This window comes from Schistocerca gregaria, chromosome 4 (assembly GCF_023897955.1).
Source record: "Schistocerca gregaria isolate iqSchGreg1 chromosome 4, iqSchGreg1.2, whole genome shotgun sequence".
In the NCBI taxonomy this organism is placed as follows: Eukaryota; Metazoa; Arthropoda; class Insecta; order Orthoptera; family Acrididae; genus Schistocerca; species Schistocerca gregaria.
The window spans coordinates 367,582,654-367,726,832 of record NC_064923.1 but is presented as its reverse complement, the minus strand read 5'-3'; the positions used below and the strand labels follow the sequence as shown (position 1 = coordinate 367,726,832).

Genomic DNA, 144,179 nt, shown 5'->3' with positions numbered 1-144,179 from the left:
CGTGCAGACCACGTGAGACGACGCTTCATCCAGTCCCAAACATGCTCAATGGGGGACAGAGCCGGAGATCTTGCTGGCCAGGGTAGTTGACTTACACGTTCTAGAGCACGTTGGGTGGCACGGGATACATGCCGACGTGCATTGTCCTGTTGGAACAGCGAGTTCCCTTGCCGGTCTAGGAATGGTAGAACGATGGGTTCGATGACGGTTTGGATGTACCGTGCACTATTCAGTGTCCCCTCGACGATCACCAGAGGTGTACGGCCAGTGTAGGAGATCGCTCCCCACACCATGATGCCGGGTGTTGGCCCTGTGTGTCTCGGTCGTATGCAGTCATGATTGTGGCGCTCACCTGCACGGCGCCAAACACGCATACGACCATCATTGGCACCAAGGCAGAAGCGACTCTCATCGCTGAAGACGACACGTCTCCATTCGTCCCTCCATTCATGCCTGTCGCGACACCACTGGAGGCGGACTGCACAATGTTGGGGCGTGAGCGGAAGACGGCCTAACGGTGTGCGGGACCGTAGCCCAGCTTCATGGAGACGGTTGCGAATGGTCCCCGCCGATACCCCAGGAGCAACAGTGTCCCTAATTTGCTGGGAAGTGGCGGTGCGGTCCCCTACGGCACTGCGTAGGATCCTAAGGTCTTGGCGTGCATCCGTGCGTCGCTGCGGTCCGGTCCCAGGTCGACGGGCACGTGCACCTTCCGCCGACCACTGGCGACAACATCGATGTACTGTGGAGACCTCACGCCCCACGTGTTGAGCAATTCGGCGGTACGTCCACCCGGCCTCCCGCATGCCCACTATACGCCCTCGCTCAAAGTCCGTCAACTGCACATACGGTTCACGTCCACGCTGTCGCGGCATGCTACCAGTGTTAAAGACTGCGATGGAGCTCCGTATGTCACGGCAAACTGGCTGACACTGACGGCGGCGGTGCACAAATGCTGCGCAGCTAGCGCCATTCGACGGCCAACACCGCGGTTCCTGGTGTGTCCGCTGTGCCGTGTGTGTGATCATTGCTTGTACAGCCCTCTCGCAGTATCCGGAGCAAGTATGGTGGGTCTGACACACCGGTGTCAATGTGTTCTTTTTTCCATTTCCAGGAGTGTATATGGAGTCCACAAATGTATATTTTCCTGTAAATCGATAAAAAACAACCTTTTTCGACTTCTGCGCATGTACCCCTAAGCTATGCTTTGTTAAACGAAAGCCTCATTGACATAGCGACCAAGTCATCTGGCTCGGAAACAGAGGAAGTGTATTCGATTCCAAGATGTGTTCTGCATTTTTTTATTCGTACTAGTATATGGCTCAATATTTCATCATGGCGCCCGGAAATTGTTGCGTAAAGTTTTCCTGTGCTTCTAAGAAACTAATGTTTAATTTGATGCTTGAGATATAGAAAAGTCAGTCGTTTAACTGACCCATCACAAATTCTTTACTTCACTTGCTCTAAATACAATTCAATTTACAAAACATATCTTGAGAACATTTTAAAACCGTAATTATTGATAAAAAGTTTTGTCTGATACTAGATTCCTGAGGAGAACAAACTAACACCGTTATGTATGATGGCATGTTTACAGATGACAAAGAGTCAACCAACTTGCATGATAGAAGTAATACTGCCAAAGTGCAGACGTGCCAGCAATGTGATTTTTGTTTTTGTCACCAGGTTAAGCACATTATTGCGAAGCTTCACAATAATAAGCTGCTTCTGGAAACCCAGCAGGATTTGCACAACCAAGCGGATCTAATAATTCATTATTAATTTTGAGCACCGATGTTTCAGCCATTGTTATCATATACATGGTATGCATCAAAATTATTTCCCAAAGATGGAATATGTTAAAATGTAAACCAATATTGTTTTCTTCCGAATCTTCGGAAGGAACAATGTAGTTGTGCAAAGATTGAATTTATTAATTGTTCTTGGTGGTCTGAGTGTATTTACTTTGGACGTTTGTATAACAAGTACCATCCATCCAGTTGTTCTAAGACAATTGTAGCCACGTAACAAAGTGGGTGAAAAAGTCATAGTAATGCGACCAGGATTAAATTTTTAAATCTTCACTAACCCAAGTCGCTCGAGAAATTAATTTTCTTGCCTTGTTATTATCACCTACTGCTTTACTTCCCTTATTAATCCTACGATGCCTATCAGACTTCCCTTATTAATCCTACTATGCCTATCAGTTTAGAAACAGAAAAAATTGCAAATAAAAATAACCTGACAATGCTACTGGGAGTCAAACACAGTTTCGGCACTCTGCTTTACTTACTACACAGTGACACCCTTACGTTATGGGTACATTATTGGCAGTTGAAAAAGTTTCTTTCCACCATTTTTACGAAAATATACATTTGCAGGCCTCATATATAGTGATAAAAAATACTCAATTTTCAATTATCTATCAATTCCACAGTTCTGAATCGATTGTGTATCATGAACTTAGCGGTAGTTTTCTGAAAAATAGGGATTGTTGACCCAAAACATCTTAGTCTTTTATTTTAAGTGGTACACAGGTAATCTGCCAAATTGGTTGGCCATGTATGATGCGCGAACCTTGCTGATTACAAGGGAATCACATATAAACACGACCACATCGATACTAATATTAAGCACTTTTAGTCACTTCTGGAGAAAATCACATATAATGCAAGTCTATTCCTCAAGTGACGCAGTTCGCTCACTCAGTCACCCGCCTGTCAACAGACTTTTCAGAGCCGTAAGAACGGTCTCACGGTGACTGTGTGTCTTATGCCATATACGCCATATCTGCCATTCACAATGGCGATGGAAACGTCCCACTCACACATGTTGTCAGGTGATTCAGAGTGCCAATTTGCCTTCACCTCCAAAACATTAAATGCCACACAGCTCAACTATTCCCAAATAGAGAAAGAAACTTTAGTGACCATTTGTAGGGTAAAGAAGTTTCATCTCTATTCGTGTGGCAGAAATTATCACTTGTTGACCAACTACAAACCATTGATTTCATTGTTCAGAAATCAGTGTAAACTCCCAGATGAGATAGCACAGCGTCTGCAGTTCTGGCTGTTGTTTTTAAATGGGTACTATTACCAAATCCATTTTCACTCCACCATCTAACGCACCAATGCAGACGCCCTTATGGCCTCCCATTTGACACTGACGTGGAATTCATTCGCCAGCAAACTGTTTGTTTCCCCCTGGAAACAACCTTTGACGAATTCTTGCTGACAGTGCATGAGTTCGCCTCAGCATTGTCACTCAAACTAGTCCTGCAAAAGGTTTTTTTGTGGGCATTTTTCCCATCAGGCGAACCCGTTTTTTTCGCAGTTATTTCACGCTGCATTAACAGCTCAACACCAGGCAGCATGTCTTAAACTTTGACCACGGAGGATTCTAACTGCTGCACTGGCTGAGCTCCTTCTTGCGTAACTTTGGGGGATGAAGGGCACGAACCTGCTGGCTAGGCGGCATTGATACCGACATTGAATCAATATGCTGCTCCTTCCAGGACTACTCCCTCAGTCAAATGACCCCCTCAACGTTTTTCACCATGGTCCCCTGCTGACCATCCTTGGGCGAAGCTCTACATCATGTTCACAGAGACAGCTCAAGGTGCTATGTGGTTGCTGGTACTGGATGCTCTCTATAACTTTTCACTTGTGGTGTACATGCTGTTCACCACCACCACAGCTGCCATCCACATTCTTGGGAGTATTTTCGCCACAGAGTGGGCACTTTGCAACCTGTTGTCAGATAACAGATCCCAATTCATGTCGACTCAGTTCAAGGCCTTCTGCCACCACAGTGGCATCAATGATCTGACCACCACTCCCTTTGCTGTGCAGAGACTAAGCAGATGGTCTGCAACTTCAAGGCTAGAATGCAGAAGGCCTTGTGAATGTTGTTAGCCAAGGATGCCCTACACAGCTTTTTCATGACTTATCGGACCACCCTCATCAAAGGTGTCAGTCCAGCCAAAATCTTGCAAGGGTGCAGGCATTGCACCCTGTTAGATCTCATGACTCCCTTGTGAACAGGCCCTTCTACACATGGGGCTCCTGTATCTGGGCTGCTGGATGGACCAAATGGGTTGTTGTAGAGCACATTGGCCATCAGCTGTTCGATGTTGAGCTCAGATGCATTCGCCTGACCTCTCCCCATCCCATCACTGCAACCAGCTCCATCTGTGTCCACAGTCGAAGTTGGCACCCCTGTCCTTGCCACCACTCTGACTCATGTACCAGACCTCAGAGGTGCCTCCAGCTGAGTCTCTTGACCTCTTCCCACACCTGCTGTACAACCTCCATCCTCAAACACCTGTTTGCACTTAGGCAGATGAGGCGTCACGGTATAGAATCTATGAAGACAAAACTGCTCTCTACACCCCAACTGTCCCTCACTACACTGTGAGCACGGTGACGCCTGTGCAGTCCCTACAGCCCTTGGCTGCGCCTCCTGTGGGGCTTGGTCCCCAGCTGACAAGTCTTAGATCCGCTGGCTCTCTGCATAACGCCATTGGCATCAATCAGGTCATGATTAGCCCTCTGTGCCAGTTACACGGGGGAGGGATCTAATATCCCAGCCAGCGGATGTTTGTGGATGGCAGATAGGAGAGAGTAAAGTTAAACACAGGCTGGTGCACCAGAGGCGCGACCACCAGGTCAAATTGTCTCAGTCGACAGCAACATGGGTGTAGGCGAGTGACCCTGAACCAGTCTTCTATAGAACACAACACGAGTGAACACTTTTCACGCCTAGCATCTTTACGTATACCAACATGTTGTTGAATTGGGGTTTCTGCATATCGTTATTGGTATTCTTCCGTTGTTCCACTCACGACGAACTTGGCTGTTGTGTAGATACTTTATATTTCAGTTTTCAAACCAGTGTTGATAATTAAACAGATATATGGGATGAACTGATATTAATCAAAACAAGCGATTAAAGAAATCTGTACAAAAAACCTCACCAGAAGGAATACACATTTACTTTCATGATTTGCTTGGAGAGTATATGAGGTGTGAAATATTTATGTGCAATACTAATCCCTTTCTGAATACTGCTAGGGTAGATGTGACTCTGACAGCATTGTACGGTTTTATGTCAGTTTCAGCCCACTATGAAAAAATTTCAAATATTACTCCAAAATCGAAAACGAAAAATCACTGGTTGTGAACATTCAGTAGACAATTAACGTTCCTCATTATTACGTGGAAATTATTACGAGTGATGCTTTTCTCGTGTCATATGTCTTTCCAGTCGTTTAACCTTCTTCCACCTTGCACTGAACTTTCCCATGGGCACACCCTATAAGAAACACTTGTAACAAATAATTTGCGTGTGTCAAGGAAATTTAAACAAAAGTTGTGTTAAACATATTGTGTCTACTGCTGGGGTTTTGCCTTACTTGAAAATGTGCAGACACTAATACTGACAACGTTTTTAATAATAGTTTCAAAATAGGCTAACTGTAAGTGCCGCGTAGGTTCTCTCTTGTTAAATGAAACGAATCGTCCTCATTAAAGAGGTACTTAGCATGTTCGTGCGAAAGTGCTAATGCTTCTATAATTCACTGGGGCTTCGCTTCCGGAATTCTGATGAATGCAAATTGACGCTGGAGTGCAGTGTGCTGAAAACACGTCTACCGAGAGTACCCATAAAATTACAGCCCAGCCACGAAAGCGATATTTCTCGCCGTTCCTACGTCCCTCCCAGATAAGATGGTTTCTACGTTTACACACACTAAGGTTTCGCACTTGACACATTTTCTACCCCACAGCGCATGGAACCGTATCTCATTAACACACGAATCGAAACAGAAGTCACGTACGTTATATCACAGAAATTTCTTGTTCTAGAAAACCGTACTAGTTAGTTTAAAGAATTAAGTCGTGGTAGAGGAGAAATCAAGCAAACTCTAGTACTTTTCGCCCCACCCTGTGCTTCCCCGTATATAAATCTCTCGAGGATTAGCTCGCATGTGTTTTCACTTGGAATGATCCTTGCATGTATTTGCTCTAAAGTGTTTATGTCATCTCACACGTTTATGTTTAATATTAAATACTCATACCTCGTGAAGGCCAATTGTGTGTTTATCTTCTCAGCGTTTATTTAAGTACTATTTCTAAAATTACTGTCAAAAGCTGTGTGTGTATTTGCAGCAAAAACATGTTAAAATATCATAAGCTACTAATGCATATCTAAACTGAACTCTGAGTAGCCATATAGTAACGATGTGAAAAGATATTTCACCAAAAATATTAATGTCACCCTACAGCGCAGGCATGGGTGAAAATGTAAATTTTTGTGTCAGTTAGAAATTTAGGAACTTTAGGGGAAAGGGTTCATCTCCCAGTGTCCAACTGAGGTTTCTCTGCGATGGCATAAGAGAAACTTTAAAATTACGCACATTTCTACTGCTAGCACCACAGTGACACAATGAACTGTTGCAAATCGGTTACTTCAATGACAACTCCGAGCCAGACACACTGTAGCGTGCGTTCCACTGACCCTAAATCACCATCACTGGCGACTTTAGTGGTGTCGGGTGTCGAGCGAGAGCTCATTGGAGGGCAGGGTGAAGGTCTATTCTGTTTTCTGATGAAAGCTGGTTCTGCCTCGGTGCCAGTGACACCGTGTGTCGGTTAGTAGGAGGCCAGTTGAGAGCCTGCAACCAACCTGTCTGTGGCTAGATCCACTGGACCAACACCTGGAGCTATGCTCTGGGGTGCAGTTTCGTATGACAACTGGAGCACTCTCGTGGTTATCCCACGAACCCTGACTGCAGATTTATATATCAGTCTCGTTACTCGACCTGTTTGCTGTCATTCGTGAATAGCATTGCAGCGGATGTTTATCAACAGTTTAACGCTCGTCCACATACAGCTGTTGTAACTCAACATGTTCTACAGAGTTCGGCGTGTTGCATTGGCCTGTTCGTTTATCAGATCTGTCTATAATCCAGCACATATGGGACAGCGTCGGATGACAACTCCAACGTCATCCGCAGCCAGCATTAACCGTCCCTATATTGACTGAACAGGCGTGGAACACCATCCCACAAACTGACATCTGGCACCTGTACATTGTAACGCATGCACGTTTGCATGCCTGAGTTCAATACTGTGGCGGTTACACCGGCTATTAATGTACCAGCATTACACATTTTCAGTGGCTTATCTCTCATTTACATTAAACTGTGATCTTGTTTAAGTGTGTTACCCAGATAAATGTAATCCCGAAATTTTGTTACTCTACATTAAGGGGACCATACCGTGGTCCATGTCGAAAAAAATCGATTTTCGGTTTTCATCATATTTCGATAGGTTAAGGTTTTATTTAAGTACTCTGAAAAGGATTTTGCTGAAAAAAAATTTTTTCAAGCATTTAAAGAGCATTTTCCTGCGACGTGTGTTTATGTGCCACGCCCACTTTTCCGTCACCCACTTTTCTGTCGCCCACTTTTCTGCATATATTTTAGATCTTTATATCCCCTACATTGCACGTTAGCGATTTTTTTTACTCCCGAGTGTGTTGGCTGTTATTGGAAAGTGGCTGTTATTGGAAAGCAACGGCCGGTATTCTTTTGTTTCTGCTGTTTGTAAACAACACGCTTTCAAACACGCAGGTAGTTTTGTTCAAGTGTGAGTGCGAGCAGTGTTTGCTTACGTGTGTTTTGTTGTGTTTATTTATGATGACGAAACGTAAAGGCATTTTCAAGAAACGACAATTTAGAGGGAACAAGTTTAGAAAGCTTTCTGTACTAGAGGTTATGTCGCCTGGCAACGATGTTTCTAATTGTAATTCTTCAACAAGTTCATCATCAAAGAATCTTTCGCCATTTTAAGAGAGTTACAACGAATTTACTGTAAGTGACAAGGGGTGCAGTAACATTATTATAAATTTGAGAATATTGTCAGATAGAATTTCTAAATTTGTACAATGTAGACAGTGTGATGAGTCACAGAGTGTGAAAATTTGTGAGAGTGCCAGTGGGAGAAAAGGCCTAGTAATTGCTTGGCATTTAATTTGCACTAAATGCTGAGCTTTGGTTTCATGTATGAGTTCTTCAAAACCAGATGCAAGTGGCCCTTATGAAATCAATACTAGATTAGTTTATGCCTTACGATCCGTTGGCAAGGGCATGGCAGCAGGGAGAACATTTTGTTCAGTGACGAACTTACGTCAACCACCAAATAAATTTGATAAACTGACTGCAATATTACAGAAAGCTATATATAAGGTCAGTGAGCAAAGCATGAAACTGGCTGCAAGGGAAGCAGTGGGAGCAAATGATGGATGTTCCGATAATGCAGTTGCACTTGATGAAAGTTGGCAGAAAAGAGGACACACTTCTCTGAATGGAGTGGTGACTGCCACGAGTGTAAACAACAGTAAAGTGTTAGATGTGGAGATAATGTCTAAATAGTGCAAATGTTGCAAAGTCAATAAACATAAAGAACACAACTGTGTGGCTAATTTTAGAGGAACAAGTGGTGGTATGGAAGTTCATGGAGTGCGACAAATATTTCATCGCTCCATAGAAACAAGAAGCGTACGGTAAACCAAACATTTGGGCGATGGTGACTCTAAGGCATACAACGATGTGGTGAACTCTAAGCCAAATGGAGATGCCATTATTAGCAAAATAGTATGTGTAGGCCATGTTCAAAAACGTTTGGGAACAAGGCTGAGAAAACTAACTGTTGATATGAGAGGAAAAAAATTTAGAAAATGGAAAATTGTTGAGAGGACAGGGTCGGTTAATTAAAACTGAAATAGAAAACTTGCAGGTATACTATGGGCAGGCAATTAGGAGAAATAAAGAAAATCTGGAGGCAATGAAGAGAGATGTTTGGGCATACTCTTCCATAAGTCCTCCACTGATGTTAAGCTATTTCATGAATTGTGCCCATCAGGAGAAAATTCGTGGTGCAACTACAATAGGTCTCAGGCAACTGCAGAATCTTATTCTCACCAGCGTTCTCTTCCTGCTGCTGTTATTACAGCAATTAAACTTATTTTCATCCTGACCGTCTAAGGAAATGTCTGCATGGGCAGACACAGAACCCAAATGAATGTTTCAACAGCATAATTTGGAACCCCCTTCCTAAAACTGTATTTGTAGGCACGCTTACAATGAAACGAGGAGCTCATTATGCTGTTATTACTTTCAGTTGTGGTAATATTGGAAAGTGTTGGATACTGAAGAAGCTGGGAAATAATCCTGGTGAAAATATGATCACTGGACTGCAACATTGCGATAAAATGAGAATAGCCGATGCAGACAGGTCTGCATCTAAGCCGGCCGGTGTGGCCGAGTGGTTCTAGCCGCTACAGTCTGGCACCGCGCGCCTGCTACGGTCGCAGGTTCGGATCCTGTCTCGGGCAGGTTAGTTAGGTTTAAGTAGTTTTAAGTTCTAGGGAACTGATGAGCACAGCAGTTAAGTCCCATAGTGCTCAGAACCATTTGAACCGTCTGCATCTAATATGGCCAAGGAAGCAAGATAAACATCGAAGAAAGTGAAAAAGAAGCTGGAAGCCGTGCTAGAGGCCAAAGAACGGCCATATGCAGCAGGACAGTTTTAATTAACTGCAAGTAACAGTTTTTTATTTAAAATCAATTTCCCGCAAACTAAAATTTACAGTACATATGCCCCATTATGTCAGGAACTATCATGGATGAATGAAATTTTCAAAGACTCTGTATAACATAAAAAGCCACTTCTGGTACTACATTCATTAATATTCCTGCATTAGGAAGTTCACAAAAAATATTTTCTGCAGAAAAAACTTAATATTTTTTTAATAAATTCAAAAAAGTATTTCTTAAAAACTATGAAATGGATAAAGTAGGTTTTAGTACAGTTGACTCTATTAGCATCATGTTACACACAGTAGAAATATTAAGGTCCTGCATAAAATAGTATTTTTTTCAGAAATGGATCAAATACTTGCCTAAATTAACATGGGTTAGATAGGCAGGGTGTGGTCCCCTTAATAATTGTTTAGTGTTGCGATATTTTTCGTGAGTGTATATTTTCCATAGCTGAACCAAATCAAGCTGGAAAATTAATGAGCATTCCGAATGAATAACGGTATTCCATGTGAACAGTTAATTTTATCTTTAAAACTGGACTCAGAGAAAAATGGGAATGCAGCACTAAAACAGTGCTTTTTTTCATAGAAAATACAGTTACTTTTCGCAGTGGTCCCTTTCTAGGCCAACATACTTCGTCAAACATTTCTGCAGTATACAAATTTCACTCTTGAAGACTGATCCGGGAAAGTTTGCAGAATATTCGTATCAACTGCCATAATCTCTTCACTGCACTCAAAACGTTTTCCATCAACAAACATTTTCACTTGTGGGACTAAGAGGAATTCTGAGGGTGCCAAATCTGCCGAATACCTCTCGTCTGCCAATAATTCCAACTCAAGAAAATCCTTCAGTTTTTTATAATGTCTTTTTAACCTATTGTCAAAATACACGCATCTTTTGATGACACAGATCAATGAAATCGTTTTTAATTTTCAAATATAGCTTTTTCTGGTTCCTCCTTTAGCTTATTTATCAGCAAGTATACGCAGCATGGCTTCTGTGAAGTCTGTAAGGTAGGAGATGAGGTATTGGCAGAAGCAAAAGCTGTGAGGACGGGTCGTGAGTCGTGCTTAGGTAGCTCAGTCACAGCAAGCGCACTTGCTTGCGAAAGGCAAAGGTTCCGAGTTCGAGTTTCGGTCCAGCATACAATTTTGATCTTCCAAGAAGTGTCATATCAGTGTGCAGTCCGCTGCAGAGTGAAAACTCATTATTGAGTCATCTTGCTGTGTGGGACCCCTTTCATAGTTTACTATTTCTTCCGTACTACTGTTAAGAAGTCTTCATACTGTAATGTTTTCTAGGTCTTGATTTATAATGGTGTTTTTTACATATATTCGTGCACAACAAACATTGTAGTGAAAGCATTTCCATACAATTCATAAACATTTAAAGTGTTTATAGCAACAGAGTAATATAACGAGTGCAATTAATACTCTGCTCACGTATGTCGTGATGAAAAATTATGGCCGGCCGGAGTGGCCGTGCGGTTCTAGGCGCTACAGTCTGGAGCCGAACGACCGCTACGGTCGCAGGTTCGAATCCTGCCTCGGGCATGGATGTGTGTGGTGTCCTTAGGTTATTTAGGTTTAATTAGTTCTAAGTTCTAGGCGACTGATGACCTCAGAAGTTAAATCGCATAGTGCTCAGAGTCATTTTGAAAAATTATGTTAGATACTACGAGTATGTCATCCTTTCCTGCTGGTCAGTGATCATTCTGTCGATGTCGTTTAACTACTTTCCTGCTATTTTCAAATCATCTATTTGTGTAGCCACATGATCTAATGGTAACTTTTAAATTTACCAATGTGAGATTTGTTTTTCCCTTACCCATTACACAATAATTTATGTCTAACTCTAGTTGTGATATTACATCCTTCTTGTTTGTAGTTGCATATATTATTCGGTTCGTCTGAATGAAGGCCCTCCTCCCATACCCTTTGAATTTGTTGTAGAAGCTAACTTTCTCCACTCGTCTTAGTACTATATCCTTTGGAGCTTGACATGCTGTGTCATTTGTTGGTCTAGCAGGCGGAATGCTATAAAATATACTATAAGTTCTTTCTGAGTGTCCCTGCATCTCTGCCCTGATACTTTGCTGAATCCTTCAGCCGTCTGAAACCGGTCAGTTATAGCATCTACTTGTAGATATGATACAATTCTCCAGATAGTACTGTATGTTTCGACTTCCCCTAAATTACCATTGTGTAGTCATGAAGTCTTCTCTATTTTTAGAACTTCGAAATCCATTGTCTATTGTACTTGTGTTGACTCCTGCTTTCGTTGTAGTGCTACCACTATTTCTTCTGCCTTAGCCATAACTGAAATTAAAAGGACTGTTTTAACCTGTTTCTTTATTTCTTTTCATCTTTATTATTTCACTGGCTGCGTCTATCCTTACTAATTCATATGGCCCTTGCCAATGTGATTCTAGCTTCCTAGATCTACCGTGCCCTACTGGTTCGTCATAAAACAATACTGTAGCACCCACTCTAAACTCTTTTGGATTCCATCGCTTATCACACTGTTCTTTGTTATTCGTGTTGTATTACTGATTTGCTAGTGACATTACGTGCTTCTTGGAGTTAGTCCTCAATCTGTTCACATATGATGGTTCAAATGGCTCTGAGCACTATGGGACTTAACATCTATGGTCATCAGTCCCCTAGAACTCAGAACTACTTAAACCTAACTAACCTAAGGACATCACACAACACCCAGCCATCACGAGGCAGAGAAAATCCCTGGCCCCGCCGGGAATCGAACCCGGGAACCTGGGCGTGGGAAGCGAGAACGCTACCGCACGACCACGAGCTGCGGGCGTTCACAAATGACTCTTAGTCATAAGTTACCTTTGCTAATTCTCGTTGCAATATACCTGGAAAGTTTACATTCTTACCAAACATTAATTCGCAGGGTATAACCCGTGCTACTGAGAAGTGTTGTGTTGAATACAAAAATTGCTTACGATACCCAATTGTCCCATGCACTTTGTTCCCCTGTCACAAAGTATCTCAAGTATCTATCAGTGTACAGCGACTTCTTTGTAGTGCCCAGTTTGATTCTCAGCGGTATTCTGTTGTGTTTATCCTGTTAACAAGCAACCATTTACAAACTCTGTTAAACAGATCGCATAAGAAATTTGACCCTTGGTCGCTTAAAAGCACCGATGGAATTCTACATATTAAAACTGTTTTCCACAAATGCTTCTGCTACTGTGTCGGTGTCTTGCACAGCTATTGGCACAGCTAAAGTGAACTTACTTAGATCGTCTTGGAATGTCAGCATGTATGTTTTGCCTGCGCTTGATACGTCTAAAGGATCTACTATGTCCACTGAACAATTTTCAAATATACTATTCACTGTGTCGGCTATTTCCAATGGCATTTTTGTCTTTGTCTGTGTAAAGTTATTCTTTTGGCATGACAGACATTTCTATCCACGTTCTTCTACATCATGTTTCATTTCTTTCCTCTTGAACGTTATATGTATGTTCTGGTGTCCTACCAATGGATTATCATGCATTTCCTTTCTTGCAGTTTTCTTCTCCTCAGGTCTAATTTGGTTTTTCCTCAGCTTCTGTCTCTCCATTGACTGCTGTCTCATCATCACTCTCTGTTTCCAAGTTAACTTGTGGCTGGTGCACATTCACCTGGTTTCCTTTTCCATATTCATCCATATGATCTCTGGCAGTTCAAAGGGTACCTGCACTGCTATTTGGCCTGCCTGGCTTGTAGATTACTTCGTAATGATACTCTTCAAGCTTATGTTCCCCCTTTAGAGAAGTCTCGAACTAGGATTCTTTACATTGAATATGCATGTTTATGGTTTATGGTCTGTTCCCACTGTAAACCATTGTCCATATATGTATGCTCAGAACTGCTTTACTGCATATACTGTAGCTTACAATTGTTTCTCTGTAGCATCATTATTCAATTACACCTTGTTTAATGACCTCAGTGCACATGCAGTGGGCAGATCTTCACTAACTTTTTTATCCCGTGACAGAATTTTGCCTAGAGCTGCATTGTTTGCATCTGTTCTAACTATGAAGTGCTTTGTAACGTCTGGGTCCTGCAATAGTGGTGGTTGACCAATTTCCACTTCAGTTCCTCGAAAGCATTATTTTTTTTCTTTTGCCCATTCGTATTGTACTACTTTCTTTAGCAGTTCATGGAGTGGTTTCACAGTTTTGCTAAACTTTGCAAAAAAAATCTTTGGTAGTGACTTGTTAATACTAAGAACTCTTAATTTTTTCGTTGTTCTTGGCTATGGAAATAACTTTACCTTCTCTACCAACGTCATGTCTGTCCACATTACAATGACCTAAAAAGATCACTTCTTTTCTTAAGAACTCACAGATATATGATGGCAGCTATAAATTATGTTCCTGCAACCTATCAAAAATTAAATGGAGTTTCTCATTATGCTGCTGCACGTTTCTTCCATAACATACTATATCATCTAAGCACACAAAACATCTAATCCCTTGCAGACTTGCCAAGACAGTGTTCATTAATAGTTGAAAATAACCTGGGGTTGTTTTCAATCCCGAATTCGTTTGTATTCGAAGTGTTAATAGTTTGAGCTGAATGCTGTCTTATCTCTGCCCTTCTCCTCCATCAATATTTGATGGTACCCACTTGTAAAATCAAGTGTTGAGAAGTACTTTGCCTGCTCTAGTTGAGCCAAGATATTAGAGGTATTTGATAATGGAAATACATCTCTACAGTGATGTTATTTAACTAGCTGTTTTCATCTAAGATTCTCATCTTATTTTTGCCACTCACATCTCTCTTTTCTGGACCAACAATAACAGTGTATTGCACGCGCTCCTGATTTCGATAATGATGTCATCCTTCAGCCTCTGTTCTATCTGCTCGTTTAAAACCTCTTTCTGTGTTTTGGGTATTCTCTGTGGTCTATCATTCATCGTCCTTCTGGCGTATTCCAGTGCTACTGGTATTCTATATGTATTTTATATTTACATGAAAATTTGTTACCTTTTTTTTTGTAGACGGAAAATTTCTACTAACTTCTACTAACGCGGTCTTTTCTGTCGCATTAAAGTCGTTTTCACAAAATGCTAAAAATGTTTCTTGTCTTTTCTATGGTTCCTTACTGCCCTTTGCTTCACGCACTTCTGTTATTTGCGCTAATTCATCCATCAAGAAACACGGGTTTTAATTATTCTTTGTCCTCTGACAAATGTATTCCACTTACTATGCACCTGCCATTTTGCACTCTCTCTAACGATTCCAGTACATATAACCTTTGTGTAACCTTCTCTATAATTTCTTGTTTCCGGATAACAATTTCCCATTCACTGTTTCATGGTTTTTTCATATCCACTCTTAATTGCTTTATCTTACGCGATAGAGTTTCCACATCAGACTCCTGATCTGCCTCAAGCTCGTGTCCTTTCGGTTCGTCCTCCAATATTGAGGGTATATTTTATCCTTGCACTCTTAATGCTTTAACCTTATGCTGTTTTAAAAAATCTCTACCAGTCAAACCATCGTATGGGATGTCTAGCCCTGACTCACATACTTGAAACCTGTGGCCGACTTTTCTGGCCCCTTACCACTCTTACCTGTACTTCCACCACACCTAACGTTTTTGATGGTTCGCTGGTAACACCCTTCAGCCAAAGCCATTCTGCTTCATCTGCCCTAACCGTACAATTCACAGGAATACTTTTTCTCTTTGACAAGCACAACTGTGCACTTGTGTCTATTAACAGCTTTAATTGCTTCCTTAACTAGATGCAACACAGTACTATCACATCATGTTTTGTGGCACAGTCCTTAACCCATAATACAGTCTTCTGTTATGCGGCAATGCCCGAGTGCATGGTTTTGTCAAGTTTTAGTTCCCCTGAACTGATTTCTCTGTCTTACTTGATACTGGCACTCTGCCCTTTCTCCAGGCATGCCTAGGTCTTTCTTGACAATCCTTAGCGTAGTGTCCTGTTCTTTTGCGTTTGAAAGAAGCTGCATCTCTTACTCTAGTGCACGGGACACCACAGTTACCTGGCAGATTACACTGAGAACTTCTCCATTCACGCAGTGAATGTGATCTATTCACCTCCCTACAATTTCCTTTTAATGTGTGGGATGTATTTCCGTCACGTTTCTTGTATATATTATGCATTCTTTACCTGCGTGATCTGAAATGATAGCATAAATTTGTGAACTGTTTTGGAGTCACTGCGAGAACCCTTCAATCGGCATTGTTACTCCGACGTTTACTTGATGTTTGCTCTCTAAGCCACACATAAACATCTTGACTCCTACCCTTCCCTTTGTGATCTTACAGTTTCGTTTGCACGCTCCATCTTTGTTTGTGGGGCTATTCTTTGTTCTCTCACTGGCAGTAATGCACTTTCTTCCTGCAGTGCCATCTCCACTGGTGCAGCTAGGCCAATTACGTCACCGTGACTTTTACTACCGTTTGAATTCGACCGTTACTCAGCTATTGTATCACACATACTCCTCCTAAAGAGTCGATGGCACCTCTCTGGTTCTCTTTACTCGTGACCCTGTTTACAGCCTCCTGAAAGTCTCTCTGCATTTCGTCAGTCCTATTTCCCCACAACGCAACTGGTTCCCTGTGACGCTGTCTCGCTTAAAATATCAAAGCATAATAGTCTAGCGTCCTCTAACTCGAGCAGTTCTCTTCCAAAACATGCTTTACCTTTTATTATGCACCCATTCTCTCGCGTACTTGCACTCTCGACCCTGCTTCGCGTGTAATTTTTGCTTTAACAACGTGAACAAAACCCTATGGCCGGCCGTGGTGGCCGAGCGGTTCTAGGCGCTTCAGTCTGAAACTGCGCGATTGCTACGGTCACAGGTTCGAATCCTGCCTCGGGCATGGATGTGTGTGATGTCTTTAGGTTAGTTAGGTTTAAGTAGTTCTAAATTCTAGTGGACTGATGACCTCAGATGTTAAGTCCCATAGTGCTCAGAGTCATTTGAACCATTTGAAAACCCTATGTTCCTCTGATTTTATTTTCAATAAATTCTCTTAGGTCCCTCTTGCTACCATCAAAAGATTTCCCTATGACACATATTGCTTCTTTACTACTTACGATACTGTTTCCTGATGAACATGCTTCGCTAGGGGGGGGGGGGGGCATTTTAAACACCTTATAGCTAAAAACTTATAATTACAGTTACAAGTTGATGGTTTTCACGGGTTTGCAGCCGGGTTCCATCGTCCTGACGACAACACTATATTTCGGCGGACCATCTGGCCGCCATCTTCAGGTGAGATTGAGTGCACGCAGTTCCGGCGTGATTGTGCACTCAATCGCACCTGAAGATGGCGGCCAGATGGTCCGCCGAAATATAGTGTTGTCGTCAGGACGATGGAACCCGGCTGCAAACCCGTGAAAATCATCAGTATTTGATGTTGTTGTTGTTGTCTTCAGTCCTGAGACTGGTTTGATGCAGCTCTCCATGCTACTCTATCCTGTGCAAGGTGCTTCATCTCCCAGTACCTACTGCAATCTACATCCTTCTGAATCTGCTTAGTGTACTCATCTCTCGGTCTCCCTCTACGATTTTTACCCTCCACGCTGCCCTCCAATGCTAAATTTGTGATCCCTTGATGCCTCAAAACATGTCCTACCAACCGATCCCTTCTTCTAGTCAAGTTGTGCCACAAACTTCTCTTCTCCCCAATCCTATTCAATACCTCCTCATTAGTTACGTGCTCTATCCACCTTATCTTCAGTATTCTTCTGTAGCACCACATTTCGAAAGCTTCTATTCTCTTCTTGTCCAAACTAGTTATCGTCCATGTTTCACTTCCATACATGGCTACACTCCAAACAAATACTTTCAGAAACGACTTCCTGATACATAAATCTATATTCGATGTTAACAAATTTCTCTTCTTCAGAAACGCTTTCCTTGCCATTGCCAGTCTACATTTTATATCCTCTCTACTTCGACCATCATCAATTATTTTGCTCCCCAAATAGCAAAACTGCTTTACTACCTTAAGTGTCTCATTTCCTAATCTAATTCCCTCAGCATCACCCGATTTAATTTGACTACATTCCATTATCCTCATTTTGCTTTTGTTGATGTTCATCTTATATCCTCCTTTCAAGACACTGTCCATTCCGTTCAACTGCTCTTCCAAGTCCTTTGCCGTCTCTGACAGAATTACAATGTCATCGGCGAACCTCAAAGTTTTTACTTCGTCTCCATGAATTTTAATACCTACTCCAAATTTTTCTTTTGTTTCCTTTACTGCTTGCTCAATATACAGATTGAATAACATCGGGGAGAGGCTACAACCCTGTCTCACTCCTTTCCCAACCACTGCTTCCCTTTCATGCCCCTCGACTCTTATGACTGCCATCTGGTTTCTGTACAAATTATAAATAGCCTTTCGCTCCCTGTATTTTACCCCTGCCACCTTTAGAATTTGAAAAAGAGTATTCCAGTCAATATTGTCAAAAGCTTTCTCTAAGTCTACAAATGCTAGAGACGTAGGTTTGCCTTTTCTTAATCTTTCTTCTAAGATAAGTCGTAAGGTCAGTATTGCCTCACGTGTTCCAACATTTCGACGGAATCCAAACTGATCCTCCCCGAGGTTCGCATCTACCAGTTTTTCCATTCGTCTGTAAAGAATTCGCGTTAGTATTTTGCAGCCGTGGCTTATTAAACTGATAGTTCGGTAATTTTCACATCTGTCAGCACCTGCTTTCTTTGGGATTGGAATTATTATATTCTTCTTGAAGTCTGAGGGTATTTCGCCTGTCTCATACATCTTGCTCACCAGCTGCTAGAGTTTTGTCAGAACTGGTTGTCCCAAGGCCGTCAGTAGTTCTAATGGAATGTTGTCTACTCCGGGGGCCTTGTTTCGACTCAGGTCTTTCAGTACTCTGTCAAACTCTTCACGCAGTATCGTATCTCCCATTTCGTCTTCATCTACATCCTCTTCCATTTCCATAATATTGTCCTCAAGTACATCGCCCTTGTATAAACCTTCTATATACTCCTTCCACCTTTCTGCCTTCCCTTCTTTGCTTAGAACTGGGCTGCCATCTGAGCTCTTGATATTCATACACGTGGTTCTCTTCTCTCCAAAGGTCTCTTTAATTTTCCTGTAGGCAGCATCTATCTTACCCCTAGTGAGATAAGCTTCTACATCCTTACATTTGTCCTCTAGCCATCCCTGTTTAGCCATTTTGCACTTCCTGTCGATCTCATTTTTGAGACGTTTGTATTCCTTTTTGCCTGCTTCATTTACTGCATTTTTATATTTTCTCCTTTCATCAATTAAATTCAATATTTCTTCTGTTACCCAAGGATTTCTAGCAGCCCTCGTCTTTGTACCTACTTTATCCTCTGCTGCCTTCACTACTACATCCCTCAGAGCTACCCATTCTTCTTCTACTGTATTTCTTTCCCCTATTCCTGTCAATTGTTACCCTATGCTCTCCCTGAAACTCTGTACAACCTCTGGTTCTTTCAGTTTATCCAGGTCCCATCTCCTTAATTTCCCACCTTTTTGCAGTTTCTTCAGTTTTAATCTACAGGTCATAACGAATAGATAGTGGTCTGAGTCCACATCTGCCCCTGGAAATGTCTTACAACTTAAAACGTGGTTCCTAAATCTCTGTCTTACCATTATATAATCTATCTGATACCTTTTAGTATCTCCAGGGTTCTTCCACGTATACAACCTTCTTTCATGATTCTTAAACCAAGTGTTAGCTATGATTAAGTTGTGCTCTGTGCAAAATTCTACTAGGCGGCTTCCTCTTTCATTTCTTAGCCCCAATCCATATTCACCTACTATGTTTCCTTCTCTCCCTTTTCCTACACTCGAATTCCAGTCACCCGTTACTATTAAATTTTCGTCTCCCTTCACTATCTGAATAATTTCTTTTATTTCATCGTACATTTCTTCAATTTCTTCATCATCTGCAGAGCTAGTTGGCATATAAACTTGTACTACTGTAGTAGGTGTGGGCTTCGTATCTATCTTGGCCACAATAATGCGTTCACTATGCTGTTTGTAGTAGCTTACCCCGCATTCCTATTTTCCTATTCATTATTAAACCTATTCCTGCATTACCCCTATTTGATTTTGTGTTTATAACCCTGTAGTCACCTGACCAGAAGTCTTGTTCCTCCTGCCACCGAACTTCACTAATTCCCACTACATCTAACTTTAACCTATCCATTTCCCTTTTTAAATTTTCTAACCTACCTGCCCGATTAAGGGATCTGACATTCCACGCTCCGATCCGTAGAACGCCAGTTTTCTTTCTCCTGATAACGACATCCTCCTGAGTAGTCCCCGCCCGGAGATCCAAATGGGGGACTATTTTACCTCCGGAATATTTTACCCAAGAGGATGCCATCATCATTTAATCATACAGTAAAGCTGCATGTCCTCGGGAAAAATTACGGCTGTAGTTTCCCCTTGCTTTCAGCCGTTCGCAGTACCAGCACAGCAAGACCGTTTTGGTTAATGTTGCAAGGCCAGATCAGTCAATCATCCAGACTGTTGCCCCTGCAACTACTGAAAAGACTGCTGCCCCTCTTCAGGAACCACACGTTTGTCTGGCCTCTCAACAGATACCCCTCCGTTGTGGTTCCACCTACGGTACGGCCATCTGTATCGCTGAGGCACGCAAGCCTCCCCACCAACGGCAAGGTCCATGGTTCATGGGGGGAGGCAGTATTTGATAGGCCGGGAAAATCTACGTTATCACACAGTTACAAGTTACTTTATGTATATGAGTCGGCTGCTCTCCGTCGCTCGTGCTCGCTGCTGCTGTTACTACCTGTACTGGGCCCTTGGCTGATCAAGCTTTCCCATGTGCATGCGGTCTGCGCTGTCTGCAGCTGGACCAACCCCGTCGCAACCGGAAACCTCGGTGTCGAACTTGTGGACCCTTGGCTGGTCAGTCACGGTCTTGTGCCTACTGGTTCTGCGCCATACTACAATTGCCTTGCGTTGCCCAGCACCAGCTAGAACTCTGATCGGCACTCTGGTGTCATTGGGAGGACCTTCTGTCCACGCTGAAAGTTGCAAGTCGCCACAATTTCCTGCAATTTGCCACACTTGCTGCAGCAAGCTAAGTCAGATTACCTTACCAATGCCGTTCCAAATGCCTATGTGAAAACCTTTTCTGTCGGATTTTCTATCCTACTCTTGTTGTACTCGATCCTACGTTTCACCTCTAATTGTCGACAGTATGTTAGATTTTGGTATTCTTTCCTTCAAAATACCGATGTGTAAGTATTATGTTGTCTTAAACCTTCCCATTAGTCTGTAAAGGTTTTTGTAGCACTGACTATTGAGATACACACACACATATATATATATATATATATATATATATATATATATATATATATATATATATATATATATATACTCCTGGAAATTGAAATAAGAACACCATGAATTCATTGTCCCAGGAAGGGCAAACTTTATTGACACATTCCTGGGGTCAGATACATCACATGATCACACTGACAGAACCACAGGCACATAGACACAGGCAACAGAGCATGCACAATGTCGGCACTAGTACAGTGTATATTCACCTTTCGCAGCAATGCAGGCTGCTATTCTCCCATGGAGACGATCGTAGAGATGCTGGATGTAGTCCTGTGGAACGGCTTGCCATGCCATTTCCACCTGGCGCCTCAGTTGGACGAGCGTTCGTGCTGGACGTGCTGACCACGTGAGACGACGCTTCATCCAGTCCCAAACATGCTCAATGGGGGACAGATCCGGAGATCTTGCTGGCCAGGGTAGTTGACTTACACTTTCTAGAGCACGTTGAGTGGCACGGGATACATGCGGACGTGCATTGTCCTGTTGGAACAGCAAGTTCCCTTGCCGGTCTAGGAATGGTAGAACGATGGGTTCGATGACGGTTTGGATGTACCGTACACTATTCAGTGTCCCCTCGACGATCACCAGAGGTGTACGGCCAGTGTAGGAGATGGCTCCCCACACCATGATGCAGGGTGTTGGCCCTGTGTGCCTCGGTCGTATGCAGTCATGATTGTGGCGCTCACCTGCACGGCGCCAACACGCATACGACCATCATTGGCACTAAGGCAGAAGCGACTCTCATCGCTGAAGACGACACGTCTCCATTCGTCCCTCCATTCACGCCTGTCGCGACACCACTGAAGGCGGGCTGCACGATGTTGGGGCGTGAGCGGAAGACGGCCTAACGGTGTGTGGGACCGTAGCCCAGCTTCATGGAGACGGTTGCGAATGGTCCTCGCCGATACCCCAGGAGCAACAGTGTCCCTAATTTGCTGGGAAGTGGCGGTGCGGTCCCCTACGGCACTGCGTAGGATCCTACGGTCTTGGCGTGCATCCGTGCGTCGCTGCGGTCCGGTCCCAGGTCGACGGGCACGTGCACCTTCCGCCGACCACTGGCGACAACATCGATGTACTGTGGAGACCTCACGCCCTACGTGTTGAGCAATTCGGCGGTACGTCCACCCGGCCTCCCGCATGCCCACTATACGCCCTCGCTCAAAGTCCGTCAACTGCACATACGGTTCACGTCCACGCTGTCGCGGCATGCTACCAGTGTTAAAGACTGCGATGGAGCTCCGTATGCCACGGCAAACTGGCTGACACTGACGGCGGCGGTGCACAAATGCTGCGCAGTTAGCGCCATTCGACGGCCAACACCGCGGTTCCTGGTGTGCCCGCTGTGCCGTGCGTGTGATCATTGCTTGTACAGCCCTCTCGCAGTATCCGGAGCAAGTATGATGGGTCTGACACACCGGTGTCAATGTGTTCTTTTTTCCATTTCCAGGAATATATATATATATATATATATATATATATATATATATATATATATATATATAAACGAGAATGTGAAGTAAGAACGTAGTAAGATTGGAAGAACGGGTTAGACGTGGGCAAGGGATACTACTAGCCATCGAAGGGAAGACAGAGACAAAATATTTTCGTAACATCCCATACTGAAAATACGACTGTCACTGATAGTTTCCTTTATGATGTGTGTCTCTTGTCTACAGACAGTAACGTCAAATATAAATACACTGTCACGTTCATTCAGTCCCGAAATTAGTTGCTAAATAAAATAGTTACACACCAGAAATCTAAATCACAGATGTTCATTTTGGAATTGTGTTGATACTTTCAACATGGAGCGTGACAATCCTAAAATGCAATACAACACACACAGTGTGTGTTGATGATGGTGTCTATGAGCTGCCTAGAGCGTGGACGGTATTAGACTTGCAAATTTGCTGGCAGAGCGGAAAGAACCAGACGAGAACCGTTGTCAAATACGACTCATGAAATGCTTCCCACAAAATAAATGAAAAAAACTAATATACCAAACTCAATCCAAGGTTGCTAAAATATTACAATAATGCTAACCGACATTTTTGTTTAACTCGCCTTAATGAGACACACAGTTATCACATAATTTTTGGAACGGAGCAGAGAAATTAAAGGAAGTAATAACAATAGGCTGAGGCAGAGTGTTTTAACTGTCGCCGTTACCAAATGCTTTTTGTCGCTGATATTTTTCGTAGAACTGCTGCGTGCTGCTGTGTAAATGTGCTGCTTCAGTGCGAGCAATGATTACAAAATGAGTCTGTCTGAAAGTCATAAGCCACTTTTGATTATCAGGTCCAATCGGCAGCGAAATAGAAACCTCGGTGAAAATCAAAAATGTTTTATTTGCACCATTTAACTACACGTTTCAACTACTTCTCCACATAGTCGTCGCTCCGACTTAAGACATTTGTTGTAGCATAGCACCAACTTTCTAATACCCTCATCATAGAAGGCGCCCGCCTCTCCTTTCCGACAATTCCCTGCGTTAGTCTGCAGCTCGTTGTCTGCCCCAAAATGATATCTTCATGACCAGCGGTTCATGTGAGGTAAGAGATGGAAACCAGACTGAGCCAAGTCCGGACTGCATAGCACGTGATCAAACACTTCCCATCGAAAACGCTGCAGCAGCGTCTTTGTTGCAGCTGCAGTGTCCTGCTGAGCAATGAAATGAAGAAGGATGATGGTTGCTGACAACATTTGCCCTTTATAGACGATTTTCTCGAACCATCTGGTACACTCTCTGAACAAGATCATCAGCTGACGGTCACTTCCTTCTCAGACTACCTGCTTCATAGTTGCTGCACCACTGGCGAACTTTGCTGTCATCTATGATAGTCAGGTTATGTGGGCTGCATGAAATCAGGCAGAATCCTTCAGAATGAAGAAATCGAATGTCAGCAGGCACTTCAGACTTGGCGGGTGAGTCTGTTGCTCTTAGGAATCCTTGGTTCAAATGGCTCTGAGCACTTTGGGACTAAGCATCTGAGGTCATCAGTCCCCTAGACTTAGAGCTACTTAAACCTAACTAACCTAAGGACATCACACACATCCATGCCCGAGACAGGATTCGAACCTGCAACCGTAGCAGCACCGCGGTTCCGGACTGAAGCGCCTAGAACCGCTCGGCCACAACGGCCGGCTTAGGAATCCTTATGTGCTCACTGTGCCATCGAAGTGAAAAGTGAGTCCTGACGCGATCGACAGGCATATTAGATACTGCGCTACACATGCGCCAAGTTTCATAGGATTTTCACTGTGATTTTCATTTAGCGACCGTTCTGACCTTGGGGGGGGGGGGGGGGGGGGGGAGAGAGACTGCATACTAACACAGTTACAAGCAGTGATTCTGTGATGATTTAACAAACTCCCAGCGATGATGAAGAAGGATAAATATGTCAATTCGAGAAGAGGAACCCTGGTCAGAACACGACTGAGTCCAAAGCTATAAGCGAAAATCGTTCTGATACTTATGACAGTGGAATACACATTCAGTACTGTTGCTAAGATTTTATTTTCGATAAACATGCTGCACCATACACATTCTTCATTCTCCGATGGATGTCTACCAGTGTCTGTCCTTCGGCAGCCGAGAAAAGAATAACAGCATGTTGGTTCTTTTTGAGAGTATTTGGTAATAACGGCGCCATATTTGACGTTTCCCCACGTCCGAAAGACATAAATACCACACTAATCCCTTGCCTACATGTCGCTACTTACATACCCGACTTCGGAGTCACCACTTATAACATTTTTAAAGACATGGCCTCTCGCACTGTGGATCGCTAAATTCCTTCAGGCGCATGACTTAACACCTTTCTTTTGCTACTGCCTTGATCCCTCATTGTGCACAGGGTCGGCAGGGTTGAGTACGGATGTGGCCGGATGCCCTTCCTGCCGCCACCCCATACCCCCCGGGATGGAATGAATGTGCTCCATCTGTCTGCATCTAGTGTAAATCGTGAAATAGTGTGAATGTGTTTCAAATGTCTGCGAGTTGTGTAACTGAGGCGGGACGTGGGGACCAGCCCAGCATTCACCTAGTAGGATGTGGAAAACCTCCTAAAAACCACATCCAGGTCGGTCAGCACACCGGCTGTCGTTGTTAATCCGCTGGGCAGATTCGATCTGGGGCCAGCGAGGTGCATCCCTTAACATGTTATGTCATATTAGAGCTGACCGGATCTGCAGGAGCTATGTAGCTGAATTCATGATGCTACAGAAATAAATCAATATCGTTACACTAGTTTTATGAGCAAAATAAATTGCAAGTATTCCTTCCTAATATAAACTGTTGAAATGGGTTTTGTACCACCTTCATGACTTGAGTTTTTGGATTTCTTTTCTTTGTTAGAAATGCCTTTCTGAATACTCTTTTGATCACTGAAAATCGCTGGGTTCAGTCACCTGTGTAATAGAGAGAACAGAGAACCTAGATGCACTTCAGTAGCGTTCTACATAGCCCCACTCGTGAATAGGACAGTATTCAGTCTGTCACCATTCTCAGAAGAGTAATTCCAAACTTAGATCGTGTATGCCTTGCACTTCAGGCAAGAAAAGTTGTCAGGACGGGAGCCTATCGCCGAATTGCCTTTCATCTAATTGGCACCATTCAAACATAAAGTCACTATGTCAGACACAAAACTCCCAAGATCTATCTCATCATGATCGCCCATGTAAGGGCTGTTTCGACACAGACAGTATACAAACGTCTTCTCCTGGTCAATTTCTGGCCCCTAGCAGACCATTACTATTATCAGTTGAAATTTCCTAGCACCAGTGTGCGCCAAAATGGTATTCAAGGAAACACCTGAAACGGAACCTAGATGAACGTCATCTAGGCGCACTTCATGCACGAGTGCAGTACTTGACTGACAACTGATGATCGTCATTAAGGAGTGTGGATGTGGTTAGGTATTAGTGTATGTCCCAGGTTCAAAGTATCAAAGCTGCAAAAGGGAAATGGTTGTCATGTTTTGGACTGATATACGGTTGTCCAACACCTCACATTGCTTTTTAGGGTAATTTATAGGCTGTGAGGTATCAGGACAGGATCTAGACCAGCTTTTACCTACAGCCTCGTTCACATATGCGTGTGTCACATATATTGCACAAATATATGAATGAATCTATGCTGTTTTACACCATATGGCTCCAGAAAGGATGTTACGTTTATCAATCCTTCTTGCAACAGTCTCCTCAAAACTATCCCTTTGACACCTGCCTCCCTACACTCTTTCCCATTTACACTTGCCTCCTCACACTACTCCCTCTTCCACCTCACATCCTCTCCTTCTTCCACCTGTTTCTACACACCCTGTTCCTTTTCCACCCACCCACTACCCATCTCCATCTGCTCCTCCCTCCTAACCTTCAACTCTTCTCTTCCTGTCCCCTCCTTCCCTCCTCTCTGCCATCTCCTACTTCCCCTCTCTCTGTCCCTCTGATCCACCAATTCTCAGTCCATCTCCTCCTCCTTCCCCTCTCTGTCCATCTCCTCCTTCCCCTCTCTCTGTCCAACTGCTCCTCCTCTCTCTACCTGTCCATTTCCTCCTCTTCCCCCTCCCTCTGTCTATGTCATCATCCCACATCTGCCTGTCCATCTCCTCCTCCTACCTTTTTGTCTGTCTATCTCTCTCAGTCCATCTCCAGCTCCCATGTCTATTTGCTGATCTTCTCCTCCTCACTCCCTCCTCTCTGTTCAGCCATTCCCATCTGTGCACGAATCCCCAGGTAAGCATTATGATACCCCACACAAAATGCCTGTCATGAAGGGCAGCCTAGATGTTAGAGGTTACCAATTTCTTCACTCCCACCCCCACCGCTATGTGAACTATACTCCGTACGTCGAGAGAAGAGCTGTGACAGCTGGTAGCACAGTTGCCAGTATTTGACATGGACGGGCAGTGAGCCAGCAGTGGGGGGAGCAGGGTGACAGACCTTTCATTTGGCCTGTAGCAACACTTGGCACCTTCAGAACCTAACAGTGCCGTGTCATTCATTGCAGCGTTTTTGCAGGGACAGCATTCTGCTAACCGATGTCTTCCTTGATGGAATATTTTTTCACATGTGCTACCATTGTTTGTCACCTTACACAAGCATACACGTAAATATTTTCTTTAATGATGTTGCAGCCATTTGACTCGAACAATTTTTATTTTATTGTTATCTGATTCAGAGTTCGCTAAATTTCATACTATTCTGATATCTTTTGACATATAAATAAGGTACTGTACATGAAAATGGCCTATGGCCGAACTCTGGATTGTATGAAAATAAAACAAAATTACCGTCAAATGGCAGTAACATCTCTAAAAGAAATTATCATGATTATGGTTCCAGCCAAAATAAAAATTACACAGTCAGATTTTCAACATTAATAATGTAAAGCAAGTTGCACAAATGTTACCTGTAAAATATCGAATAAGAACGTTACCTCTATTTTTCATGCGAGAGAACAGAAAATCCAAGATCATCGTCATATGATTGGTCATGTCTCCTCACGACACACAGTCTTTGGTATCTTTGCTGCTGCTGTCCTCATCGTTTGATAAAGAAATTACAATATTATGAACGGTTTCTTCTCTTACACCTTCTTCTATGTTAGATCTTGTAATCTCTTTCCGAACGTGGTTCACGGCGTTCTTCCAATTTTCTGGCCTTATTCGCGTGACAGCCTCATTTACCAGCCTCTCTGTGACTCGCAACGTAAAGGTTTTGTTTCGCTCCGCAACATCTGCTCTTATTTGAGCCCAGATGAGTTCAGTTGCGTTGTAATGGAAGTGGTAACTATGTGGCCGTGGTTCTCTGGCAATGTATCAATCACACAATGCGTCTTCTGTGGCTTGTATAGTTTCACTAATTCCAGAAGTTCCGCTTTCCGCATATTCTGTTAAAATCCCATTTTATTATCTTTAAATCATCTGACTATTTTGTCTCTCCTTGCAGCAGTCTTAGTCCCTTTTTTAATTGTACAGAATGATAAGGTGCATTGTCCATTACAAAAACAGTACCAGAACAGATGTTTGGCAGCAAACGAGTAACGAACCAGTCTTTAAATGTATCTGCATATATGCATTCATCTCCTCATGATTGTCGACTTTTTTTTTTTTTGAATGGAACATCATCAGAGCACCAGGCACAAAACCGTTCATACAGCCAGCATGAGCTGTAATTATTCGCCCTCCATGACCAGTTGGCACACTCATATTTCTGTGGCGCGTGTCATCTGTCCATGTGACAAAACATGCATGACCCACGTTGACCCATGTTTCATCAATCCATATTACATTTTCCGGATTCACTGCAAGCAACTCGAGCAGAAAACGACATGTCCATGCACAATGTCTCCACGTTCCATTAATACATTTCGTCCTGAGAACTTTTACCAATGGAAGCCAATTTTTTTCAAAACAATGGAGAGACTTGTCATTCTGCCTGCAAACAAATCTCTGTCCGGCAGTGATGCCATCAACTTTTTAAATGTCGGATACTCCTTCGTGCTGTAGCACACATATGTGGTGCCTGATAACACTTTCGTCAAAGTTGTCTGTTTCAGTCACCACACGATCTCTTCCTTGACTTTCCTGGCGTCACAATAACAGGGCTCGCAGCTGAATTAGCAGCCTCTTTATCATTTGTAACTCTCTTCACTGTCGCTATAGAGATGTTCAATGCTTCTGCCACTCTGACAACCACTTTATTCACTGATATCAAACGCCGACAATTGTCCCCTTCACTTTCAAAGTAAACACGCAAACTGTATATAAACTGTCGTGCTTGGGATTTTAGCATATCTCCTTTCCCAAAAGCCCTCTTCTCTGCACTACAGGCAGTCACTTTCCACTTATACACACTTTTTCACTTACAAACACAGCAAGAAACTCACAGAAGTAGCCGAATGCACAAGCATACAAACCTGAACGTAGCACGAGGCGCAACTGAGTGAAAGCAGCTGCCGCCCAGAACTTGGCAACACTGGGGCGTTGCCACGGTAACGTAAACAAAAGCTCATAATCTGTTTGGCCATCGTGGATGCGCGAAGCATGTGCACCAAGGCCGCGTCAACAGTCAGAGCTCTTCTCTCGCCGTATGGAGTATAGGTGGCACTCAGCCCTATAGTTGTTCTTTCTGGACATCAAGTAATACTTGTACTATACTTGGTTGAAATCATTCCAGTGATTTCTAAGGAGATGTGGAACATACATACATAGACAGATATATTCCTGCAGTCAACCTTTTGACAAGAGATTTATTTTTCAAGATGATAATGCATAAACAGCAACTTTTCGATCACTTTGTGGACAGTACAGTAAGGAGACTCCAGACATGCTAGAATGCACCAGATTTTGAGGTCACTGATGAGCAAAATGCACACTTTTGAACAGACTGCCTCTGTTTTTTTTCTATTTCACAATTTTTTTTTTAGTTGCGCAGGGTTTATTCTTTAATTCCCTGCTCGATGTTTTTTGAGCATTTTATTTGTGTACCACAGTCCCACTTGAAAACGCATAATAGAAGCCTGGGTGCCCATTTATGGTAGAACTTTCCACTGGCACACTGCCATATCTCAAGAAGCATTTTGACTGATGTGTGATGGATGATTGGGATTATCGTCAAATCAAAATATGCCTGCTGTAACTTTGCAAGCTGAATGGGGTCTCCCTAGGTCCTTAGAAATGCAGCCTAACGTGTGCTCAACTCTTGTCACAGGCAAGCACAACAACAAAGCAAACTGCAGAGAGACATGGATCCATGCTCTTCATTTATTCCGACTGCTGTTGATTTTTCTATACTAAATGCAACATCTTACTTAACTTGGATTTAGTGTTTAAACTGTCTTATTTGAGATTCCTTATTGTGCTACCTTTTTATCATACTATGATGAAATAACGTCAAACTGCCGAAAAGTGAAAAGGGTTTCAGTCAGCAGCACTTAGCGCTATAGAGCGTTTGGAATTGTGAAGTGGCTATGCGTGTCGAGAAAGTGGTGAAGAGTACAGTTTGGTGTCGGTTTACAGTGCCTGTGGATATTCAGCTGAAGAAGACGTGATTGCTTTGCATAATAAAAGTACGAGGGGTCTTCAGTCAATAGTGCAACTCATTTCTTTTTTCAACCACATGTACGAGGAGCGTTCAATAAGTAAAGCAACACATGTTTTCTCGGTCAGTTTCGGTTTAAAAAGTTCGAAATTTGTTGTGCGACACAGTGGACTATTCCCACGTCAGCCCCTATAGTTCCATGAAGTTCCGATACGTGGCGGCGCTATACTTAGTCTTAAAAATGCCCTCTGTAATGGAAGTACGTTCCAAGCAGAATGCTGTCACTGAGTTTCTTTTTGCGAAAAAGCAGAGCGTCGCAGATATTCATAGGCGCTGGCAGAATGTCTACGGAGGCTTACAGTGAACAAAAGCACAGTGAATCACGGGCGAGGCGTCTGTCATTATCGTAACCAGGTCGCGTAAATCAGTCAGAATTCTTTCTTGCATGCCGGCCGGCTGCACAGCTGCAATCTTGGAAAGTGCGGGCAATATAATTCGAGGTGATCGACGGGATCACATATAGTTCACTGCACAACCGGACGTCTCTGTTGGTGGTGCTGACATACTTGTCCACAAGTTGGAGCACTCGAAGGTATATGCGCGCCGGGTTCCTCGCTGCCTAACAGAAGTCCGTAAAGAACTTCCATCTGTTTGACCCAATGAAAGACGCATTCGGCGGAAAACTCCATGTGGATGATGGGGAGGTTATTGATGTAGCAAGACGTTGAAAGACGTGCACTTCATTCACCATTCAGTGCTCGTATTTCATATTTGTAATCCCAGCATTCTGGTACTCGGTAAAGTAATAATTCAGGTAATATTAATAATTTCTATGGGTTGCCAGACTTATTTGACGATTTTTACAGCTTGTCTCACACTGATCTGTGAGAGGAGCTTGGCGCCAGGAATTTATTTATGGGCGAGGGCAGCAGTCTTCCTAGCAGCCATGATGGCTTCCCGTTTCCAATCCCTTTTCCGATCGCCAGGGTAGTGTCGTTTGAACTTTCAGTAGTGGCCAAAGTTTCTCCTATTCTCAGTTCCGCAACCTACCTTACCAACCTTGTAAACGCTATTTCTGCTCAATTTTAACGTCGCGATGTCGCCTCCCTGTGTAATTCCGGCCCTATGATTGGCGAGTTCAGGTGCGCGCCCGTTTTTCACGGGCGGGCGCCAACCGCCCTCCGCTGATGGATGGTGGACAAAGGGGCAGTAGTTCAGTTCTAGTGTGACCGTGCCGGAGGCCGGAGGTGCCGCATCCAGGACATGAAGTTCGGTAAGCATGAGCGCTGACGTGCACCGTAGATTCGCGCCCTGCGGCCCAGAGGGAACCTGGTAGGTCATTGTGAATAGTTCGCGTCTTGCGGTTATTCTTTCAGTACGGGAGGCTACCTAGCGATTCACGCACAGTAGCATCTTTATTGGGCTTGGCTGTTTCATGGTGGTGGTCGTTGCTCGCCTGCAACCCCTACCTTCACTAAATGGGATTCTATTTGATAATACGGGCCGGCCGGAGTGGCCTTGGGGTTCTAGGCGCTACAGTCTGGAGCCGAGAGACCGCTACGGTCTCAGGTTTGAATCCTGCCTTGGGCATGAATGTGTGTGATGTCCTTAGGTTAGTTAGGTTTAATTAGTTCTAAGTTCTAGGCAACTGATGACCTCAGAAGTTAAGTCGCATAGTGCTCAGAGCCATTTGATAATACGGCAATCGTTACTAAAATTCCTTTCCTCCTGCTGTCGTGGCGGGTTATGAAAGTACGTTGGGGCAGGCTGCTGAACTCGAATCTTTCTCCCCCCACCCCCATTTGGTTGTATTATTGTTTGTTTCTCAACTGTTTAATAAATGAGTCCGTTAATCTTACATTCTCTCTCTTTTCTTACGTGAACTTACCTATAGTGTAACAGAATAATGCGGAACTATGACGGCTGCTATAAGGTCGTGCAGGTCTCGCGCCACTAACGATATTATAAAGATTCAATATCGCGCGCCTGGCACGACCATTGCACGGATGGCACCGATAACAGTAGTAATCATGTCCAGTTATTCCCCATTGATAAACTGGGAAGTGTTCACGGCTCAGTGTGAGTACGTGAGCACTAAATCCACTTGATGTGGTGGAAGTAGTGGCCTCTGTTTTACCTAGCTGGTTTAGACAAAAAATATCAAAAATCACAGCCCCTACAGCAAGGAATAATAACCTGTAAAATAAAAGGAGCCACCGCGTTTACAACGTTGGTTATGATGTCGAGGAGGAGGAGGAGGAGATTACTGTTTAACGTCCCGTCGATAACGAGGTCATTAGAGACGGAGCACAAGCTCGGATTATGGAAGGATGGGGAAGGAAATCGGCCGTGCCCTTTCTAAGGAACCATCCCGGCATTTCCCTGAAGCGATTTAGGGAAATCACGGAAAACCTAAATCAGGATGGCCGGACGCGGGATTGAACCGTCGTCCTCCCGAATGCGAGTCCAGTGTGCTAACCACTGCGCCACCTCGCTCGGTGATTATGATGTCGGCCATTAGAGTGGAACCGTGAGGGGACACAGGGCCTCTCAGTAAGGTTGCGTTAAGGACGTCGCATTGAATTGACATAATGTTGAACAACAGTGTTTTCTAGCCAAATGCCGGCCGTTGTGGCCGAGCAGTTCTAGGCGATTCAGTCTGGAAACGCGCGACCGCTACGGTCGCAGGTTCGAATCCTGTCTCGGGCATGGATGTGTGTGATGTCCTTAGGTTAGTTAGGTTGAAGTAGTTCTAAGTTCTAGGGGACTGATGACCTCAGATGTTAAGCCCCATAGTGCTCAGAACCATTCCAGTCAAACGAGTCGGAAATAATATGGTGTTTTGGAATCTGAATAAGACCAAGGTGCTTTCAGAAAAAAGTTATGCAGTATCAGTTTCCAAATAAGGAAGACGAATAATGATTTGTCAATCACTTCTACAGAATGTCTGCTAATTACAGGGCAAACTGTACACACCACCTAGTAATAACCAGAGCCACGTAATAACAAGCAGACTGGACATCATGCCACATAACAGCACCTCTAGCTTCCATAATGGTCTCAGCTCAGAGAGAAAGAGAGCCCACAGTTATCTTCAGATATGATGGCTAGCTTCTGTAGAGCTTCCAAACTGTAGAGATGTTGATTGCTATCTTTTACTCACTGTTCCAGATAGTTCGACACTATTCTACAGAATTAAGATTGCGTGATTTAACAGTCCAGTTGAGATGCGACAGAGTGGCTGAGTGTTCACCGAACTGGGAAAATATAGGTGTATGTGCTGTCCTATGAGCACGGCTCTCTCCGTCATGGTAGACGGGAGTGACCACAGCACACTCATCATGAAAATGTGGAAGAATGGGCAACAAGTGGTCACCAAAATATTGAAAAAGAAATGCTGGTAAATGTTCACAGTAACCAGAATCAGTGGGCCCAAACCATGGTACAAAAAACACACAAAACGTAACAGAAACATCTGTGGCCTGAACTACACGCTCCACACAGTGTGAATTAAACACCTCATTTGTCTGGACTGTTGGTACACTCGATGCCTTGCACAATTTGAATGGATGCACACTCGCAACGTATCGGACGTCAGTAAACACTTCAAGTCAGCCACTATCCACTTCCCGTGTTGTTTGGCCCATTGATGATAAGCAAATTGATGTGCCGCTGTGAGCAAAGGCCTTTTCATCATCATCATGTCTACATCTACATCTACATTTATACTCCGCAAGCCACCCAACGGTGTGTGGCGAAGGGCACTTTACGTGCCACTGTCATTACCTCCCTTTCCTGTTCCAGTTGCGTATGGTTCGCGGGAAGAACGGCTGCCGGAAAGCATCCGTGCGCGCTCGAATCTCTCTAATTTTACATTCGTTATCTCCTCGGGAGGTATAAGTAGGGGGAAGCAATATATTCGATACCTCATCCAGAAACGCACCCTCTCGAAACCTGGGCAGCAAACTACTCCGCCATGCAGAGCGCATCTCTTGCACAGTCTGCCACTTGAGTTTGTTAAACATCTCCGTAACGCTATCACGCTTACCAGATAAGCCTGTGACGAAACGCGCCGCTCTTCTTTGGATCTTCTCTATCTCCTCTGTCAACCCGACCTGGTACAGGTCCCACACTGATGAGCAGTTCTCAAGTATAGGTCGAACGAGTGTTTTGTAAGCCACCTCCTTTGTTGATGGACTACATTTTCTAAGGACTCTCCCAATAAATTTCAACCTGGCACTCGCCTTAGCAACAATTAATTTTATATGATCATTCCACCTCAAATCGTTCCGCACGCATACTCCCAGATATTTTACAGGAGTAACTACTACCAGTGTTTGTTCCGCTATGTGTTTTCCCTCCTCGCCGTTTCCGGCGACAGCGACTCCGTCAGTCGGGGGGGGGGGGGGGGAGGGGGGGGGGGCTCGAATGTGGCTTGCAAAACTGAGCTTTGCCCAGTGGAGTTATACGTATTGATGTAATTAGGCTTGGGCTTAGATTTGCGGAGTTTCGTTTATCGTCCAGGTTCTTTAGGCGGATATGCTAGAATTGTTCCACACTCTTGAGTACAGTTGAGCGCCACTCTGATCAGTGCAATGCAAGCTTCTCCCAACGTTTGCTCGGAATGCCACAGGCTGTCGGGTGGTGTTTGATGGTGTCTGTATATCGCAGGTGTTGGCCACCTTGCCGCCGCTTTCCACACGAGAGCTCTGAGTAGGACACCGCTTTGCGAAGTCTACTGCCGTCCATGCGTATGATATGGCTACCCATCTGAGTTGGTGTTTCCTTAAGAGAAATTCAATGCCAGGCACTTTCACGCGACGCAAAATCTCCGTGTTTGGAACACGATCTTCCCAATTCATGCGGAGAATTGGTCTCAGACAGCGGTGATGAAAGGTGTCTAGCTCCTAATGTCAGCTTTATAACAGCACCAGGTTTCCGAGGCGTAGGGTAAAGTTGGTAATATTATTGCTTTGCAGACCGCAGTTTTAGTTTGTAGTCTGAGTTCATGAGATTTCCATACTCGGTGATTCAGTTTGCCGAAAACTTAGGCTGCATTGGCTATATGAGCTGCAATTTCTTTTGTCAAGCTGTTTTCAAATGGTTCAAATGGCTCTGAGCACTATGGGACTTAACATCTATGGTCATCAGTCCCCTAGAACTTAGAACTACTTAAACCTAAGGACAGCACACAACACCCACTCATCACGAGGCAGAGAAAATCCCTGACCCCGCAGGGAATCGAACCCGGGAACCCGGGCGTGGGAAGCGAGAACGCTACCACACGACCACGAGCTGCGGACCAGGCTGTTTTCGCTTCTGATTTGGCTATCTAAATATTTTAAGTGTGACACGTTTCCCAAATGTTTGTTGTCCAACTTAATACTGCAGCCGTCTGTATTGGAACCCCTCTGTGGTTGCTGGAGGACTTGCTTCTTGGGGACGCTTATGACTAAACCAGATCTTCTGCAGGAGTCATTTAGCAGATATATGTATGTTTGAGGAGATTCAGGAGAATGAGCCATCATGCATACGTCATCTGCGTAAAGAATTTCTAAGATAGATATTTTATTGACGCGACTTTTTGTTATGAGGGGAGAGATATTGAAGACACTTTTGTCCGTTCTCAATTCAAGACCCATTTGACCACTGCAGGCTTTGGTTGCATCTCTCATAACTGCTGCGAAAGAGTGTGGGAGCCAGTACACAGCCTTGTTTTAAGCCGCATGTCATGGGAAAGTGATCTAAAAGCTCGTTTTCACGGCGGATTTTTGCCATCATGTTGTCATGAAACTGTCTAATCAAGTTAATAATTTTGTCAGGGCAGCCGGTTTTCTTTAGTACAACCCAGAGAGCTTCCCGTGGAACTCGGTCGAATGCTTTTTCCAGGTTTACAAAGCACATGAACAGAGGCTGATGTTGCTTTAAGCTTTTCTCTTGCATTAGTTTGACAACAAATATGGCATCCATTGTACCTCTGCTCGAGCGAAAGCCACACTGGGTCTCTGGTAGCACTTTTTCTGCAAGGTGCGTCATCCGTTTGTTGAGTATGTGAGCCATGACTTTCTCTGCTGCTCAGAGAAGAGAGATTCCCCTGTGAGAACTGCAGTCAGAAATGTCCCCTTTACCTTTGTAAATTTTGCAAATGCAGGGATCTTTCCAATCTTGTGGAATTATTTCACACTCCCAAATCTATTAAATTAGAACAAACAGTGGGTTCGTAATGTTTTGTCCACCACGTTTATAAAGTTATGATGGTAAAAGTTGTCTAATCCTGCTCATTTATTATTTTTCAGCTTAGCCAATGCCGAAATGAATACACTGAAGGAAGGGGCATCAGCAAGTTGTTTGTCGACTGGCAGGCCTTCAAATGATTCTGTGTATGGAATATAAGTCGTCTGATGGTTAGGATTAAGAACGTCAAAAAGTGTTCTGCCCACCGAGAAAGGATATCACTCTGTTGCGTCAGCCGACAGGATTTATCTTTGTCATAAACAGGTGCTATCTTCCTTGATTTTAAACCAAAGATAGTTTTCAGGCACTCGGAGAATCTGCCTGTTTGGTTTGAGTCAGCGTTTGATTGCATTTCATTGGCTTTATTCAGCCAACATTTGTCTTTGAGGGTACGCACCTTCCCTTTCACGTGGTAATGTGCTACTTTACGCTTGTGAAGTACAGGACTGCGAAGATATGCTCTGAAATCATTAACAACCTTTTTGATCTCTGCATCTGAATCGTCAAACCAATCTTGGTTCTTTTTCTGAGGTTTTTCCAAGACTTCTGTGGCACATCTGCGCAGTTTGGTAGCATATACATTCCAGTGCTCATCTACAGAGGCAGACTCGGATATCAAAAGCCCATCAGAACCGAGTGCATAGTCCAGTTTCGCTTTCATAGTCCGATCGTGGACCAAGATTTTGCAGGATAATTTTGATGGTATTTTGTGTGACGCTCGGCGAGGTGCTTTCAAAGTTATGTTTAATTTGGACCTCACAAGTTGATGGTCTGTCCAACCCCGAGCGCCTCTCATAGCGCGTGTGATCTGTACTGCACCAACATCTTTTTTCTGTACTATCACATAAGCTAGAAGGTGCCAGTGCTTAGAACTTGGGTGCATCCAAGTTGTTTTGTACACTCCTGGAAATTGAAATAAGAACACCGTGAATTCATTGTCCCAGGAAGGGGAAACTTTATTGACACATTCCTGGGGTCAGATACATCACATGATCACACTGACAGAACCACAGGCACATAGACACAGGGAACAGAGCATGCACAATGTCGGCACTAGTACAGTGTATGTCCACCTTTCGCAGCAATGCAGGCTGCTATTCTCCCATGGAGACGATCGTGGAGATGCTGGATGTAGTCCTGTGGAAAGGCTTGCCATGCCATTTCCACCTGGCGCCTCAGTTGGACCAGCGTTCGTGCTGGATGTGCAGACCACGTGAGATGACGCTTCATCCAGTCCCAAACAAGCTCAATGGGGGACAGATCCGGAGATCTTGCTGGCCAGGGTAGTTGATTTACACCTTCTAGAGCACGTTGGGTGGCACGGGATACATGCGGACGTGCATTGTCCTGTTGGAACAGCAAGTTCCCTTGCCGGTCTAGGAATGGTAGAACGATGAGTTCGATGACGGTTTCGATGTACCGTGCACTATTCAGTGTCCCCTCGACGATTACCAGAGGTGTACGGCCAGTGCAGGAGATCGCTCCCCACACCATGATGCCGGGTGTTGGCCCTGTGTGCCCCGGTCATATGCAGTCATGATTGTGGCGCTCACCTGCACGGCGCCAAACACGCATACGACCATCATTGCCATCAAGGCAGAAGCGACTCTCATCGCTGAAGACGACACGTCTCCATTCGTCCCTCCATTCACGCCTGTCACGACACCACTGGAGGCGGGCTGCACGATGTTGGGGCGTGAGCGGAAGACGGCCTAACGGTGTGCGGGACCGTAGCTCAGCTTCATGGAGACGGTTGCGAATGGTCCTCGCCGATACCCCAGGAGCAACAGTGTCCCTAATTTGCTGGGAAGTGGCGGTGCGGTCCCCTACGGCACTGTGTAGGATCCTGCGGTCTTGGCGTGCATCCGTGCGTCGCTGCGGTCCGGTCCCAGTTCGACGGGCACCTGCACCTTCCGCCGACCACTGGCGACAACATCGATGTACTGTGGAGACCTCACGCCCCACGTGTTGAGCAATTCGGCGGTACGTCCACCCGGCCTCCCGCATGCCCACTATACGCCCTCGCTCAAAGTCCGTCAACTGCACATACGGTTCACGACCACGCTGTCGCGGCATGCTACCAGTGTTAAAGACTGCGATGGAGCTCCGTATGCCACGGCAAACTGGCTGACACTGACGGCGGCGGTGCACAAATGCTGCGCAACTAGCGCCATTCGACGGCCAACACCGCGGTTCCTGGTGTGTCCGCTGTGGCGTGCATGTGATCATTGCTTGTACAGCCCTCTCGCAGTGTCCGGAGCAAGTATGGTGGGTCTGACACACCGGTGTCAATGTGTTCTTTTTTCCATTTCCAGGAGTGTATTTATCGGGCATCAGAAAATATTTATTGTCAAACAGAGTTCAAATTCAGCAGATAAAGTTAAAAGTTCAAGAACATTTGAGTTGCATTTTCCAATTCCATGGCGACCAGTGACCATTCCAGGCATTGAAATCACTGCCAACCCGAGCATTGAAATCTCCGAGCAACAGGACTTTATCCGCAGAAGGAATGCCCTGAAGTGCGTTTTGGAGATATTGGTAGAACTTTTACTTCTCTTCATCGGGAGATGGCAGTGTAGGTGCGTAGACACTGACTAGATGAATGTATTTCTTAGATGTTAGTTGAAGTCCGAGCGTTATGATTCTGTCGCTGATGCCTTTTGGAAGTTCCATCAAGGAACACGCCAGTTTTTTGCGTATGGAAAAGCCTACGCCACTTTCCGCCCTTTCGGTAGATGGTTTCCCACTTGAGTAGTAGGTATAACCTCCGAGCTGTTCACACAGCTCAGCGGTCTAAGGCGCTGCAGTCATGGGCTGTGCGGCTGGTCCCGGCGGAGGTTCGAATCCTCCCTCGGGCATGGGTGTGTGAGTTTGGCCAGGGGATAATTTAGATTAAGTAGTGTGTAAGCTTAGGGACTGATGACCTTAGCAGTTATGTCCCATAAGATTTCACACACATTTTGAACAACTCTCTAGCAGTAATTACTGTCTTTCTCTCTGGACATTGTTTATGGTCATTATCCAGTAAAGTACAGACGTTCTATGCACCAGTCATAAAGTGTTTAATGCAAGTACTTTCTTTATTATTTTTTCGACCACAGATTTTGCTAAACAAGTGACCGCAGTTTGCCACTTGCACTGAGTTGAGATGGGCTATGTTTAGGCCGCCTTTTCTAGGCCCCTCCCTGGATTAGGAAAAGCAGAGCGATTCTAAATAGGACTGCTTTGTCGTCTGACGAGCTGCGGAACCAGTCCTCCCGTCCCTGTCGAGTTCCAGAACGACCATCACCGTCCGACCGCCTAACGTGCAGAGCACCAGCTAAAAGTTCGGGCACACCAAACTCTTGCCATACCGTCAGCACTCCATCGCCGTAGGACTTTTTTAAAAAACTCTTAGCCCATGAAACTTTTCCGGAGTCATCTGCGCGTGAATATATTTACAGGGTGTTTCAAAAATGACCGGTATATTTGAAACGGCAATACCAACTAAACGAGCAGCGATAGAAATACACCGTTTGTTGCAATATGCTTGGGACAACAGTACATTTTCAGGCAGACAAACTTTCGAAATTACAGTAGTTACAATTGTCAACAACAGACGGCGCTGCGGTCTGGGAAACTCTATAGTACGATATTTTCCACATATCCACCATGCGTAGCAATAATATGGCGTAGTCTCTGAATGAAATTACCCGAAACCTTTGACAACGTGTCTGGCGGAATGGCTTCACATACAGATGAGATGTACTGCTTCAGCTGTTCAATTGTTTCTGGATTCTGGCGGTACACCTGGTCTTTCAAGTGTCCCCACAGAAAGAAGTCACAGGGGTTCATGTCTGGCGAATAGGGAGCCCAATCCACGCCGCCTCCTGTATGTTTCGGATAGCCCAAAGCAATCACACGATCATCGAAATATTCATTCAGAAAATTAAAGACGTCGGCCTTGCGATGTGGCCGGGCACCATCCGAGGTGTTCGCAGTATCGTCTAAGGCAGTTTGTACCGCTACAAATTCACGAAGAATGTCCAGATAGCGTGATGCAGTAATCGTTTCGGATCTGAAAAATGGGCCAATGATTCCTTTGGAAGAAATGGCGGCCCAGACCAGTACTTTTTGAGGATGCAGGGACGATGGGACTGCAACATGGGGCTTTTCGGTTCCCCATATGCGCCAGTTCTGTTTATTGACGAAGCCGTCCAGGTAAAAATAAGCTTCGTCAGTAAACCAAATGCTGCCCACATGCATATCGCCGTCATCAATCCTGTGCACTATATCGTTAGCGAATGTCTCTCGTGCAGCAATGGTAGCGGCGCTGAGGGGTTGCCGCATTTGAATTTTGTATGGGTAGAGGTGTAAACTCTGGCGCATGAGGCGATACGTGGACGTTGGCGTCATTTGGACCGCAGCTGCAACACGGCGAACGGAAACCCGAGGCCGCTGTTGGATCACCTGCTGCACTAGCTGCGCGTTGCCCTCTGTGGTTGGCGTACGCGGTCACCCTATCTTTCCAGCACATTCATCCGTCACGTTCCCAGTCCATTGAAATTTTTCAAACAGATCCTTTATTGTATCGCTTTTCGGTCCTTTGGTTACATTAAACCTCCGTTGAAAACTTCGTCTTGTTGCAACAACACTGTGTTCTAGGTGGTGGAATTCCAACACCAGAAAAATCCTCTGTTCTAAGGAATAAACCATGTTGTCCACAGCACACTTGCACGTTGTAAACAGCACACGCTTACAGCAAAAAGACGACATACAGAATGCCGCACCCACAGACTGCGTCGTCTTCTAAATCTTTCACATCACTTGCAGCGCTATCTGTTGTTGAAAATTGTAACTACTGTAATTTGTCCGCCTGAAAATGTACTGTTGTCCCAAGCATATTGCAACAAACGGTGTATTTCTATCGCTGCTCGTTTAGTTTTTATTGCCGTTTCAAATATACCGGTCATTTTTGAAAAACCCTGTAAGTTGATAAGCAGTTGCGCAGGTGCAGACCCACTCTCTCGTTCTCGTCCTCAACCTCGATTGGCAGTGGATCGCAAGGTCGATACGACTTCCGAGAGGCAGAGGATGTAGTGAATGACCTGATGGCAGTAGGAGTATCCTGACATACGCCCTTACTGCATAACACAGATGCCTTGCCTCATCGATACAGGAGCCGTGAGTATTTGCCTTTCAACATATGACAATGGATGGTAGGAAAAAAAGGACAAGGCTAGGACAAGATGAAGATAGGAAAATGGGGATGGATAGGACGTTGTGGGACACACTTTGTCTGACTCCTCCCCCTCGGCCTGTCCGGCTTGGATGACCCTTCTGGTAGCTAAGCTACCGTCAGCATAGCCTTCGGATCCAGAGCACGCAAACCTCCTCGCCCGTACGGACGGTGCTTCGTTAAGGCGGTGACCCTTGAGGAGGAAAAAGGCCTTTTACTGTGTATCTGACTCCAAACGTTAGTTGCGTGCTATTTTCTTCACCATATATGTTCGGAAACTTGTTGAGATGGCCTGCAACCACTAACAGTAGCAATCCTTGTCAGGTCTGACACCGATTTTCATTGACAAAGAGTGACTCGTCTCCAGCACCTGTCAGTTAGATTCTTTTCGCGACCACTGTCCTCACGACGTATTACATGGACGTGACTGGTATACCAGTCCTTGTTGGCGCTTTGGAAAATTAACGTTGATACTAAAAAGTGGGTCAACTTCATTCATGGTGCTGATAGCCACATGTTCAAACTCGACAGCTTCTTTATTACATTGTCATGTCTCCCCGTTGAGCAATATTACTGCCATGACTTACATCACTGGTGGAGGTCACATGACTGCCTTGTGTCGGTGCTATCCCAAGCAATGAATTCTTTGTTTAGGGGGAGGGTAACTAGCAAAATAGATAGTTGCTCATTGAGGGGGAATAATGCCTTACCTGGTAAGCTCTCAGACTGATGGGCAATATTCTTCAATTGCGAGAAAGAGTATTTTGTTAAACAGTCTCTTTCACGAGTGAACCATAGTTCCTCAGAACCCTTTCAGATGTGTGATATTCAAAACTGATGAAGATCGTGTGGATAGATAGTGTAAGTAATGGAGACTCGTTGAATGGAATTGGTGGTAAAAGATCCTCCAGGCAAAAATTTTACTAAAAAAGGGATATGTTAACACAACACATCCTAAGGCATCAAGGAATACTTAATTTCGTAATCGAGGGAAGTGTGTAAGGTAAAAATTATAGAGAGTGGTCAAAGTGTAAATACAGTAAATAGGTTCAAATAGATGTACGGTCAATAGTTATGCTCATGTGAAAAGTCTTGCACAATACATATTAGCATGGAGAGCTGCATCAACCCAGTCTTCAGCCTGACAGATATGATGAATTTATGTAGTTGTTCACTTTAGGTCGCTTTGGGCGCATACTCCTAGATCAGTGGTACTCGAACTTTTTCATATTACTTCCCAGTAGCCAAATCCACTCGTCTTCAGCGCCTCCTAAATTATCCCAGATCTTTAAAATCTAAATACAGAAAAATGACTCACGTCATTTCAAAGCCAAAATTGGTATTTGTTTTAAATTTAGTAATGGATCTCACTTTATAACTGAACAGTAACTTTACTCTGAAATGAGATAAGGCAGAATTAATGTTCTGAGCTGACATTAGTATGTTGAAGAGATGTCAGATTTCCAACATCTGATGTAATTTCAGTTAATAAGAGCCTCAGATTTCACACCGAGTTATGAGAAGTCTATTTTATTTCTTTCCTTCGACAGAAGTCGCACCACCACATTAAAACCATGTTCTACCAGATACGATGTTGGGAATGAAATAAGAAACTTCTTAATCTCTCTCTATACTGCAAGATACTGACAAGAGCTCTCTTTCTGCAACCAAAACTCCTGATACCACTTCTTAAATGATTGTTTCAACTCAGAATCGTTTTGTGCAGCCATTAGTTCTTTCTCCATAACTCCCACTTTTCCAGTATCTGAAAACAGACGTATCACCCAGTCTGGTAATTCCATCGAAAACATATCCTTAAAACTTTATGTCTTTATTCATGCAACACATTCAAGCGATCACAGTCAACTTAGATATCATCATCACGAATCCGATGCTAACTGAGATGTTTGTAAATCGGTATAACTCTCGAGAGCTTTGGTTTCTCTTAAATAAAACCAGCTTTGTAATAGATGTGTGGATAACAAATTTGGCTTTGATAAGAATGATTTCGTTACCTTGCAACTGGACATTAATTTCATTAAAGTTTGCAAACTGATATGACAGGTACACAACATCGTGTTATATTGTTTCTAGTTCTTCACTGAGCCAAGAATTCTTTCTTTCAAGAAACTCTACAACAGTATCAAAGAGAGTAATTATGAAAGAGGTCATAAAACCTTCTAATACAGTTGCGTTTCAACACCCATTTAAATTCTTTATGAAGAAGCAAACGTTCAAATTGTCAACATTCTCAGCACAGAGCATCTGAAAAAGCCTATCACTGAGAACGTCGGATTTAATGTTTTCCATTGCAATTGATGACAATCTGAAGTGAGTTACATAAGCAGTCACTTAACGTTTTTCGTCACTAAATGTTGATGATGAATGACACAGTGTATTTTATTCCCATCCAGGACATGTTTCTTCAAATAGCCAATAAATCTATTGTAACAGCCTACTACCAGCCATTCTACGCCAGTTGCTAACGTGGAATTTCCTTCTCTGTGAATAATCGTTCAACATTACCTAATACTGATTCTTCCCTAGTGCATGCGTTTAGCAGCCTTGCAAATAATAGCTCTTGAACAATACTCACATCCTTTGTACAACACACATAAGCTAAAAATAAATATTCATTCTCTGATAAAGTTGACTCCTCAAGTTGTAATGCAAAATGTGTCGTTCTTAGTACAGAGCATAATGTGTCAACCACGTCATCAGCCATTTCATCTATTTGCCTTTGCTTCGAACTGTTACTTAGTGAAATTATGTAAAACAGTTCACAAACGTCACCAACAGCTAGTGGAACAAGACCCTCACCTACAGTATGTGGTTATCGAGACTGACATAGACATCAGCGATAAAATGTTATATGCTGCAAGCAAGCCATCAGCATGTTGTTGTGAACGACTGCAAAACGTGTATAAGAGAACAGGCCACTTATCAAATACACTTGAGAGAGAGTTAAAGAAGCTTAATTCCACATTCACCTTCTCAAGATGTGCATTTCTCAAATGTTCAGTTATTCTGGAAGACTTCATGGAGTCGTTAGAAAAGACTCCTTCACACATTAGAGACAATGGTGGCTGCTGGTTTGAAGTCACTGGTGCAGATTCATATTTCAGATACTAGAAGTTATATAGTATCCATACGAATTGGGAATAATTCAGCGAATATGAACTTCTTAGTCTCAAGAAAGTTTAATGTATTAGAAATGAGAATATGCTTAAGGATTCTGCAACAAACCGAAGTTAGGGATATTGGTCTGTGCTTTTCTCCAGTCACTTGAGACTTAGTGCTGGGTTAGAGATTCACGATAAATGCAGTCTAGATAATGGGCCAGTGCTATAGAGTACTCTTTGTAAAGCTGAACTGAGATTCCATCTGGACCTGATGATTTATTTGCTTTCAAATCTTTCAGTTGTTTCTCTACACTAGGGGTGCTTATTACTATGTCGTCCATACGGGAATCTGTCCAATGGTCAAATGACGGTATGCTTGCACGATTCTCTGTCTGAACGAGTTCTTGAACATGAACTTTAAAACTTCGGCCTTCGTTTTGATACGTTCTTCTACCACACCAGACTGGTCAACAAGGAAATGAAAGGAAGCCTTAGACCCCCTTAACGAATTTACAAAGGACCATAATTTTCTTAAGTTCCCTACCAGATCTTTTAGTAAGGTGTGACGGTGGTAGTTGTATGCCACGCTCAGAGATCTCTTCACAGATGCACGAATCGCAACAAAACTTCGCTTGTCGTTATTTGTGCATTCTCTTTTGAATCGAGAATGCAACAGTCTCTGCTTCGTCAGCATCTTCCGAATTTCGCTATTAAACCATGCTGTATTTTTCCATCCTTTATCCACTTACTAGGCCCATAACGCTCCAGACCACGATTTGCAATCTATTTAATCTTTGCCCGTAATTCCTCTACTTCCATCTTACTGTAACTAATGTTGCCAATTCGCTGTCTTAGTGAGATACTAACAATTGCTTATCTGTTACATCTAGCAGAAACACTCTCCTAGCCTTCTTGACTGATTTATTAACTTTCCTAATCATAATTGCTATAATGACATCATGATTGCTAATGCCCGTTTCTATACTGTCATTGTAGATAAGGTCCGGCCTATCTGTAGCTACAAGATCTAAGATATTTCCATTGCATGTGGGCTGCCGAGCTAGTTGCTCAAGACAGTTTTAAGGAAAAGTGTTCAAAAGCTTTTCGCATGACTGTCTGTCTGTACCGCCCACAATGAATTCGCAGACACCACAGTCTATAATCGGAACGTTAAATTCGCCTCCAACCAGCATTGCATACCTAGGTATTTACGCACTACTGACCGTAGACTTTCTTGGAATGACTCTAGAACTGTCACAGGCAAACCGAGTGAAAACATCAAACAATAAACTTGGTTTCACCTATACCTGTTATACGTGAACAGCTAAGTTCACAGTCACACTCAACTTAGGCCTCAACAGAGGCAATATTTTTGACAACTGCAATGAACACTCCCTCTCCTACAGCCTCTAATCTGTCTTTCCGATATACTTTCCGTGATTCTCTAAGTACCTCAGAGATTTCCAACTCGGATTGCAACCAGTTCTCGGTCCCAAGAATAATCTGAGCATGAGAACTTTCGTAGAGGGAACTTTACTACGAATACTTCGACAGTTTACTGATAAAATTTTGACAGTCGAAATGTCTTTACTCTAAACGCCGTCTGACTACCCTTACTGCATATCGACTGTCGAGTGTTCATCAGAGCACCTCAAACAACAATATAGCCTTAAAAAAAACCTCATGTCCACTCCACAAGTATTCTGCTACTAGAGTAGTTGCTTCTTTTTTATACCGCAACCCTGACCTTTCAAGGGGAGTCCTACAGATCCCCACATGGTAACACAGGTCTAGAAATCTGCTGCCGAGACCGTCACAGAGTCTACGAAGCCTTTGGTTGAAACCCTCCATTCGGCTCCAAACCAAAGGACCCCAATCAACTCTAGGATTAATGCTGCAAATTGCAAGCTCTGCTTGAACCTCACGAACGAGGCTAACAGTCTTCACCACCTTCGCCAGCCACCTGTATAAACTGAAGCGTGCCTCAGAACCATGCGACAGGTGTCGGTGGTGCTGATGTGTGCCACAACTTGCAGATGACTGCACCATGCAAGTTCGATAGCTGTAGGCAAGGCCATCCCACATCTCAGAAGAGCCCCCCCTGCATATACAACGAGTGCACATAGGCTTTCTTTCCAGCCCTAACGCTATCTGCCTAATGGGCTCCACAACACACCTAATGTTGGAGCCCCTGATAACTACTAAACCACTCTCCCTGAGTGCCTACTTGGACCCTGCTGAAGGAGTGGCCACATGTCCACTCATGCAGATAGGGCGAGGCCAGGTGGCCAGTCTCCACATTGGCCCTCTGCCTCAAGTGACGTGAACACATTACTGCCTGCCCCACACTTTGCTGTGAGGGCAGATCCATTACTTCCCGTGTACTAGGAGGTGCCTCAGTAATTATACTAAAAGCAAATTCACAATTATCTCCAAGTAATGCTGGCACACACATAATTTCAACTCCACTGTCCATCTAACCACTGCCTTGATTGTTATGCTAAGCACTTTCACCCAACAGTAACAGTCACTACCACAGAAAGACTTAGCAGCAATTACTCTGGAATGCTGGTCTCGGCTAAACCAGCAGTAATTGCTTTAATGTGATGTACACTCTGTGCTGAAAGAGATTGATAAGATTATGACCAAATTTCATTAATTTTTTTTAGACAATGTAGTTATGTGGAGGTAACAGCAATTAATTTCCTTATAACCAATTATTCAAAATGACAGTCACAATGGCATTATTTGTTTTGGCGCCAACTGGTTTCAACTCATGATGAGGTCATCTTTAGGGCAGTTTACACCATTTGGCCGCTCACTGGAGTCATCACTCTGCCTGTGGGTGGTTGGTAACTACCAACCATACACAGGCAGGGTGTCAACTCCAGCATGCTGGTAACTACCAACCATGCACAGGCAGGGTGACAACTCCAGCATGTGTTCAAATGGTGTAAATGGCCCTGAAGATGACCCCATCACAGGTTGAAACCGGTTGGCGACAAAATAAATAATACGATTGTGACTGTCATTTTGAATAATTGATTATAAGTAAATTAATTGCTGTTATCTCCACACAAATTTCATCAAGAATTATAAATACTTTTAGGTGGGATGTTATAGGATCCTCACAAGGCTTCATCAAGGAACAGTATTCCTAATAGTGAATAATGTGCAATGTGTGGCTACTGGTCTAATAAAAAGGGTGTAATAAAAAGTGATTTGTATGAAGAGTTCATGTCACTCTCAATTGGAGGTGAGAATAGTGATTTCCTTGACAGACTAGGAAGATGATTCATTTCAATGTGTTTTGGTAAAAAGAAATAAAACTTTAAAATAAAATGCAATACAAAATAGTACTTTTTTATGTAATGTTGATTACAAATTGACAAAACAAGATTTCATTTCAACAATTCTTTGAAAATCTTGGACAAGTAATGATTGAAGGATTGATACTTCACAATTATGTTTTAAACTCCAGTTCAGCATCTGTTAAATTTTGTGTTGCAGATATCACTACCCACATTGCTCAATTACTGATTTGCTTTCTGGTTTAACATGCAGAGATGCAAATGTCAGAGTTAAGAAATACGACAGAGTTAAGAAATACGACATTCTTCATAGACATTACGTGACAAAACTGAAAGCCATTCATTATGGAAAGGACTGGCTTGTTTGCTTTGTGAATACACAGTTAGCAATAATAATTGTAATTTTTTGTCATTCGGCCATCATGGCTGTAGACAGATACAGCTTGGAACTTCTCTATATTTTATAACTCTATATGAAATGTGGTCAACAAGGAAGAAAGAGCAAGAGTGAAAAATGAGGAGGTACTGAGATGAGTGGAAGATCAAAGCTAATTACTGAATATAATAAAAAAGAAAAGAAACTTGATTCAACAGGTATTAATAAAGAAGGAACAGCTTACAAAAACAGCCTTAGAGAGGTTTATGGAAGGAAATAGGTGGTCAGGGAGGAAGAGATTTCAAATTCTGCATAATTTTATAGATGCCAGTATGTACAGCAAGTCAGCAACATTAAGAAGGAAACAGTGGACCACAGAAAATGGAAAGGATGTGCTAACATAACAGGAAACAAATGATGATGATGAACAATGAACTTCATATCATTTCATAAGTCAGTCATTAAAAATCGATTCACACTTGTCAGAATGGAATGGCTTGAAAAGAACATCAAGACACTGCACAGTGTGTTTCAAGTAGCAGAATTTTCACTGTCCATCGATGGAATTTTTTAACATTGACAGATTTTTTTGGAGGGTGGGGGAAGAGTGGCACTTTCTGGTAACATCAAAGCTCAGTTTGATCAAACCACAGTGTCATTTGTTTGCATCAAAGCCTTGTATTTTTCCAATTGCTTCTCTAATCCATGCATAACATAAGTGATGCTAGAGGCTTCATGAACAATTGTTATTTTTCAATGTACACAGTGAATGATCCTATTTATTTTGCAGAATTTGGTGTTAAACTTGTTTTTCTTTGCTGTTGGCAACTGGCCAATTGTATAATTTACTTCAATGTTTACATCTGAAATAATTGAATGAGGGAATTTTGTGTCCAGGCAACAAATTATTCATTTAAAACTTTCAACATTGTAATTCCTTTTGTGTGTTTATGATTATTCTGCTCTGTGCTAATAGTTACATTGGAAAATTTTTCTTTTCTGTGAGAAAGTAAGCACTAATAATTTGTGTGCATCAAAAATTTGACATGTGATATTAATTTTATTGTTTTAGGCATCTGTTTGTTTTCTAATTTTTCCGAAAGACATTCTCCTCAACCAGATGCATCACTACATTAAAATGGACATTTGAATCACATGATAAGGCCATTGCAGAAACAGAACTACTTAGATGAAGAGAGTATTTTGTTGTTTAACAGTTTAAACAGTGTAAACAAAGAGTTGTCATGTCATTTACCAAGGCAACAGGTTCTTTTGTTCTTAGAAAATGTGGCTCGTCTTCAAGGTGTTTTTCATCAATGCTTAAGTTTTATTTTACAAGAGCATATGATTATGTCAGTCATTTTTTATACTGGTATTTGCTAGGCACATCCTAGAACAATAAGTAGTAGCAAAGTGTCTGGAACACCTGGTTCCACAAGTGATGCAGTATGAGCATCTATGTCCACAGAATTCCATAGATTTAATGGCTAGTAAATGTATGGGTGTTTAAAGGAAAATTTATTTGTGTAATTGAGTGCTCACATGAGATATCAATGGCCTCTTTATTATCACTTCAAACTACAGTTTAGTTTGGCTCATGCAGTGAGAGTGCTGGAAGCTTTTTCTCATCGAAACAAAAATATACGTAAATGCCCTAATTACACTAGTCAATAAATTTCTGTGTTTCTTTTGTAAATCAGTGAAATGTCTTAATTCTAGACTACTGAATTCACTGTTAAATCAGTTTGTAACTATCACGTCACATTACCTAGATGTACAGAAGAACAAAAATACTACTGGTGAAAGAGTATTAAAACAAACAGGTAATACACATTCAGAATTTTAGAACACAATACTATTTAGCATATACACATGGGCATTATGCCAAAGAAAGATCTATATTAGACCACAATATATTTTCAACTTTAATCTTCTTTTATCTTCGAAGAAACGTGACGATGATGGTTTTCTTTTCTTTGCTGTTTTATCGACAGCAGCAGCCAGCTTTGCTGCAGTGTGCCTGCGAGCCTGACAATGGCGTTCCATTCCACAGACATCTTGGTGAAAGCTCTTACCCTGAGCATTGCTTATGGTACGCAAATTATCTGGAAAGAAATGTAGATGGGAATATAAAAAGTGGATTTTAAGTGACACTTTATGCCGCATGTCCAACAGATCATCAGTTGTCCATAAAGGTCTTCACAATTGCTTTAAAAGAGACTGAAGTAGCTATTTCGACACATTTGGGACTGGCATCAAAAATTCGATCTTTCAGCTGTTTTCTCTTTTCTGGTCCAACAAATATGCCTTCATTCAGCTTTGCATCACTCGATTTAGGAAACTTTTCTTTCAGGTTATTTAATGCTAACCTCCTTTATCCATAGCTTTCATGAAGTTCTTCTTGAGGCCCATCTTTAGATGAAAAAGAGCTAAAATGATTTTATTGGCTCAACCAATGGAGAGTTGCTCATGTTATTCTTTCCAGTAATATATCATTTGCTTACATGCATTCATTGACTATAGTGATTCTTGGTGTCACACTGCCCCACATACACAAAAAACAGCAGTATTTTGTGAACTCATATTGCAAATTAGGAATTGTATTGGGCACATATTACAGACAGACTGATAAAAACACGTTTAGAAGGTTATGTAGAAGGGAAAAGGAAGTGAGGAAGGAGAAGATATCAGGTACTGGATGACCTGATGGACGGTACAACATACAGCAGCCTTAAGAAGGAAGCAATGGATCGCAGAAAATGGAGAGGCAAAGGACCTGCTAATACAGCAGGACTGCAAATCTGTGAGGAATGTAACATCTTTTAAATCACAGGAAACGTGCCATTCATGGAATTTGTATGTGATTGACTAACAGCAAGACCATTGTTCAAGGAGTTCCTTTCATATCTATTGCATAAACCAAAAGCACCAATTGGTAAGTACTGCCAGTATGCAGTAGTGCAGCTACTGGAGTCAATAAATAGTGGCTACTCCTGTGGATTACAATATACATTTAACTGCATCATCAGACCATTGATATCTCTGCACACATACACTGAATCCTGCATATGGACATACTGAGCAAAGGAAGTATCTCTTGATCCAAAACAGGAAATAGCTGTTGCTGGCGCTAGAAGGTTCCATTGTTGCTGTCTCGACCTCAAGCATTCAGCTCACTGTTTCAAAATCCTTAGATCACAAATCAAATTGATTAGTTCCTTGTCATCAAAGAGCTGAGGGGGAGTATCTTTAGGAGGAGGACAGTACTCTTCTACATATTCAGTACCTTCTGATTCATTTGAAGCTGCATCTGATACTGTGGCTTCCAGGTTACCGACAGAAATGGGCAACCCACCAGCTTGAAGCACATGTAAATACATTGATGATATAGTTGGATATTTTATTTCATGTCTAGTTTTGCTGAATGCCCTAAAGTATTTATGAGGCATAAGTAAAAGCCTGAAAAACAGTCTTTAGGCTCACACCACACCATTGGAACAGTGGATGGCATGGCTCGGCATTTTCTTTTCATTCATTCAGTTAAAGTCATAGTACAGATTATGCAGGTGATATGAGATGCAAAATTTGTATCTTGATCACCCACAGGATAATCAAAAAACAGCTCATATACCTCCTTAACTAAATCAGCGATTTGTTGTCTTTGAGATTTCAGGTGAATTTTTCACGCATACATCAAACATAGTTGGGGTGGTTTAGACAAATATGTTTGTCAGTTCTCATTGTTATTAACTGTAAGTTTTAAATTCCACAACTTTCCGCTATCTCTCAGAAGAAACGTCACCAGGGTAACAAAAACTCACAATATACTGTTGGACCTAGGTAAGTATGATGAGAATTGCACCACACATCTTTTGACATGCTCTAGATCATAAAGCCTCTTTAATAGTAGGTGTTACTTCGTCATCACATCAGTAAAGTTTACAATCTTTATCACACCTGCCATCTAGTGACGGTTTTTAGATCTCCTAGCATTCCTGTGTCAAAAATAAATAAATAAATAAAAATAATACATGTAGACAAAACAAATATAAACAACAAAATGCAGAAAATAAACAATAAAGTACCTTAAAAACACAAAAAATTTATATGCTAGAAGCGTTTGATAGCTAGATCTGGATACTACATGCTAAAATACATACTAATTGGTTCAAAATGGTTCAAATGGCTCTGAGCACTATGGGACTTAACTGCTGTGGTCATCAGTCCCCTAGAACTTAAAACTAATTAAACCTAACTAGCCTAAGAACATCACACTCACCCATGCCCGAGGCAGGATTAGAACCTGCAACCATAGCGGTCACGCGGTTCCAGACTGTAGCGCCTAGAACCGCTCGGCCACTTCGGCCGGTACATACTAATTGATATAGCATATGCCAGAGGGAAAATGGCTGTTGAGCAGTGTTGTCTTTGAAAGAAAGTGAACTAGATTTGTGAAAAAGCACACTAGTTAATAGGTTGCAAGTCTGTTTTGTTTGTGAGACTGATAGGAAGATTAAATTACACAATGCACTGGAGTATTGCTTTGCTGAATATAAAAATCATCATTTAAGTGTATAATATATTTGTTGCTGAATTTCCTTTTTATCGATAATAGAACTAGACATATGCAAACTAGTGACTATAATCGACATGAAAACCACAATGGAAATATATATTCCTGCTTGTGCAAAAGTATCAAATGAAACTGACACTAGTGTGTATAACGACTGTACTGTTCTTAGAAGGAGAAGAAATGAAAGAGAGAGACAAAGATAGCCTTTATCTGACATTAAGTGTAAAGACCCACTCCCAGGCAACAACTAGTCTATGCAAATTTCTGCCCACATCACATCCATACAGACAGATTACTGTATGTGGACAGCATATTTGCACAGATTTGTGATTTATGTAAACCTGGAAGTTAGACATATGAACAAAATTGCTCATATTTGTGGAAACCAACCACATCTGTGAAGACAAATAAAAGCAAAGCTGATCAGAACTGGTAACATATTAACAAGTAAAGTAACACCACTAACGCAACGTGACTCATTACTGTAGGTATCAGAACATAATAAATACTAAAGAATAACATAAGTTTTTTGTACTTACAATATTTTAGCTTTCATAGCCATTAATACACAAATGAAGACTGACTGCTACCTCTTCTACATCTACATCTACATTTATACTCCGCAAGCCACCCAACGGTGTGTGGCGGAGGGCACTTTATGTGTCACTGTCATTACCTCTCTTTTCTGTTCCAGTCGTGTATGGTTCGCGGGAAGAACGACTGTCTGAAAGCCTCCATGCGCGCTCGAATCTCTCTAATTTTACATTCGTGATCTCCTGAGAAGGTATAAGTAGGGGGAAGCAATATATTCGATACCTCATCCAGAAACGCACCCTCTTGAAACCTGAACAGCAAGCTACACCGTGATGCAGAGCGCCTCTCTTGCAGAGTCTGCCACTTGAGTTTGATAAACACCTCCGTAGCGCTATCACGATTACCAAATAACCCTGTGACGAAACGTGCCACTCTTCTTTGGATATTCTCTATCTCCTCCATCAACCCGATCTGGTACGGATCCCACACTGATAAGCAATACTCAAGTATAGGTCGAACGAGTGTTTTGTAAGCCACCTCATTTGTTGGTGGACTACATTTTCTAAGGACTCTCCCAATGAATCTCAACCTGGTACCCGCCTTACCAACAATTAATTTTATATGATCATTCAACTTCAAATTGTTCTGCACGCATACTCCCAGATATTTTACAGAAGTAACTGCTACCAGTGTTTGTTCCACTATCGTATAATCATACAATAAAGGATCCTTCTTTCTGTGTATTCGCAATACATTACATTTGTCTATCCGCTGCAGAGCTTCCTGCATTTCCCTACAATTTTCTAATGCTGCAACTTCTTTGTATGCTGCAGCATCATCCGCGAAATGCCGCATGGAACTTCCGACACTATCTACTAGGTCATTTGTATATATTGTGAAAACCAATGGTCCCATAACACTCCCCTGTGGCACGCCAGCAGTTACTTTAATGTCTGTAGACGTCTCTCCATTGATAACAAAATGCTGTGTTCTGTTTGCTAAAAACTCTTCAATCCAGTCACACAGCTGGTCTGATATTCAGTAGGCTCTTACTTTGTTTATCAGGCGACAGTTCGGAACTGTATCAAACACCTTCCGGAGGTCAAGGAAAATAGCATCTACCTGGGAGCCTATATCTAATATTTTCTGGGTCTCATGAACAAATAAAGGGAGTTGGGTCTCACACGATCGCTTTGTCCGGAATCCATGTTGATTCCTACAGAGTAGATTCTGGGTTTCCAAAAACGACATGATACGCAAGCAAAAAACATGTTCTAAAATTCTACACCACATCGACGTCAGAGATATAGGTCTATAGTTTTGCGCTTCTGCTAGACGACCCTTCTTGAAGACTGGAACTACCTGTGCTCTTTTCCAATCATTTGGAACCTTCCGTTCCTCTAAAGACTTGCGGTACACGGCTGTTAGAAGGGTGGCAAGTTCTTTCGTGTACTCTGTGTAGAATCGAATTGGTATACCGTCAGGTCCAGTGGACTTTCCTCTGTTGAGTGGTTCCAGTTGTTTTTCTATTCCTTGGACACTTATTTCGATGTCAGCCATTTTTTCGTTTGTGCGAGGATTTATAGAAGGAACTGAGTGCGGTCTTCCTCTGTAAAACAGCTTTGGAAAAAGGTTGTTAAACCATGGTGGGTTTTTCCCGTCCCCCACAGTTTTACTCGGCACGTACCTGTCTAAAACGCATTTTACGATTGCCTTGAACGTTTTCCATAAACACTCAACATTGTCAGTTTCGGAACAGAAATTTTCGTTTTGATCTGTTAGAGTAGTCTGAAATCTGCCTTCTATTACTCCTTCTAAACAGATAAACCTTCCTCCCTTTTTTTTTATATTCCTGTTAACTTCCATATTCAGGGATGCTGCAACGGCCTCATGATCACTGATTCCCTGTTCTGCACTTACAGAGTCGAAAAGTTCGGGTCTGTTTGTTATCAGTAGGTCCAAGATGTTATCTCCATGAGTCGGTTCTCTGTTTAATTGCTCGAGGTAATTTTCGGATAGTGCACTCAGTATAATGTCACTCAATGCTCTGTCCTTACCACCCGTCCTAAACATCTGAGGGTCCCAGTCTATATCTGGTAAATTGAAATCTCCACCTAAGACTATAACATGCTGAGAAAATTTATGTGAAATGTATTCCAAATTTTCTATCAGTTGTTCTGCCACTAATGCTGCTGAGTCGGGAGGTCGGTAAAAGGAGCCAACTATTAACCGAGCTCGGTTGTTGAGTGTAACCTCCACCCATAATAATTCACAGAACTATTCACTTCTACTTCACTACAGGATAAACTACTACTAACAGCGACAAACACGCCACCCCAGTTGCATACAATCTATCCTTTCTAAACACCGTCTGTGCCTTTGTAAAAATTTCGGCAGAATTTATCTTTGGCTTCAGCGAGCTTTCTGTACCTATAACGATTTCAGCTTCAGTGCTTTCTATCAGCACTTGAAGTTCCGGTACTTTACCAATGCAGCTTCGACAGTTTACAATTACAATACTGATTGCTGCTTGGCCCTCGCATGTCCTGACTTTGCCTCGCACCCTTTGAGGCTGTTGCCCTTTCTGTACTTCCCGAGGCCATCTAACCTAAAAAACCGCCCAGTCCACGCCACGCAACTCCTGCTACCCGTGTAGCTGCTTGCTGCGTGTAGTGGACTCCTGACCTATCCAGCGGAACCCGAAACCCCACCACCCTATGGCGCAAGTCGAGGAATCTGCAGCCCACACGGTCGCAGAACCGTCTCAAACTCTGATTCAGACCCTCCACTCGGCTCTGTACCAAAGGTCCGCAGTCAGTCCTGCCGACGATGCTGCAGATGGTGAGCTCTTCTTTCATCCCGCTAGCGAGACTGGCAGTCTTCACCAAATCAGATAGCCGCCAGAAGCCAGAGAGGATTTCCTCCGATCCATAGCAACACACATCATTAGTGCCGACATGAGCGACCACCTGCAGATGGGTGCACCCTGTACCCTTCATGACATCCGGAAGGACCCTTTCCACATCTGGAATGACTCCCCCCGGTATGCACACGGAGTGCACATTGGTTTTCTTCACCTCTCTTGCTGCCATATTCCTAAGGGGCCCCATTACATGCCTGAAGTTGGAGCTCCCAACTACCAGTAAGCCCACCCTCTGCAAGCGCCCGCATCTTGCAGACCGAGGGGCAACCTCTGGAACAGGACAAGCAGTCATGTCCAGCCGAAGATCAGTGTTAACCTGAGACAGAGCCTGAAACCGGTTCGTAAGACAAACTGGAGAGGCCTCCGGAATGTCTTTCACCCCCTGCCACATCTTGAGACAACCTCCCACTCTACCACAGGTGAGGGATCAGCCTCAATGTGGGCAGTATCCTGGGCAGCCACAGTCTTAGTCCAATTGGGGGATGCGTGGGACGAGCTGGCCATCCCCGACAAACCCCCATCCGGACCCCCACAGTGATGCCCATTGGCAACAGCCTGCATCTGAACACAGCAGTTGCAGTCCCTATCCATGCTAAAAACTGTTGTGCGAAAAACGTCTGAACTGATCTACAGAAGCACAATTCGACACAAAATTTAAACGGTTATTAAAATACCAGATTGCCTAGTAAATTCAGTAATGCTGCTACTTGCGCACTGCTGACACACTGCTCGGCGGCGGAAGCAGACTACGCGATTTTACACTATTCAGGTACTAAAACGCGATGCTACAACTCTCGAATTCTATAATACGCCCTAAATTTATGAATTAAACAATGCAAATACCAAAAACACGCAAAGAAACTGAAAAATTTCTTCGCATTGCTGTATACTAACTCACTCTGAATAATCATTCTATCTTTGCTGTGGAAAAAGTTTTATCACCTGCACCTTCATGAACACGAGGCTTCCTTGAGGTGACTATTTCCTGAAAATACAATGAATACGATGGGAATACAAAAGAAACAGATCTTCTCAAATCCTCCTCAATTCTCCAGTTAAACTGATGTCAACTTCACAAACATAAATAATTTTTACAACTATAACAGATTTTATCATTAATGATGGATATCAACAGTTGTGGATGTCCCATCGAGAAAAACGAGTGTAGTATAACTATTTAGGCTTGTGCTCAGTACAAATGCAAATATATGTAAGATGTTTCTACTTATGCATGCTCTGTGACATGTTCCCTTTCTTGTGTCTTATGTCTGATGAAGGAAAAATTGCAGCCAAACATGACGCATTTATTGACTATCACTAAAGCCAACGTAATTATATCAGTTAATCCATATTTTTACGACTGTTTTATCAGTAAGGCTGCATATACTGTGGTTTACACGATCTTTCGAATAGTAATTCTGCAGTGAGATAGAAGTACTGGCTTCAGTAGCACCAATGATACTCTAAAAGTTATTGCCAGTCCCGAAATATATCTCTGTATGTCATGCGAACGCACCACTTTTGCTGTGATTTTCGTGCACAGACATTTGCGCAGACGGATCATTATGTGTGGACGGGCCTTCTTAAACTTTTCACTTTAGCGGTAATGCTTAACTGCAACAAGCCCACCCAACAATTTTTAAACAATGCTATCGTGCTACTCTGACTAACATGCGTCATTCTGGTGCTCACATTTTGTATGGTGGCGAGATGATTGGAAGAATCTTATACTGTTTGTACTCTTAAATATTACAGCTAATAGTTCGACTTAAATTAAAACGAGGGGCAGTCTGGACGCGATGTAGACCAAACATAAAGAATGAAATTTCGCAACAACAAGAAAGTATTTAAATACATTCCTAGGTAATGCAGTAGTTTTAAGTACAGAGGGCAAGTTTGATACAGTATTTTGATGAAGAAAATCTCGTCTTGGTTTCTACGAGATGACAGACTGCCATCCTCATCAAGTAAGATGGCGTAGTGGTTAGTACACTGGACTCGCACTTCGAGAGGAGATGGGTGTCCAGCCACACTGATTCTGGTTTTCTGTGATTTCCCTAAATCGCTTCAAGCAAATGCCAGGATGATTCCCTTGAAAGAGCATGGCCAATTTCCTTCCCTCCTCCAATGGGCCGATGAATTCACTGTTTGGTCCCCTCCCCCCAAATCAGCCAACCAACCAACTGCCACACCCCTGGACTTCAGTCAGGGACTGTTCCCAGCATAGGTAACACCATCTCCCTTCTTGGACATTACTTAGTACTTATAAAGGAAAAACAAAACAGGCAAGGCAAAAAGTTCCATTCATTTGTTTCTAAAAAGTGTTTGACAGTGTTTACATGCATATATTTTCACTATTAGACAATGTTTTTTTTTTTTAAATTTGGGCCACAATTCTTTTATTGTTTCACTTTTCACTAATTAGTTCTTTTTAAATAACGTCTACTATGAAATTTGCTTTGGCCATTAGTCAGTTTTTGAGGTCATGTGTCTTGAATTGACTTGACGTGCTGTAATGTGACGAACAGTATGAATACACACTGCCGTGACGTGACGGTCATTTGACGGCCAGTGTGAATTGATCTTAAGTCTGATTCTATAATCCAATGTTTTGTGTTACGGGTAGTATCTTGTTGTTGTTGTCTTCAGTCCTGAGACTGGTTTGATGCAGCTCTCCATGCTACTCTATCCTGTGCAAGGTGCTTCATCTCCCAGTACCTACTGCAACCTACATCCTTCTGAATCTGCTTAGTGTACTCATCTCTCGGTCTCCCTCTACGATTTTTACCCTCCACGCTGCCCTCCAATGCTAAATTTGTGATCCCTTGATGCCTCAAAACATGTCCTACCAACCGATCCCTTCTTCTAGTCAAGTTGTGCCACAAACTTCTCTTCTCCCCAATCCTATTCAATACCTCCTCATTAGTTACGTGATCTATCCACCTTATCTTCAGTATTCTTCTGTAGCACCACATTTCGAAAGCTTCTATTCTCTTCTTGTCCAAACTAGTTATCGTCCATGTTTCACTTCCATACATGGCTACACTCCAAACAAATACTTTCAGAAACGACTTCCTGATACGTAAATCTATATTCGATGTTAACAAATTTCTCTTCTTCAGAAACGCTTTCCTTGCCATTGCCAGTCTACATTTTATATCCTCTCTACTTCGACCATCGTCAGTTATTTTACTTCCTAAATAGCAAAACTCCTTTACTACTTTAAGTGTCTCATTTCCTAATCTAATTCCCTCAGCATCACCCGATTTAATTTGACTACATTCCATTATCCTCGTTTTGCTTTTGTTAATGTTCATCTTATATCCTCCTTTCAAGACACTGTCCATTCCGTTCAACTGCTCTTCCAAGTCCTTTGCCGTCTCTGACAGAATTACAATGTCATCGGCGAACCTCAAAGTTTTTACTTCGTCTCCATGAATTGTAATACCTAATCCAAATTTTTCTTTTGTTTCCTTTACTGCTTGCTCAATATACAGATTGAATAACATCGGGGAGAGGCTACAACCCTGTCTCACTCCTTTCCCAACCACTGCTTCCCTTTCATGCCCCTCGACTCTTATTACTGCCATCTGGTTTCTGTACAAATTATAAATAGCCTTTCGCTCCCTGTATTTTACCCCTGCCACCTTTAGAATTTGAAAAAGAGTATTCCAGTCAACATTGTCAAAAGCTTTCTCTAAGTCTACAAATGCTAGAAACGTAGGTTTGCCTTTTCTTAATCTTTCTTCTAAGATAAGTCGTAAGGTCAGTATTGCCTCACGTGTTCCAACATTTCGACGGAATCCAAACTGATCCTCCCCGAGGTCTGCATCTACCAGTTTTTCCATTCGTCTGTAAAGAATTCGCGTTAGTATTTTGCAGCCGTGGCTTATTAAACTGATAGTTCGGTAATTTTCACATCTGTCAGCACCTGCTTTCTTTGGGATTGGAATTATTATATTCTTCTTGAAGTCTGAGGGTATTTCGCCTGTCTCATACATCTTGCTCACCAGCTGGTAGAGTTTTGTCATGACTGGCTCTCCCAAGGCCGTCAGTAGTTCTAATGGAATGTTGTCTACTCCGGGGGCCTTGTTTCGACTCAGGTCTTTCAGTGCTCTGTCAAACTCTTCACGCAGTATCGTATCTCCCATTTCGTCTTCATCTACATCCTCTTCTATTTCCATAATATTGTCCTCAAGTACATCGCCCTTGTATAAGCCTTCTATATACTTCTTCCACCTTTCTGCCTTCCCTTCTTTGCTTAGAACTGGGCTGCCATATGAGCTCTTGATATTCATACACGTGGTTCTCTTCTCTCCAAAGGTCTCTTTAATTTTCCTGTAGGCAGTATCTATCTTACCCCTAGTGAGATAAGCTTCTACGTCCTTACATTTGTCCTCTAGCCATCCCTGTTTAGCCATTTTGCACTTCCTGTCGATCTCATTTTTGAGACGTTTGTATTCCTTTTTGCCTGCTTCATTTACTGCATTTTTATATTTTCTCCTTTCATCAATTAAATTCAATATTTCTTCTGTTACCCAAGGATTTCTAGCAGCCCTCGTCTTTGTACCTACTTTATCCTCTGCTGCCTTCACTACTACATCCCTCAGAGCTACCCATTCTTCTTCTACTGTATTTCTTTCCCCTATTCCTGTCAATTGTTCCCTTATGCTCTCTCTGAAACTTTGTACAACCTCTGGTTCTTTCAGTTTATCCAGGTCCCATCTCCTTAATTTCTCACATTTTTGCAGTTTCTTCAGTTTTAATCTACAGGTCATAACCAATAGATTGTGGTCAGAGTCCACATCTGCCCCTGGAAATGTCTTACAACTTAAAACCTGGTTCCTAAATCTCTGTCTTACCATTATATAATCTATCTGATACCTTTTAGTATCTCCAGGGTTCTTCCACGTATACAACCTTCTTTCATGATTCTTAAACCAAGTGTTAGCTATGATTAAGTTGTGCTCTGTGCAAAATTCTACTAGGCGGCTTCCTCTTTCATTTCTTAGCCCCAATCCATATTCACCTACTATGTTTCCTTCTCTCCCTTTTCCTACACTCGAATTCCAGTCACCCATTACTATTAAATTTTCGTCTCCCTTCACTATCTGAATAATTTCTTTTATTTCATCGTACATTTCTTCAATTTCTTCATCATCTGCAGAGCTTGTTGGCATATAAACTTGTACTACTGTAGTAGGTGTGGGCTTCGTATCTATCTTGGCCACAATAATGCGTTCACTATGCTGTTTGTAGTAGCTTACCCGCATTCCTATTTTCCTATTCATTATTAAACCTACTCCTGCATTACCCCTATTTGATTTTGTGTTTATAACCCTGTAGTCACCTGACCAGAAGTCTTGTTCCTCCTGCCACCGAACTTCACTAATTCCCACTATATCTAACTTTAACCTATCCATTTCCCTTTTTAAATTTTCTAACCTACTTGCCCGATCCGTAGAATGCCAGTTTTCTTTCTCCTGATAACGACATCCTCCTGAGTAGTCCCCGCCCGGAGATCCGAATGGGGGACTATTTTACCTCCGGAATATTTTACCCAAGAGGATGCCATCATCATTTAATCATACAGTAAAGCTGCATGTCCTCGGGAAAAATTACGGCTGTAGTTTCCCCTTGCTTTCAGCCGTTCGCAGTACCAGCACAGCAACGCCGTTTTGGTTAATGTTGCAAGGCCAGATCAGTCAATCATCCAGACTGTTGCCCCTGCAACTACTGAAAAGGCTGCTGCCCTCTTCAGGAACCACACGTTTGTCTGGCCTCTCAACAGATACCCCTCCGTTGTGGTTGCACCTACGGTACGGCCATCTGTATCGCTGAGGCACGCAAGCCTCCCCACCAACGGCAAGGTCCATGGTTCATGGGGGGAGGGGTAGTATCTTATAAACCCATATTTACCATTCAGTATCGGGCTAAGCAAAGAGACGTATTATTGACATTCCATGCAGTGTAATCAGACGTCGTCTGCCGTTCCGTTCCGTTGACGTCCACTGCGTAGCGGATTCGATAGACTGATTCGACGAGAAACTGACACATAGAAAGTCAAGGATCTTCTTAGCGGAGCTTTACCAATATCTTTGTTTGTACGTTGGCAGTACTGACGACATCAAAACAAGTAGTTTGGAGTACAGCTTTGTTTGAGACATGGGAGTAACGCTTTGTGAGGTGTGATGAGAGTCAGTGATGTCCGTTGTCAGGGTATACCATTTGCTGTTCAAGTGAAAATAGTATAAAAATTAACGTGGAAATGGAAGCGGAATACCAAGCAAAGTTGAGCCCAACGAAGACAGTGTCAGGTACACACGAATTACTAATGTTTTGGAAGTTCGTAATGGGAGTTGATGACATTCGTCTTAAAGTATTTGTCAGTTGTTTGTGATGATAATTGTGTACTTTAGAAAAAGCAATGTGAGATGTTATCAAGGCCGTCGGTAGTCGAATAAGTAAAATGTTCGATTGCCTGGAATCAACACTGGATATTATGTATTCACGGAATGTTCAATATGTTATGTTTGTTCGTTTCTCTAGCTGCACATAATGATAACGAAGATCCGTATCCCAGTTTATCAGATTACCATGATTATGAACCAAATTTGGAATTTGATGACACTGAATTGCAGCATGCAACAGTCACAAGTGGTAAGAGTGGCATTCAATGTTAAAAGTGCGCAGTACCTCCCGCCTCATCTTAACCCCCTAACCGCATGCTTCTTTCGTAATGTTGACCTAACACTCTAAATTATAGGTATATAATTGCCAAGTTGTCAAAGACTACTAAAAATGTATCTTGTTGCATCTGTCCTGTCAATGGAATCTTTCAACATTGAGCATGCATACTGATGTTACCTCTGTCTCGCTTGCCTTCTTTACTCGTTCCCGTAACTAAAATGTAAATTATCGAAAGTAAAACAGTGTCTACATTTACATTGTTTGTAAGAGGAATTCTCAAAGCTATTTGATATCCTGTAGTTTCTTCCATGGCATGTTTATCATTAGCGGAAAAATCAGATGATTTCTTATCCTTAGGATGCAGTTTCCTGTTTGTAAGAAACTTATCTAGCCTTAGCACGTTTTTTTAAAAAGTGCATTGTCTGTACATACTAACATCTCGTACCCTAGGTATGAAAGTATCAATGTGTAAGCATCAAGCATACTTGCAGGTGACATGTAAAATTGATTTTGTAACTTCTATTAACCACAAGACTGCATGTCCGATGATTGCATGTGTAGGCTAAATTTCTGTGTTATTATGGTGGTGGTGTTGATCTTAGTATACAGTGTTTGTTTACATTAAAGTAAACCTACATTTGTTTGTTTATTTACGAGAGAGGTGCCATGCATGTCAGATGTATGATAATATTTTATACAGCTGTAAACCAGATGCAAACAATTTATCACAATTTAACATGTATGTCAGTGAAGGTCCGTTATGGATTAAATGAAATTACCGCTGCTATCACTCAGTTTCTGATGCAAGCATATGAAGATATTTTTTTATTTGATTTGTTTTGTAGTATGGAACAACCATACACAGCTTAATGAATATAAACTTTGCTGGACATCTAGTTTCAGGTGACCACTATTAAGTTGACAAGATTCAGTACATATAAACATTCAGTGTGGTTATACATCATATCAGATCATTTGCAGGCTTGATGAATTCTCTCACTGGTGTCTTAACACTTTACACCCATAATCATCATTCACAACTGGCTTATCAATCTTAATTGTCCACATAGACCTGTAGATTAAGACAACGTGTGTAACCAATTGAACTGTGTGTTCTTGATAATGGTCATGTGACTGAAACCAGTTGTCTAGTAAAAATTATATGAAGTGCCTTATGGTGACTCCAAAATAAACTTATTTGTTTCTTGAACCTCTTCAACACTGTTTATACAAATTACTACATTGTAACAACACCTAATATGGCTTCACGACGACTGTGGTATTTGGTACTGAGAGTTAGAATCTCACAGCCAATAATTTTGTAATAAATGGTTTTCAGTGGTGTCTGTTGGATAAATGACACATGTCAGTAACCTGAGAAAAGGCCAATTTAGGAGAAGTATATGAGTAACCATAACATTTAGCAATTCAGACGGCATGAAAATGCCATTGTCTGCTGCTGAGACAAAAGTGCCATCATCACAAAATGGAAAAATTATCAAAGTTATGGGGAGGAACTAGTGAACAATATGGTGAACCAAGCCCATACTTATAAACAGAAACACTTGTAAAGTAAATGTGACGTGTGTGAAATTATAGAAAATCAGGTAACTTGAAGGTGAAAGTATGAGTAAATTAGGTGAATAAATGTAAGTGTTGTTGTTTATTTACCACACAAGTTATTAGATAGCAAAATCATGCTACAGTGAAGAAAAAGTTGCTATTTTCATTATGGGAGTACTTCCTGTGTGCGTAAAGTGAGACTTGCTTTGAAGGTTTTTGCTTCCAGGCATTAAGAAATTGACAAAACATTTTAGGATTTGTGTTGTAACTAGGATGCCCTGAGGTAGACTGGTCATTTTCCATTTGGCAGCAGAGGTTCCAGTCTTTCAAAGACTGATAACCTTGAAAGAGATCTGACACTAGCTAATAACTGGAACAGAGTATAGGCCCATAATTATACTTTAGAGTAATTAAGAAAATTGTACACTACTGTTCTTAAACTAACAAAAATAGTTAATATTTGATTGATTTAAAACAAATAATATTCACATCTCTTATGCCCAAGAAATTATGGAACAGTAACGCATTTGGCAGTATGTGTCCATTAGACTCTTTTTATAATCAGTTTGGCCTCAATAAAGTCACGTGCCAAGTTAGTTACACCCCCACTTTTGTTTACATTGGTGCTGTAGTTGAAAACCCACTTTACACCTATAAGTGATTTCTGATGGAATTGGTATTCTTGAGTCATCAGCTGATAAAATTGGTTATTCACCACCAAATTCCCAAGTACTGTGGCATGAGTTTCACTATCTGAAAATTCTTTCATTTATTGTAAATTGTCTTAAAACTTGGAGATTTGTCTGTTTTCAAATCAGTAAAATAGTTGCTGACAGAATATATTGCCATAAACTTATTTCATTTGTAAATGAGCATTATTCATTGCTTGTGTCAATCATCATTGTCATCATGGTACTTCCAAAATGTCCTCAACTTCAACACTATGTTGGAAAAGTTGGCAGTTTTGTTTTGGCTTGTGAAAATATTTACCGTGTATTCGTCAAAGTTCAAGTGAAGGGGATTTATTCCTCCAAAGAAATCCACAGTGCATGTCGGTTCAGAAAAACGTATATGTTATTTTGACTTGTTTAGCATGTAACTTAAATGCCTGAGTAATGAAACTGTAGGTGACAAGCTTAGTGCAGCCACTGTACATTCATCACCAGGAAAGTGCAACATTGCTCTAAGTTGGGTTCACAGTTGATAGTGTATGAATTTTAAATACCATTGGGCAGCATTAATTTTACATGCTGTGACTTCTGCTGCATACATCATTTACTAATGACATATTGGAAAATTTTGGGTACTACTGCTTCATCCAGAAATAGAGAATAACTTGCTGATGTTGGATAAAGCTCCCCACCATACAAATGGATAATGTATGGCATCAGCACACATATAGAACCAAAAATCTTAGCTCTGTCTGCTTTGCGTGTGGAAGTTTCTCTCATTGTGTTGGCTTGTAGAAGGGCCTGTTAAAGATCTTTCCATACTTTCACTCAGTGCTGTGTTATTACATAATCTTCAGGGGCAAAGCAGCATTGCTGAAAAGAAAAAAATGAATAAATAAATAAAAAGAAAGGCAACCAGAAGAAATGGTTGAATGTTATTGTAACTCTGTACACATTCATGCCATTGATATGTATGTAAATGATTGGATTGTAGGTATCTGCAGAGGGTTTTAGTTTTGGTTGTTTTTAATGTTGTTACCAGCTCTGGTTGGGCTTGGAAGGAGCATGAACTATGTGAAGGACACGGATATGCTGCACCCTTGTCAGATGGCATTATCAGTACCTGGCAAAGTTTGAAAGGGATCTGATTTTGGGTGTTCATTTGGGTGGCAGGTCAAATCATGCAATGCTCAGATTTGCAAGGCATTCAGATGTGACTTTAGTGCAATATTGGACTGCATGGGAATAGAATGACAGGCATATACATATCAACAAGGTTCCAGTCGATCAGGTCTGACCACCACAAGGAAGCACCAAGCACATTGTAACCCCTTTACATCTGCACCTACCATCAGAGAACTGGCAATGGATTCCCTGCACCATTTTGCGTCATCCTGCACCATTGGTTGGAGACTAGCTGCAGCCAGACTAGGAAATGATTGTCCCATATTTAGGTTGTCATTAACTTTACAACACAAACAGCTGCGTTTGGAATGGAGCCATCGCCAGAAGTAGAGACTGCTGTTAAATTTTGTCACATTATGATCAGTGATGATTCAAGGTTCTCCACTACTCTGGATGACCTTGTTGGCAAGTACAGTGCCAATATGGGGAGAGACCCATTCTTCACCAGCTTGCCTTGGGAGTTATTGCAACAACTTTATAATACCCTTCTCAGCCTAATCAGAGCATCCATCGAGGCCAGAAGGGCGGCAGAATCGTACTGATAAGTGGGCTTCATGTTGCAGTTGTTCAGACAGCACCACATATCTTCTCAATTCGTAAAGTTTCATTTTTCTTTCTCCGCCCCTTCTGGATGCTTCACTTATTTTGTCAAGCAGTATATTTATGTTATGGTGCATTAAGAATGTTATATGAATTTGGCAACTGGGCATGATGCATAAGTGTTTTCAAAGACCTAGGTATAAACGTGTGCCAACACATTTATTCCAATATGGTTTTTGCAGTTAATAACAAAAGTTATTAGGAAAAACAAAGCTTGCATTCTACAGGACAGAGTGTGGAATGTTAGATCCCTTAATCGGATGGGTAGGGTAGAGAATGTAAAAAGAGTAATAGGGTTGAAGGTAGATGCTGTGTATATCAATGAAGTGCAGTGACAGGAAGAACAGGGTTTCTAGTCAGCTAAGTTCAGGGTATCAACACAAAATCAAATAACCGTAATGCAAGAGCAGATATAATAATAAGATAATAGGAATACAGATAATCTACTATGAACAGCATAATGAATACATTATCATAGCCGAGATAGACACTAAGCCAACACCCACTGTGGTTGTACCAGTTTATATAGCAACTAGGTCAGTAGATGACAGAGGTATTGAAAGAATGTACGATGAAATAAAAGAAATTACTCAGATCGTTACGGGAGAGAGAAATTTTAATTGTGATGGGGGACTGGGTTTTGGTAATAAAGATAAATAAAAAAAACAAAACATAGAGACAGAACTATAGTAGAAAAATGTGGACAGAGAGAAAGGAATGACAGAGGAAGCTATGAGGTAGAATTTTGCACTGAGCATGATTTAATCATCGCTAACACTGGTTTAAGAATCATGAAACAAAGGGTGTATTTGTGGAAGAGATCTGGAGACACTGGAAGCTTTAATATTGATTGTATAATGGTATGGTAGAGATTTCAAAACCAGATTTAAATAGTAAGACATTTTCAAGACTGATGTGGACTCTGATCATAATTTATTGGTTCAGTGGATTGACACTGAAGAAATTGAAAAGAGGTAGGAAATTAAGGAGATGAAAACTGGATTAATTGAAGGAACCAGAGGTTGTTGAAAGTTTGAGAGGGAGCATCAGGCAACATTTGACTGAAATAGTAAAAAGGAATGGAGCAGAAGGTGATTGGCTACCGTTGAGAGCTAAAATGGTTAAGGCAGCAAAGGATCCCTGGGTAACACATAAGTTATTGAACTTAATTGATGAAAGAAGAAAATATAAAAATGCAGCAAGTGAAGTAGGTGAAAGAGAATACAGACATTCAGAAAATCTGAGTGTCAGAAAGTGCAAAATAGCTAAGCAGGAATGATTAGAGAATAAATGAAGGGCTGTAGAAGTATGCATAACTAGGAGAAACCTAGATGCCACATAAAGGAAAATTAGAGAGACCTTTGCAAAAAAGCAAAACAACTACATGAATATTAAGAGTTCATATGGAAAGCCAGTACTAAGCTAAGAAGTGAAAGGAGGAAGGAATATATAGGTCTCCACAGGGGAAATGAACTACAGGATAAAAGGAGAAGAGAATAAAGATGAGATTGGAGATAAAACACTGTGATAAGAATTTTAATGATTCACAGTTGCAAAATATATACCCAAATTTATTTATTTATTTGTTTCTTTTTTTTTTAATAGAAGATTGAAAAACTGGAGGAGACTTGCCTTGGGGAAGATGAGTTTGTTTTCCAGAGAAATGTAGAAACATGGGAGGCAATGCTGCCCTTAAGAGTTGATCTAGAAGATAGTTTGAAGAAAGGCAAACCTACATTTATAGCATTTGTGGATTTAGAGTAAGTTTTCGACATTTCCCATTACTTGATGTAGAAATACTTCTACAGTAGAGGCGGGAAGCCATTCAGATTTGGCACAGCTTTGAAATACAGAAAATTCCTCATCAGGCTGAAACTATGGAATGAAGTGTACAAGAAATTAGTGGCATAAAATATGCACGATTGTACATCTAAGTATTCCAATATACAGAAATTCCAGAAAGTATCATACTTGCATAAAACTCAAATTTTAGTACAAAATGAGCGCATAAACTTAGTATAATACAATTCTCATCTCGTGTAGTCATATTTGTCAGTACCATCTATCCATTAGAACCAGTGCCGAATTGAGTGTGCTCCCCTGCGGGTCTGGGGGTTAGAATAGGCCCAAGGTATTCCAGCGTGTCATAAGAATTCAGGTAGGCCTACCATTATATGGTTTGACATGGCACTTTCTAAATTCTACATAAGTGCTGGACATAGGGGGAAGGATGCCTTATGTGGTGCACGAGTGCCCTTAGATTCGATCTCCTGAGTCTCTTGTCATGGCTTTGAGTCTACATCTGTGATTCAACTATTTGGGCGAGGACACTTTCTGGGGTATGTCATCTTCTTCCATTGTCTCCTGCCCTTGATCGCCCCCATGACAATATTGGATTTCTCTGCACCAAATATCCAGCACAGTAGCCAGCCTGTTGTGGTGAGGCCATCACGTACCCATTAGGTGGTAGCCCCCTGAAAACACAGGGATTGCACTGCTGATACCTGAGCTGTAAACTCCACATGTATGTCAAGGAGTAGATGCCTGTCTTCCTGTGGCATCAGGACTCCTGGAAACGGTCATCGTGCCAGTTGGCCTTTGCTGTGGCTGGGTGGCACCCGTCTCAAGAGCCCCTGATCAGAGTGGGTGGCATCAGGGTGGATGACTCGCAATGAAGCAGACTGTCATCTTTTGCTGGTGACCGTACGGCACCAGCAGTCTCTAAGAAGGGAAAGATAGAATATAATCACGACAGGTATGACCCTAATGCATCTCCCCTCCCCGCCCCTTGCTACACTATGGGAGGAACGTAGAGCTACAGCCATATTCACCATTTTTAGTTTGTAGCAGAACCAATGGGGACTCTTTTCTACCTAATAAGCCTCAATTTTTCATTGAACACCTAGATGATAATTTTGGAGAAGTGACGGCGCTGTCAAAGATGCAGAACAGTGCAGTCTTAATTCACACGGCATCCCCAGCCCAATCCCGAGCATTACTAGCCTGTGACAAGCTGAGTGATATTCCTGTTTCCGTCACTCCGCATAAAAGCCTCAACATGGTCCGTCAAGAGAATTATTTCCCATTGTGACCTCCTCTGGCAGTCTGACAATGAGCTGTGCACCAATTTAGAATTTGGGGGGGGGGGGGGGGGGTTCATTTCATTCACTGCCTGAAAAGGTCAAGGTGATGGTTTACTGCTGTGACGTTAAACCATATATCCCTCCCCCTATGCGGGGTTTTAAGTGCTGGAAATTCGGGCATGTCTTCCCACGGCAATGCCAGTGCCGCAAGTCGAGACTCCGGACGTCCACTGCACCCAGATACTGTGGAGAGCACCGCTCCCCTGCTCACCAGACTGCCCAGTACTCCAAATGGAGCAGAAAATCATGGAGTCCAAGACCCTGGACTGGTTGACTTACACAGAGGCTAAACGTAAATTCGAAAGATTGCACCCCATTCAGTTGACGTGACACATGCTGCAGCTACATCACCATCGTCGTCCCAAGTCCTCACTCTGTGCCACAAAGTCAGTCCTCTGGGTCACCAGAATACATCCGCCCCTTTGGTGGTAGCAGGCAAACCTCCCTCTGTTGCTCCCAAAGCACCTAATTTGGGAGCAAGCGCCCCCCCCCCCCCCCCCCAAGCGCAGGGGACAGCGGTCCCCTCCCCCCTGCCAGAGAAGCAACAGCCACCTCCGGCTCCTCTCATGTGGAACAGGTCCCTTGGGGCCCTCTCTCCCAAGGTCTCCATTAATGCCATGGCGGACTCTCGCTAGTGTCTCAAGGAGCCAAAAGCTGCTTCACGGTCTTCCTCAGTGCCTGAAGCTGCTTTAGAGAAATCTTACCAGCAAGCCCCTAAAGAGAAGCGAGAGAGCAAGCAAACTAAGTAGTAGTCTGCTAAGAAACAAGACCCTCTGGTGCCCCCAACCACCACCACTCCCTATCAATCTTAGCGTCTCCTGCGGACCTGGATCTAACTAATGCCTCATCCACCATAGAAGTAGGCTACAAATATTCAGTTAGAGGCAGCAGGTGACCCTGAGGCATAGCCTGCCTCTTTGTGAGCATCATGCCTTCCCAGACTCACTATAACATCATCCTCCAGTCGGATTGTGGCTCTGCATTGGCTCCAGGAAACCTGGTTCCTAGCAATGCGCACCCCTGCCCTCTGTGGCTATAAGGGATATTACAGGATCTGTAGCAACAATAATAGCCAGTTGGAGTTTGCATCTATGTCCTGAACTCAGTATGTAGTGAACCTGTGCACCCTTCAAGCTCCTCTTGAAGCTGTGGGTGTCAGCATAAGGATGAGACAGGAAATAACTGTCTGCAATGTATATCTTCCTCCAAATGTACCCCTGAATGTATTGGTTGCACTGATTGATCAACTCCCTAAATCTCTCCTACTTTTGGGAGATTTTAACACTCATAACCCTTTGTGGGATGGCACAGTTCTTACTGGCCGAGGCAAAGACGTCGAAAATTTATTGTCACAACTCGACCTCTGCCTCATAGATACTGGGGCCGCCACACATTTCAGTGTGGCACATGGCACATATTCGGCCATTGATCTCTCGATTTGCAGTCCTGGCCTTCTCCTATCTATCCACTGGAGAGCACATGGCGACCTTTGTGGTAGTCACCACTTCACCATCTTCACTGCCACAGCGTCAGGCCCACGCATGCCTGCCTATATGGGCTTTAAATAAGGCAGACTGGGAAGCCTTCACCTCTGTTAGCACCGTTAAATCTCCCCCACATAGTAACATCGATGTGGTGGTTGAGCAGATAACTACAACGATCATTTCTGCAGCAGAAAATGCAATCCTTGTTCTTTAGGGTGCCCCTGGCGAAAGACAGTCCCTTGGTGGTCACCAGAAGTCACTGAGGCAATTATTGAGCATCAGCGAGCTCTACAGTGGCACCTTTCCCTGGAGCACTTCACAGCCTTTAAACGGCTCCGTGCCGTCATTTCCCAGCTTATCAAAGGGCAGAAACAGGAGCGTTGGGAGAGGTGTGTGTCAACCATTGGGTGCCTATGTCACCTTCTCAAGTCTGGGCAAAGATCAAACACGTTTTTGGGTATCAGACCCCAACAGGTGTTCCCAATGTTAACATAAATGGCGTGGTATCTGGCGACGCAATTGCTGAGCACTTTGATGTGCAATATGCTCGCGCCTCTGCATCGAAGAATTACCCCAGCTTTTTGCACTCTCAAATGCTGGATGGAAGGGAAAGTCCTCTTGTTCACTACATGCCACTGTGAGCCATATAATGCCCAATTACAGAGTGGGAGCTCCTGAGTGCCCTTGTACAGTGCCCCGACACCTTTTCCAGACCAACACCTTGTTGCCGCCTTTTTTGATTTACGAAAAGCATATGACACCACCTGGCGACGTCATATCCTTGGCACATTAAACGAGTGCGGTCTCTGTGGCCCACTCCCGATTTTTATCCAGATTTTCCTGTCAGTTCTTACTTTCCATGTCCAAGTTGGTGCTTCGCATAGTTTTCCCCATATCCAGGAGAATGGGGTCCTGCAGGACTCTGTATTGAGGATATCACTATTTTTAGTGGCCATTAATGGTCTAGCAGCAGCTGTAGAGCCATCCTTCTCACTGTCTTTGTATGCAGACGACTTCTGCATTTCGTACAGCTCCTCTGCATTTCGAGCTGCTCGACCAGTACTGGTGTCCCTGAGAGGTGCCTACAGGCAGCCATCCACAAGGCGTGGTCATTTGCTTGAGCCCATGGCTTTGTTTTTGGTGGCAAAGTCATGTGTTATGCACTTCTGTCAGTGTCGTACCGTTCATCCAGAACCAGAACTTTACTTCACTGACAATTCCCTCACTGTAGTGGAGACATATCAATTTTTAGGACTAGTTTTCAACACCTGATTGACTTGGCTTTCTCCCCTTCGTGAGCTTAAGTGGAAGTGCTGGCAGCACCTCAATGCCCTCCACTACCTGAGCAACACCAACTGGGGTGCAGATCACTCTGCGTTATTCAATCTCACCTTGACTATGGGAGTCTGGTTTATGGCCTGGCGGCACCCTCAGCGTTATTTTTACTCGACCCAGTGCACCACTGTGGCGTTCAACTACCAACAGGAGCTTTTACGACGAGTCCAGTGACCAGCGTCCTTGCGGAGGCTGGAGTCTCTCCATTACAGGTCAGGTGTGCACGGCTGCTCACCAGTTACATTGAACATGTTTGTAGTTCTCCTGCACGTCCAAATTATCACCTCCTTTTCCCACCCAAGGCGGTTCGTCTCCTGCATCGGTGGCCCAGATCAGGGCTTACAATTGCAGTTCGCGTCCTATCCATTCTGTCTGAACTGGAGTCCTTGCCCTTACCACCTATACTAGAGGTCCAATTGTGTACACCTCCATGGTGGTCAACTAGGCCGCAGCTTCGCCTGGACGTTTCATATAGCCTCTCATTTCATCCCACGGCTATCCACTGTCACTTCATCTCCATTCTAGGCATGTACCGAGGCCATGAAGTGGTGTACACCGATGGCTGATGTTCACGTCGGCTTCACTTATGTCCATGGATGACATACTGAACAGCATTCCTTGCCTGATGGCTGCAGTGTTTTTACTGCGGAGCTGGTGGCTATATCTCGTTCTCTTGAGCTCACCCGTTCATGCCTTGGGGAGTCGTTTAATCTGTGTACTGACTCCATGAGCAGCCTACAAGCTATAGAGCAGTCCTACCCTTGTTATCCTTTGGTGGTGACCATCCAGGAGTCCATCTATGCCCTGGAACGGTCCTGTTATTTAGTGGTTTGTGTGGACCCCTGAACATGTCAAAATCCCAGGCAATGAACTTGCTGACAGGCTGGCCCAACAGGCTATATGGAAACTGCTTATGGAGATTGGCATTCCAATAACTGACCTGCGTTCGTTTTTACGTCGCCAGGTTTTTCGGCTTTGTGAGAAGGAATGGCATAATCTCAGTAAGCACAACGATCTGCCTGCCATTAAGGAGACTACGAACGTGTCAGTCCTCCATGCGGGCCTCTCGCAGGGAGTCTGTGGTTCTCTGCTGGCTCCGTATTGGCCACACTTGGGCGACCCACGTCTACCTCTTGCGCCTCAGTTCAGTGCGGCGCCTGGTTGACAGTGGCCCATATTCTGGTGCACTATTCCACTTTGACCGCCCTCCGATGAAATCTTCGGTTACCGGACTTGTTGCCACTAATTTTATCTGACAATGCCTCATCGGCTGATGTAGTTCCATGTTTGATTTGTGAGGGTGTGTTTTATCATTTGATCTAAATTTTAGCGCATGTCCTTTGTCCCTCTGTGTACTCCACCCTAGTGCTTTTAGGGTGGGGGTTTTAATGTGTTGCAGTGTGGCTGGCTTCTCCTTTTTATTTGCATGGTCAGCCAGCCATGGTAATCTGTTTTGACGTTTTAATCTCTTATACATGTTCCTTGCATTTCTGTGGTTTTCTTCTCCTCTTTTTTCCATGTAAGCGTTTGTTTCCCTTCTGTCGTTCTTGTGGTTTTTCCTTTATCTCCATTTTGTGTTGTCAGTCTTGCTTGTTTTATTCTCACCCTTGTGGCATTGTTTTATTTGGAAAAGGGACCGATGAACTAGCAGTTTGGTCCCTCCCCCCCCCCCCCCCCCCCCCTCTTTTGAACCAAGCAACCAACCAAACTGAGTGTGGCGACTGCACTATCAAAGAGGTGAGAGATGGCCAGTATATGGCGCGCTAACATTCACAATAGAAAGCAAGTCTAAGATTAACTTCACAAATATCTGTACACTATGATTAAGTAAATGTCAGCATCTCATGAACAAATTTGACAACTACATTTTTGCTACTTTTATTGAAGAAAAACTCAAAACAAACAGCATGAAAAGTGTGTTGTTGGGTAACACCATAAAAAACTTTACAGGTGTAGTCTTTAGTCAATAATCAAAATAACTGGTGTGGTACAATATAAACATAAAACCAATATGAGTAATAAGTAAATTGTAAGTGTGAAGGAATAAGTTCAAAACCATAAAAAAGTAAATGTACATAAGTATCACGAGATGTAGTCAAATTACAATAGACAAACATCTGATAAATGACATAACAGAATCATTTATACGAGCTGGATTGGTGGCAAGAACTTGAAATGAAAGAATTATTATATAATAAAAGTCTCTCTCTCTCTCTCTCTCTCTCTCTCTCTCTCTCTCTCTTCTCTCTCTTCTCTCTCTCTCTTTTAAATACTCCTTAACTAGGTGTTAGTTCGTGTAACTGACCAGCTGTTATCCATCTACAACCATCATACAAAGAAATGTTACACGAGTATGACCAGCTGTAATTATTACATAGGTCGAACAAACAATGGATGACATACAGTACAATCAGTCAGGTAACCCTTGATGAGTGTCAACAGTTTGAAATGAAATATTACATTTTTTTCTTTATTTTATATTAAAAAGTGAAGTTATAATATCGGTCATCTATAACAACTCTAAGTAGATGCGATTTTATTCCTTCACACTTACATTTTACTTATTACTCATATTGGTTTTATGGTAATATTATACCACACCAGCTGTTGGTTACAATTGTCTTCTGTTTTGATTAATGACTAAAGACAGTTTGTTTGAGTTTCTCTTCTATAAAAGTAGCAAAAATGTTTTTTGTTAATTTTGTTCACGGTGTGCTCACATGTAATTAATCACAGTGTATAGAAGTCTGTGAAGTTGCTACTTAACTTGCTTTCTATGGTCAATGCTAGCGCCATATACTTGCCATTGTTTACTATTGGATAGACGGTGGCATTGTAAAATACTCATATATGAGGTGAGTTTTTTATTGTATTAAGCTTATGTTCTCACTTAAATGAGCTGTGTATTGAAATTTGATATTTATATATATTTGATACTCTTTGGAATTGCTCTATATTGGAATACTTAGATGCACACTTATGTATATTTTCTGTCATTAATTTCTTTACATTCCACAGCATCAGTCTGATGATGAAAGTTCAAAACATGTAATGCTTAATAAAGAATTGCGCAATAAAGACTTTTCTGTATTTCAGAGTTGTTCGTGACAGTGTTGGCTGCTGTACACTCTTTAAAATTCTGAAGTAGCAGGGATATAATACAGGGAATAGAGAGTTATTTAAAACTTGTACATAAACCAGACTGGAATTAAAATAGTTGGAGGATATGAAATGGTAGTCTTAGTTGAGAAGGGAGTGAGGCAGATTTATAGCCTGTCTGTACACTGAGTAAGCAGTGAACCAATACCAAGGAGAAATTTGGAGAGTCTTCATTTATGTTGAGCAACAAACGCGTTTTGCATTGTAAATTACAGTATACAAAGTGGGCAGTATTAAACCCAGTACATAATTAAAATACACAATATTTCAGTATTACAAGTTATATTGTTATAATGTGAGGTAAGTAAGGTGAGTAATGTGAAATTCTATTGTGTTTTAATTTTGTGTAGCAATATATGTCACTGTGATGGTCTGTGGGTGTGGATGGTTGATTTCATCATACGAAGCTTAAAAGTGAGGATGTGCTCACCTGTAATTGATTGTTTAGAATCAGCTGGGGATTTTAAGCTAAATATTTCATTACTTTCTAACACACTTAGATTTCTTCCATGTTGGCCATATGTAGCACTTCTGTATGGACCTGGTAAATGTGTCCTTCCTCCAGCATGTTTGGCTAAGGTGGAGACTGACTTACGTAATCTCCAGCAGTGTTTGTTAACAGAGGGATCCTGAGGTCTGTTGAGGGCCACTAAGGATCCTGTAGATGCTCTCCAAGCTGCAGGCATCTACAAACTTACCCCACAGGGGGCTCGACACTTTCTGTTAGGTTTGTGCTTGGCTACCAAGGGGGCCCGGCCTTTGCAGCATTTCTTCCATTCTGTGCTGCATGTCAATCCTCTTCCTGTTCTTTCCCCCCTCCCTTGAGAAAATGTCTGGGGTGTTATTGAGAAGGTTCCGCATTGTCTGTCGCTGACATCAGAACAGTTTCACCACTAGTTTTTTGCTCCCTTTTCCTTTCTTTGTTTCCCTTCACCTGTCGTTCCTCCACTTCGGTGTGTGAGGTTCCTCTTTTTCTTCTTCCTCCCTTTGCGCTGTGGAAGGCCTGCCCATGCATCTAACACATAACAGGTGACTGGGTAACGTGTAATGCCCGGCCCTGGGTCAATGAATAGGGTTTGCATGTTCCCGCTGGTACAGCCCAGGTCCAGGGAGGGGTGATTGCCTGAGCTGCAACCTTCCCAAATTGCTGATTGTTCCGTCTCTCAGGTGTTCGAGAGGTGTGTGTGTGACCTCAGGTGTGAACAATCACCTAAGGCAGGTGCACCCCTCGTTAAAGGGGGGGGGGGGGAGGCAGTTGGACGAAGTGCACTATTGGAGACGCTGGCAAACATGGTGGATTTTCTTGCAATGAGCCAATCATCTTCACAGTCATCGTCTATGAAACGTAAATGGAATGAGGCTAATAATTCAAAGACCCTTTCCACTGCACCACAATTCCTCGAGGTCTCACATACTGAAGACAGTCAGTCCTTCACCACAGTAAATCCACTTGTTATTCAGAAAGGTGTTGATGATTGCAACCCTGTGAAATCCTGCTCTCATTTACAGAATGGCACTTTGCTTTTGGAGACTACTTCTGAGTGTCCAGCACAACTACTGCTTGCCACCTTGCTTCTCCACAGCTACCCTGTTCGTGTCAAGGCCCATAGAATTTTGAATTCTTCCCGTGATGTTATTTACACTAGGCTGCTCGTTGTTCTAACCGAGGCTGAAATCCAATCTTACCTGTCTGATCAGGGTGTCATTGCCATCCATTGGTTGATGACAAAGGTAGATTCCTCCCTAGTGTCCATCTGCACTCTTTTTTCCCACCTTTGGTCCAAGATCAAAGCAGGCTATGAAATTATCAGAGACTGCCCGTACAGTCCGAACCCAATGTGCTGCTACCAGTGGCATCATTTCAACCACACTAGAACGTATTGTCAACACCCAGCCAAATGTGTAACCTATGGTAGGGAGCATATGGAGGACAAGTTTGGGGAGATGGAGGGCTTGTCCAAAATGCGCTCTGAGTAAGTTTTGATAAAAACAGCATTTTCTGCCCATCACAGGCATCACTTGCTTGTGACAAGTTGGGGGATGTTTCTGTTACCATAACCCCTCGTAAGAGCTTAAATATGGTCCAGAGTACTATATTCCACAGGGACCTTCTTTTGCAGTCTGACGAGGAGCTGCGCACCAATTTAGAGCAGCGAGGTGTTCATTTTGTCCGACACGTCCATCAGGGTCTCAGGGATAACCAGGTTGCCACCGGTGCCTTCATCTTGACCTTAGAGGGTGACACATTGCCCGAGATTGTCAAGGTGATTTTCTAATACTCCATGCACTCCGCCTTCCATCTGTGTCAACTGCAGAGAGCATCATTCAACTTGCTCGCCAGACTACAGGATTTTACAGAAAGAGAGGAAATTCATGGAAAATAAGACCCTGGACCGACTGACCTACACTGAGGCTAAGAGGAAGTTTGAGCAGCTACATCCTATGGCTATGACCTCATACACCACCGCTACGAAAACAGTTCTCGCCCCATCAGTTCCTCGAATTCCTGTCACTACTGTGAACCATGAGACTACACCTGCCCCCCTTGATGATGATGGGGGAGGGGGGGGGGGAGGACTTCCCTCCCTCTTGCTCCCACACCACCTACTTCAGGAGCAACCCCCCCCCCCCCCCCAACCATGGGCATTTCAGTCCCCACTTCTGAGCCAGAGAAGCGTAAAGTATCTTCGTCTCCTCTCTCTGGGAAGGGGTCCCTTGGATCACTCCCTTCCCTGGTTTCTGCTAGTGAGGAAGATGACACCTGCCAGTGACTAAAAGAGCCCAAAAGCAGCTGGTCGTAGGGCTTCATTCTCATCCTCAGTCCTGGAGTCTGATTCAGTGAATACCTCCCAGCCAGGGAAACCCAAGGAACAGCACGAGAAATCGAAAAAGAAGACCCCTAAGAACAAGGAACTTGCAGTTGCACCCACATCACCGTTACCTTCAGGCTCTGTGTCTGAGGATGGGGTGGAGATCATGGCTTCCGCTGAGGACCTGGATCTCGCTGGACCCAGACACAGTGGATATAGACTGCTCAGGCAAAAAGTCAGTGGCTGCAGGTGACTCTGAGGTGTAAACTGCCTCATTGAATGTTCCATGCCTTCAGAGTCTCACGATGATGTCATTCTGCAGTGGATTTGCAGCGTTTCTTTTCCACCGCCTGACTGAGCTATGGCAACTGTTAAGCTTTACACCTGCTTTCTCCATTGCTCTCCAGGAAACCTTGTTTCTGGCAATGCGGACCTCTGACCAGTGTGGCTATCTATAATCAAGTGTCAGGTGGAGTTTTCATTTATGTCCTAAACTCGGTCTTTAGTGAACCTGTGCCCCTTCAAACCCGTCTTGAAGCTGTGGCTGTCGGGATAAGGACGACACAGGAAATAACTGTCTGCAACGTTTATTTTCCTCCAGATGGTGCAGTACCCCTGAAAGCATTGGCTGCACTGATTCATCAACTCCCTAAACCTCTCCTGCTTTTGGGAGGTTTTAACGGCAATGCTTACTGCCCGAGGTAGAGATGTTGAAACTTTCCTGTCTCAACTCGACCTCTGCCTCTTAAATACTGGGGCCCCCACACATTTCTGTGTGGCTCATGGCACTTACACGGCCATTGACTTATCTGTCACCAACCCAGGGCTTCACCCATCTGTCCACTGGAGAGCCCAAGATGACTTGTGTGGTAGTGACCACTTTCCCATCTTCCTTTCGCGCCCCCAGCACCATTCCCCCCAATGTCTACCATCACTGTTGAATCTCCCCCACATGGTACCATCGATGTGGTAGTTGAACGGGTCACTAGAACAATCGTTTCTGCACCGGAAAGCATGATCCCTTGTTCTTTAGGGAGCCCCCCTGCGAAATCACTGAGGCCATTAAAGAGCCTAGGCGGGCTCTACAGTGACATAAGCAGCACCCTTCCTTAGAGCACCTGATAACTTTTAAATGGCTCCGTGCCCGAGATCACCAGCTTATAAAAAGACAGAAACAGGAATGTTGGGAGAGGTACGTCTCGACCTTTGGATGCCATATGTCACTTTCCCAAGTCTGGACGGATGTCAGGTGTGGTTATGGGTACCAGACCCCAACAGGTGTCATTGACATTAACATCAATGGGTTGTTATCTACCGACACAAACACAATTTGCTGAGCACTGTGCTCGAGCCTCTGCATCGGATAATTATACCCTAACCTTTCGCACCCTCAAACGGCGGATGGAAAGGAAAGCCCTCTCGTTCACTGAATGTCACCGTGAACCCCATAATGCTCCATTTACAGAATGGGAGCTCCTCAGCGTCCTTGCACATTGCCCCTGGGCCAGATTGGATCCACAGTCAGATGATCAGACATCTCTTGTCTGACAACAAGACATCTCCTCTTCATCATCTAGTTGTGGTAGTTGCAAATAATGACAGTGTCTGTTGCTTCTCTAGGTGAATGTTACTCTCAACAGCATTAACTCTTATCCTGCCTCCTGTTACCATATTTTTAGCACAAAAAATTACTTTATACTTGAAAATATTAGTGTGTGATATTGTTCTGCTTGTGTTCCATTTTGTGAATACCTAATGCAAACACAGTATCCAGTAATAGGTCAACAACCGCCCGTACCGCACCCCCCCCCCCCCCCCCCGACCGCCCGTACCGCACCCCCCCCCCCCCGACCGCCCGTACCGCAACACCCCCCCCCCCCCCGACCGCCCGTACCGCAACACCCCCCCCCCGACCGCCCGTACCGCAACACCCCCCCCCCCCCCCGACCACCCGTACCGCCCGCCCCCACGACCACCCGTACCGCCCCCCCCCGACCTCTTCCCACTTTTAGTGAACATTTCGTCAGAACTTTTATTTGATGCCAGTTGATGTGGCTATCATATACTTGGTAGGTTAAAAAGAAGTGCCAGTTGAACTAACCACTCCTCTGCCTCTGTCACACTCCCACTCTCTTGCAGCTTTATAAAGCAGTAATTCTATTCCAACTGGATTACAAGTTTCTTTCTTATGAATTAGCATCCACTTTGACATTACAGCTACTGAATTCAACTCATTGCTGTGGGATTCACCTCACAAATCTCACCTCTCTGTTGAAACTAACTTGCAGACAGGTTAGCAAAGGAAGCTCTAAAAGATGGAAACCCTCAAGATGCAGATGCCAAGATCTGTCTTGTGGTCAATGCTATGTATTTAGCTTTTGGAGGCAGGGAACAAAGGATGGCTCACTTCGGCCACTATAAACAAGCTGTGTACCACATGGCAACTATCCTTTTGTCCTTCTCAAAAGAAATTTATTATCCTTTACCATTTACATCCTGTCAGTGGCCCATATCCTCGTGGAGTGCCCCAAGATTACTGCTTTGCATGCAGGTACTGAAGCTAGCATGACAGCTGTTTGCCTTACTATTATGTGACTGTTTTCAGGTGTCAGACTTGGTTTTATGAGTTATTTGATGCAGTGGTTTATATGCACTCATTTAAAGCTTATCACCATGCTCTCATCACCTTTCCCCCATTCGATCAGTATTCCACAGTGAATGGTGGTTGCCAGACGGGTGTGGAAGCTGACCTCTGGCCACAGACTAGACCCAAGAGGATCTGTGGCTGTTTTAGACTGGCACACGTCTGCTACCTCATTAAGTTTCCTTACCTTCTTACATCCTCTTCTCTTCCCTTTGCTGTCTGCTTGGCTCTCTGCCTCAGATGATGCCACAAGGTTGAATTGGCAGTCTATCCTTTATTATTCTCCTGAAAGCTTTGATTATTAAAGACCTCAATGATTAGCTCCCTTTTAACTTTCCCAGAGAAATTCATTTATTCTTTTCAGATTGTCAGAATAGCTTGAGTCGTGTTGCAAGGACTTGAATATAATGTAACCTGCTGTGTGGTGTCCCAGAAGTAGCATATTTTCATAGAGTAGAGTTAAACAAGAAACGTACGATCTATCTTTTGAAACAGTGTTAACTCTCTTAGTCACTTTACACAGCTTTAGTTTTGTTTCTTCATCAGTGTCCAGAAGGGCATGAAAGCACAGGATTGCATTCTGCACTGCAAAATGAAGCAAGTCTGAGGTATGCTGGCTACCTCTCTTTATATGCTGCACTTCAGATCAGCACGTGTGAATTTTCCTGTGGTAAAACCTGAGCTTCAGGTAGACCCACGACCAGAAATCACAGGGATTGAGAGCAAATGATCATGCTGGCCAAGCATTTGGAAACAATCGGCTGATAATTTGATCGTTTCCAAATGTGTTTTGGAGAAGCAAGTGAACTTCACAAGCGGTATATGGTAGGACCCCCACCTTGCATGAAACTTGAATTCAATGTATCTCTCTCCTGTAGGCAGGTATGACATGCTGGTGAAGCATATCACAGTGATGCCGACCAATGTCTTTGGTCCTTGAGTACCAACCTGTGCTGTCTAATATATGAAGAAGTCTGGAGGAGGCCCTCAGTCACCAGTAGATTATAGCTAGCTGTGATTAAAATTTTAATTTGATAATGCGCCCTGAAATATTGTTATTGTTAAAATAAATTATGACAGCCATGCTAAGTGTGTTCATTTGATGTTTGTCGGGTCACAAAGACCCTAATATTGTCATATGCATAACGAAATAAATATATAAAACTATCTCTGAAAGTGTATGCAGCTACTTAATAATATTAGCCCAGCGTTCTTCTTGTATATGTATCTGAACAGAAGAAATTTCTCAAGACTATTGGACAGAAGCTTAAACTTTAAGTGTGAATCTCTAGATGGGTCCTTTAGTTTGTCATTACCAGTTCACTCGCCTCTTCACATTTCCAGTGTGATCTTCCCAAGTCTTATGTTTTTATTTGTTTTGAAGTGATTTACTGCTCTGTGTGTTATATGTCTATGTATTACTTTGCAGTGATTGTATGTGACTTACTTGTGATACTTCAATGTGTGTACTTCAGGATAATGCTGTGAATATTAGCTTACCCACAGTCACAGTCTGCTAGTTCTCTGTTTGCCTGCATTTTTGTGCTTTCTGTACAGATTTGGAGGAGAAGGTTGAAGCAACAGGATTGGATTACTTGGAATCTCCTGTCTCTGATGGAACGATAGAAGAAAATTTTGAAGAGGAACTTGTAAATGCCCCTGTCATTTCAACAGGTGTTGATAGCCTGTCTTACCATTTTCCTGAAGATGACGGAGAAGAGGATGATTTCAGTGATGTTGCAAATTATGGAATTGTCGAAGTTGCTGGGGATGACACCTATGGAAGAAAAGTGATTGTTGTGTCTGCTTGCAAACTACCATCAAATAAGGAGATTAATCATGATCGTCTGTTAAGGTTTGTGTGGTATTCAGGTCTGCTTAATCAGAAAAAAAGGTGCTTATTATTCAGATTGTAACAATCTGACACTCCACTGCTATTATATCAAATGGTGGAATGCTAATCTTATGTACATGAAACAAGCAATAGCTTTTGCCATGTCGCAATGGAGGGGTTAGGTAGAAAAATATGATCTCTCTCTCTCTCTCTCTCTCTCTCTCTCTCTCTCTCTCTCTCTCTCTCTCTCTCTCTCTCTGTAATGTTAAGTCTTTGGAAATGACAGTCCTGAAATTTTCCTGTTATTGAAACTGAGACTGATATAGCGTAGAAAATTGACTGTGATGGAACACTTATCTTAAAAAACAGAAGATGAGGTTACAAAGAGAAACAAGGTTTGGCTCAGACCTCACCATACTGGGACACTGTAATAAGTGTCAAAACACCAGATGGCACATGAGACACTAATTCATCTAGGTGTGGGAGCCTGACCTCTGCCTACTAGTGAATCAGAGGCAACAGGCCGTTGGCTCAACAAAAGAATGAATTCAGAAGATAGCAATTGTTTGTCTCCTACCTATGCTGTTGCTGTTGTTGCTGTTGCTGTTGTTGTGTTGTTGTTGTTGTTGTTGTTGTCTTCAGTCCAAAGATAGGGTTGTTGCAGCTGTTGCAACTTCTTTCCTTCTGAATCTGCTCTGTGTATTCATCTCTTGGTCTCCCTCAATTGCCCCCTCCCCCCCCCTCCCCTGTCCCACACCCAAATACTAACTTGGCAATCCCCTGATGTCTCAGAATATTTGTCCTGTCAGCCAATCCCTTTTATCAGTCAGTTTGTGCTACAAATTTCTTGTCTTCCCAATTCTGTTCAGTACTTTCTCATTAGTTATGTGATCTACCCACCTAACCTTCAACATTGTTCTGGATCACAACATTTCAGGACCTTCTTGTCTAAACTGTCTATCATCCATATATCACTTCCATCAGGGCTACATTCCAAACAAATGATTTTGGGAAAAACTTCCCAAGACTTAAGTCTGTGTTTGATGTTAACAAATTTCTCTTCTTCAGAAACGCTTTTCTTGCTATTGCCAATCCACAGTTTATATCCCCTTTACTTAGGGCAGAATCAGTTGTTTTGCTGTCCAAATAACAAAAGTTATCTACTACTTCAGGTATCTCATTACTAATCTAATTCCCTCAGCTTCACCAGATTTAATTCATTTGCATTCCATTATTCTTGTTTTTTATGTTTATCTTATATCCTTCTGAGACACTGTCCATTCCGTTCAACTGCTCTTCCAAGTCCTTTGCTGTCTTTTACAGAATTACAATGTCATTGGCAAACCTCAAAGTTTTTGTTCCTGCTCCCTGAACTTTAATTCCTACTCCAAATTTTTCTTTTGTTTCCCTTACTGCTTGCTCAGTATACAGATTGCATAACATCGGGGATAGACTACAACCCTGTCTCTTGCCCTTCTCAATCATTGCTTCATTTTTATGCTCCTTGACTCCCATAAGTGCCGTCTGCTGGCTGTACAAGTTGTATATAGCTTTTCACTCCCTGTATTTTTTCCACTACCTTCAAAATTTCAAGGAACATATTCTAGCCAACATTGTCAAAATCTTTCCCTAAGTCTACAAATGATACATAAATGTAAGTTTGCCTTTCCTTAACCTATCTTCAAAGATAAAGCATAGTGTCAGTATTGCCATACATTTGACTGGAATCCAAACTGATCTTCCCTGAGGCCAGCTCCTACCAGTTTCTCCATTATTCTGGTATTTTGCAGCCAAGGTTTATTATACTGATAGTTTGGTAATGTTCATGTATGTCAGCACCTGCTTTCTTTGTCCTTGGCATAATTACTTTTCTTTCTAAGTCTGAGGGCATGTCACCTGTCTCATACATCTTGCTTACCAGATGGAAGAGTTTTGTCATAGTTGGCTCTTCCAAGGCAGTCAGTAGTTCTGTCAGAATGTCATGTACTCCCAGTGCATTGTTTCGACTTAAATGTTTCATTGCTCTGTCAATTTTTTCTTGCAGTGTCAGATCTCCCACCTCAGCTTCACCTACGTTCTCTCCATTTCTATAATATTGACTTCAAGTTTATCTTCCTTGTGTAGACCTTCTATATACTCCTTCCTCCTGTTAAGCTGTACCTTCTTTGTTTAGTGCCAGTTTTCCATTTGAGCTCTTGATATTCATGCAGCTGCTTCTCTTTTCTCCACAGGCCTCTTTAATTTTTCTGTAGGTGGTATCTACCTTTCCCCTAGCAGTACATTCTTCTAAATTCTTACATTTGCCCTCTATCCATTCCTGCTAAGACATTTTGCAGTTCTTGTCAGTCTCATTTTTCAGATAATTGTATTGCATTTCATCTGCTTCATTTGCTGAATTTTTGAATTTTTGCTTTCATCAATTACATTCAGTATCTCCTGTATTACTCTAGGCCTCGTCTTTTGTCCTATTTGATCCTCTGCTGCCTTCACTATTTCATCTCTCAGTCCTAGCCATTCATCTTCTACTGTATTCCTTTCCCCCTTTGTGAGCCAATCATTGCCTAATGCTCCTTCTGGGACTCTCCATACTTTCTGGCTCTTGCAAACTATCCAGGTCTCATCTCTTTAATTTCCTACCTTTTTACAAATTAATTAACTTTTAATGTACATTTCATAGCGAATAAACTGTGGTCAGAGCCCGAAATTGCCCCAGGAAATGTCTTGCAATTTAAAACCTGTTCCAAAATATCTGCCTTATCATTATATAATCAATCTGAAACCTTCTGATGTCTCCAGGTCTCTTCCTCTTCTACCTATAGAGAAAGAAATTAATACCAACATTGACAGGCACGGCAGCTTTTAACTCTGTGGAGGGAACTGGAAACATAACAGTTGGGAACCCTGGCACTTAACAGCAGAACTGATCTGTAGACTGAATGCTTGACAGTATTGGACATTTGTGTGACTTCTGATGATTGTGGTGGGAACAAACTTCACACGCATCCCATGGAATATTGTGAGTGGAAATTGGACACCAAACTTTATGTTGTGCTGCAACAGTTGTTATTTAACAACATCAGAAATCCATCCTGTGTGAAAAGATCATATGTCAAAATAATGTGGCATGGTTGCAGATGGGTGAATGTGCCGTACCTTCTACTGTGGAACACCACAAACGTAAACAGAGGTTTATTTTTTATTTATTGTTTTTGTTTTCTGTAGATCCAGGTAGCAAGTGAACCACAAAGATACAGAACACGTCAAATTACATGGAGTTGAATTATAACTTACATGATAATAACAATATAACAGAAATGAAATTTCAATTTGGGAACATATACTGAATTAATCGAAAATAGTGTTTCACTCTGGGAGGATGAGAAAAATATACAGGCAACAAAGATGCAACTTGTGGTACAAACATTGTAGGTTACACTGTTCTTGAGTGCAGCAACACAATCACTTTTAAAATAGTATTCCTGACATAAAATTACTCAAAACTAGTTCCAAAACAATTGTCAAATTAGTAGTGACATAAAAGATGAAAGATATGACACAGGCATTGTATTTTACACTGGTTGTTAAGTAGTGCAGCACAGCCATGTTTAGATTGGATATCCTGACATAAAATTAGTCATATTTAGATCTAAAATAATTGTAAGTTTAGTAGTGATATTGATGATATTGATTTTGTTCAAAAATTCATTAATGGTATAAAAAGTTCGTTTTAGGTTCTCTTTGAGGGTTTGTTTGAATTTGGCCATTTGATTATGAAGACATTTAATGTGATGGGGGTGCATCAAACAGTTTAATGCTGGAGTAACAAACACCTTTTTGAACTAGATTAAGACTTTTCAGTTCAATGTGCAGACTATTCTTGGTTCTTGTGTTGTAGTCATGATATGTGCTGTTGTCTTTGTGGAGAGAAAAGCTATTGCAGATAAAAGTCAACAAGGAAAAAATATGCTATATGGTGGTAAGGACCATCATCCTTCGAAACAGGCACCTGGAAGAATGCCTATAGTGGACACCATTCACTTTTTCCCCCCATGCAGTTAAGATTCTTTTTGCAAGAGGTTGATTTGCCCAGAATGTAATCGCATATGACATTAATGAATGAAAGTAGCCAAAACAGGGAGCATTAAAGAAATCTGCTTCAGCCGTTTATGTAATAATCTGTAGTGCAAATGCTGCTAAGTGATGCAAAAAGAGAGAGCCAGAGTTGTAACTAAAATGTATGTTTATTTAGTCAGTGACCAGTTTTGGGCTTCACCCACACTGAAACAAACCAATGTTTGCCAAGTAAAATGTCCATAAAAAATAGCAGTAAATAAAGTGGGTACGTATGTGAATGGTCCTAGCTTGGTTTGAGAATGGGTGTAGACTGAAACAGGTCAATGACTAAATAAACTTCCATTTCAGTTGCATCTCTGGCCTTCTCTTTTTGTGTCACACTCTGAAAAGAGTTGCACGCTGGAGCTTGCTAAGTCTTTTTGCTGTCTGTATAAGCACCAAGAAATTTTGCAACCTCAACTTTCTGTATTGATCAATCTCTGCACATGGCTGTCAATTTCTTCAAGATTTCTTTGTGGTGTACATAACCTCATATAAGGGGTGTTATGGTGTATTGGGTGAGAGATCGCTTGAAGAAATCTAGTTCAATATTTCAGGGAAAACTTTTTTCACAGTTTGTTCAAGGCTGTTTTCTAACAATTTCATCAATCATCCGCACAAATGTAAATTCACTCTTCTTATTGGAGCAAATTGGGAGATCATTATGAAAATAAGAAATACCAATGGCCATAAAATAGAACCTTGTGGTGTACAACAACTTGAGGTGCCTCATTCAGATGACACATGTACCTTGTATAAGAATTTGGTGACTTACTTAATCAAAGGCTTTCAAGCGATCACTAAAAATACCTTCTGTGTTTTTTTTGTAAATAGCCTCCAACTTCCAAAAGTTGATTGTTGAAAGAGAATATTGCTTTTGAAAGAGAATAGTGATTGTTTGGTAGAAAGACCAGCACAAAACACAGATTGGTTTTTGTTGAGGATATTGTGGAAAGTTAGCTAAGTGACAGCCATTCTGTCTGTGCACGAGTTCTTTAAAAAAAAAAAAAATGAAAAGTAGTTAAAAGGGAGATTTGACAATAGTTTGTGACATTACTTTTATCACATTTTTTAAAGATAGGTATCACTACAGTCTGTTCAGTTCTGCACCAAGCCTCTAAGAGCTATTGGTTTAGCCAACCATTTGAATGCAAAGTTCTTGACAACTTTGTTACAACCGTTTGTGGGCCAATGGGATTTGTGTATCAAGAATTTGGCACATTTCATTAGTAAATGTAAAAGCATAGTGATCCAGCTGGAGGAAATATTAGTTAGTTTTGATGTGGTATTGCTATTCTCTATGGTTCTGCTCAATGAAGTGTTGCAACAATTTTTCATCTCAGTATTGCAGAACTGTTTAAATATTGCCTCACAACCATGTATTTCAAATGAAACAATGAGTTCTCTGAACAGATGGATTATTTCACTATGCGGAGCCTCTTAAAGTCAGCTTTAGTGAGTTTCTTTATGGAACAATTCAAGGAGCCGGTATTGGAAACTGCGAGAAAGAAATAGAATATTTGGTTCTGGTTTGTGGATGATATGTTTGTTTTGTGGCGGCATGACAGGAGAGGAACTAGGTTGTTTCTAGAAACTTCTCAATGGGATAAGCCCGATGATTCAGTTTACTATGGAGCAGAAGGCAAGTGAAAGATAAAATTTTCTTGATGTGCTAGTTTTCAAGAGAGAAGATGGTAGCTTAGGCCACTTGATTTACTGAAACTCATAAGCCCGCACCATTACCTACACTGGGATTCGAACCATCACCCACAACAAAAGCGAGGCATATTAAGAATATTGGCAGAAAAGCAAAGAATATCTGTGAACCAGAGCTGCTTCACACAGAATAAAAACATCTAGCCATTGCATTGGTCAAGAACAGTTATTCGTTCACTGAGGTAAAAAGAATGTTAAGAACACCACATAGATATCATAGCAATGCTCAAGCACCGGTGAAATCGAAAGTTTTCCTGCCTTTCATTAAGCACTTTACTGACTGCACAGGAAAAATGTCAAAAAAGCGTAACGTCGTAGCAATCTACGTACCCTCCCGGAAGTTACAAGATCGCCTAAAATTGGCCAAGAATGCTTGACCACCTCTGGAAAAAAGTAGGAATTTATAGGATTCTATGTAGTTATGGCAAGGTGTATGTCGATATTACACAAGAATTGTTAAAAAAAAAAAATTAGAAAATCACAAGGACAATTGACAGACTAACTGTTGTGTAACATGGTTTGCAGCCAGGTGGCCACCACATTCATTTTGATAGGGATCAAGTCTTGTCAGCCACAAGCAGATACCATGAAAGACTATATAGAGAGGCCACAGAGGTTGTAAAACACCACAGGAGTTTCGATAGGGAGGAGGAGGGCGTGAAATTGAATGACCTCTGGACTCCGGTGCCAAAGATGATGTGTACTAGTTTTCCACCATGGGGTGATAGCACCAATAGATGACAGCATTTGACGATGGCCAGTTATGCTCGGATATTCAAAACTTGACATCACGCCACTTCGCAAAGTGGAATTTTGTTGCAGTCAGTAGTGAGCCAAGATATGAATCGGACATGTAAAGAAGCTATCATTCCACTTGGAAAATGTCCTCCTCTGATGGGAACAAAATGTTGAATTTTAATGTTAAATCCATTAGACTGTGGCATAATAGCTCAAAACATTTTATTAATTGTGACAGTTCTATTAACAGAGTAACTAGCATGGCCATTGCTTTTCTATTTAAGTGTAGCCTGTGGCTTGTGTGATGGTCACGGTTCATTGTATTTAAGTCTAGAAATTCACATAGTGAAATTTGTTATGCAGTTCATTTAGCTCAGAGTTGTAGTATTGAATTTCTTTAATTGCACATGATCAATATGGCAAATTGTGTCACGCTGGAAATTTTGTGGTGATGACGCTCCGCGCAGTCCGGAACCGTGCAACTGCTACGGTTGCAGGTTCAAATCCTGCCTCGGGCATGGATGTGTGAGAGATGTCCTTAGGTTAGTTAGGTTTAAGTAGTTCTAAGTTCTAGGGGACTTATGACCACAGCAGTTGAGTCCCATAGTGTTCAGAGCCAATTGAACCATTTGTGATGACACTCATGTGAAATGGTTTTGACAATATGTTTCAAAAACGTCACAGGGCTGTGTGCTACCATTTTTATACATGTTGTAGCCACTGTTTAAATCACAATACTGTAATGTGTATTTTCACAAAAGAGAGTGGATAGGCCTTTTCCATGATTGTTGGCTTACAGAAGGAGCCCCCTGGTGCATCTTTATGTTGGAAAGTTCTTTTTTGACTCTTGTTACAGCAGTTTTGTTATTGTGTTTTGATTTGCCTATTTTTGTTCTGTCACCACAGTCAGCATCTAGAGCTGAAAATATATTTGCTAGCTATGTCACCGGGACTGCAAATGTAATACATGCAGTGCTTGTTCGATTATTAAAAAAAAAAAATTCGGCTCTCGCCACGTTCTCTGCACAGAACAACTGTAAACAACAATATTGTTTCGGAGTAGGCAATGAATCTGATACAGTACATTATATTTCCCTTCATGCTCTTTTGCTATTTTGTATTGACTGTCACTAAATTCTCTGTTAGCACAGTTATTTTTTCTTTTATTTTTTAATGTGTTTGTTATTTTGTTTTTCACAGCAGTGAGCAAGAACTCATGGCATGTCCAGTCATTTATGTCTTTTATATACTTCAAATTCACTTCTACGCATTTGTCATGATAACAGTACATGCAGTCAACACACAGGATATCTCTTTCCACCTTTTTGTGCAGATTTTACAAATATTACTATCTCTTTTTTTTAAAGCTGAGGCAGCTTTACATGGAAAAATTACACTCTGCATTGTCTTGTCATGTGTCATTTAGTAAAGTTAAACCAAGGAAACTGAATTTTATGTACTTGCTGATTGTTGGCTTCAACTCTCCATCTACATCTATAGTCTGGAATCAACTGTGAAGTGCATGACAGAAGGTACACCCCATTCTGTTTGCGCACGGAGTGCAGGAAGAATGGTTGTTAAATGCCTCTGTGCATGCTGTAATTAATCTAATCTTGTCCTCACAATCTCTATGTGAGCATTATGTGTGTGTGTGTGGGGGGGGGGGGGGGGTTGTATATACCTAGTATTATCATTTAAAGCTGCTTCTTGAAACTTTGTGAGTAGGTTTTCCCAGAATTGTTTATAACGTCTACCTTTAAGAGTCTTCTATTTCAGTTTCTTCAGCATTTCTGTGACACACTCCCACTGGTGAAACAAACCTGCGATCATTCGTCATTCGTGCTACCCTAGTCTATATATGTTCGTTCAGTGTCCCCTGGGTGTCGCCGGCCGCGGTGGTCTCGCAGTTCTAGGCGCACAGTCCGGAACCGTGCGACTGCTATGGTCGCAGGTTCGAATCCTGTGTGTGATGTCCTTAGGTTAATTAGGTTTAAGTAGTTCTAAGCTCTAGGTGACTAATGACCACAGCAGTTGAGTCCCATATTGCTCAGAGCCATTTGAACCCTGGGTGTCCTATTTGGTATGGGTCCCACATAATTGGACAATATTGTAGAATGTGCCACGCGAGTTATTTGTAAGCAATTTCCTTTGTAGACTGATTGCATTTCGCCAGTGTTCAACCATTCGAAGTCTACCACCTGCTTTATCCATGAGTGAGCCTATGTAATCATTGCATTTCAAAGGTCGTTTCCAACTGATACTCATTCATATTGTGGCCAGAGGATACTACATTTTTTGTTTTGTGAAGTGCACAGTTTTATATTTCTGAACGTTTAAAGCAAGTTCCCAATCTCTGCAACACTGAAATGTTATCAAGGTCTGATTGAATATTTATGCAGCTTCTTTCAACTGTACTTCATTACAGATCACCAGTAAAAAGTCTGAGCTTACTATTAATATTGTCAGCAAGGTCATTCATATATAACACAGTTCCCTGGGGCATACCCGAAGTTACTTCTATTTACAAATTTCACTTGATACCACATATGATTGTACTTTTGAAAATAAACATAGATGTGGTACTCAGTCAAAGGCTTTTCGGAAATCAAGAAATACTGCATCTACCTGACCGCTTTGATCCAAAGCTTTCAGTACATCTTATGAGAGAAGTGTTTTCCCTCTCACGGCTAGGGCACCAGCATGGTAGCCAGTTACATACCCATCTAGTGGAGTCCCTTGACAATAGAGGGTCACACTTCTGGTACCTGGGCTGTCACCATTTCATGTGAGCCTAGGAGTGGTTGATCATCTTTTTAGGGCTTTGGAACTCCCTGCAGTGACTGCCATGCCATGCCATGCAGCCCTTGCTGTGGCTGGGTGGCGCCCCTGGGGTAAGCCTCTGATTGGAGTGGGTAGAACCAAGGTGGTCGTTCTGCATGTGAAACATGTTCCACACTACTTGCTGCTCGTCTGTGGCCGTATCTTCAGAAAGGCACCATTCTCTTTCTATTCCTACTCATGCTTCCTCAGTATTCCACTTCCTTTCCACCCTCTGGGAGGAGGACCAGGCCCATTGGCTTGGTGCGAAACCCGTTCCCCATTACTTGGTTTGTTCCAAGACAGATGGGGAGATTTTTGCCCACCAAACCACTCTTTTTCATCAGACACACAGAAGATAAGCTTGGTGAAGCAGACTCACTCGGTAAGATGCGATCTGGTTGCCTATTGATTAACACCTCTTCTGACAGTCAGTTGGCCTCTCTTTATGCTTGTGAGCGCTTAGGAGGTATTCCATTAAGCATCACTCCTCATCAGTCAATTAGTATGACCCAGGGCATTTCCTTCCATAGGGACCTCTCAATTCAATGTGATGAGGAACTAATGACTAATCTGGCATGGTGCAGTGTTCATTTCATTTGGTGGGTCCAGAGAGTTCCTAAGGAAAATCATCTTGACAGCATTGCATTCATTCTGGATATCGAGGGAATATACTCGTGGAAAAAGTCAAGGTTATAGTTTACTGTCATGATGTGAAGCCCAGTATCCCACCTCCCATGTGCTGCTTTTGGTGTGTCTGTTTTGGTCACATGTCTTCACGATGTGATGCACATTCATGATGTGATGCACATTCTGTTTGTGGCAACTGTGGCTGCTTTCTCCATGCAGGGAAGTCCTTGCACCTCACCTCCCAAGTACGTGAACTGTTCCAGCTCACATCCTCATTGCTCACCAGATTGCCCAATGTATAAAAAGGAAAGGAAGATTCAGTAGTTCACAACTCTTGACCAACTATCCTACTCTGAGGGCCAACAGAAATTCGAATATCTTCACCCAGTATCTCTAACGTCAACCTTCCCTTCTGTTGTGTCTCGTCGTCGTCGTCCTCCTCCTCCTCTTCCTCTTCCTCCCTCCTTACCTCTGCCCTGTCATATCACCCTTCCCTTTCCTCCTTCCGGGCAGTTCCTGTTCCCTCCCCTCCCCTCATGGACCACTCATTCTCGTCAGCAAGAGGATAGGGCTCCCTCGAGGGGACCCCCTTCTCAGTCTCCAGAACAGGAAGCATGTTACTTCAAGTTGAACATGGGACCCATGCTCTGAGGGCTTCAAGGCCACTTGTTCTCAATCAGATCATCGAGCGAGGTGGCGCATTAGTTAGCCCACTGGACTCACATTCGGGAAGACAATGGTTCAATCCTACGTCCGGCCATCCTGATTTAGGTTTCCCGTCATTTCCCTAAATCAGTTCAGGCAAATGCCGGGATGGGTCCTTTGAAAGTGCATGGCTAACTTCCTTCCCCATCCTTCCCTAATCCAATGGGGCCAATGAGCTCACTGTTTGGACTCCACCCCCAAACCGACCCAACTCTCTCTTTCAGATCCAGATACTGCTGCAACTTGCTCTCTTTCTGAGCACACTTTCTTTCACTTAGGATAGGAGGAGGAGGAGAATTGTATGTTGCGGGACAAGGTCCTGCACCCCCTCCCGCCCTGTGACATCCCAGGGGGTGTCACCCAGTCATCTCTCAATCAGGGTCCAATCTTACATTCCTTACTGATGATGGACACCGATTTGGCACAACGAATGATTGTAGCCATTCAATGTCCATCCAGGCTCTTGTATTACTCTCGTTCAGTGGAACTATAATGGTTACTGTTGTTGCCTTCTGGAATTGCATTCTCTTCTTACTCTCTACACTGTAGCTTGTGTTCTATTGCAAGAATCTCATTTTGTGGTTACTCATTCGCCGACTCTTCGTGGTCTTCAGTTAGAACACGGTCAGTCATTTTGTGAGTTTCCATTGGTGTCTGTACATTGGTCCACTTGCACATCGTTCATTTCGTTCCTCTTGAAACTACATTAGAAGTGGTGGCTGTTCGGTTCCATTTAGATTCTGCAGTAAAAATATTCAATCTTTATTTCCCACCCCACACAAGACCGGCCTCCTACACTTCCTGCTCTTTTTGCCCTCCTTCAACAGCTCCCTCTTCCCTTCTTTCTTCTTGGAGGTTTTAATGCCCATAACCATCTGTGGGGTTGTACTGCAACCACTGACCCCAGCCAGATTGTTTACACGCTTGTGTGTGGCACACGGTACTTTCTTGGTCATTATCTCGCCATTATAGCTCTGGATTCCTCCCTTCTGTTCAATGGGGAGTTCATGATGATTTATGCTTCAGTGAGCATTTTCCAAATGTCTTATCTTTTATTCAGCATCATTCATCTTGGCGCCCTTCCAGATGGGCCTTTACTAATGCGGATTGGAATGCCTTTTCCTTGACTCCCATCCCAACCATTCCACCACAGAATGGTATTGATTTATCTGTAAAGAGTTTGACTAACACCATCATTTCAGCAGCTGCTTCAGTGGTTATCTCTTCCTCAGGAACTCCCCAGCAGGAGACTGTTCCTTGGTGAACCTCCGAAATTGCTGCGGCTATTAAATATCACCGTCATGCACTCCAATTCTACAAATTGCTGTCATCTCTTGACCATCTCTTTGCCTTCAAACAGCTTTGTGCCCAGCCCCGTTGTCTAATTGATTTGTTCGGAATGATGTGTCTCTGACATAGGGCTGCATGCTCCCTCTTCACAGGCATGGACAAAGATCAGGTGCATTTTTGGCTGCCGTCCCCGTATAGATGTCTCAGGAATTCTCCTGAATGATGTTATCCTTAACAGCATGGACTACACCACTGAGCTTTTCGTTCAAGCCTTAATGTCTGTCCCCAATTCTCCGTCATTCCGTCTTCTAGAACACTGTCTGGAATGACTCTCTTTATCTTTTGTTCCTCAGCCCCTGTAGACTTATAACACTCCTGTTTAGCAAGTGGCCATTCGCCAGCACCCATGCTCTCTGCTCCTACATGGCTACTAGACCAGACCACCCTGTACAACCAAATACTTCAACATTTATTGGTGGCTAGCAAATGTCATGTACTTGCCCTTTTCAACCATCAGTGGCTGAAGAGCCCAAAAGCAGCTGGTCATAGGGCTTCACGCTCATCCTCAGTCCTGGAGACTGAGCCAGTGAAGTCTGCCCAGCTAGGGAAACCCAAGAAGCCACGAGAGAAATCCAAAAAGGAAACCCCTAAGACCACGGAAATTGTGGTGGCGCCCACACCACTGCTACCTACAAGCTTGGCAGCTGAGGATAGGGTGGAGATTTTGGCGTCCGCTGAGGACCTAGATCTCGCCAGACCCTCAGACACAATGTATATAGACTGCCCAGGCAATAAATCGGTGGCAGCAGATGACTCTGAGGTGTAAACTGCCTCATTGAATGTTCCATGCCTTCCCAGTCTCACAATGTCATTCTCCAGTGGAATTGTGGCGCTTTTTCTACCGCCTGGCTGAGCTACAGCAACTGTTAAGCTTTACACCTACTATCTGCTGTGCCCTCCATGGCTATAAGGGATATTACAGGAACTTTAGTGACTATAATTGAGTGTCGGGTGGAATTTGCGTTTATGTTCTAAACTTGGTCTGTAGTGAACATGTGCTCCTTCAAACCCCTCTTGAAGCTGTGGCTGTCAGAACGACGACGACACATGAAATAACTGTTGCAACATATATCTTCCTCCAGATGGTGCAGTACCCCTGAATGTATTAGCTGCACTGATCAATCAACTCGCTAAACCTTTCCTACTTCTGGGAGGTTTTGATGTCCATAATCCCTTGTGGTGTGGTACCATGCTTACTGGCCTAGGCATAGATGTCGAAACTTTACTGTCGCAATTCAACCTGTGCCTCTTAAATACTGGGGCCGCCACACATTTCAGTGTGGCTCATGGTAGTTACTCAGCCATTGATTTATCAATTTGCAACCCAGGACTTCTCTCATCTATCCACCGGAGAGCACATGATGACCTGTGTGGTAGTGACCACTTCCCCATCTTCCCGTCACTGCCCCAGCGTCAGGCACATAGACACCAGCCCAGATGGGCTTTGAACAAGGCGGACTGAGAAACTTTCACCTCTGCTGTCACCGCTGAATCTCCCCCACATGATGTGATGGTAGAGCAGGTGACTAGCACAATTGTTTCTGTGGCAGAAAACGCGAGCCCTCGCTCTTTAGGGTGCCCAAGGCAATCCCTTGGTAGTCACTGAAGCAATTAAGGAGTGTCGGCAAGCTCTACAGCAACGTAAGCGGCACCCTTTCCTGGAGCATCTCATAGTCTTTAAACCCCTCCATACCCATGTTCGCTACCTTATCAAACAACGGAAGAAAGAGTGTTGGGACAGATACGTCTCCACCATTAGGTGCCACACATCACCTTCCCAAGTCTGAGCAAAGATCAAACGTCTTTTCGGGTACCAGGTCTAAGTAGCTGTCCCCGGTGTTAGCATAAATGGTGAGTTACTTACCGATGCAAACGCGGTCACTGAGCACTTTGCTCGAGCCTCTGCATCGGAGAATTACCCCCCAGCGTTTCGCACACTCAAACGGTGGCTGGAAGGGAACGTTCTCTCATTCACTACATGCTGCAGTGAATCCTGTAATGCCCCGTTTACAGAGTGGGAGCTCCTCAGTGCTCTTGCACATTGCCCCGACACAGCTCCTGCACCTGATCGCATCCACAGCCAGATGATTAAACATCTCTGATCTGACTACAAGCGACATCTTCTCATCACGTTCAACTAGATCTGGTGAAATGGCATCTTTCCATCCCAATGGCAGGAGAGCACCATCTTTCCAGTGCTCAAACCCGGTAAAAACCAGCTTGACTTAGTTAGCTATTGGCCCATCAGCCTCACCAACGTTCTTTGTGAGATGCTGGAACATATAGTATGTCGGCGGTTGGGTTGAGTCCCAGAGTTACGTGGCTTGCTGGCTCCATGTCAGGGCGGCTTCCGCCAGGGTCGCTCTACCACTGATAATTTTGTGTCCCTAGAGTCTGCCAACTAAACAGCCTTTTCCAGACGGTAACACCTGATTGCCGTCTTTTTTGACTTTACATAAAGCGTACGACACGACTTGGCGATATCATATCCTTGCCACATTGTTTGAGTGGGGTCTCTGGTGACCGCTCCCGATTTTTAACCAGAACTTCCTGTAGCTCCATACTTTCCATGTCCAAGTTGGTGACTCCCATAGTTCCATCCATATCCAGGAGAAGGGAGTCCTGCAGGGCACTGTATTGAGTGAATCTGTATTTTTAGTGGCCATTAACAGTCTAGCAGCAGATCTCAGACCCTCTGTCTCACCTTCTCTGTATGCAGACGACTTCTGCATTTCATTATGCTGCTCCAGTACTGTTGTTGCTGAGTGGTGCCTCCAAGGAGCCATCCACAAGGTGCAGTCATGGGCTCTAGCCCACGGCTTCCAGTTTTCATCCACAAAGTCGTTTGTCATACATTTCTGTTGGCGTCATACCGTTCATCCGGAACTCGCACTTTACCTTAATGATGACCCACTCACTATAGTGGAGACATATCAGTTCCTAGGACCGGTTTTCGATGCTTGATTCAGCTTAAGCAGAATTGTTGACAGCACCTCAGTGCCCTCCGTTGCCTGAGCAACACCAATTGGGATGCACATTGCTGTATGCTGCTGCAGCAGCTCTATGGAGCCCTTGTCCAATCCCAACTATGGGAGTGTGGTTTATGGTTCGGCAGCGCCATCAGTGTTGCATTTACTCAACCCTGTGCACCACTGTGGAGTTCGATTAGTGACAGGATTTTTTAGGACAAGTCTGGTGACCAGCGTACTGGTGGAAGCTGGTGTCCCTTCACTGCAGATCAGACGTTTGCAACTGCTCGCCAGTTACGCAGCACACATTCATAGTTCCCCTGAGCATCCAAATTACTGTCTCCTTTTCCCTCCTGCGGCACCCCTCAGGGGGCTCAGCATTTAGTTGCTGGGTACGGGCTTGGCGACCCCTGAGCTGGGGACTGGAAAGCGCCACCAGTCGCCAATACCATAAGCTAGTGTGTGATTCAATGATCACCGTAAGGCGTGACAGTGGAACGTTGTATGGTACAAAGCCCGGGGATCTTGGCTTAACTGACTGGGTCGCGAAGATGGTATAAACCTCTATAAAAAAAAATCTCAATCTCGAGGTGTGCTGCGCGCAGAGGAGACGCATGGCAGTTGAGGTAGAACAGTTGCTAGTGGGCGACCTCTGGGGAACATGGGCGCCCCCCCCCCCCACCCCCACCCCCAATCGTATTAGGCTTACCCAGGTAAGCGGGGCTCTGTCTGGGTGGACATTCCTTCCCCTAGCTGCTCGTGGGACCACCATGAAATGAAATACGAATAATGCACAAGCACAAGTCTCTAAGAAAGGAAAGTTCAATGCTGTACAGTATGACCCCCAATCGTTCCTTTCCCTGCCCACATCAGGGGAGGAATGGCGGTCTAAATTAACTGGTGAGACGTATTCTCCTCGATTTCTGGTTTTCAGCCAAACAGATGGGGACTCATTTCTGTTCACAAAGCCTCAGTTTTTTGTGGAAAATTTAGAGGTCAAGTTTGAAGAAGTTGAGGGCCTGTCTAAAATGAGGTCTGGAGCAGTCCTCATACAGACAGCATCCCCAGCACAATCACGGGCATTGCTTGCTTGTGACAAGCTCAGTGATCTTGCAGTCTCCATTACGCCTGATAAGAGCCTCAGTATGGTTCAGGGACTTATTTTTCATCTGACCTGTTGTTGCGGTCTGACGACGAGCTTCATGCAAATCTGGAACGCCGCAGTGTCCACTTTGTACAATTTGACTTCAGGGGACCTAAAGATAGTAGGGCCGCCACTGACACCTTCATCTTGGCTTTCAAGGGAGACACTCTGCCCGAGAAAGTCAAGGTGATGATATATCGATGTGATGTTAAGCCTTACGTCCCTCCTGCCATGTGCTGCTTTAAGTGCTGGAGGCTTGGGCATATGTCATAGAGATGTGACGCCAACCCTACCTGTCGGGGTTGTGGACGTGCCTCCCACCCCAACATCCCGTGTTCGCGGCCCCCTGTTTGTGTCAACTGCAGACAGAAACATTGACCTTGCTCGTCAGACTGCACAGTTTATCAAAAAGAACGGAAGATTATGGAGTATAAGACCTTGGACAGGCTCACTTACACACAGTCTAAACGCAAGTATGACCAACTTCACCCTGTGCACATTTCATCGACGTTTGCTGCAGCAGCTTCGATGTCGCCGTCCCTGGCGATGAGCTCCCAAGCTCAGCCGCTTTTTGTGGGCCCTTCATTCCTGCCCCCCAAGTAGTTGGGGAACACCCTCTTCCGTTGCTCCTCCATTATCAACATTGGGAGTAACAACCCCTCCTTCTTTGGGGACTTCAGTCCCCACCTCTGTGCCGGAGAAGTGCCCGCCTCCTCCGGCTCCCTTCACGTGGAAGGGATCGCTTGCTGCCCCTCCACATGTCAGCCAGTGGCTCAAAAAGCCACCACCTGAGGGCCATAGGGCTTCCAGGTCTTCCTCGGTCTATGAGACTGAGTCTGAAAAGCCCACCTAGCCTGATAAACCGAAGGACAAACGGGACCCTACCAAAAAGATGATGTGAAGCATCTAGCGTCCCCTGAGGAGTTAGATGTTGCTCAACCCGCTGCTCCTATGGAACTTGATCAGGCTACTTCGCAATCGGTGGCGGCGAACGCATCTAAGGCGTGACCTATCCTCCCCGGGTTCTTTCATGTCTTCACAGTCGGATACCATTATCCTTCAATGGAATTGCCATGGTTTTTTCCACTACCTTGCTGAGTTGAAACAGCTTTTGTGCCGCTTCCCTGCCACTTGTCTGGCCCTGCGGGAAAACTGGTTTCCTGTTCGGCGGACCCCCTCCCTCTGTGGCTACCGGGGTTACAATAAGAACCGCGTAGCATACGACAGGGCGTCTGGTGGTGTCTGTGTTTATGTTCTTGCCACTGTTCCTAGTGCCCCAGTGTCACTTCACACGGCTCTCGAGGCTGAGGCTGTTAGAATATGGGCAGTAATGGAGCTTACCATCTGTTCCCTCTACCTTCCCCCGGATGAGGTTGTCCCTCTTGCCGACCTAGCTGCCTTGTTTGCCCAGCTCCCTCCGCCATTCCTCTTTTTGGGGGACTTTAGTGCCCACCACCCTTTATTGGGTGGGGCCCAGATCTCGGGCCAGGGTAGGAACATTGAGGCTCTCTTAGCACAGCAGGACATTTGCCTCCTTAACACTGGTTCTCCCACATATTTTAGCTTGACTCATGGCACATACTCGGCCATTGATTTCTCTCTTAGTAACCCAGGTCTTCTTTCATTCCTCAGTTGGAGGGTCCACGACTACCTCAGTGGTAGCGACCACTTTCCTATCCTGGTTTCTCTTCTTCAATCCCAACCCCCTTACCAGCTGCCACGGTGGTCTCTTCGTGGAGCTGTTTGGGCAGTCTACACCTCAGCTATTATGGCCATTGCTCCACTTCCTGGTGACATTGATTTGGCAGTGGACGAAGTCACTATTGGTCATTGTTTCTGCTGCCAAGGCAACTGTCCCCTGCTCTTCAAGTACCCTAAGGAGTAAGTCAGTCCCTTGGTGGACACCAGAGATTGCAGAAGCTATCCAGGACCGCCAGCTAGCCCTGCAACGACATCGGCATCATCCTTCCCTAGAGAATCTGTTTGCCTTTAAACGGCTGCGGGCCCAGGCTCGGCGGTTAATCCGGCGGAGCAAACAGGACTGCTGGGAACAACATGTTGCCACCATGGGTTCTCACACCTCCCCATCTCAGGTGTGGTCGCGTGTTCAGCGCATTTTTGGCTTTCTCTCTCCTGCATCTGTCCCTTGCCTTTCTCTTCGGAGTACACTTTGTACTGACCCAGTCGCCATTGCCGAACATCTGGCAGAGTACTTCGCTCGTATTTCCACGACAGCAGGCTACAGCGCAGAATTCTGCGCCATTAAAGAGCAGGCTGAGCGTACGCAGTTGTCATTTCACATGCACCATTGGGAACGATACAACGCCTCGTTTAGTGAATGGGAGTTCCAAAGTGCCCTTACAGCTTGCCCCAATACCTCTCCAGGTCCAGACCGAATTCACAACCAGTTTTTTCGCCGTCTCTCAGCATGCTGTCAGGGTGAATTACTCACCCTGTTTAACCGCATCTGGACGGAGAGCGTTTCCCCAACTCGTTGGCTGGATAGCGTTACCATCCCAGTGCTGAAACCTGGTGCAGATACTGGTGGTTGATAGCTATTGCCTTAGCAGCCTTGCCAACATTATGTGCAAACTCCTGGAACGGATGGTGAGTCGGCAGCTCATGTGGATCCTCGAAGCTTAGAGCCTCCTAGTCCAGCAACAGGGGGGGCTTCCGTCAGGGCCACTCAGTGATCGACAATTTAGTCTCACTAGAGTCGGTTATTCGTACAGCTTTTACTCGGCGGAGAACATCTAGTTGCTGTTTCCTTTGATCTTCGGAAGGTGTACGATACCACCTGGTGCCATCATATCCTTGCTATGCTGCACCAATGGGGCTTATGGGGTATACGGAATTTCCTCTCCAATCGCTGCTTTCGGGTTTGAGTTTGCACATATTTTAGCTCTGCTCATATTCAGGAGAACGGTGTCCCGCAGGGATTGGTTCTCAGTGTTCCCCTCTTTTTGGTGGCGATTAATGGTCTTGCAGGTGCGGTGGGCTCATCAGCCAATGACTTTTGTCTTTATTACAGATCCCCAAGGATCAGTGTCACTGAATGGTGACTGCAGAGAGCTATCCGTAAGGCACATTTTTGGGCATCCAACCAAGGTTTTCAGATCTCAGCCTCCAAGACCCGAGTGATGCATTTCTGTCATCGTCACACAGTCCACCTCCATCCAGAGCTCTACCTTGCCAATGAACTCCTTCGCATTGAGGAGACGCATCACTTCCTTGGCATGCTGTTTGATGCTCAGCTCACTTGGACACCTCATCTTCGCGAGCTCAAACAACGGTGTTGGTGGCACCTCAACATCCTTTGGTGCCTCAGCCACATCGTTTGGGGGGGCTGCACAAACAACCCTCCTACAGCAAGGCGTTAGTCCAGTCCCGTCTCGACTACGGGAGCGTGGTGTACGACTCAGCAGCACCTTTAACATTGCAGATCCTCGACCTGATTCTCCATTGTGGTGTAAGACTGGCGACAGGTGCCTTCCGCACTAGTCCGGTAACTAGCCTTCTTGTAGAAGCTGGAATCCCTCCCCTACATTTCCGCCGACAAGAGCTGCTTGCGTCATACATCGCCCGCGTCCATGCCTCGTCCGACCACCCAAACCGCAGGCTCCTTTTTCCATCTTCTGCACTCCCCTCCCCACAACGGCGGCCAAGGTCGGGTCTTCTCATTGCGGTCCGCTTTCATTCCCTTCTCTCGTCACTTTTGTCCTTTCCCCTTCCTCCATCCTTCTGGCCCTCCTTGGTCCCTCCCTCGCTTGTGGCTTTGCCTGGATTTGTCCTGCAACTCCAAGTCCTCCGTTCCACCTGCCAGTGTTTATCAACAATTGCTGGCTCTTCTTGCCTCGTTTCGCGATGCATGTGTAGTCTACACCGATGGTTCTGTGGTCGATGGACGCACTGGGTTTGCTTTCATTCACAGCGACTACGTTGAGCAGCATTCCGTGCCTTGTGGAAGCAGTGTTTTCACTGTGGAGCTGGTTGCTCTTTATCATGCACTCGCTCACCTTTCCTCCTGCCCTGGGGAGTCATTTGTCATATGCAGTGACTTCCTGAGTGGATTGCAAGCACTCGACCAGTGTTTTTCTCGGGACCCTTTGGTGCCTGGTATTCAAGATGCTGTTTTTGTTCTCACCGAGTGTGGTTGTTCAATGACGTTTGTGTGGACCCCGGGCCACATCGGCATTCCAGGAAACAAACGTGTCAATCAGTTGGCCAAGCAGGCCACCACTTCGCCATCCCTAGAGCTTGGTCTCATGGAAAGAGACCTCCAGTCAGCCCTACATCGCAAGGTCTGTGATGTCTGCAGCTCTGAATGGTCTGTCGCGAACAAGCCAAATAAGCTCCGCATGGTCAAGCCGTATGGAACTAATCCTTGAGGGGCACATGTAAGGACTCAGTTGTTTGCTGCCGTCTCCGAATTGGACATACGCGCTTGACCCACAGCTATCTGGGTGCTCTCGCATGATTTCTCAGGCTACACCCACTCCAGCGACTTTTAATTGTGACGTGGATACCAAAATAGTGTCTTTTATGGTAACAAGTTGTATTGGTACTTCTATCAGCACTCTCTACCTGGAGGTTCTTCATTTGTAGTTGAGAGGTTGACCTTTTACCTGATCCATCAACCACTGTAGTCTGTTTTACTCTAGTCAACTATTTGCTCTGCTCCTTTTAAGTGTCCTCTAGTTTGTGTTGCTGTGGTGTTCATTTTAGCTCTGTACCCCTTGGTGTTCCCTCCCTCTGGATGCAGAGGTTACGCTTTTACTGTATAGGCCTTTTACAAGTATGTCTGTTTGGCTGTTTTGAACTGGGGACTGATGACCTCGATGTTTAGCCCCCATCAAACCCCAAAACCAACCAACCAACCAACCCGCCCACAGCAGTCCATCTCCCGCATCAGTGGCCCAGATCAGGGCTAACGATTGCGGTTCACATACAGTCCCTTCCCTCTGTACTGGAGTCCTCCCTTTTACCACCTCTACTTGCGCTCCGTTCACGTACGCCTACATGGTGTACGCCTCGGCCGCAGCTTTGTCTGTACGTTGTGCATGGACCTAAGGACTCGGTTAACCCCGCCACTCTCCACTGTCACTTCTTGTCGATTCTCGACATGTTCTGGGGCTCTGAAATGGTTTACGCCGTTGGCTCACTGACTGATGGTCACGTAGGCTTCGCTTATGTTCATGGAGAACATATTGAGCAGCACTCCTTGCCAGTTGGCTGCAGTGTTTCCACTGCAGAACTGGCAGCCGTATCTCATGCTTTTGAGTATATCCGCTCATGCCCTGGCGAGTCATTTCTCCTAAAGCAGCCTACAAACTATCGACCAGTGCTACCCTTGCCACCCTCTGGTAGCGTCCATTCAGGAGTCCATCTATGCCCTGGAACAGTCCCGCTGTTCTGTGGTGTTTGTGTGGACCCCAGAACACGTCTGAATCCCCGCCAGCAAACTTGCTGACAGGCTGGCCAAACAGGCGTCACGGAAACCGCTTCCGGAGATAGGCATCTCCAAAGCTGACCTGCGTTCTGTCTTACACTACAGGGTTTCCCAGCTTCGGGAGATGGAATGGCATAAGAGCATGCACAACAAACTGTGTGTCATTAAGGAGACCATGAATGTGTGGAAGTCTTCCATGCAGGCCTCTCACAGGGAACCAGTTGTCCTCTGCTGGCTCCGCATTAGCCATACGTGACTAACATATGGTTACCTACTCCATCGAGAGGACCCACCTCAGCGTTGCTGTGGCTCCCAAATGACAGTCGTCCACCTCTTGCTGGACTGCCCACTTTTAGTCACCCTGTGGCAGATTTTTAATTTTCCCAGCACCCTGCCTTCGGTGTTGGGCGACAATGCCTCCACAGCAGCTTTAGTTTTACGTTTTATCTGTGAGAGTGGGTTTTATACATCTATGTAGGTTTTAGCGCATGTCCTTTGTCCGTCTGTGACCTCCACCCTAGTGCTTTTAGGGTGGAGGTTTTAATGTGTTGCAGAGTGGCGGGCTTTTCTTTTTTTATTCTCTTGGTTGGCCAACTACTGTAATCTGCTTTCATGTTTTACTTTCTTCTGTTTCTAGCATCTCTCTGTTGATTTCTTGTCCTCTTTTGTTCCTTTTAGTGTTTGTTGCCTTCCCTTCATTCTTGTGGCTTTTCCTTTCTTTCTGTTTTGTGTTATATGTTTCGTCCGTTTTATTCTCACACTTGTGGCATTGTTTTATTAGGAACAAGGGACCAACGACCTTGAAGTTTGCTCTCTTCTCCAGCCTTTAAACCAACCAACCATCTCGGAAGCAAGGGGGAATTCCCTTCCTAGTGGTGAGAATGTTTCATTATTTTGAAATTGGGTAAACTGGCTCTTCTGATGGACAGCTGTTGTCCGATCAGTTTAACTGGTGTCCTCTGCAAGTTACTTGAACATACGGTGAGTCGAAGGCTGTATTGGATCCTGAAATCCCAGGACCTTTTGGCTTCAATGCAGGGTGCCCCTCTCTCTTTAGTGGCTATCAATGGTCTTGTGGTGTCTGTCCTAATGATTTTTGCATTTATGTGTGTTCACCCACAACGGCCGATGTGGAATGGAGGCCGTAGTGAGCAATACACAGAACTCAATCTTAGGCTCTCATTCATGGCTTCCGATTAGTGGGGTTCTGAACTATGTATTGTAGGTAGTTTTCAGAGAAGGCATTTAATAATGTTTCACAGATGTCTTGCCACACTCACCACTAACAAAACTGTAATTTTTCCAGTTAATTGTAGGATGATTAAACTTTACACCATTGATTACAGTAGAACTGCGTAACCTACATGCAACTAAAATTGGGTTTTCTGTGAAGTTTTCAGTTGCATCAGGAGGTGAGTCTGGTGGGCTATCTTGATGCCATCTATCGCCACACCAGTCTGAGCTCATGCTTGTTCAGTCTGAAATGACCTCACTTCCTTCCATGATCCACTCCTGAATAGAGGTTTCTTAATGGTTTGGACAATCATATGTTGAGTGTCAATGTAAATAAAGGCAGCTGCTAAGGCTTATTAAAACCTTTGTGTCTCCTTGTTCTTTCATTGACTCATGGATTATTTCCTTTATTGTCAAAGAGTTTGGTGCCCTATCTTACAGCTGAGATATTTTAAAAATTAACATTAGGATAAAATAATGTGACTTTCAGAATATCTATGGTTGCATGATTGGAATATTATGAGCTGGAAGCTCAATAAAGACATGTTACCTTAGATGTTTCTTGAGGAATTCAAGAGTTTCTTTTCAAGGAAATTTCATTGTTCATAATTCAGGACTACTTCATGAGAATTCACATTGTCTTGACCTTGCATTATGCAACAGTATAAGAGTGCTCATATTATTTTATCGCCTCCTCCCCCCCCCCCCCCCCCCCCCCGACCCTTTTTCATGTATATTCTCTTTAATAGTAGTAGCATTTGTGAAATAAACTGTATCTGTAACACGATGAAAGATGGTTATTTAATCCTACATTTTCATTCTGTTTTAGGTACCTAATGTATACATTGGATAAATATGTTGAGCAAGATTACAGTCTTGTTTATTTCCACTATGGACTGACAAGTAAAAATAAACCATCACTGTCATGGCTATGGCAAGCGTATAAGGCCTTTGATCGGAAATACAAGAAGAATGTTAAGGCTCTGTATCTAGTCCATCCAACAAATTTCATCAGAGTAATATGGCAGATATTTCGTGCTGCTATAAGGTAAACACATTGGTTTATTAGTAAATTTGAAAGAAATGCTTATCATTTACTTTATGTAGCTTTTCTTTATAGCATTAATATAAAAGTAAATGATTATAAGACAATGCATTTTAGATTACTAAAATTGATCACTGAACAGATTAGCAACTGCCTCCAGCAATATCCACAGATATAGATACGGCAGCTGTTGCATACTGTGAATATTCAGTATGCTTAAACTGATTTCGTGATGACAGGAAACAAGCTTTGAAATTATGTTACTGGAAAACAGCCACCAAGTTGTATCTCACATATCCATTAAGAATTTTGTCACCTCCTTGATTCTGAACTGATTCACTTTTTACGTATTGCTTTAGTCTCCATAATGTGTCCAGTTTGGAAGAAAAAAGTTCTGTTCAGCAATCCAGAGACAAAAATTTTGATTTAATATTTCAATTCATTATCTGAATGATGTGGACTATATTATTACAAGTAATCCATGGACAATAAAGTTTTGTTCCTTTAAATAGGACATAAATTTCATTGCATATATCCTCTACTCTCCCTTTTTATATCTTTTGTCACTGCCATCCATTGACATAGGTATAAATTGCATGTAGTTGTTATGCTTTAATTTATCAGTATTAGGGTGACAGTATGCAAAGTCATTATTTTCTCTGATATGACAGGTTTTCTTGACATGATTGATTGCATCAATTTTAATCTAAAAAATTCAACTGGCTAGAATTTAATGGCCTGATATACTCATTTACTGACTCCTGCAGCTGTCATTTTTGTTTATTGGTTTTTCAATTCTACAGTTTTGGTCTTAGACATGATCTATTATCTTCAGTTCCTCAGACGAGTTGTTTCCATTTTCTGCAAAATATTTCAACAGCAGACTTGGCTGTCTCCTTCAGGTGAGTAATTGATGTCTAGACTCCAACCAGACAGACAGCAAGCAGCCATTATAACCTGAAGATGATGAGTGGATTGGTTGTGGAAATATCAATGAGCTGTGATATAAATCATACTTGCCATATCTTTGTTGAAGTCCAGACACAGAGTATGCATTATAACACGGCTCAGAGTACAAAAAGAGGATGCTTGGATCGGCTATTAAAATACCATGCATCAAATGGAGAAAACAATTTGGCTGAAGCTTAAAAGCACACTATTTATCATTTCCTGTTTTCTTGTTTTTATCTTTACTGTATTCTTGACTTTTAAGTTTGTCATAAATGTGATATTTGCTTGAAAAATTCATCCACTTTCATAAGTGATTTTACACTAATATTTGTCACATTTCAAAAATTTTGAGTTTCTGCAATAAAATTTGTATTCTCAGTGTTGTTGATGTGTAAACTTTTTGTTAAGAGTAACAATGTAACATTCAATGTGCATAAAAGCAGCATATTAACCCTTTCACGGCTTTGAGGACTGAGTATCCTGCCTGCTCAGCTGGCTGGTGGGGGGACACACTGTGCGCCTGACTGGTGGGCGGCTGACTCATTCAATGATTGCTGCAGACTGTGGGAGAGTACACATCACTATTGGCTAATCATACTTCTCAGCACAAGTGGAGCCACTCTTTGGTGGTGGTTGTTGTTATTGTAGTTGTTGTGGTGGTGGTGGTGGTGGTCTTCAGTGCAGGGACTGGTTTCATGCAGTTCTCCATGCTACTCTGTCCTGTTAAAGCTTCATCTCCCAGTACCTACTGCAACCTACATCCTTATGAATCTGCATAGTGTATTAATCTCTTGATCTCCCTCTAAGACTTGTACCATCCACACTTCACTCTAGTACTAAATTGGTGATCCTTTGATGCCTCAGAACATGTCCTACCAACCGATTCCTTCTTCTAGTCAAGTTGTGCCACAAACATCTCTTCTCCCCAATTCTATTCAATACCTCCTCATTAGTTATGTGATCTACCCATCTAATCTTCAGAATCCTTTTGTAGCACCTCATTTCAAAAGCTTCTATTCTCTTCATGTCCAAACTATTTATCGTCCATGTTTCACTTCCACACATGGCTAAGCTCCACAAAAATACTTTCAAAAACGATTTCCTGACACTTAAATCTATACTTAATGTTAACAAATTTCTCTTCTTCAGAAACACTTTCCTTGCCATTGCCAGTCTACATTTTATATCCTCTCTACTTCGACCATCATCAGTTATTTTGCTCCCCAAATAGCAAAACTCTTCTACTTTAAGTGACTCATTTCCTAATCTAATTCCCTCAGCATCACCCACATTAATTCAACTACATTCCATTATCCTCATTTTGCTTTTGTTGATGTTCATCTTATATCCTCCTCTCAAGACACTGTCCATTCCATTCAACTGCTCTTCCAAGTCCTTTGCTATCTCTGAAAGAATTACAATGTCATCGGTGAACCTCAAAGTTTTTATTTCTTCTCCATGAATTTTAATTCCTGCTCCAAATTTTTCTTTTGTTTCCTTTACTGCTTGCTCAAAGTACAGATTGAATAAAATTGGGGATAGGCTACAATCCTGCCTCACTCCCTTCCCAACCACTGCTTCCATTTCATGCCCCTCGACTCTTATAACTGTCATCTGGTTTCTGTACAGATTGTAAATAGCCTTTCACTCCCTTTATTTTATCCCTGCTAACTTCAGAACTTGAAAGAGAGTATTCCAATCAACATTGTCAAAAGCTTTCACTAAGTCTACTAATGCTAGAAACGTAGGTTTGCCTTTCCTTAATCTTTCTTCTAAGATAAGTCGCAGGGTCAGTATTGCCTCATGTGTTCCAACATTTCTACGTAGTCCAAACAGATCTTCCCCGAGTTCAGCTTCTATCAGTTTTTCCATTCGTCTGTGCTCTGTCAGATTCTTCACGCAGTATCATATCTCCCATTTCATTTTCCTCTACGTCTTCTTCCATTTCCATAATATTGTCCTCAATTACATCGCCCTTGTATAAACCTGCTATATACTTCTTCCACCTTCCACCTTTCTGCTTTCCCTTCTTTGCCTAGGACTGGTTTTCCATCTGAGCTCTTGATATTCATACAGGTGGTTCTCTTCTCTCCAAAGGTCTCTTTTAATTTCCTGTAGGCAGTATCTATCTTACCCCCAGTGAGATAAGCCTCTACATCATTACGTTTGCCCTCTAGCCATGCCTGCTTAGCCATTTTGCACTTCCTGTCGATCTCATTTATGAGACGTTTGTATTCCTTTTCTCCTGCTTCATTTACTGATTTTTTTTCCTCCTTTTATCAATTAAATTCAATATATCTTCCATTACCCATGGATTTTTACTAGCCCTTGCCTATTTACCTACTTGATACTCTGCTGCCTTCACTATTTCATCTCTCAAAGCTACCCATTTTTCTTCTACTGTATTTCTTTCCCATGCTCTTGTCAATCGTTCCCTAATGCTCTCTTTGGAATACTCTACAACCTCCGGTTCTTTCAGTTTATTCAGGTCCCATCTCCTTAAATTACTACCTTTAAGCAGTTTCTTCAGTTTTAATCTGCAGTTCATAACCAATAAATTGTGGTCAGAGACCACATCTGCCCCTGGAAATGTCATACAATTTAAAACCTGCTTACCATTATGTAATCTATCTGAAACCTTCCAGCGTCCCCCAGCCTCTTCCATGTATACAACCTTCTTTCATGGTTCTTAAACCAAGAATTAGCTATGATTAAGCTGTTCTCTGTGCAAAATTCTACTAGGTGGCTTTCTCTTTCATTCCTTACCCCCTAGTTCATATTAACCTACTACTTTATGTTCTCTCCCTTTACCTGTTTTCGAAGTCCAGTCCCACACAACTATTAAATTTTCGTCTCCCTCAACTATCTGAATAATGTCTTTTGTCACATCATATATTTCTTCAATCTCTTCGTCATCTGTGGAGCTAGTTGGTATATAAATTTGTACTACAGTGGTAGCTGTGGGCTTCGTGTCTATATTCACTACAGTAATGCATTCACTATGCTGTTCATAGTAGCTTATATGCAATCCTATTTTTTAACTCCCTATTAAACCAACCCCTGAATTACCCCTATACGATTTTGTATTTATAACCCTGTATTCACCTGACCGGAAGTCTTGTTCCTCCCGCCACCAACTCCACTAATTCCCACTATTACTAATGTTAACCTATGCATTTCCCGTTTTGAATTTTCTTACTTACCTGCTCGATTAAGGGATCTTACATTCAACGCTCTGATTTGTAAAACTCCATTTTTCTTTCTCCTGATAATAACGTCCGCCTGAGTAGTTTCTGCACAGAGGTCTGAATTGGGGCTATTTTACCTCCGGAGTATTTTACTCAAGAGGAATTTCCACAAATGTGCAGTAAACACAGAATCAGTTTGTACTGGTCCCTGGACAGTATATGTGAAAATATTGGTGTTTGCAGCAGAGAATATGTTAAATAATATTGATTCACTTCAAACGTTTTAGTTCATTGCATAACCAGGGGTGCTAAGATGCTTGCACTATGTACAACCATTATACTAACCTGCTGGGTAATGTCATTTTTTTTATTTATTTTTTTGTAAGAAATGTGAAGTAATTATTTATCTTGTTAAAAATGGCAGAAATAAATTCAAATGGAATAAAAGTACAAAAAAGTATAATTGATTTGCTGAATCAATGAAGTCTATTCTTGCGAACTCTATTCTTACACAGCTAAAGGTGTTCACAAAATGGTGACTGTTGACACAGTATAGTCATCCAACCAATCACACATTCTTTATTGTGACAAAGTTATACTTACTAATTCATTGTCTTTTCCCTCGTCAGAAGAAAAATCTTATTAAAAAGTTCCTTGTGGTGTCAAAGAATCAGCAATACATCCAGACATATCTGGATCTTCATCAGTACCATCTTCACCACTACTATTCATGAGGAGTTCCATGATATCCTTGTCCAATAAATTTTGTTCCGTTGTTGCAGAAGTGGTACAGGAAACATTGTCATCTGACCAAACACATAAACATGACTGGCCCGGTTCATGAGCCGTAAGTGGAAAGGGACCAGGAGCAGGTAAAAGCTGTAGTGATTTTCAACATTACTAAGAAGAGCAGATAATGACAGTACTGACAGGAATGTTGAAATGCGGATAACAGCAAGATGCCATTCTATTTTGCTTGTTTACCTGAGCCCTCACTCAGGTGTACATGAGTGCCCTAATTCATCAGGTCTCCCTACCTACATGGCATAAATGAACACACTAAGCCATCTGAAATTATACCATCCAGGCATACAAGAACTCCCTGAGCCATTGGGCGTCCTACCTGTTACAATCACTTTTATGCCAATAGCAATGAAAGGGTTAATTTTACTGCACATAAGATAATTGCGTGTAAGTACCATGCAATACTTACAGAATAAGAGAAAATCAGTAATAATTTGTTCACTAACTTAATGTAAGTGGAATGTGTATTTGTGTGCTGAAACAGGTGCAGCATTTTCCTGCATTTGGGAACACACACACACACACACACACACACACACACACACACACACACACACACAAGGTTGATGTAAAGTAAGCAGGAGAAATTCTGTGAAGTTTGGAATGTCGGAGATACAAGTGATGGAAGTAAATGTCTGAGGGCAGGTTGTAAGTCATGCCTGTAAAGCTCTGTCAGTAAGAGCATTAACCACGAAAGACAAGGGTCTAGATTCGAATCTCATTCTGGACACTTGTAAACAGACAGGTAGCTTCAGAGCAGTGCACTTTTCACTGCAGAATGAAAATTCATTTGAAAAAAAATTCTTTGGTTGTATTTTCATTTGAGATATTTCTATAAAATGTTAGTGATCATGTGGCAATTTGAGAATATGCAAGGTTATAGGAAAACTTACACTTCTATTATCAAATGTTGGAGATCAAACATTTTTACACTGCTGCTACAATCACCACAACCACCACCAACACCATTGATGATGATAGCAATAATGGCAATTATAATTTTGGTTTCTATGTTTAAATTATGTTATGTTGATTTCTAATTTTAATTGTCAATTTTGTTGCAGTGTGAAGTTTGGCAGGAAAGTGATGTATGTCAATTACTTACATGAACTTAGTCAGCATCTCCATCTGGATCAGATATGCATCCCACAGGCTGTTTTAGAGTAAGTATTCAGTACATTATTTGGTATCTCTCTTTGACCTAAGTGTTGCAGAATTTTTCATTGTGATATTGACATAGTTTTAGTTATATGTTTGTTATGCTGCTATCAGCATCCATGACTTTATTCCCTTCTGCCTTGAAGGAGGTAGTTTCTTGAATCTCTAACAATATCAAAAATGTCTTGTGCAGATGTTAGTGTGAATGTTTGTAGTAGGTTGTATAGGAACACATCTGCTATTATTATAGTGAATGCTGTCGATCTGTTGACAGATACAGACCATACATTCTAAAGTACAGTCAAAGACATTGAAAGACCAAAAAGAAATATATCCTTACTTTTAAGTTCATTGTCTTCACCACAAGAAGCACAAGTGTTTATCGAAACAACGTACTCTGAATAAATTGTAGTTAATACATGCAACTGTAAAGTTTCAGCCTCATCTGGAGAAAGTGATTCTCTTATGAAGCAATAAATAAAGAAATGAAAAATGAGCTTAAAATTATTCAGTCCCTCCATCAAAATATTTGACTTTAGTATTGTGTTAAAAAGATAGTAGCAGAGGAAAAACTCATAAGTAATCACTCCTCTTCTTCAGGCTATTGTGTTTCTTCAGGCTATTGTGTTTCTTCAGGAGACATGTACTGACATTAATTACTAATTACTGTAACCCACTGATCATAATTTCAGGTGATTTGCAACAAGTTGTATATTGCAGATTCATAGTGTCCACTGTGGTGCTATGAATACTTGTTGTTGTTGTTGTTGTTGTTGTTGTTGTTGTTGTTGTCATTGTCGTTGTTGTCATCGATGATGGTGACGATGACGATAAGATATGCATAGAAAGAATCATGAGTATCCTTTTCTTCTGCTTGCTGACCTTAGTGCATATCATGTGCCCATTAACTGACCAAATACCACAGTAACTGAGGCTTTTGTTCCATCATAAAACAATGGTGAATGATACATTTTTAATGCAACAATGCCATTTACTGCTATTTATCACTTGTATTGATATGCTTCCATGTATCAGACATATAACTAAAAGATTCCTGTTGTGGATACTTAGTGGGCCTGCTAGACAGCTGTAAAAACTCTCTCTCTCTTTCTCTCCAGCTTCAGTGACTGAGGGCACTTCTCCTACATTGTTGACCATTACCAGCTGGTGTCTCAATCCAAAATTTTTCAACCATCTCAATGGGGGGGGGGGGGGGGGGGGGAGAGAATCTCTTAGCTGAAGCAAGAAATATTATCATAGGGTTAAAAACGAGGAAACCCCTTGAAAGAATCAAACTGTCATGTGTAAAACAAATTCAAAAATCTGATTGCTTTACAAATGAAATAATGCACTTTGTGATCAAAACATTCTGGACACCTGGCTGAAAATGACTTAAAAGTTCGTGGCACCCTCCATCAGTAATGCTAGAATTCAGTATGGTGTTGTCCCACCCTTAGTCTTGATGACAGCTTCCACTCTCGCAGGCAAATGTTCAGTCAAATACTGGATAAATGTAGTCCAGGTATTTGTGCATAGTCAATTACACTGCCTTAGGGGACAGAAAATTTTTAACTGCAATTCTTGTCTTACTGTGTTAAACTTTTTACATTAGGCTATATCTCTTAATGAATATATTTTAAATTGTTATATTCGGTCAGCAGCTATGCGAAATATTGAGAATCAAATTTTTGTCTTCCCTGGAAGCGATTAGATAAGTAGTCTGCAACTGGTATTGGGTAATGTGATACCAGTTTAGTAATATAGATTATCATTATACTGTAAAATGAAATTTGGTGGCTACACTTAATAGTCTTCATGGATTTCAGTGAACTTAGAAATCTGGAGAGAGATTGGGTTGAGCTATTTGATTGAATTTCTCTTCCATTGACATGGGTATGCAAAACTGCACTATTATGTACAAGTAGAACTTGTACCACAATCTCTCACAATCTATAAGCTGAGGAAACATTCAAAAACTGATTATAACCTATTGCATATTTTGTGCTTGTGAAATTCAAGTGGTTCCAGTTCATATGCAATCTCTTCGTCGATGATATTCTATACCTGTTCAAAACCTGTGCCCCATACAAATACTTTCAGAAACGACTTCCTGACATTTAAATCTATACTCAATGATAACAAATTTCTCTTCTTCAGAAACGCTTTCCTTGCCGTTGCCAGTCTACATTTTATATCCTCTCTACTTCGACCTTCATCAGTTAGTTTGCTCCCCAAATAGCAAAACTCCTTTACTACTTTAAGTGTCTCATTTCCTAATCTAATTCCCTCAGCATCACCCGACTTAATTCAACTACCTTCCATCATCCTCGTTTTGCTTTTGTTGATGTTCATCTTACATCCTCCTTTCAAGACACTGTCCATTCCGTTCAACTGCTCTTCCAAGTCCTTTGCTGTCTCTGACAGAATTATAATGTCATCGGCGAACCTCAAGGTTTTTATTTCTTCTCCATGGATTTTAATACCTACTCCAAATTTTTCTTTACTGCTTGCTCAATATACAGATTGAATAACATCGGGGAGTGGCTATAACCCTGTCTCACTCCCTTCCCAACCACTGCTTCCCTTTCATGCCCCTCGACTCTTATAACTGCCATCTGGTTTCTGTACAAACTATAAATAGCCTTTCGCTCCCTGTATTTTACCCCTGCCAACTTCAGAATTTGAAAGAGAGTATTCCAGTCAACGTTGTCAAAAGCTTTCTCTAAGTCTACAAATGCTAGAAACGTAGGTTTGCCTTTCCTTAAGCTTTCTTTTAAGATAAGTCATAAGGTCAGTATTGCCTCACGTGTTCCAACATTTCTATGGAATCCAAATTGATCTTCCCCGAGGTCGGCTTCTACCCGTTTTGTGTATTCGTCCGTAAATAATTCGCGTTAGTATTTTGCAGCTGTGACTTATTAAACTGATAGTTCGATAATTTTCACATCTGTCTTCACCTGCCTTCTTTGGGATTGGAATTATTATATTCTTCTTGAAGTCTGAGGGTATTTTGCCTGTCTCGTACATCTTGCTCACCAGTAGGTAGAGTTTTGTCAAGACTGGCTCTCCCAAGGCCATTAGTAGTTCTAATGGAATGTTGTCTACTCCCGGGGCCTTGTTTCGACTCAGGTCTTTCAGTGCTCTGTCAAACTCTTCACGCAGTATTGTATCTCCCATTTCATCTTCATCTACATCCTCTTCCATTTCCATAATATTGTCCTCAAGTGCATCGCCCTGGTGTAGACCCTCTATATACTCCTTCCACCTCCTCTTTGCTTAGAACTGGGTTTCCATTTCAACTCTTGATATTCATACAAGTGGTTCTCTTTTCTCCAAAGGTCTCTCTAATTTTCCTGTAGGCAGTATCTATCTTACCCCTAGTGAGATTAGCCTCTACATCCTGACATTTGTCCTCTAGCCATCCCTGCTTAGCCATTTTGCACTTCCTGTCGATCTCATTTTTGAGACGTTTGTATTCCTTTTTGCCTGCTTCATTTACTGCATTTTTATATTTTCTCCTTTCATCAATTAAAGTCAATATTTCTTCTGTTACCCAAGGATTTCTAGCAGCCCTCGTCTTTTTACCTACTTGATCCTCTGTTGCCTTCACTACTTCATCCCTCAGAGCTACCCATTCTTCTTCTACTGTATTTCTTTCCCCCATTCCTGTCAATTGTTCCCTTATGTTGTCCCTGAAACTCTGTACAACCTCTAGTTCTTTCAGCTTATCCAGATCCCATGTCCTTAAATTCCCACCTTGTTGCAGTTTATTCAGTTTTAACCTACAGTTCATAACCAATAGATTGTGGTCAGAGTCCACATCTGCCCCTGGAAATGTCCTACAATTTAAAACCTAATTCCTAAATCTCTGTCTTACCATTATATAATCTATCTGATACCTTTCAGTATCTCCAAAATTCTTCCATGTATACAACCTTCTTTTATGATTCTTGAACCAAGTGTTAGCTATGATTAAGTTATGCTCTGTGCAAAATTCTGCCAAGCGGCTTCCTCTTTCATTTCTTAGCCCCAATCCATATTCACCTAGTATGTTTCCCTCTCTCCCTTTTCCTACTGTCGTATTCCAGTCACCCATGACTATAAAATTTTCATCTCCCTTCACTACCTGAATAATTTCTTTTATCTCATCATACTTTTCTTCAATTTCTTCGTCATTTGCAGAACTAGTTGGCATATAAACTTGTACTACTGTAGTAGGCATGGGCTTCATGTCTATCTTGGCCACTATAATATGTTCACTATGCTGTTTGTAGTAGCTTACCCACACTCTTATTTTTTATTCATTATTAAACCTACTCCTGCATTACCCCTATTTGATTTTGTATTTATAACCCTGTATTCGCCTGACCAAAAGTCTTGTTCCTCCTGCCACCGAACTTCACTAATTCCCACTACATCTAACTTTAACCTATCCATTTCCCTTTTTAATCTCAGTTTTCCTACTACTCCAGCCACAAAGGTATTGGCTTTCAGCTTGAAACTGCAAAGTGAGCTGATAAGTCTAAGTCTCCTTTTTGTTTAGAACTTGCATAAATAAACTGACCATAATTTGAATTTAAAATTTGAATAAAATTAACTTCAAATATTCATTTCTTTTATCTCGTGATTTCAATATCTTCATATTGAGTGAAGATGAAATTTCACTGTTGACAAAGTAATTTGTGCTTCAGTCCTTTAGTAGCTTACAGGCACCAGGCAGTTGGAAACATGTTTTTAGTTCCCCCCTCCACAGATCTATTCTTTACCAACACTAATCATCGGTTTTATTTTGAGCTTTGGATTATAAGGTTAGTTGTAGTAAAAACGAAACTCCGTCCCACAAGCCCTGATTGATCCAATAATACTGACCTGTTACCATGACATCCTCTGAATTTGATGCGAAAACGGAGAGGTGTGGTGTCAACACCGTGTTCTCTGTGCCATTTTCAGTTTTTGGAGCTGCTACTACCTGTTCAAGTAGCTCCTTAATTGGCATCTTGAGGCTGATTGCAACCCATTCCAATCCTCCCACAATGAAAAAATCACTCTCAGTACTTGGAATAGAACCCAGGACCTGTGCACGACAGTCCATTGCACTGACCACTTAGCTATGGAGGTGGGTGTATATGTAGGAGAGAGAACCAATTTCTATCACCAAACATTTTTACAGCATTGTTTTAGTTTTATAAACGTGTCATGTTACGATATATATATATATATATTAAAAACAAAGATTCCAAGACTTACCAAGCGGGAAAGCGCCGGCACACAGGCACAGGAACAAAACACACTAACACACACACAGAATTACTAGCTTTCGCAACCGATGGTTGCTTCTTCAGGAAGGAGAGGGAAAGACGAAAGGATGATGTCTGCTTATGTCTGTGTATGTGCGTATGGATATATGTGTGTGTGTGTGTGTGTGTGTGTGTGTGTGTGTGTGTGCGAGTGTACACCTGTCCTTTTTTTCCCCTAAGGGAAGTCTTTCCGCTCCCGGGATTGGAATGACTCCTTACCCTCTCCCTTAAAACCCACATCCTTTCGTCTTTCCCTCTCCTTCCTGAAGAAGCAACCATCGGTTGCGAAAGCTAGTAATTCTGTGTGTGTGTTTGTGTGTTTTGTTCATGTGCCTGTCTGCCGGCGCTTTCCCACTTGGTAAGTCTTGGAATCTTTGTTTTTAATATATTTTTCCCATGTGGAAGTTTCTCTCTCTCTCTCTCTCTCTCTATATATATATATATATATATATATATATATATAGAGAGAGAGAGAGAGAGAGAGAGAGAGAGAGAGAGAGAGCTTGTTGTTAGTTGCAGTACTATACTATGCTGTGGCATGCAACATAAATAAAAGTATGGCACAACAGTCAACAGGTACACATCACAAGTATGGTACAAACTTTCACAGGTGTAACAAACAGCTCCCAAGTGCAAACCTGACAGAGTAATCCTTAATAAGCAGCTTTGTATGCAGACACAGTAGATAAACAATAGACTGTAAGCGAACAAGTGCTTGAGCAGCTCGCGACATCAGCCACTTTTAAGGAGGTGAGGGGTGCACTATGGTTGTGGGGGCAGATAGCAGACTGGTTGTAACTGCGACGGACATAGGAGACCATGGCATAGCCAGTTCATGATGCCCACCAGAAGCTATGGTGACCCCAGCAGGTTACCACATACTTTCTAAAGGAATATCTTTTATCGTATCTTTCCACCCTCGGTCCCCATAACTGGTATCATTACCAGTTTCACCTTCTTAAAAAATTATCATCAGATGACATGTTTAAACACACACACACACACACACAGGGAGAGGGAAAGAGAGGGGGAGGGAGAGAGAGAGAGAGAGAGAGAGAGAGAGAGAGAGAGAGAGAGAGAGAGAGAGAGAGAAAATAAAGTTCTGAAAAACTAAACTAAAAGCTTTACCAGTTTACCTTCCATCAGGAAAGTTGGCACACTCAGCAATTGTGATATTTTATAAATTATAGAGTGCAGCAATCAGTCATCCTTTTTTTGTAGGTTTTATTTGGCAAATCCAGATTGTAGCTAGTACCTAGCCATTATCAGTGCTAAAAATACTAGACGTAGATGGTCAGGCAATACTATAGAAAGTTGCAGCTCATGCCATAACCTATATGACTTGTACATTAGATTACATACCCCTATTTTCTAGCCTCGATACGTGTCAGTTACCTGTTGTTCGGGCATCAGTCACAGTTCTTGGACTATTACTATATAAAGAAGGTAGGCTGTGTAGAGAACACATCAATTGTTTGTATGGTGCGTTCTATATGAACTACATAATATATAACATTTAAAGGAAAGTAAAAAACTTCCAATCTGCGTGGGAATTACTTAAAATAAAACATAAGTAAAATTCTTTACATTGCTGTCCAACTTGTTTCCCCATTTGCCAGTAAACATAGAAACTGGAAGGAAATTTCCAGGTTCACTCCTTGTGAGTCAGCTGTTTTTTATTCTTTAAACACATATGTAATGTCAGATGGGTAACCCCCCCCCCCCCCCCCCCAAGACACAAGGAGGCAAATGGTAAACTTCACTGTTAGAATTGATATGATTTAAATGTTTTTATCTTTGCATTATTTTTCTCTTTATTTAAAAATCATGATGGGTATGATGGTCCTCTTATCAACTGAGTAGTTCACAGATGGTGCCAAATGTCAGCAAGATGGATGGTTGGTGTGACTTGGCATTCTGTAACAGATGTAGAGAGTATGAGTCTCTGTGTCATTTCAACCAGATTTTAATTAAATACAATACACTGAATTGCTGTTATTAAAAATGTACATGCATCTAAACTAACACACCACAGAGAAAGTGCTGTAGGTTGAATGTTATAATCATCATACTTGTGCAGTATTATCCAAATGGCAGTTACATATTGGCAAGACGGCAGGAGCTACTTCGTTCCCCCTGGGTCAAACCTTATACTGTTTCTTAACAACAAGTTTTAAAAAAATTCCCAGAACAGTGCATTTTTCATAACGATCTGACCATTAATTAGGCCACTGTCGGCATTATTGTTATGGCAAAAGATCAGCTCTTCTAGGAGATCAAGGAACCTGCCTTTCTTGCGTTTATGCAGCAACCTCACATTCAGTGTCAGAGTCAGCACCTCATGTTTTGTTGTAGGTAAATGAGCAGCCGTACTCAATTTCTCTGTGGTATCTTTTTTGCCCGCACTTCGACTTATATCTATTTCCACTTCTAAAGTACTTTATGATTGTGATAGTTGGTAGATGGTTAGTTTGTAACCTTCCCAAATGTAGTTCAGTAACAGAATCTACAAACTTGAAAAATAGTAAAAGTACTTTGACTTACAAAGATGCAATGTTGATAAATAGTCCCTCTTTTATCCAAAATAAAGTGGTCTTTCATTGCTAGTTGTAGAACTCACCACATTTCTCTCGGAAAGCTAAATGTATTGCTTCATTGTGAATTTAGCAGAAAATCATATTCTTCCAGAATGAGAATTTCACTCTGCAGCGGAGTGTGCCAGGAAGTTTCAATCATATTCTTGATTTCATCTTGTATAGATATGATGCAGCATGAAATTTTCTTGAACTCATATGCTCCTTGTAGTACAAAATGTACTTCCCTTAAACAGTGGTCATGTTCTTTAAGGAGTTACTCAGATTTCTGTATGTGGCCCACTTCTTTTTATTATATACATGGAAAGTCCAGGATGCAAAAACAACAGTATTATGAAAAGGATGAATTCCTACTCACTGTATAGAAGAGACATTGAGTTGCAGACAAGCGCAGTGAAAAAACTGCTATACATTTTAACTTTTAGCCAAAAAGCCTTCTTCTCAAATAGAAAACAAACACAAACACATTCACTGAAGGACAATTCAGACAAACATGACCTATGTCTCTAGCTGCTGTGGCTGGACTGAATCATAAGTGCACGTTATGGAGCAACAGTCAGTATGGTGGTGGGGGCAAAGAGGTGGCATGGGGCAGGGAGGGAGACGAGGATAGCAGAGAGGGCTGGGAGAAAGTGTAGTGCTGCTTGCAGGTGTGTGCAAGGACATGGTTGGGGCAGGTGAGGGCTGCTCAGCATAGTTGGGAAGTGTGGGAGAAGGTAGGGAGCAGAAAAGAAGAGAATTAGAGAAGAGGAAAAGGACTGTGGGTGTGTTGGTGGAATAAAGGCTATGTTGTGCTGGAGTGGGAGCAGGGAGGAGCATAGGTTGAGGACAGGGCTAGCGGATCTTGAGACCCGGCTGGGGTTTACGTCAACTGGGATTTGTTGCAGGGCGAGTTGACACATGCACATTTCAGGAAATCTGGTGTTGATAGGAAGGATCCAGATGACACATGCTGTGAAGCACTGATTGAAGTGAATCACATTGTGTTGGGCAGCATGTTCAACAACTGGGTGTTGATGGCCATTCATGTGGACCGACTGTTTGCTGGTTGTCATGTCCACATAGATAGCAACACAGTGGTTGCAGCTTAGTTTGTAGATACATGACTACTTTCACAGGTAGCCACGCCTTTGATAGGATAGAGGATTCCTGTGACTGGACTGGAGTAGGTGGTGATGGGAGGATGTATACGACAGGTCCTCATCTAGGTCTGTTGAGGGATATCAGCCATGATACAAAGGGATGGAATAAGTATAGACAATGATGTTACATAGGATTGGTAGATGATGGAATACCACAGTGGGAGGGGTGGGAAGAATAGTGGGTGGTATATTCTTCATTTCAGAACACGGTATGAGGTAGTCAAAACCCTGTCAGAGAATGTGATTCAGATTTCCCAGTCGTGGGTGGTACTGAGTCATGAGTGGAGTATTCCTATGAGGCCAGATGGTGAGTATGTGTAAGGTGGTAGGTGACAGAAGAGACAAGGCATGGTAGATCAGTTTCTGTACAAGATTGGGTGGATAATTTCGGTCCGTGAGGGATTCAGTGAAACCATTGGAATATTTGGAGAGGTACTGCTTGTCACAGAAGGGGCGATGACAATTGATGTTGTGTGGAATGGACTTTTTGGTATGAAAAGGGTGGCAGCTGTCAAAGTAGAGCTGTTTCCGTGATTTTTAGGCTTGATATGATTAATGGTACTGATGTAGCCATGCTTGAGATGGAGATCAACACCAAGGAAAGTGGCTTGTTAGGTTGAAGAGGACTGGGTGAAACAAATTAGGGAGAAGGTATTGAGGTTCTGGATGAATGTGTCTAGAGTATTATAACCCTCGTCCATATCATGAATACATCATCAGAGAGTGTGAACCAGGTGAGGGTTTTGGAATTCTGGGTGGTTAGGAAGGATTCCTTTAGATGGCACATGAAGAAGTTAGCATAGGATGGTATTATGTTTTTGGCCATTGATGCACCATGGATTCACTTGTAGGTGATGCCTTCAAAGAAGAAGTAATTGTGGGAGAAGATAAAGCTGTCAAGGTGTCCCAGAAGGAGGTTGTAGGTTTGGATTCAGTTGGGCATTGGGATAGATAGTGTTCAAGAGTGGCATGGTTATGGCCATGGATATTGGGGTGGCATCAACAGTGAAAATCAGGGTGCCATGTGATAAAAGAACAAGAACTGTAGAGAGTCAGTGGGGGAAATGGTTGGTGTCTTTTCTATACACTGAAGAACCAAAGAAACTGTTACACCTGTCTAAAATCGTATAGGGTCCCCGCAAGCATGCAGAAGTGCCACAACACAATGTGGCATGGATTCAAATAATGGCTGAAGTAGTGCTGGAGGGAACTGACACCATTAATCCTGCAGGGCTGTCCATAAGTCCTTAAGAAAATGAGGGGGCAGAGATTTCTTCTGAAGAGCATAATGCAAGGCATCCCAGATATGCTCAATAATGTTCATGTTTGGGGAGTTTGGTGGCCAGCAGATGTGTTCAAACTCAGAAGAGTGTTCCTGGAGCCACTGGGTAGCAGTTATGGACATGTGGGGTGTTGCATTGTCCTGCTGGAATTGCCCAATTCTGGGCATTGTCGTGCTGGAATTGCCCAATTCCATCGGAATGCACAATGGATGTGAATGGATGCAAGTGGCCAGACACGATGCTTACATATATTTCACCTGTCATAGTCATATGACGTACCAGGAGTTCCATATCACTCCAACTGCACACACCTTGCACCATCTTGAACACAGTCCCTTGCTGACATATTGGGTCCATAGAGTCATAAGGTTGTCTCCATATGTGTAGATTTCCAACTGCCCGACACTATTTGAAACAAGACTCGTCCAACCAGGCAACATGTTTCCAGTCATCAACGGTCCAATGTCTATGTTAACAGGCCAAGGTGAGATGTAAAACATTGTCTTGTGCAGTCATCAAGGGTACTTGAGTGGTCCTGCGGCTCCAAAATCCCACATCGATGATGTTTCATTGAATGGTTCACACACTGACACTTGTTGATGGCCCAGCATTGAAATCTACAACAGTTTGCAGAAAAGTTGCATTTTTGTCGCATTGACCGATTCTTTTCAGTAGTTGGTCCTGTTCTTGCAGGATTTTTCTGCAGCCGCAGCAGTGTCAGAGATTTGATATCAGAGATGCTGTGTCCCGTCACACGTGTGCCGACTATAACGCCATGTTCAAACTCACTTAAATCTTGATAACCAGCCATTGTAGCAGCAGTAACCGATCTAACATTTGTGCCAGACACTTGTCGTCTTATATAGGCTGTTCTGACCAGAGTGATGTCTTCTGCCTGTTTAAATGTCTCTGTATTTGAATATACATGCCTACACCAGTTTCTTTCGCACTTCAGTGTAGAATGGTGGTTAATGGGTAATAAGCCGAAGGTGTTGATCCACTAGAACAGAGATTCTCTGTGTGGTAGAGAACCATTCACAATGGAGCATCCTGGGTGGTTGGGTTTGTGGACTGTAGATGGCAGGAGTGGTAGGGATGATGAGAGAGGTTGACTTGGAGGAGGGGGTCTGGGATGGGCCTAAGAGGAGGAACTGAAGATCATGTTGGATTTCTGGAATGAAGTTACTGTCAGAGTTTTGAAGCGATGAATTTGACAACTGGCAGAGTCCCTCAGCCAGGTAATCCCTGTGGTTCAAAACCACAGTGCTGGAGTCTTTGTTGTCCACCGTTAGGATTATAGGCTTGCACGGAGGAGTGAACTAAGTTAGGCAGTATTGGTTTTGGGTTGAATCTGATTAGTATGGGCTGTGACTAAAAAGTGTTTCCACTGTAGGGACAGAGAGAAGGAGATAAGGTCTTTAAGAAGTCCAGCATGATTTAATTTGGGAGTGGAGCAAGAAGTATGACATTTGGAAATGACTGATAGTTCTGTGGGATTGAGGCTTTTGAAGGAAGGGTTCATGACTGTGTTTCAGATTTGTTTGTGTGTTCTGGGTTCAGTATGGTGGTTGAATGAAGTATCTGAGGGTGTGGTAAATATAGTAGGTCTCTGAGTCAGAATTTACCAGCTTTGAGGATACGTCCACAGTGACCTCTACCTGTCCAGATTCTGTTAGTCCATAGTCCTCACCAACCTTCACTATGAAACTCTTGTAAATCATGCCCAATCCTCCTTGCAGTATCTCCTCTCCATCCATAAATTTATCTTTGTTCTGGGATCCCAAATTTGTGCACACTCAATCTCACACTGAAACTCTTGCCACCCAGGCACTAGAGCACCGTGCACAATGCCACCTCAGAAATCTCTCCAACCACTAACCACCAACTCCTCTCTGTCTCCTTGTCCCTACAGTGGAGAAACCAACCATATCAATCAGATTCAACGCAAAATCAATATTTTACAGTGCATGACTTGGTTCACTCATTCATCCAACTGTGATCCACCGCCACTGCCCCCAATCATCCTCTGTGAACATTCCATAATTTTGAAACTTGAAACTTCTACCAGTAAAGCACTTGCCTGCGAAAGGCAAAGATCTTGAGTTCAAGTCTTGGTCCAGCACAGTTTTAATCTGCTAGGAAGTTTCATATCAATGCACACTCTGCTGCAGAGTGAAAATTTCAGTCTGGAAACATCCCCCAGACTGTGGCTAAGCCATGTCTCCGCAATATCCTCGCTTCCAGGAGTGCTAGTTCTGCAGGGTCTGCAGGAGAACTTCTGTGAGGTTTGGAAGGTAGGAGATGAGATACCAACACAATTAAAGGGTCTGGCACACAGTTTTGATCTGCCATCAAGTTTCATATCAATGCACACTCTGTTGCAGAGTGAAAATTTCGTTATGGATTCTAGAATTTCTTAACCTCAAGCCTTGCCTCACCATCATTCCCCAAATCCCTCAACAAGGAAACCAACCTTACATCCATAGAAAGAACACAATCCACCAACCTTGTAATCTGACCTGCTGACTGACCCAACCACTGTGGTTTTGAACCACAGGGATTACCTGGTCGAGGACTCTACCAACTGTCAGATTCGTCACCTCCAAAACTCCGTGACAGTTATCCAGTCCAGAAATCCAAAGGATCTGCAGCCCCTCTTCAAATCCTTAGGCCCATCCTAGAACCTCTCCCCAGAGTCTTCTCTCTCCTCATTCCTACCACACAACACACTCCTCTCTTTTAACTGCTTCCAAGAGTCCATAAACACAATCACCCAGGATACTCCCTTGTAGCTGGTTACTGTGCCTCACTGAGAGAATCTATGCTCTTGTGGATCAACATCCTCAGCCTAAAATAAGGATATCCTACACAAAGGGCACACACACGACATCCTGTGCTAACCTATTCATAGGGCAAATACAGGGTGTTACAAAAAGGTATGGCCAAACTTTCAGGAAACATTCCTCACACACAAAGAAAAGATGTTATGTGGACATGTGTCCGGAAACGCTTAATTTCCATGTTAGAGCTCATTTTAGTTTCATCAGTATGTACTGTACTTCCTCGATTCACCACAAGGTGGCCCAATTGAAGGAAGGTAATGTTGACTTCGGTGCTTGTGTTGACATGCAACTCACTGCTCTACAGTACTAGCATCAAGAACATCAGTATGTAGAGTCAACAGGTTAGTGTTCATCACGAACCTGGTTTTGCAGTCAGTGCAATGTTTACAAATGCAGAGTTGGTAGATGCCCATTTGATGTATGGATAGCACAATCAACATGTGTGGGCTGACGAGAATCCGCCAACAATTGTGCAATCACGTCATCAACACAATTTTCTGTGAACGTTTGGGCATGCATTGTTGGTGATGTTTTGATTGGTCCCCATGTTCTTCCACTTACACTCAATGGAGCATGTTATCATGATTTCATACGAGATACTCTACCTGTGCTGCTACAACATGTGGTTCATGCACGATGGAGCTCCTGCACAATTCAGTTGAAGTGTTCGTACACTTCTCAACAACAGATTCGGTGACCGATGGATTGGTAGAGGCGGACCAATTCCATGGCCTCCACACTCTCCTGGCCTCAACCCTCTTGACTTTCAATTATGGGGGCATTTGAAAGCTCTTGTCTACGCAATCCCGGTACCAAATGTAGAGACTCTTCGTGCTTGTATTGTGGATGGCTGTGATACAATACGCCATTCTCCAGGGCTGCATCTGCGCATCAGGGATTCCATGCAACGGAGGGTGGATGCATGTATCCTCGCTGACAGAGGACATTTTGAACATTTCCTGTAACAAAGTGTTTGAAGGCACGCTGGTACGTTCTGTTGTTGTGTTTTTCCATTCCGTGATTAATGTGATTTGAAGAGAAGTAATAAAATGAGCTCTAACATTGAAAATAAGCGTTTCCAGACACATGTCCACATAACATATTTTCTTTCTTTGTGTCTGAGGAGTGTTTCTTGAAAGTTTGGCTGTACCTTTTTGTAACACCCTGTAGAGAATCCTCCGTAACCACTCAGAATCCCAAACCCCTCAACTAGTTCAGGTGCACCTTCCACAGTATTCTGCCACCTACCAAATCTACGCATTATCCTTATCCATCCCTGCCCTCCATCCCCATTCCTCATGGCTCATATCCCTGCGGTAGACCCAGGTATACATCATCCCACAAACATGTAATACAGTCCGGTCACAGGCATCTCCTGTACTGTCAAAGACAGGACTACCTGTGAATGAAGTAATCCACAGACTAAGGTGCAACCATTGTCTTCTTTCTGTGTGGGCATGACAATCAATGAGCTTTCTGTCCACATGTATAGGCACTGACAAACTGTGTTGAAGAGACAGCTGGGTCACTCAGCTGCTGAACATGCTCCCCAACATAATGTGCTTCAGTTCAGTGACTGCTTCACAGTCTGTGCCATCTGGATCCTCCCTGCCAACACTAACTTTTCTTAATTGTGCAGCTGGGAATTCTCCTTGCAATATTTCATTTGTTGCCATAAGCCCACCTGACCCTGTCCCCCAGTCTCAACATTTGCTAGTCCTTTCATCCATTTATCTGTCCTCTTCCATGTTACTCCTACTCCAGCACAACACAGCCTTCTATTCCTCCAACACACCCACAATCCTTTCCCCTTTCTTCTACTTCTCCACTTCCAACTACACCGAACTGAGCAACCCCACTATGTCCCAGCAATATCCCTGCACACTCCCACAAGTAGCACTACATCTTCACCCAACCCACCCTACTATCCTGCTTCATGCCTCTTCTTTACCCCACCACTGGATTGCTGATCCCATCAGCCCAGTTAGGACTCAAGTCTGGCTCTAGAACTATGGTCATGTGTGCAAATGTACGCGTGCTCCACCGCCACCACCACCACCACCACCACCACCACAACCACCACTTCAGAAGGAGGCCTTTTGACTAAAAGCTAAATACTAAGTTTACCAAAGGTATCAAAAATGTTTTATTTATTGATAAGATAAGCATATTTGTTACAGATTCAAAGCAAATAACTTATTGTTCAGAGTTCATTTGTGGTTTACAACTAGTAGCCTGACTCTGAATTCCAATAACTTTGTACGATGATTCTTAATTGCAACTCAACTCAATCATTGTATTGTAATAAAAGAAGATGGACATGAAGCTTTCTTGAAAGGATAACATGAATGTCTGCCCGCAGAACATAAGCACAGTTATGTTTACTGTTACAGTATTTCTTTGTAAAATTGTTCACAAAATTTCAACTGGATGACATTACTCATATTCTGCAGAATATTGTAGTGTGACATGTTACCATCATCAGGCAATCATGATAACTATATGCTTCCCAGCATGCTCGTATCCTTTGCACTACATGCTTTTTCCAAAAAGAACAAATTTTTAACATTATTGAGAAAACTAATTTTTTGCTGTGCTCTGTTCAATGGTATTGTTCCCATACATGGCGCAAATGTTTCTGGCTCTCTCTACTGCTGTCAACACTCTATTGAACTAAAACAGAAGAATATGTCAGAAATATTCCTATTTCTCCACTTCTCACTCCATTTTCTAGTGCCCACAGCCCCCATCTCACTATTTCCTAGTGACAAAATTATGGTATGTAAACTGAAATACCAACAGTGAACTACAAATAAAAATGCCAATATGTAAATAAATCCATAGCAACTGGAATATTAACATGCAAAATAAAAATGCTGTGGACTTACGCAACAACCTAATACTATTAGTTGGGAACTTACTTAAATTAGTATGTTATAATGCTCAATTGACTAGCTATAGTAAGGGCATGATAAGTTAGCCGCTGGCCGCCAAGACCTGGTGATTAAAAGTTGACCCCATTTGGAACATTTCATGTTGACTGTTCTCTGTTGCAGATTGCTGCCACCCACAGCTACCCTAAAGTTGTGACACATTAACTGATTAATAACAGTTAGTTTTACTCAACAATGGAAAATCCAGGGAGGAATGTAACAGTATTATAGAAAGGATAGTTGCTTCTCACCATATAGTCGAGATGCTGGGATGGAGATAAGCACAACAAAAAGTGTCAGAAAGTGAGCTTTCGGCCAAATAGGCCTTCGTTGAAGGTACACACACGCACGCGCACGTGTGTGCATCTAACGCACTACGGCATATTAGGCACTATCACAAATGATTACAAAAGTCATTTTCTTCTACCCATTGTGTTGTGTTGCAACAGCCATAATTTAATTTCAAATTTCTTGTTATGAATATGTATTTCATTTGTAGATGATTGTCTCAGGAATGAACTTTCGCAGATCGATGTTGCTTCTGTGTCAAAATTTATTGATAGCAGCAGATCAGTGTAAGTTGCACATCCTGTAAGTTGCCAGTACCAGAAGACAAACCACAAAACATTCCCCCTCTCAGACCCTGTAACCCAGCAGTGGTCACACTGCTTACCCCTCCGTCCCTGTGATATAAGCAGCCAACTTTATGTATCTTATAGCCAATTTCACCAACATCAATTAATGGAAGTGTGTCTTAAGGTATTACTGTCTATGTAAGCATTTTTTTGTTGGTTACTGAGTAGGAAAAGTACTCTCTCAAGAAGCTTTTAATGTTAGTTGACACTTTTGCATTTGGATGTTTGTTACTAGATGCATCTGAATGCTTGATTCAGGCTGTATGTGGACCACAAGCCACAGTTGGATGACCACTGTTCTAGAGCTTCATATGAAACTCTTTCCTCAGTTACTCTCGAACAAGGGTTTACTTTGAATATTGGCTGCAAGGTGTGATATTTGCGATCCTAACCTACACCTAGCAGATCATTTCAAAAAGGCAGTCTCACCCCTGGGGATCTATCCTTGCTAGCTCACAAGTGACCTTTCATTGTTTAAATTTAACATTTATCAAGCAGTTGTCATTGATTTGCTTGTTCTTTGTTGATACAGCCATGATCAGCGATTGCTTCAGAAAAACAGCCGATCAAATGTACCACAGCAACCACAAGAGCAGCAACAGACACAACAAGAAAACAGTGGAAATACCAGTGTGCCCCTTGAAACCCAACAGTTTGGTGTTTCTCTACAGTTCATAAAAGATCACAATAATGCTGATCCTATACCACCTGTAATGCGCCAGTGTGTAGAATTCCTTAGTCAGCCAGATGGTAAGTATCTCACACCTTAACAGTCATAGTTGCTTTACATTCATCTTAAAATTGCCAAATTTTTGATGGAAGGTAAATAAAATCTTTGAACATTCTTAATCTTTTTTTTCTTGTAATTGCACTGTATATAGAATTGATTATCAGTTGAGTATTTAATCTCTACTTTGTCAGTTCTATCTTTCGGTTGTCGCATGCCATTTTTATTTCCTGTGTTTGAATGACTAATGGGCATTTCTGGGAGTGCTCAGTCACAAGCAGTAGTGTAATTTTTGAAAAAGAAAAAATGCCTAACCTATTATTTTCTCTGTGGTGGTGTAGAGTAATCCATGAGTGATTGAAATTATAATGAGTAAAAAGAAGTAATAATGTTACAGACTGAAAGATTATTTTCTTTATAGCATTGGAGACTGAAGGATTATTCCGTAGATCATCAAGAATCACTCAAGTTAAAGAAGTCCAGAAACGGTTCAACCAAGGCCTTCCAGTAGATTTTCAGGGTGACGTTCATCTTGCGGCTGTTATACTTAAAACATTTCTCAGAGAGCTGGAGGAACCATTGATGACATTTGATCTGTATGATGAAATCACACAGTTTCAGTGTAAGTAATACTAATTAATTTTTGTTATACTGTTAAAGATACTGTATTGGTATTGCAGATAATGTATTTTATTAATAATACTTAATTTAATCTGACACTGTACTATAGACAAATTCAAAAATAGTTCCAGTTGTGGTAAATTTGAGGAGAGAAGAATAAAGAAAATGTATTACCTGTAGTTTCCTCTCTTTTTTTTCCAGACCATCTCCTCCCAACCTTTTTTATTTATTTTCTTTTAGAACAATCATTTGTTAAAGAATTAATTCTTAACCCCCCTCCTCTCCCCCATATTAGAATGTGCTAAACTGCTAATCCCCCCCCCACACACACACATTTCATTCTGTATTTTATTCCAAGTTAGCTGGTCCAGGTCACTGGATTTACATTTAGGAGGAGCATTGTTCAAATCATGGCTGTCCTGATTTGGTCTTGCTGTTGACTGATTGTTAAACTCTCATCTTGCTCCTTCTTTCTATTTTATTGTTAATAGGAAACCTATTCTTTCAGTTGTTTGTACTTTTTTGAAGATGTGAATGACATATGAGAACATAAAAAAAACACTTACTGTAATAAAGTAGGTAGTTATAGTTCTGGACAGTAATTTGTATACCAATAACAGAGAGATGGCAATATATTTACTGTTGTCGTAAATTATTCAGAAGCTCTACATCAAATCTGAGCAAATTCCTTGTGTAAATGAGCCCATTTTTCCCACCTTCATTTCTCTTTTCATCTTGTTATTTCATGACTTTTCTTCAAACTAACTTCATTTTGATGACGAGTACTACTGTTTCTCATTTCATGTTCGCACTATTCCGTAGTCCCAACCCAAAACTGCTTTCACTTCTTGACACCAGAAACCTTCATAATTGGGAACATTTATTATAAGTTTCTTTTTACATTGCCATGGTTGAAATGGAACCATGAAGTGGCAAGTTTTGTAATGCTAGAAATTATTGTACACCTCTTTGAAAGTAGAATTTTCTGTTTCATAATTATGGTGGTCAATTTATTTGTCTGCTGTTAATTGTTTCAGGTATAGCTAAGGAAGAAAGGCCACGCTATGTAAAAATTCTTATATTAGAGAAACTTCCGGAGGATAATTACCAAATACTCAAATATCTTGTACAGTTCCTTTCAAAGGTATAGGCTCACTAGCTAAAATTATCAAAATTTTGGCCAATATTTTTCATTTCAAGAAAGAGTTGCGTACAATGACTAATTTTGTCCTGCAATATTTGTTACAGGTTATGGACAGATGTGATCTGAATAAAATGACATCTTCAAATTTAGCTGTTGTATTCGGCCCAAACCTAGTATGGGCTCAGACAGGACAGTTCTCACTCTCTGCCATTGGGCCTATCAATATGTTCACTGACTTTGTTCTCACAAACCATGAACAAATATTCATTATTTAATTACAAACTGAAGTAGAGTATGTGCTCTTCCATCAGTCTGAATCATATAATATTTTTGAAAAAGAGATTGTCATCATCTTATCAAAGCTCAGGCTGGGTGTGAACTAATAATAGCTGGATCATATTTTGTCTTACATTAAAAGCCCCCAGCAATATTTTCTCACAGCTCAGTGAACACTTTTTTCTGTGAGACTATAAAAGGTCAACTGAATATTTTGAGCAAGCACAAATCATGCTATGGTATTGTAATGTAAAGAGGCATTTTAGCAAAAATGTTTTCTATGTTTCATGAGAAAGTGAAAAATGTACATGAACATTTTAGCAAAAAAAAGTTTTGTATATTTTGGGGTAGTTGAAAGCAACATGAAATACCAAAGAAATGAGGCAGTTTAGCAGCATAACTTTGTGCTTTGCTAAATTGAGATAGGAAGATTTTATATTAAAAAGAACTGAAAGTAGTACAGGCAAAAAGAATTGTAACTTAATATTTGTAAATATTGTGAAAGATATTATATGTTCATTTATTTAACAGTAGACCTCTTGTGGTAGCCAGCACTGCAAAGCTAATTACATTATGTACAAACTCGAACAAAAAGTGAGGAGGACATATATTAACTGGTTGTCATTTGGCCAGACTATTGTTTGTATCAGTGTGATTCAAGGCGGAGAATACTTAACTCTAGTCATTAGCTGTGTTCAATGTATATGTTGAATCAGATAAATAATGGTCTCATGCTTGTTATTCCAACCTATGTTCAACGAATTATTTCCTTTTTGGGAATATATGTTAATCTGAAGGAAACTCCTTTTAACATTTTGATTCAAAAGTGTTGTTCTTGATAATTTCTTGTCGTAAGTTTTTGTTAGATTTTCAAATGCATAATTGAAGGTATACATTTACTTATACATGAATGCTATTTCTCATGGTTTGGCATGTAAATTTGGTACATGCCCCCCATCTTGTTATCCATATAGTGTTTTGTCATATGTAAGTTTTCTAATTCCCTACTTACAATAATTCTGCTACTTAAGAGGATTAAGATGAAACTTTTATGAATTTTGAACATTTTGTTCAATATGAAGAATAATATCGGTGCCACCACATAGTGTGGTCTGTGAATTAATCATTTGGGATATAACTTAATTTGAACATTATTCACACTCCAGTTATGTGTGATTTGTAATTCCACTTTGATATTGGTACAGGCTCAAACTAGCAACAAAAATTTAACTCTTGTAGCAGGCATAATTATTAACGTAATTTTTAAATATTTGTCTGTTTTATATATGCTATTGAATAATGCAACACTGAAATTGTATTTTTGTATTGCATAGTGAGATAAAAACAATAAGAATTTATCATCACTGAAAGAAAAGTAGGCCTATCTCTTAAAAATCAGTGTCTGTTCATGAAATTGTCAGTGACAGATGTACTGTAAGATTTTTTTCAGTATAAGTAGTAAATGCAGTGCATGAACGTTACTTGTCTTGCATATAAATTATTTGTATTACGTTTATAAATTAGTTTAATACGCACATTTAATATGTAAACAGCAGCAGTTCATTTCTTCTTGTTCCTTTCTTTTTCTTTTTGCTTTTGCAGGAAGAAGAAATAAGCCTTTCAGACACTGCAATTGTGTTAATTACTGTAGAGTAATTAATATTGTCAATATTCACTGCTAAAGTGGTCATAACTTAGTCAATATTATTATTTCTTGAACATTCATTAAGTGATCTGATATATAATAATATATTTTTATACTTAAGTTTCTTTGACCATTTTGTTTTAATTTTTTACAGAGAAAAAAATGTTTTATATACTATATTGAATTGTATTTATCTTAACTTACCTGTAACACAGAGACCTTGCCTTGAAGGTTATGGAATGGACAGAGCATTCGTTTTGTGTATTGTTTAATAGAGAGCTTGTCAGAAACCACATTTCACTCAGGGAGGAGAGATTTTAAGAAGGCTTTCATAGGTACGGACTGTTTGGAATAATGAGAGATTCAAATTCCTTATCTATGTATGACATGGAGGGAGTTTCCTTGAGGCAACTAATATTCTGCTTCCAGTCTCAATGAGATTGTTAAATTGAGCATGTTGGGGTGGCGGCAGTAGCACTAATAGTAGTGAATGAGTGAAAAGCAAGTGATCCAACTCAGTGCATATTGTCATTTGTATGAAAATTCTCATACAGAGTCTGATATTTTGATTGTTTGGCTTTTTTAAATTTGTATGTCTGTAACATCTCAGCACAAGTTATAGTCTTTGTGTCTGCAAATTTGTCTATCAACCCTGCTCTAATTGTAGAGGTTTCAGCAGCTGATTAGTAGGCAATCTGGTTCTGCCACAAATTACATTTTGATGTTTTATTTATGCAGTAAATAATCACACAAGACGGTATTACATCCCAATGGTCTTTATCCACAAGATTATTTACCAGTACTGGTATACTTATTAGGCAAGGCAATACAACTCTCATACATTCTGGTCAGGATATTATTCCCATTTGTTCTGTAGTTGTACAGTATGCCATTAGATTGTAAAGTGAGGTTAAAACTGTTTTTATCGATATTTTTTTAATAGCGCTGATGGTTTTCATCCGTGACTTGCCTTCTGTTGCGAGAAATTGAGAGAAGCTAACTAAAAGGTACTCTCTTATGGCATTTTTTTTCTCTGGGTAGAAATTGCCTTTACAACAGTTGTCTTCATGCAGAACCAAAATACAGCTTATATAACATTTTTGTATCTTGGTAATCTTGTCAGTAAAACTTGGTTTCATATCTTTATTTCTGTTCTTAGCTGTGTCACAATTGCACTGCTATAAACCGTCAGAGTAAGGACTTTTGGTCAATATATTTTATTACACAATCAGTGCAAGAGAGGAATCAAAAAATAATTTTCGTGAAGCAATTCAGAGTTAGTAAGATTTCTGTTGTTATATCATGCAGAAAAACATAAGTTAACATTTTAATTTACAGCTTTTAGTTATGAGACTCGTGTTGCTGCAGCCCTGGTATTGTAATTTTTTAGTTGGTAAACCGCACACAAAGTATAAATCATTAATGGTTACTTGCAATTACAGTGTGATTGAAATGGAACATTTATGACAGTTGTGACTGTGAAATTTAATTAAAGTAGTAGATACACTGGTATTTTGAAAATACAGCTTTGTGGGGAGCACCATCTGTGTTAATTCTCATCATATTGGAAGGAAACAAGTATAAACATTTTCAGAATTAAAATAATATGCAAGTAATTCACTTTTGAAAACTATAAAATCACAGAGAGACAAGAATTACTTGCTAGAACTTACTGCTTGCAGCTAAGAAGAATGCACACAACAGGACTGTTGCATGATATAAGCTACAGCAGAATATTTGCACCACTCTAAAAATTTCTTGTTCTGGTTCTTGTTCTTAGTCTTCTTCTGCTGCTTACTACAATATTCTCTCTCTCTCTCTCTCTCTCTCTCTCTCTGCATTCGCAATTCGCACGTGTGTGTATGTGTCAGTCATTCCATGATTGTCATCCCTTTTGTTGGGTAGTCATCCGGACAGTCGTTTCCCTTGCGATCATCCATATTTACAAATTTTATCAAATTGTAGAATCCACATGGTTCTTCAAATTCTTTTCCTTGTCATCATTCATTTATTTATATCTTGTATTTCATACTGTTCCCTTACTTATACACTTGTTATCTTGTCCCATATGGTTACTCCTTAGACCTACCTCATTACCTTCATTTCCAGTGCCATTAATTTTTGTTTGATCTTTATCACTTCTGCTCCATATGCCATAACAGGATGCACCAATGTTTTATAGACTTTTCTTTTCACCTCAGCTGTCATAAATCTGTTTCCCCATACAGTATTTTTCAGGTATCTGGCTGCCTTTATTCCCCATGTCACCTCGTTTTTCAGTTCAATAATTACACATTGTGTCAACAGTCCCTGGATAAGTAAGCCTCATTCCTTTTTCAGTTCACTACCATCTTCTTCGAATTTATATCTTGCAGGTGTTTTTGATATTACCATACTTTTTTTTTTTAATGCTTATCTGTTTTATTGAATTGGTGAAGTAACCTTTGTAAATTATCCTCATTATTTGCTATCACTACAGTGTCATCAGCCTAACACATAATATTTACTACTTTATTTCCTATTTTATATCTTGGTGTGTTTCATAAGGCACTGATGTTTTTGTCCATCATTAAATTGAACTCCCCATGTCTAATTCGTTAAGCTTTTATAATTTCATCTGAGAATATTTTGTCTTTTAATTCTCATTTTATTACCAGTATATATATCTTCTAGGATTTCACTAAATCCATTGGCACTCTTGTCGATTCAGGTATGAATTATTTCATTTTCTCTGTACCTATCAATAAACTTTTGATAAGTCAATGAAACACAGTTAGCCTGGGTTATTAGACTTTGTGGATTTCTCCACAATATTTCTTGCTGTTTTTATGTCATTCTGTATTCTACCTCTAATTTCTTATGTTAATGGCTTTAAGGTAGTTTCAAGCAGGGTAATTCCCTGATAATTATCTAATACTTGTTTATCTCCTTTTTGTTATATGCTGGAATTTTAAAACTTTTTTTCCATTCTCTTGATATCCCACTTACCTTCACAATACTGGTATGTAATGTACGAAGCTAATGATAAAATACTTGTGCCCCCCAGCCCCCATATTTTATTAATTCATTATGTGCCATGTGGCCTTGAAGATTTCCTGTTTTTAAGTATTTTTATTGCCGTGCGTATTTCCTCCAATGGGAAGTCTCGATTGTCGTTTTCAGTGCTTAGGTGTCTAGTCTCAATTTCTACATTTTTTATGTCCTTATACTGTAATTTGAAAGAATATTCCCTCTGAATTTTGCTTACATTCTGTATCTTAATATGTTCATCAATATCCTCCTTTTGCTGATGGAGCATCCAACATACTTTCTTCTGTGTTCCAAAACTGTCATTTACCTGTTGAATATCTAATTTAACCTAATTAAGAATGAGCTTATACTCCGTAGAATTGTCTTGACTTTGCCAGGCTTCATATTTTAGAATGCTTTCTTCTTCTGGATAGTTAATTCTTTAACAGCTTGATTAAACCATGGTGTTCTGTACGTAGTACTGCTCCATAGCTCATTCACTCTTTACATATCCAAAGATTCTCTTACTGCCTCCTATATATTTGATCTAAGAGTAGTCCATCTAGTTTCTACATCTTGTCCTTTTAAACACGGGTTATTAATGATTTTCTCCTTTAATCTATTTTGATATTAATCATAGTAAACTCATCCTCTATGAATTCTGTTTTAACCCTTTCTTCAGTAGGCATCTTAATCTTTTCGTTTTTCACTCTGAGTTTCAGCTTCAGTTTACTCGTCAGCAGCACATGGTCTGATCCTATGTTGGCTGATGGTAATGTACTCACATCTAATATTTGACTTGGATAAATGGCTCTGTTGGTTATGATGCAATGAATAACCAAGCACTGACATATTATATTACTCCTCGTGTATTTATGTTGTGCCTTGTGGTCAAAGTTCTAAAAATATGGTTAATGTAATTGCATAAACATTGTGTGGGCGACTTGCTTATGTACAAGCAATGTAAATATGTTAAAGCATTACAGCTTTTAATAATAAGTTGATTTCTTCATTTGTGTGACCTTTGTGTCAGTAATTGCTATGTGAATAATGTATTCAGTTGGTAGTGTGCATGCAACTGTTACAAAGTGCTTTTTTTTATTATGGCGCACACACACATCATCTTATTCAATTAAAACCTTGTGAATGGCTGGATTTTCTAGTGTTTCTTGCTCACAATCAGGGTTTGATGCCCGTATGCTCATTAGTAAAAAAAATTTATTTTCGGCACTGATGCTGCAATAAATTAAAAAAAAAGGGTGGGGGAAGCAAGAAACATAGCCTTTTGTAAGAAATAAATGAAAAATAGAATGCCATAGCTGATATGTTTTATGTGTACAAGACGTAACATGAATGGTGACAAAACAACACAATTTGAATAGTCTCGGAAACTATATAGTATTTTAATTTTTGTGGATTTTAGTTGCTGGTTCTTCAGGAAGCAACTTGGTTGATTTCTCCAGTCATTATTACTGCAGTCCAGTTGTTGAGTGAAATCAAAATTGGAAGAGTTTCTGCTGTCGTCATTGTTGGTCCACCATCTCAAACTTGTGACAGTATCATCTATGGTCTGTCCTAATTACCTGTCTTTTTTTTCCAAAACATATCTTTGTTTTAATTATGTATTCATCAAATTTCTCCAAGTTGCTGCAGTCACGGATGCAATTGCATTCTTGTAGCTAATCTAGAGAAATGTCTCCTGTTGTATTCTGCTCCAAGACATGTTTTTTAATTTACAGTCGGGCCATTTCAGTGGCATGTACATCATACATGTAGAGTTAACCAGAGTACTGTATACCCATGATTCTTCATTGATGTATCAAACCAATACAGTTTTTTCAGGACTTTTAAACTAATTCAAAGAGTTCAAACTTCATTTTCTCGTGTTGTGGTAAATTGTTATTTTGCTGCCAATTAACCATACTGATTTTAACAGCAAATTGTGAGAGTACTTCGTTTTATTGCACACTATGATAAGGAGCCTTATCAGTAGTTATAACATTAGCTTTTGGTAGATAGAGAAGCAATTATTTCTGCACCCACTTCTCAGATTTTGTAGCATTCATTTGCCCTTGATAATCTGACTGACTTTTCTGGCTTTAAAAATCATTTCTGATCCTGAAAACTTGCATGAACAAGTGCGAGTCTGTTTGATGACCTGGCATTTGTTGTAACACCTGTAATATTTTCTCTCTGCCAGCATTTACTAAATGTATTTTTTGTCCACCAAGATTCATTTAAATAGATAATGTTTCGGTCCTGAGAATGGAAAGTTCAGATGCTCCAAACCTCATTGTGTGTGACAGTCTATTTAATGTGTCTATGGACCATGCAAATTCTGTTCTTTTATGGATTGCTGTGGAGGGCTATGGATGCAGCAGGGACTCTTCTCCATTAAGAAGAAATGTCTTACAGTGTATTGCATTACACCCCAATTTAAATAATCACAGATCTCGGACACTTTTTCCCAGGAATACCAAGAGAAAATTCAACAACAGAAATACAATCTTTTTAAATTTTTGTAAAAGTTCTTAGAGGTATGCCAGTATAGTTGGCAGCTCACAGATTACTTTGTTTCACCACATATATAAAATTTGCTGCTCTAGCTTGCTGATATTATTATTTTATAATATTTCTTATTATTCTCTGTCCTCACCACACCTCCCTGCACACACAAAACATTGTAGAGGCAAAAGTAGTCGTCTCAGTTACTATCAGTTCAGTAGTCAATGAAGCACACACGGAAAATGATTACAAAACAAAACAGCAAAGCAATAAAGATATAAATAACTAGAAAAAATAATGCACTAATGAAAGACAATAGGAGTGATAACACTTATGAATAACTAAACACGCCAAAGCAAGGCAACATATGTCAGACAACCAACACCACTGACTACTTGCAACCATTGGGCAAGGACAAGGAGTATCTCCCCAATCCTCCCACCCACCCACCCCTCACATGCATGCTCCTCAGTTGCATACTGTAGCATCAGGAGGCAAAGTTAAAGTACTGCTAATACATACATTTAAAAGTGAAAACACAAATCCTAGCTTTCAGAACTATTAGTTCCTTTTTACGGAGGGGAGAGAAGGGTTTGTTGGGGAAAGAAAGGAGTGACTGGTCAGTCAAACCCTCTAAGTTGAGAGGGCCTTGCCTGTCGAAAAGGCAAACACAAACCTTCACTTCTCCATGGGAAAGGCACTAATAGTTACAAAAGTGAGGATTAGAGTTTTTACTTTTAAATGTCTATCGCCAGCTCTTGATCCTTACTTCCTCGAGGTAAAAATTGCGGGCAGGCTGTATTGAGCTTGTCCCACAAAAAATAACAAAGAAGGTTTAAATGTATGGCTTCACTTTAAAATATTTTGTGTTTCTAATAATAACTTGAAAATGCTGAAAATTGTTATGTAGGGAATATATTCAACCACGCATCTCACAACTAATGCCAAAGATTCAAATTTTATCCATTTGCAAAGAATCTGACAGAAGAGAATTTTCGGAGATGCTGAAGAGTGACAGCTTGATAAGAACTTTACAGTGCCCCATAACAGCCACATCAACTTCTAATTTGTTCTGAACATGTTAACTGATCAATTTTCCATGTGCAGTAATGTGATGAGGTGTCATGTACATAAGTCATCAGTTGAGAGATTCTGTCTATGCTTGGCAGTTAGCCTTCATTTTGCTCTTGTACTGCTGACAGGTACTGAGTCTTTGTAATATCATAACTTCTTATGCTGACTTGTTTCCATCAGATAAAGTGTAACTTCTGTGATAGTATCAATAAATGATAGGAGTAACTTAAGTTGAAGAATGGTTTATTCGTGTCCCAAAAATTACACAGTTTTATGGGTGTGGCAATTCTTTATTCACCAAATAGTGTTAATTCATTGTAGGCCTTACTGATTCAAAGATGATAAATTCTAGGAAATAATACATAACCAAATATGAGAATTCGCTGCAAAAATTCATAGGCGTAATCCTTTGTAGTTGTTATTGAAAAATACACATCAAAAGATATCAGTCTGAGTGTTGGTGAACTAAGGAAATCCACTTTGGATGGATTGAGGTGGAGGTATATAATTCATGTAATGAATCATTCTTGATTTAGTGGAAGAGTACCTAGAGGGGTAAATGCAAATACTGTTCTCATCCCAGTTCAAACAGTGATGTGGTGCTCCTACATAAAAGAACAGGTTCAACCTGCATCGGTGTCAAATGAAACAAGTGTACTGTTGTAATAGTCAACATTTAGTAATTTCATGGTGTGTTTCAGAGGTTTAAATTGCCATCATTAGGTAGATAAGTGTGGCATATACTTGTTGTGTTGGGACTTAGGATAATCTGTGGCAAAAATAGTGCCAGTGCCCGTAAATATGTTTCATTGAATTTTATAGTAGTTACAGTACAACCTTGGAGAAACGTTAGCATTTAAGCTGTAAGGAAGTCTTTAGTATGGGAGCAGTATTTACAATTGAGTAGATAAGTTCTAGTTGTAGACAATGGGTTTTTGACTTTGGTAACAAACACTTCCTACGTCAATAGCTAACCTCCCCTCTGCCAACACTTAGACATAACTTTTGTTGGGAATTTCACTTATATTTATTTAAGGGTTGGCCAGATTTTGCATCTTTAAACTTTGTTCACATGCCGTTTGTGACAAACTGTAAGTAGGTTAGAAGATGAATTTAAATAGTGTTGGCTTTTGACAGCTATTCCTTTAATTGTATAATTGTTCACTTGTTGAATAATAAATTGTGCCTTTGTTACTTTGACTGTTGTAATTGAGATGCTGTGTTCCTTAAAACAAACAAAAACTTATATGTATTATCACTGGATAGATCTTCATTTGTAGTTTTCATAAAGCATCAGTTCTGGGGGAGGGGAGGAAGGGGGCTGAAGGATTAAAACAAAGCTCTTTTTTAAAAATCCTGTGATAAATGTTGCTTGTTTTCAGCATTCCTTGTAGAGATTTTATACCATCAGTTACTACTACACTATTCAGATGGTAAGTTAGTGAAAGTCAGTTGCACTCTAGCCATAGGAATTAGAGGGCCAGGGGTCAGCAGCAAATTTGAATTGTCCAGATGGAGCTCATCATTTGGGTGTTCAACGCCATATCTCCATACCCAGCTATACCTGACCACATATACATATAAATGTACTCTAAAAATATGTGGACAGTCCACAAAGGTTGAAAGTGTAGTTTCCTACAGAAACTATGAAACAAAAACAAGGGAAGTTAATTTGATTTTAATTCTAATACACTATATATTTATCTTCTCCACAAGTTCTATTGTATGATCTATTCCTGTACCTGAGGAAGGACCATTGTATTATCTGACAATTATTGTTCACTTTAGCACAACATATTGTTTGTATTTAGCATTTCACCTGTCTTTGCCATTGTTTAATAATCGGTGCAAGCATCTCAATACATCTGTTGCCTCCATCTGTAAATGCTGGGTACTTCTTTACGAAAATAATTTTATATTCAACTAGGCATGTGTTAATCATGATTTTTATATCGACAAGTTGCATTGCAGTTTGTACCCTTTTAAAATGTAGTAAAATTTGTTGTCAAGTTTGATTCAAAAATTCACATGCAAATTTAACACTGCACAAAATGTCAAAGTTGACATATAGCATCAGCACGTATCAAATTATTTTCTGAGAGATGTGTGTCCCTTTTTTTGTGTACATGAAAGCTGCTTTTAACAAGTAATTGTGTTTGTAAGCATTCCAGAATGTCCATATTTTACATTGTTACCACAGAAGTGATACTGCAGAGTTTTTAATATAGTTTTAAGTCTGAAAGTGATGTTTCTCTGTGATGTTAAAAGTACAGTGTATACAAAGCACTATAATTTTGCAAGTATCAGTTACATTTAACACCATACTTTCTATTTCTTTTCTTTTTATCACATTTGTGTAGTAGCAAATGTAATGTTGTAACTGATATTAAAGCTCTGTCTGTAGTATAGTTTTTCAATGTAATAAAAACATAAACAGTGTACAGATTTTTTAAACCATGCATTCTGCATATCATGTATTTTTTCATAATAAAAAGATAAAATCAGTTTTTAAATATTTGTTCTTATTTTCTTTATAGTAATGCATTGTGTGGAAATTAACCAGGAGTGGGCACGCCTATGTATAGTTTTACAGTTGTGAGTCCATACCTATTCTTCCATTATTGCACCAGCTGACACAGTGATAAGTTGTGTTGTCATATGTCCAAGTGAGCAACAATAACATAAAATATAAACAACAAGCTACATGAGAAAAAAATTATGATCTTTGCAGGGAAATGACCCAGATTACAAGATAGCAGTACAATCTCATAAGGCAGTTTTCTACAAGACAATTAGTAATCGAATAAGCGGTTGGCTGAGATATGAAGTAACAGTGCTGTTTAATACTTTGAGTGGGTCATTGCAGTAGGGTAACATTTGCATGCAGCAAAAGAGTAATATAATGAAAGCTTATTTATTATTATTTAATGAAACAGTTCTTTAGCTCATATAAGGTGTGTTTATTTTATTGTTGTTGAATTAAACTAGGAGTAAACTAATTTTG

General features: G+C 41.9%; 1 protein-coding gene across 1 annotated transcript; it reads left to right on the top strand.

Annotated features, from left to right (window-relative positions):
- The first annotated feature begins 62,411 nt into the window (after nucleotides 1-62,411).
- Nucleotides 62,412-143,688, top strand: LOC126266647 (rho GTPase-activating protein 1-like). Its single transcript, XM_049971039.1, has 9 exons — nucleotides 62,412-62,636; nucleotides 62,869-62,979; nucleotides 83,161-83,458; nucleotides 107,131-107,349; nucleotides 113,354-113,452; nucleotides 130,707-130,924; nucleotides 131,323-131,523; nucleotides 132,560-132,666; nucleotides 132,771-143,688. The coding sequence occupies exons 1-9, from the start codon at nucleotides 62,588-62,590 to the stop codon at nucleotides 132,939-132,941; spliced, it is 1,473 nt and encodes a 490-aa protein (XP_049826996.1). The 5' UTR covers nucleotides 62,412-62,587; the 3' UTR covers nucleotides 132,942-143,688.
- Nucleotides 143,689-144,179: the final 491 nt, after the last annotated feature.

Bases quoted from the DNA above. Each gene is read 5' to 3' on its own strand.
- LOC126266647 (XM_049971039.1), top strand. From the start codon at position 62,588: ATGGAAGCGGAATACCAAGCAAAGTTGAGCCCAACGAAGACAGTGTCA. The intron at 62,637-62,868 runs GTACACACGAAT...TCGTTTCTCTAG, and splicing joins CCCAACGAAGACAGTGTCAG to CTGCACATAATGATAACGAA. The intron at 113,453-130,706 runs GTAAGTATTCAG...TTGTTGATACAG, and splicing joins ATCCCACAGGCTGTTTTAGA to CCATGATCAGCGATTGCTTC.